The sequence below is a fragment of the Schistocerca cancellata genome, chromosome 6, assembly GCF_023864275.1.
Source record: "Schistocerca cancellata isolate TAMUIC-IGC-003103 chromosome 6, iqSchCanc2.1, whole genome shotgun sequence".
NCBI lineage: Eukaryota > Metazoa > Arthropoda > Insecta > Orthoptera > Acrididae > Schistocerca > Schistocerca cancellata.
Window position 1 is genome coordinate 264,888,553 of NC_064631.1, and position 135,157 is coordinate 265,023,709.

A 135,157-nucleotide genomic window follows, 5' to 3' on the forward strand; every position below is an offset into this window, starting at 1 on the left:
TGGGACAATTAAAAACCGATTTTTACCATTCGACGTGGTAATACCCTGTAGATGTGGATGGGCTAAAAGTGCCTCAGCTGTTGAGTACCGAACTTGTGCAGTCATGTTCACTGAACAGCTTGGATAGTGTAATGTGCAACTCAAAGCATAGCCGTCGTATTGCGATCAATGTGTCGTATGTAGACGGCCCCGTTTACGTTAAGAAGCTTAGAGCGATACCTATTGGTAAAATTTTCGGTAGTTTATTCTCCACGACGTTCCCCCTGCGATTATAATTTGTAGTTAAATTTTTATGTCATTCCGAGGGGTGGTTCTCTTACTATAGAGTTTCAAAAGTGGAACTTTAATTATGGACACCCAGTATACTTAGGACAGGATTGGCGAGACGGAAAGTTCCTAGCTAGATTATATCATGGTCAAACAAAGATTCTGAAATAAGTTACAGGACTTTCAGAAAAACCAGGAGCCGATACAGATCGGATCAGAATTTGAAATTGATGATGATTAGGTTGAAATTTAAGACACTCGTCCGGAAGTGGCACGCTGAAGTAGTGAAGAATGATGAGACGCGTTTGGTGTTCTCTGAGACAATAGATACTACAATAATGAATACCACATTTGGCAGTCAGTTAAAGAGAAACTGAAATCTCCAAAAAGGGTAATCACAGAAGTAAGACAGACAAACGTAGGCACAAGAAACGTAGCGTAACCAGAGGAAGTACTTAAATTGATCGACTAAGAATGGGAGCACAAAAGTGTTAAGGGAAATTCTGAAGTACAAGTCACTTAGAAATGATACAAATATGAAGTGCAGAGATGCCAAGGTAAAAATGCCACACGCAAAATGTGAAGAAATAGAAACATAAACAGTCGTCGGAAGGACATCAGCATTATAGAAATCACAAAGTAACATTCGGTAAAATTAAAGTGAAGGCCATGGACAATATCATTGCATGGGAATGCTACTGTTGAGTCAAGAAGAGAGAGTGAATGCGTGGAAACAGTATATTGAAGGCTTCTACGAAGGGGAAAAATTGACGTGATTAAGAAAGAAATGGGAGCCTTATGAATGACACAGAGACCCAGTATTAGTCATAGTTCAATAGAGCGTTTCAAGAATTGAGTTCACATAATGCTGAAGGAATAGAAGATATTATTTCGAAATTTGTGAAGTCAGATGGGACTATGGCAACCATGCTATTATTCAAGTTTGTGCGCAGAATCTGAAAGTCCTGATACGTCCACCGAACTTTCGAAAATATATCATTTAGACATTCCCAATGAAAGCAAGGCTAGGTAAGTGTGAGAACCATCGTAAACCAGCCTAAGGGCTCATGCATTCATGCTGATAACAAGAATAATATACACACGAATGAAAATAAGATTGAGGCTCTATTAGATGATGATCAGATTAGCATTAGAGAAGGTAAATGCACAAGATAGTGAGGTTTGACACTGCCATTGATAGTGCAAGCAAGACCTAAGAAGAATTAAGACACGTACATAGGATGTCCAGATCTGAAGAAAGCATTCGACATTGTAAAATGCTACAACATATTTGAAATTCTAAGAAGCTGTAGGAAAAGTAGGGCAATTCACAACAGTTATAAATATTGAGAAATAGCAATAAGAATGAAAGACCAAGAACGAAGAATTGATGTGAAAAAGGGTGAAACACAGAAATGCACATTTATACTCCACTCTTCAATTTCTACATTGAAGGATAAATGTCAGATATAAAATAAAGAAGAACCTGTAAAGGCATTTCTATTCTCAGTGAATGCGATGAAGAATTGCAAGACCTGTCGAACGGAACGAACAGATTTGTGAGTCCAAGGACCACGAACTAGAAAAAGTGGAAGCAAAACAACATATGATGGATGAAGCAGGGAAGACGTAAAAAGTGGACATTCCTGGCCAAGAGAACACAAACAAGTCTTAACGTGGCGAAGAGAATCAAACCATTTGATAGAAATGAGGGAGTTATCTGCAAAATCAGTGAAGAAAGGAACATATAGAAGGTACTGACAAGAAGAAGGAACAGAATAATAGAATATGTGTTACGACATTAGACTATAAAGCAGTATATTTGACGTATTCCTGAACTGAAGATTTTGGGTGCAATGGGGGCCACAGCAAACCAAACTGATGGACAAATGGCTAAGTCACATAACTGCCCTGTCTGTATCATCATGTAACATAACTGTGCGTGGTGAAATGGGCTTTGCCTGAACCCTGAAAACAATAAGAAATTTAAAAAAGTAGTAACACGGGCGTGGATGCGTCCTTCAACACCAACCACAATAATAAACCATTGGATGCCCTTATTTGCTGCGTCATTGCTATTTAAGGCAGTTCAGTTTATGTCTTTATCTTCATTACGCTCCCTGCTTACTGCAGGTCCACTCTCTGATTTTTCTTCTGAACGGATGTTAGCTTCGTGTGGCTGCTAGCCAATGACAACCCGACTTCAGCCACTGGAGACTGAAGTATTGTGCTGCGATATTTGTCATAAAAATGTAAACGTAGTGTGACTAGAGCCTCCCGTCGGGTAGACCGTTCGCCAGGTGCAAGTCTTTCGATTTGATGCCTCTTCGGCGACTTGCGCGTCGATGGGGACGAAATGATGATCATCAGACAACATCCAGTCCCTGAGCGGAGAAAATCTCCGGGCCAGCCGGAAATCGAGCCCGGGCCCTTAGGATTGACATTCTGTCGTGCTGACCACTCAGCTACCGGGAGCGGACGATATTTGACATTTTGTACTATTAATTTTATATGTCTGTACTTCTAAAATGTAAATCAAATGTAGGTTTTTTATCTAAAGCTTTTTCTGTGAAGAAATTTTCCTTCTGCTCGTAACTCTGGTTAGATATCGTATGCGGAATAATAGGAAGAGCCAGGTCGGCACCAAAACAAAAAATAAGAAACGCAAGCCATTGAGATACTGGTTTACTATGTGTAAAGACCGCCAGCTAGGATTTCCACAACTGACCCTCTGCTCAGATGTGCAACTAATGATGGAATTGCTAAGTACAACTTTACCTTTCATTCTGCTTCTCGTCACCATCGAATCAAATACGTTACGTTCCAAACTTGATAAATCAATTTCTGATCCTCACAAAAAGTGTACAGTGTGCAGAGGTCAATTTATTCAGGTGAGCTCGAGCAAATTACTTGCTAAACTCGAACGAGAAAGTAAGTTTAACGAGGAACAAAGCAATGCTTAAGGTGCCACTGGAAAAAGGCTGTTCCCATCGCAGACGCCGACGATGAAATGGAAGTCATGTACTAAACAAAGCGACAGTTCCATCAAGTCCTATAACAATCCACTTGGAATTTATAAATGACAGAGCACAGCAATCAGGTCCTTTTTTGCAGGTTTTATTTGGTAGATCCATATTTCTGCTAGTGCCTAGATAACATCAATGCACTTTTTTCTAGTCTCAATGCATGTCAGTTCCCTGTTGTTCTGTCGTCAGTCACAGTTCTTTGAATACTCACGCCCGAACAACAGGGAACTGGCATGCACTGAGATTAAAAAAACAGTGCATTGATAATGGCTAGGCATTAGCCGAAATATGGATTTTACAAATAAAACTTGCAAAAAAGGAAGACTGATTGCTGTGCTCTATCGTCTATAAATCAGATCACAGTCACTGAGTGTACCTACGTTCGTAATGGAAGGTAACCACTTGGAATTGCCATTGGAGAGGTTCCCGATTTAGTTCTTCCGTCAATGATTCGAGCTGCATTAATATCTTTTCCCATGTTTAGGTTGAGACGTTTGAGGTATTCCTGGCGTGCGTGAGTTGGCCGTAGTAGCGGTGGCGGCAGGGATTTTTATCGAACTGCCGAGGTGTGCCGTGACAAACAGCAGAAGCATTTTTCCGGTTTTTCCACTTAATCACACTCCTTCTCTGACGCCGGTACGAAAATGTTTCATGAAAAAAAAAACTATTGCAGTCCTGAAAAACCTGTGCTGCTCGCTGTGTGGGAACTCAGTCATGAGCCAAATTACGTACTCGAGAATATACTAAAAAAAAAAGAAAACTATCCGTTGACGGACTCTTCGAATTCTGACCACGCGAGACCCTTCGTGGACAGCACCCACTATCTGACGATCAGTTTTTTGATCTCCGATCCAAATCAGTTTTACGGAAGTCTGAAGACAGTGTGGTCGTCGAAGGAACGGTGTGCTGACGGAGATTTCGTAGACAATTGCAAGAACTTTATCTTGCGTCCTCTGAAGCTTAACAGATTAAAAGAATCCCGCGCCATTCTGCTTACGACTGTTTACCCCCACATTTTCATACGTAAAACAACATATTCGGGACAGACATACAGCGATACAGCAAAAATTCGAGGCTGCAACAACCGCGCCAAATTTTCACTCATAGCAAGAATACGATATCTTGTAAATGACTGCAAAAGCTAATGTGGCGGTTGTACAACGACACGTCGTTTAAGCAGGACAATGAGCAACTCGGAAGTTTTGGCTAAAAAAGAACAATTATATTAAACAACATAATCTATGATTATACATGCTTGGAAACGCAATAGAAGTTTACGATGGAAGCTGTCTCATTACTCTTCCTCACCTTTGAAGGCTCGAACGGTAGGCATGGACTAGTAGCTTCGAGATTGATCTTTGTGTGGGTTGTTCCTATGCATGTTACTCAACCTGTTACTACAGTTGCAGCTGTCGCAGTTTCTAGATTTCTGTGCTCAAAGAGGTACTGAGTTTTTGCAGGAGGAGAGCGGCTTTCCAGTCTAGTCGAAACACTAATTATAGTTCTCACCACCACTGAAATATTATTCACTGAACCGGCAGAACCCAGAATTTTGTGGTGAACACGTCTCCTTGTAAAATTGGGAGAAGCTGTCCATTTATCCACTGTCCATCCAATAACCGCCTCTCAGTGTGTCGCCGTGTGTGATTGTTTCTGTCAGAGAAAGACACTGCGAACAGCATAAGCTCCCTTGATAAACCTCGTCTTACGAAGTTAGAATCACGATGGCAATAAGTCCAGAATGACGAAGAGATTATACACTCCTATCATTCATAAGCAGTACTTAGTGACAGAAAGAAGGAATTCGAGAACACACAGTATAATATTGTTACCGACGTAACCCATGCAGTAGAATAATGCTTTCAAAGAATCGAATATATTAATTTTCTTTCGATAAAAGCCTATACAGGAATCACCTGCAATGAAACAATAGACTAATGAGCAAGGAAGCTGCTATATGCAGAGCATACCTTGATGTCTGGTTATCTTTTACCGACTTATCACATCAAATAAAAGTGTAAGTTGCCAATGGGAATCGGAATAGGAACATCAAATGTAAAGAAAGGAAGGTATTATGGATGAGTTCATCTTAACATAGCTTGTTCACTTTCGTTTCATAACGTATCAGTACACTGAAAGTTATCTCCACAACCACTAGAATGAAATTCGATCACCATAACTTCCTTGTCTATTTCCTTGCCCATAACTTCCTTGCCCATTCCAACAGGTTTAAGCGTTTAGGAGTGCAATAATTCAGATATTGGACGTATTAATAATTCAGTCTTGGCTTATTCGACGTTCTAGGGACACAGAGAACAATTCCTCTCAGAGATGGAAAGTTAAGGGTACCATATGCATTATTGGTGTTCTAATAAAGAATGATAATGCAGTTATTAGGTATCTGATATGAATTACTTTAACAATTTTAAAATCGTATCACATACCTATACATGCTGTTTCCATAAGAGGGTGCAAAAATTTAATAGGACACAGAGGATGCTCCACTGAACAATTTGATGTATGGAACATGCGGTCGGAGAAGCCAGCTTAAGGAGAAAATAGGAATAAAATCACATTACTGTGTATTTTTTTATTTACAAAAGTTCCCGTTAACTGCCAATACCGTTACTGATATAACGAACGTACCCTTTTTACCGTATCTTACAAAATGTGCTGAAACTGATGGCCATCAACCTAAACGCAGGTATGACATCGGCGGACATGATTCTGACGCACCCTGCAAATATCCCTTGTGTTTTTCTAATCACATCACAGAGCGAGCTACATCTCCGGCAACTAATTTCATCCCCATATCCACTGGGGTCTCATACACAAATGACTTTAGATATCCCCATAGGAAATAGTCAGTGGGATTCAGGTCAGGTAGTGTCGCAGGTCTGATCTGCCCTTCCAGTCCAGCGACCAGGAAATACAGTACTGACATGGTTGCAGACATCCACACTGATTCATATGTTCAATTCTGTGTAGAAAAATATTCAGTTTTTTGTGTTTGGTACTGCTTAAATAGCGTAATTGATGAAATCTAAATAGCGTAATTCTTGAAATCTAAATAGCGTAATTGTTTATTGTTAAATAGTATAGTGTGTCATGACTATTGCCTAATTCGAAGGCACAAAGTAGTCAACAATCTCCTACAGCTACTGCGCCATTCTCTAAACACCCCCTAATTTTAATACGACCAGCAGTGGAACTCACACCTCACTACGAAGAATGGCTATCACTGTTATTCCCAGAGACTTGCTGAGGGTAGGAGAAGAGGGGACGTGGTGCTCTAAAACGAGAAATTTGTGTGTTCGTGTTGAAGAAACGCATCTACAACTGAAATTGCAGGGAGTTTCAAGAAGATTCATCCAATTTCACTGGACTGTACCTTCTACACGAATGAAAGAAGAACGTTGGGATAAGTTTTAGCTTACGCACAGGACTATAAAGTATTTATTTTCTGGGGAACCATCGACGTTAAAAGGACAGACGACATATGTTTCACATAGTCGCACAAATAACTCAGGAGTACCTTCTGCAACTACAAGTGAAATTAAAGCTTTCATCTATGTTTCACAAATGTTCAGTGTGCACGGCACCGGAAGCACGACAAACATCCAGATGATAGTCAAAGTCGTCCTATACTGTCGCGAACATACATGGGGTTCCCGCATTTATTGCTGTACGGCGTTGCAGTTCAGTTCTTTGAAGGGGAATGAAAGAAACGAAGTCATTTACAATCACATCATCGCTCACTCACACACACACACACACACACACACACACACACACACACACACACACACACACACAAACTTCGCACATTGTGAAATCAGCGAACCTGGAAGCCAAAGGATCAATGCCAGATCTATATGCCTGTTACAGTCAACCCGCAATTGAGCTATTGCCCCTGTTAAAGCGGAGAATTTAAAACGCCATTTGCTTCTGTTTTGTCGTCGTCTATGCTCGACTCATATTGCTTAATGAATGAGAACTCTACTAATAATTACATGAACCGGCAACTTTTAACTGGTGCCACGGCAAACTGTTAGTTTCAATGCGTAACTTACGGTGCACAGCAATTATCTATTTTCATTCGTATAATATATGGTGTTGTTAATCCGGATGAACGTCTTTTGAAACTGTGTATGTTACATATTCTACATGTCAAGTCGTCAAATTCTTCGAAATTACATGGCAGATCTCTTACTATACCGCTCACTCCAAAATGTAAGGTGGTTAGTGTTATAGGAGATAGAACTCCCAATGCATTTAGTACCTACAAATGGTGTTTTAATGAAACTGTGACTTACTGAAAACAATTTTCTGACGCTATAAACAATTTCGTAACGCACTCTGACTTTCAAAAGGAATAAGACGCCAAATAAGTAGCTCACACTATAAAAACAGGGTAAAAGATGGAAGGTTGACATAGCTTGTATAACTTCACATTAACCACTGTGAAAACCCACACATGATCTCGTGTTAAGCTACAGGAGTGTACAAGTAAGGAACGTATATTGTTACGCTATATTGATAATTTTTGCTTATGGACCGTCCGACAGCAAATGAATAAAACACAATTTTAGTGCCATACGCGTTTCGCCTTTATTTTCTGCAAGGCATCATCAGTGGCCTGGAATATGTACAAATGTTTTCTATTTTATTTACATTTTGGTCACTGTACCTATAGGTTATAAACAGTTCTAGAGGTTGGTATTTCCTATTAAGTAGTAATGTTTTGAACTGTACTTATAGGTTGCATGGACGATTTCGTACAGATTACGCTCCTGTTGCAGTTTTGGGGTTGTTCTTCGTCTTAAGAATGCCAATTTGCGTTTTTTTCCCACACATCACAGCACTATGAACTGAAAACTTGCTTCGATGCAATGTTTTACTTTCTGTTGCCGACTGTTGATGATTTTACCAAAGATCGAATGTTATTGCCAAACTTTCTAGTGTAATTGTTGAAGTATCTGTGTTCTGTTAGTTTATGCATTTGTATGTGTGTATGTATGCTCACGCGCGCGTATGTGTGTATGTGTTTGTGTGTGTGTCCAGAAGGCAAAAGGGAAGAGTTTTTTTTTTTTTTCCTGGTTGTGTGAGAGGAATGAGTGGTTACTTTATTTTTTTTCTTGTCTTATCATTTGCTTTATTAAGTGTAGTGGGGAGCCTATGCTGATGTGTGTTTGCCCATTTATCACATCTTTATGTGATTCCTGATTGTTCGAATTAGCCTCTCTTGGTTGATGGTTTGCTGTGTTTGTTTTGTTATGCATTATATTTCTTCTTTTGCTAGTTCTCTTGCCAGTCCTATGTTTATTCCATAATTATTCTGTTGTTCCCGCGTAAGGATGTGTTCAGTTTATACTATGAGTTCGAAATGAGTAGAAAGAGCGCGATCCTTTTACCAGCTTCATGCTCACGAGGTGGTGCAATTACTGCACTCTTAAATTGACTGCAGTTCCTTATCTGTTATCAATAACTTCGAATCAGTTGAACGCTCTCACCGATACTGCCGACTGCAGCTGCCGCCACAGATGTACCTGTACCTCACACACTCCTCCAGTAAGCAAATGTGTCTCAAACGCGATCAAATAGCACGTTCACCGGATCTGACGTCCCCAGATTTCTTTCTGTGGGGAAAGTTGAAGGATATTAACTATCATGATACACAGACAACGCCTGACAACATGCGTCAGCGCATTGTCAATGCATGTGCGAACATTACGGAAGGCGAACTACTCGCTGATGAGAGGAATGTCGTTACACGTATTGCCAAATATATTGAGGTTGACAGACATCATTTTGAGCATTTATTGCATTAATGTGGTATTTACAGGTAATCCCGCTGCAACAGCATGCGTTCTCAGAAATGATAAGTTCACAAAGGTACATGTATCACATTGCAACAAACGAAATAAAATGTTCAAACCTACCTACTTTCTGTATTTTAATTTAAAGAGCCTGCCTGTTACCAACTGTTCGTCTAAAATTGTGAGCCATACTAACTAAAACTTTCATATTTCTTTACGTACTACACGAATATGTAATAAAAATGGGGGTTCCTTTTTACAAAAACGCAGCTGATATCCGTTTGACCTATGGCAGCGGCATCTAGCGGTCCAACCATAGCACCGCTTCAAGCTAGACGAGTTTCGTTCTTTGTAGTTTTTTCGTTTGATGCTTATTTCGTGAGATATTTGGCCCGGTCACTATCAATGGACCACCCTGAATATATAATATGTGTGTGTGTGTGTGTGTGTGTGTGTGTGTGTGTGTGTGTGTGTGTAAAAAGCATACGTGTGAGAAGTAACATGTGTTATTGTAAAGGTGGTATGACTGTTCGCAAACCGCTGGTATTTTTGGCCCATTCATACCAGGAGGCACTTGTACTGATACGCGGTACAAAATATTAAATCGTGCAACGACAAGTCGGACACAAAACGAAGTAAAATGAATATTGTAAAACTTTACATTATTGAAAATATCACGCGGGGACTCTGAAGATATGCATGTAATTAACTGTCAGAAAGGTAATTTTGAACGAAAAGAAATAATAAAAAATGCTAACGATCCTATAAGAAAACTGTATAGAATCTATGTAGCAATGTAATTGTTCTTTTACTCTCTGGTGCAAGACACCAAAAAGACCAGCGATATTACACACACTCTCTGTTCTAGTCTTGAAGAAAGCGCACGCTACGGCGGCCATTTCACGTCGTGAAGTTGTGAATTTTAAAGCCCGTAGCTCGTGGTCTCGCGGTAGCGTTCTCGCTTCCCGAGCACGCCGGCACAGTAGCTCAGCGTGTTCGGTCAGAGGGTTAGCTGCCCTCTGTAATAAAAGACTGACACTGAACTTGAACGGGTGTCATGGGACATACGCACCGAACAAATGCAACGAACAAAATCGAACAAAATGAGAACAATAAAAAAAAGAGCACGGGGTCCCGGGTTCGATTCCCTGGGGGGTCAGGGCTTTTCACCTGCCTCGAGATGACTGGGTGTTGTGTTGTCTTCATCATCATCAATCATCCCAATTACGGTCGGAGGAAAACAATGGCAAACCACCTCCAATACGACCTTACTAGTACGGCGGCGTGGCTCTGCCGCATCGTTCCCCTATGCTCTGTCAGTGAGTATGGGACTTCATCATCACCATTGCAATTGATGCTGATTGTGCCTTTTTCTTTAGTGTATATAGTGACCTTCACGCAGAAGTAAAAATAGGGTTTATTTTCAAAGTTTTCAGTGCGCTGGATAAACAAAAAGAACGGCCGAACAATCGACCATTCTTGGCAGACATCTTGCGTAGGAATAATTTCATCATAATATCATAGCGTTCCGTCATCAACGGACGCTTTAAAAGTCTCGCATAATAATTAGTAAAGAAAAGGAACTGCATAAATTAATTTATTTATTAAAGTAAAAACTAAAAACTTTTAGTTAGGCAAAGCATAGATTATTTCGTTTAAAAAAGGTAAAACTTTCTATAATTCAAAGGATTCTTTTAATTAATTTCGCTAATGTAAGATATCCAGCAGAAATATTCTAATATGATAACACGAAATATGATCCTTGAGATTACGTTCACGTATTTGTCTTTATGAACGCTCCACGCAGACATCAATTTCAACAGATTCTAAAAACGCCTCACGCAATCATATACTAACAAGGCGGTGAGTGCTAAATAATCAGAGCTCGGAGATCTATTTTACGAAAGTATATATTCCGGTCCCCCATATTTTCATCATTCTTTCTTGTGTCCGCTCCGCCAAATAAATGCCTTATTCACGCTGTTGCCGGACTTAAATATCAATAAAGTCAGGTATTAAAATGTACACTCTTTTAGCCACATTCGTTGAGGTCACCGTAAGTATATTTGAGACGGTGTCCGGACCTGGGCTGTACCGGCACATGATGTTTCATGCATGCCGTAATGTATCACCAAGAGGACTATGCTACTCAGTATAGACTAACTGTTTTGCTTCCACATTTCTACACCTGACCAGTTTTCCAGGGAAAAATAAATATTAATGGGTAGCTCCTACCATACGTATCTGGAGGTGCTAAAGAACAAAAGAACTTATCACTTGTAATAGCTATAATGATTTGTCTGAAAATAGCGTAAATACTGATGTAATGTCTTTCAACACATCGTCTTCTGGAATGAGATTTTCACTCTGCAGCGGAGTGTGCGCTGATATGAAACTTCCTGGCACATTAAAACTGTTTGCCCGACCGAGACTCGAACTCGGGACCTTTGCCTTTGGCGGGCAAGTGCTCTACCATCTGAGCTACCGAAGCACGACTCACAACCGGTCCTCACAGCTGTTCTTCTGTCTGCCAGTATCTCGTCTCCTACCTTCCAAACTTTACAGAAGCTCTCCTGCGAACCTTGCAGAACCTCCATTTATTTCACATCGTCTTCTGTCACCAATAGAAATATATTGCACTTGTGCCTGTTACACCTCGTACTGTACTGATTCCTGCACGGAAATGAAAGCAAAGAGTGAAAGGAAATAGAGCACAGCGTAGTTAATTAAGATAAAATTCATTTTAACAACCAGAAAAGCTTAATTTACTATATATTCCAGCAATTAGGTCACCTCCATGTAATTTCTGTCTGACATAGTTTCATTTTGGACTTCGACATGTTGCCTAACGTGTTTCAGATGAAAAGTAAAATCTTGTAAACATGAATTACAATATTAGATAAGCTCTGTGACGCACGAAGTCAGCCTGTACTTCTTTATGACTTTTTAGTGCACTATACCGACACTAATTGTGTTGCGACTGTCAATTACGTATCTCTTGCTGTACAACTTCTGCTGGTACTCCGCAGACAACGATTTTCCACTGTCTGGTCTGTTGTGATTCATATGTTGTCAGCAAGAGACTCAAAAACAGGAAGTCTACCAGTGCGTTATTATCCAGCAGAGGAGTTGAAGAAATTCCCAGTAAGTCGTCACGGTGACGGCGTTTCTGAGAAGTGAAGCAGCTGCCTGCCAAACACGCTACCAGCTCTGAGAAAGGACCACGTGCGTGGACCACTCGAGGTCGCCGCTACTGCCTATCCCTGTGACGTCACGCGCTGGCAGGTATATATTACACCGCTGTAGCGGTGTTCGGCACATCACTGGACAGCCACAGTCGATAACCTTTTCCAACAGCCACGATGCAGATGAGTACTCTCGCCTTGTTTCTGGCGTGCCTTGTGGCGGCTGCTGCCGCGTACACCACCAAGTACGACAATATCGACCTGGACGACGTGCTGCATAACGACCGCCTGCTCAAGAAGTACCACGAGTGCCTGCTCTCTGACAGCGACGCTTCCTGCACCCCAGACGGGAAGGAACTCAAGGGTGAGTGTAGTTCTTCTACTCAAAATGTGTGAGAATTAGTGCATGGCCTTCATCTTTCTGCTTCTCCTCTAAATTCCTGCCGCCTCTACGAATATGTTTCAGTAAGTTTAAGAATGTATCTCAAACAACCTCTCGCATTTCTTATCACTTTTTGCACCAAAAGCGGTGAAGTGTCAGTTTCACCTTTTCTCCTGACCGACAGCCACGAGATTTCACTGCTTACATTTCTCGTTTTATTGAAAGAAACAGGTAACATTAGTACTACTAACGTTATCTGCTTAAATTTTTGCTTGCTAAAATCTTCCTTATTTAGACAGATTTGAGAAGATATTAGTATTGTACACCGATTTCAGTGCTCTATTAATTCCCACTTTAGCGCTATCTGCACACTGCTTGCATCGACTGTAATCGTTAAAATCTTGCTTCTTACGTAGGATGCCAGTAGCATCAACATTTCTCTATGTTACTCTTTATTTTGCACCGTTTTCTTCACATTCCATTTTTCCTTAATTCTTGCATATGTTAACATGAATATTTCTTGGCATGCATGCGTTTTTGCCCCAGATTAAAAAGTTTTCCTGCAAATCAAGGATCACGTTGTCCCTGGACATGTTACTTTGTAACAAATTTTCTGTAGATACAAGATATCACGAAAAATAAAATCTGTTATCTAGAACTCCCACAATCTACATGGAGTTTGTACCTGGAATCACAATTTCTAGCTCCTGTAATGGAAAAACACTTTTGTACTTCACTGACTTTCAATTACGCAGCACCTCAACTGGAAACTCAGAACTACTTATTAGCAAAATTACAGCTTATTTGACGGCTTAGATTCGCAAGAGGTACATTATATTAGTACAGATGTTCTAAATATTACCTGACACTAGCAATTACAGCTTACAGAACCTTCCATTACCATCGTTATTAATAAGATGTTCATGAAGTGCCACTAACATTTAAAAAATAATAACTGGGAAAGTATTAGTGTTAGAGGATCGTGGTTTGTTGTAGAGCGTTTAGTAAGTCTCAAACTATTTTTTATGCCACAATTTCAGTTTGTGCCCCATTCAACGCTCGCAGAATATCTAGGCAATGTTAGAGACCAGCCCCTGCGTGGCCGAATATTGCAGCACCTACAGTTCTGTCTCCTTCATTGAATAGTGTACCAAGAGTAGCAGTATTATTGAATGATGTTTACACGCGATCCTTAACACAGCCCTACAAAATGAAGCATAATTGCAGGTCATGAGGAGAGCACGGGGGGACGCAGGGGGACCATCACGACCCACCCACCTCTCAGGAAATGTGTCCTTCAGCGCAACTCGCATTCAGCACGTTCCACACGTTCAAACACCGAGTTTTGGTTTACCCCATATGCTGGATGATGATGTACATCTGCAGCTTGCAGTCTGTCAACACCCGCTTCAGACACTGAAGGACGGTCACTTTGAGGAAAATCTAAGACACTGACTATCCCTGTAAAGGTTTTGATCCATCTCATTACGCTTATTTTTACCAGTGGTGCCCTGACGTGCTGATACCGATAATTTAATTCCGCAGTACCTTTGTATTCTGCGTGCCACGTGACACATTGAGCCTTCTCCTGGTACATTGCCATTTTGATGCACTCCAAATCAGATTTGCTACAAAAGGCAAAGGAAAAACATTAGCAACTGCTAAACGTGTTGCAACAAACGACGATTCTCTATTTCTTAAAGTTTCCAAATTGTGGTGTTTTGAAACGATAACGTGATTTTTGGACATCCTCCATATCAGCAAGACATTCACATTTACCGATTTCCGGAAATATTCGTTAGTGCCTCAAAGAGTTAATAATTCCGGTTTGCTGCTTGAAGAAATCAGCGAAAACAACACGCCTAAAACAACAACATTCATTTTTGTTGAACGTGACTTATCTACTATTGTAACGATTGAGTTGATTGTTAGGGTATATAATATTGATTCAGTAGCACACTCTTTGGTTAATTACAGCTAGATCATGATAATGAGGACTATACTCACAATGAATTATGTCCTAACTAATTAGAAGTCCCATTGTTTCATAAGTTAAACGTTATAAGCTCCACTGTACTGACAACAGATGTAGATTCTCACAAATCATTTCATTTCTTAGTATTATGGTAGACGCTATTTTTTGACTGTATTCCGTGTCTGTTAACAGCGGCCATTCCTGATGCGCTGACCGACGACTGTGCCAAGTGCAACGAGAAGCAGAAGGCCGGAGCGGAGAAAGTGATCAGGTTCCTCATCAAGGAGAAGCCCGACCTGTGGACGCCGCTGGAGAGCAAGTACGACCCCACCGGCACCTACAGGCAGAAGTACGGCGAGGAACTCAAGAGGGTCTCCGCCTAAACACCGGGACGCCTCTGGCGCTGCACTGTGATAGCTCTAAAGAACTCACAAGGCTGTGTGTCATGTGATACCACCAAAGAACTGTAATTTATTTGATTATTGTTGATGATAGTCGTGTGCCACATCTTATAAAATAAAAGTGTGTTAACCAAAGGGGTTTTGGATTCTCTTCTAAAATTAAAAATGTACAGTAAACGAAAGATCCTCCACAATCCCTTCGTAAGATATTGGAGTTAAAGCTACCTCTCATTAGCGCAAGTAATATAAGAAAAATTTCAAGCCCTTTTTGGGAACAGTTCTCCATAAATGAGATACTTTTTCCGTACAATTCCTCATTGTGGTTACCGCATAAGGGCGTTAGGGGTAAAAGTGCTCATATTGTGATCACAGGTAACTTAATATGTACTAACGTCAATGTTTTAATTATTTATTTTCTGCATGTAAAAGTGTTCCCCCGCCGGGCGGAGTGGCCGCGCGGTATGAGGCGTCATCTCACGGACTGCGCGGCACCTCCCGCCGGAAGTTCGAGCCCTCCCTTGGGCATGTGTGTGTGTGTGTGTGTGTTGTTCTTAGCATAAGTTAGTTTAAGTAACTTTAAGTAGTGTGTAAGTCTAGGGATGGATAACTTAAGCAGTTTGGTCCCTTAGGAATTCACACACATTTGAACATTTTTTAATTTGAAGTGTTCGCGCAAACACGTCACACAATCTAATACCTGATGTTTCCTGCAAGGTCGCAAATGCACCACAAAGTGGACTACACCTGTCAGTACAGACAAACCGTTCTGCATTGGTTTAAAAATGAATTAAATACTTACGTGCTGTTGTTCAGTACACTGTCCTCAGTCAACAATTAAAGTATCTGCACTTACATCGCAAAACACACTGTAAAGACAAACTGTTGAATTTCTAACAAGATGAAAATGCGAAATTTAGAGCCTTAGAAATAATTACATTCATTTATGTTTAAGGAAACTTCTGTAGTGGAAGTCGAGAACTTGACGGGGCACTAAATACAGTTATGTTTCATTCGTATAATATGTAGTGGTGATCAGTATAGCACGTAACACAGTCTTAAACATCATTGTTATGTTATGCAATTCCTACACAGCAGACAACATTCCCAGAATGTCTCTTACATATATCTAGTTGACGTCTCCAGGGAAACATATCTGTTATATTCAGAAACACTTGTCCAGATATATTAACAAGCAAACAAACGATGTGTATGGATAAATAACATATTATTGTAGGTTCCAGTTCTAACCCAATGGTTTGAAATGATTGACAGTTCTAATACAAAATGTAGCTATGGACACCCTGAATTCAAATAACAAAGTTTTACAGTGAACGATACTCACAGACTGTGACGTACGAATGTGAAAGCAAAATAAACCAAATGTAGTGCAATGCATTCTTCACGTAACAACTTATTACGTCAAGATCGCCTAATAAGACCAATGTTCACCTTACCGGCTTCTGAAACTTATTGCCATAGGCAGGCGTGAATACTCCGTTAACATCTTCGCCATGATATATATATATATATATATATATATATATATATATATATATATATATATATATACTCCTGGAAATGGAAAAAAGAGCACATTGACACCGGTGTGTCAGACCCATCATACTTGCTCCGGACACTGCGAGAGGGCTGTACAAGCAATGATCACACGCACGGCACAGCGGACACACCAGGAACCGCGGTGTTGGCCGTCGAATGGCGCTAGCTGCGCAGCATTTGTGCACCGCCGCCGTCAGTGTCAGCCAGTTTGCCGTGGCATACGGAGCTCCATCGCAGTCTTTAACACTGGTAGCATGCCGCGACAGCGTGGACGTGAACCGTATGTGCAGTTGACGGACTTTGAGCGAGGGCGTATAGTGGGCATGCGGGAGGCCGGGTGGACGTACCGCCGAATTGCTCAACACGTGGGGCGTGAGGTCTCCACAGTACATCGATGTTGTCGCCAGTGGTCGGCGGAAGGTGCACGTGCCCGTCGACCTGGGACCGGACCGCAGCGACGCATGGATGCACGCCAAGACAGTAGGATCCTACGCAGTGCCGTAGGGGACCGCACCGCCACTTCCCAGCAAATTAGGGACACTGTTGGTCCTGGGGTATCGGCGAGGACCATTCGCAACCGTCTCCATGAAGCTGGGCTACGGTCCCGCACACCGTTAGGCCGTCTTCCGCTCACGCCCCAACATCGTGCAGCCCGCCTCCAGTGGTGTCGCGACAGGCGTGAATGGAGGGACGAATGGAGACGTGTCGTCTTCAGCGATGAGAGTCGCTTCTGCCTTGGTGCCAATGATGGTCGTATGCGTGTTTGGCGCCGTGCAGGTGAGCGCCACAATCAGGACTGCATACGACCGAGGCACACAGGGCCAACACCCGGCATCATGGTGTGGGGAGCGATCTCCTACACTGGCCGTACACCACTGGTGATCGTCGAGGGGACACTGAATAGTGCACGGTACATCCAAACCGTCATCGAACCCATCGTTCTACCATTCCTAGACCGGCAAGGGAACTTGCTGTTCCAACAGGACAATGCACGTCCGCATGTATCCCGTGCCACCCAACGTGCTCTAGAAGGTGTAAGTCAACTACCCTGGCCAGCAAGGTCTCCGGATCTGTCCCCCATTGAGCATGTTTGGGACTGGATGAAGCGTCGTCTCACGCGGTCTGCACGTCCATCACGAACGCTGGTCCAACTGAGGCGCCAGGTGGAAATGGCATGGCAAGCCGTTCCACAGGACTACATCCAGCATCTCTACGATCGTCTCCATGGGAGAATAGCAGCCTGCATTGCTGCGAAAGGTGGATATACACTGTACTAGTGCCGACATTGTGCATGCTCTGTTGCCTGTGTCTATGTGCCTGTGGTTCTGTCAGTGTGATCATGTGATGTATCTGACCCCAGGAATGTGTCAATAAAGTTTCCCCTTCCTGGGACAATGAATTCACGGTGATCTTATTTCAATTTCCAGGAGTATATATATATATATATATATATATATATATATATATATATATATATATATATTCAGGTTATGCACTGAGAACATCATGAAGTGGTATAAAATATGTCAATGAGTTACTCTTCATGTTGTCACACGTATGGGATGCGGCAGCTGCAGTGCTGTCGAGCAATTGCAGTAGTTCTGTGTGCGACAGAGCGGGACGAGGAATCAGGAAATCGAGGTAAACCAAAGGAAGACAGCGCTTCAGGAACTGTCGATAGAAACGTCAGTAGGTGTGGAGCATAAGTTACAAGGACATTAAGTGCCAAGGAAATCCAGCGTGAAATTTCAGAGCAACCACCCCGCATTGTGGTTGCCATTATTTAGAGACATCGTTGAAAGCCTCTGTTTCACAGAGGAAGACCGCACTGCAGTTCCTTCTCTAAATCCTCGCACCAACGAAAAAATGGCTGACATTGAAATAAGTGTCCAAGGAATAGAAAAGCAACTGGAATCACTCAACAGAGGAAAGTCCACTGGACCTGACGGGATACCAATTCGATTCTACACAGAGTACGCGAAAGAACTTGCCCCCCTTCTAACAGCCGTGTACCGCAAGTCTCTAGAGGAACAGAAGGTTCCAAATGATTGGAAAAGAGCACGGGTAGTCCCAGTCTTCAAGAAGGGTCGTCGAGCAGATGCGCAAAACTATAGACCTATCTCTCTGACGTCGATCTGTTGTAGAATTTTAGAACATGTCTTTTGCTCGAGTATCATGTCGTTTTTGGAAACTCAGAATCTACTATGTAGGAATCAACATGGATTCCGGAAACAGCGATCGTGTGAAACCCAACTCGCGTTATTTGTTCATGAAACCCAGAAAATATTAGATACAGGCTCCCAGGTAGATGCCATTTTCCTTGACTTCCGGAAGGCGTTCGATACAGTTCCGCACTGTCGTCTGATAAACAAAGTAAGAGCCTACGGAATATCAGACCAGCTGTGTGGCTGGATTGAAGAGTTTTTAGCAAACAGAACACAGCATGTTGTTCTCAATGGAGAGACATCTACAGACGTTAAAGTAACCTCTGGCGTGCCACAGGGGAGTGTTATGGGACCATTGCTTTTCACAATATATATAAATGACCTAGTAGATAGTGTCGGAAGTTCCATGCGGCTTTTCGCGGATGATGCTGTAGTATACAGAGAAGTTGCAGCATTAGAAAATTGTAGCGAAATGCAGGAAGATCTGCAGCGGATAGGCACTTGGTGCAGGGAGTAGCAACTGACCCTTAACATAGACAAATGTAATGTATTGCGAATACATAGAAAGAAGGATCCTTTACTGTATGATTATATGATAGCGGAACAAACACTGGTAGCAGTTACTTCTGTAAAATATCTGGGAGTATGCGTGCGGAACGATTTGAAGTGGAATGATCATATAAAATTAATTGTTGGTAAGGCGGGTACCAGGTTGAGATTCATTGGGAGAGTCCTTAGAAAATGTAGTCCATCAACAAAGGAGGTGGCTTACAAAACACTCGTTCGACCTATACTTGAGTATTGCTCATCAGTGTGGGATCCGTACCAGATCGGGTTGACGGAGGAGATAGAGAAGATCCAAAGAAGAGCGGCGCGTTTCGTCACAGGGTTATTTGGTAACCGTGATAGCGTTACGGAGATGTTTAACAAACTCAAGTGGCAGACTCTGCAAGAGAGGCGCTCTGCATCGCGGTGTAGCTTGCTCGCCAGGTTTCGAGAGGGTGCGTTTCTCGATGAGGTATCGAATATATTGCTTCCCCCTACTTATACCTCCCGAGGAGATCACGAATGTAAAATTAGAGAGATTAGAGCGCGCACAGAGGCTTTCAGACAGTCGTTCTTCCCGCGAACCATACGCGACTGGAACAGGAAAGGGAGATAATGACAGTGGCACGTAAAGTGCCCTCCGCCACACACCGTTGGGTGGCTTGCGGAGTATAAATGTAGATGTAGATGTAGAAGAACGGATTGACGGGGATCCAAAATTCTTCCAGTGACAACCGAAGGAAGCACAAAGGGGAAGATTGCACCCTTAATGTGCTCTCTCACTGATAAGCATTGAGATACGAACCAGAGAGCTGTTGCCCATATCACAACACAGTAATGTAAGACAAATATTCATGCCTATGAGTGATAACAAACGTACACGTTCATTGAAGCAAAACTGTATTCCGTGGTAGACCTTCGGAATAAATGTCTTACTGTACTTTCTTTTTCGTACAAGGGGGGGTCTCAGAAAGTAAGTTACGCGTCATTACCGATTTCCGAACAACACTTCAAAGTGACAGAGATATATAAGACCGTTTTTCAAGCTAGCAACAAGATATCTGTCAACAGCGGTCAGAACGCTCTGCACGTAGGGCCTAGTTCTACAAATCGTTCAATTCCTCGATGTCATAAACCCGCTCCTTGGTCACGGAGCCATCTGAGAACCTCAATGTGAACATCCTCATCGTTGGAAAATATTTCCTCTAAGATTTTTTTTCAGTCTTCCGAAAAGGTGAAAATCGCATGGTGCAATGTCTGGACTTCCGAATAGCATCACCCACGTTTGTACGGCCTTAGTCAAATTGTTGGCGTTATTCCACAACGGCTGGACGCAACACTTCACGTTAGCACAAGTACAACCATAATTTCACAGGGAGTCTGTGTAACTCAGATGTGTCTTTCTATACCGTCCCGCGTGCCTCCTCAACTTTGGAATACTTTCGCAGCTGCCGTGATACACCCGTGATACACACTGTGATACACCCGTTATCCGAGCTGCAGCAAAACTGGGTCTGCAGAAAACCCAGAACATGTACCCTCTTCTGCCAACGCCCCGCACCTGTAGCGGGGGTCGACACGTTAACTTACTTTATGAAGTACGTGAGCAAATTAGTAAATTTTGGAAACCACCCAACTTGTGCGTTTTCTCCAATTTGTGTTTCGAAAAGTAAAACACTCACTGTAAATCAGCGACAGAAGATTTCGTCGACACTACTATTTAGGGAAGAAACAGAAATTAGGGTGTAATGTCCCGGGAGGATCACTGTAGACTCGGTGAGTACTCAGTTTGTCAAGGATGGGGAAGGAAATCAAACAACACGTTTTAAAAGACATCGTCCTGGCATTCGCCGTGGGTGATTTAGGGAAAATAAGTGCAACATAAATCTGTCAGTACGGAGATTACAAGCCCACCCCCTCACAATTGCGCATTTTATGACTTAAGAACTCTGCAGCCTCGCTGTAGTCTGACGTTCACTACAGGTGGTGATTGCTTACGATTGAAATAGCAGCACAGTCAAATACAGTCGGGACAATCCTGTGTATTTTTGTTGTACACTGTGACCGTAGAGTGCCAAGTGGCCACGGGCTGCACTGGTGATTCCCACATTCAATGTATACAAATAGTAAAGACTGTTATTACAAAAGCGAATTTATGTAGTGTGGTAAATTGCAGCAGTAACAAAACACGCTACTACATTTGTCATTATTTACTTTTCTGCAACAGCCCTGTATTGTACTTGCGACTATTTAACGTATCAGCTGCTACAATGTAATGTGGAATTCTGGGTTCGGTCGTGACTTAGGGCATTTGGTGAACCACAGCGCCACTTTACTTATTGGCCAATCCCCGAAAGTAAAACACAAAAACTTCGAAAATGGAAACAATTTCAAGCTAACTTCACAAAGCTAATACATTCAACTTCAGTAAATGCCTCCCAATAATATCTGCCAAAATATACGATTGGCAACACCTGTTGTAGCGTTAAAATTAACTGATGCCAGAAAGAACTTTAAATGAACGTTATCACCTTGTCCGGAACACTTTTGTGTTTATGTTGTAGTTGGCTGAAGAGCCAACACCGTGTTAGGAATGAAGGCCGAATTGCACGCGTTTTAGCTCACGCAGGCTGGCGTGAGGAGGGAATAACTATACTGACGTGAGGTCTGGAACATAAAAAGGAATGAGAATTCAGAAAGCGGACGTAATTAGTTTGATACTTAACTTTAATCCATTAATGGTGAACGTTGCTGTTGACGGTACATGATTCACAATATTATCTGTTCAGAATACATTCTTTTAACTGAATATGGCGCTTTGCTAGGTCGTAGCAAATGACGTAGCTGAAGGCTATAATAATCTGTCGTCTCTGCAAATGAGAGCGTATGTAGACAGTGAACCATCGCTAGCACTAGCAAAGTCGGCTGTACAACTGTGGCGAGTGCTAGGGGTCTCTCTAGACTAGACCTGGCTTGTGGCGGCGCTCGGTCTGCAATCACTGATAGTGGCGACACGAGGGTCCGACGTATACTAACGGTCGCCGCCACGGTAGCTCAGCGTGTTTGGTCAGTGAGCCGGTTGGCCACTGTAATAAAAAACTGAGTGGAACGATCAACCACCGAACTTGAACAGGATGTCTTGCGACGTCCGCAACGACCAAACACAACGATCAATAACGAAAAAAAAAAAAAAAAAAACGGACCGCGGCCGATTTAAAGGCTACCATCTAGCAAGTGTGGTGTCTAGCGGTGACACCACAGTTTATCTGTACAACTCCCGTAATAGTCGATTTTAGAGATGTTAGCCGTTTTTAGAGATGTCCGTACTTATTCTGCAGAACTGCGTACTGTGATAATCACTACTGTAATATCTGCACCCTTGGTGAATTTCAAACGCATTTCATCATTTGTCAATACGTCAGTATCCTGCTTCCTTACAATTCTATGATTCCTCGCAATTCTCTTCAAAACGAATCCCACTCTTCATTATTAGTAAATTGTGATCGAGCTTATATTTCCACCTGGATACGCCCTACAATGGAGTACCTGATTTGGGAGTCTCTCTCTGACCAAAATGTAATCCAGCTGGAATCTTCCCGTCTCTCCAGATTTACCCCATGTATGCCTCCTCCTCTCGCGATCCTTGAACAAAATACTCGCTATTTCTAGTTGAAATTTGTTGAAGAACTGAATTGGTCTGTCTCTTCTCTCGTTCTCACTACCAAGCCTACATTCTCCCGAAACTCGTCATCTCTGTGTTGCCCTCCTAGCGCTTTCCAGTCTTCCATGATTATTAGATTCACGACTTCCTTTATATCCTTAATTACCTGTTCAGTGCCTTCATATATTTACCTCATCCTTGTGACGTGGGCACGTATACCTGATATTGTTGTTGGCGTAGTACTGCTGGCGATTCTGCTGAGAATAACCACATCACTCAACTGTTCACAGTAACTCACCCTCAGCCCTACGTTCCTATTTATAACGCATCCTATGCCTGTTATATCATTTTCTGTTCCTTTTCAGATGACGTCACATTAATCCTACCTGAAATCCTTATCTCTTCTCCATTCCAATTCACTGACACCCAGTTCGTAGGGTTCCATCGTTTACACATCCATTTCCATATTTTATGGCTTCCCGATCACATTCTCCGTCAGTGATTGAGTCTTTTCCTCATGACCACCTCCGCCTTCGTAGTCCCGTACCGGAGATCTGAATGAGAAATTAATTCGGAATCTTTTGCTAGTGGAGAAAATCTGCTAAATAGTAATGAACATGACCTTTTGCAGAAAACCTTCATATGCCTATACAGTAATGTGAAGTTTTGTTCGCTACATTTGTGCCAAATCGATTTCTGAACGCCATCATCAATTACTCTGGAGGGAGAATAGTCAGAATGTCTATGAAACGTGGAAAACAATGCAACTGAAGCGGCAGAAGAAACCATTCCTATAATTTTTGCTACACGGAAACATCACGCTCACAAACATCAGAATATTCAACACAGACTTCCTTTGAAGACGATGTTATTAGATCAAAGAAAATTATTCAACTGTAAGAACAAGTAATGGAATCTCTCTGTGCACAATTATTATGTGATAAGGAAAATACCTGTCACAATAAGGAAAAAAAATCATAACTCATACAAATAAAGAGAATAACGGAAATCAAAAATTTTGAAATCTGTATTGGATCCAGGTTCTTAAAAAAAGACATTCTTGAGTTTTGTCATGGTGCCACTGAATGGACATTGAAAGAAGGAACTAGATAGAAAATATTTCTTCTCAGATACTTAGTAGTTCATACCATTTTATGTACGGATTTTGTCCGAGTTTACACTTATTTTCGATCATTAATATTCCATAATACACACATCAAAAAAAGTTTTGCAAAACCCCTGTTCCCAGAACTCCTGAAGATAGACGTTGACTGTGGAAATTGTATCACGGACACAGTCCCTTTGACTGGTCAGAGATGTCACTAAACAACCGTGCTTGAGCAGCGCTTATTTGACGAAGGGGGTCCGACAGCAGATCAGTGCCAGTCATTCCTCCAGGAAGGAAGTACACGGCTCGTGGTGTCTGTAGTTCAAACATGACTAGACGTCAAAGTCGTGCATATCTTGTGAATGACTTCTTTCTGGATAAGGACATCGCTTGACTAGAGTGGCCAGCATGTTCTCCTGACATGAACCCTAATGAAAATACCTGGGATAGATCGAAAAGGGCTGTTTATGGACGACTTGGCTCACCAACCACTCTGAGAAATCTACGCCGAATGGCCGTTGAAGAGTGGGAGAATCTGGACCAAAAATACCTTGATGAACTTAATCCTTGATCCTTGATGAACTTGATCCTTGATCCTTGATGTGGATAGTATGCCACGGCGAATACAGGCATGCATCAGTACAAGAGGACGTGCTACTGGCTATTAGAGGTACCGGTGTGTACAGCAATCTGGACCACCACATCTAAAGGTCTCGCTCTATGGTGGTACATCATGCAATGTGTGGTTTTAATGAGGAATAAAAAGAGCAGAAATAATGTTTATGTTGATCTCTATTCCAATTTTCTGTACAGGCTCCGCAACTCTCGGAAATGAGGTGATGCGAAAGTTTGTATTTCGACAGCGCTTCAGAGGCTATGACATGCAAATTACATGCAAAAATTAGGAATAAAGATTATAATTAAGGCGTGTATGATTCGAAGTAGAGTAGCATGGAGAGCTGCATCAAACCAGTCTCAGGACTGAAGACCACAACAACATCAACATGATTCTAAGACGTTCCCATCTTTCTCGCTGCTTGGGATCCTTCTGATGCTAGGCGGTAACTATTTACAGAGTAGCATGTGTCGCAGCGGTGCTTTAAATGGTAAACTGGAAGCGAAATGACACGTGCAGTCTCTAAAAACCAGATGCCTGTAAGGTCTCTTCATAGGTTCAATAATTTTGGATGACACATCTATGGAATTTTGTCTTACACTAAAACTAAATGAAAAAGTGATAAAAAGGCTGAACTTATGTAATGACTAAAGAGTTTGTAAAACAATTTCTACACAGTACGAGGCGTAATGATCTTATCCCTAAATGGTAAGTCTGTAAATGATTTATCGTTCACGACGCATTCTCAGTCACCGGCATAAAAAGCGGGTACCATTCTCAGTACTTTACCAATTAAGTAATTTTGCAACAATCACAGTGTTACATTTATAGGCAACTCCTGGAATAGAACGTGCACTATCAGCAGAATAGGAAAAACTGAGTGGACCTAAATACTGTTTACTTAGCTCATCACATACAAGTGCTGATTCTTGACACATTTGTTACGTGGCTGGAGATAAATGGTAAAATGGAGTACAAAATTCGATATGTTTCTTTACATGATACGTGTTCGGAGTTGTTGCTCAAAATGATATCACCTTCTTTTGCGCTACACCCTGTCAACGTGAATTAAGACAGGTAATAGATACTGTGTATAAAATGCTGTTTCGTAAAGCATTGAAGACTGCTTATCTTCATGTTGTCTTCATCAATAACTTAGGTACGTAACATAAATGTAGCAGGAAGTGAAACACAGCTACAGAATGCCGTGCCTATAGGACAGCGGCCCACTTGCATGCTTACCGAGGTCATATTACAGGGCGATATATTTAAAAAAGAATAACTACGTCAGCATATGAGAAACAAGAGTCATATCTTATTAAAGTAATGTACTTCAAAATATACTCACCTCTTGATTTGTGTGAAGGCATGGCACTGATTTAAAGTTCAGAACCTAGTCTAACCTTGCACGGTGGGTAATTACTAACTAATGTAATCACAGTTCAGTACGGACTATAGTTGGAGAGTTTAAGTTCTGTCTTTCAGTATATAAACAACTTGACTACCAAATCGACTAACCTCCAACAGTTGGCGTTAACTATCCGACTACTGGAACTGGTCGGCAACTGAAGACTGCAGATGAGAACTATCCGATCACTGTAGGCAACCGAAACCGATGACAACTGGAACATTAAATGTAGAGAACTGGCAGAGTGTAGTGGTGCGGCCGCTTACATCAAATGGTTCCAGCGTAGTCCGCCAACTGATAGCGTATTTGTATAGCTACCCAGAGTCCCATCTGTATCTACACTTTAATAGGATATGTTCACAGCCAGAAGGCTCAGTATTGTGCAACCATGTGAAGCAAGCAGGCAATCATGCCACGGAGAAGCACTCGTGCTTCCTACAGGCATCTGAGCGAGGTTGAAAGGGGTGAAATTACGAGCTTCCAAGTGGCAGTATGGTGCTTTTGGAGAATTAACACACAAGGGGGACGTGATGCATCATAGTGTAACGATGTTGTTATTAGTGGTCACGTGAGCATTCTCACACCCGTAAACGAGGTTCTGAACGTGCACGCCAGGATAGTCGCATTGTAAGGACAGCAGTGGACGATCGTGCATCTACCACAGAGAGAGGCTTTGTGAGACCAGTCGTGTCAACACGAACAGCTGCGAACAGGTTATTCGGAGTAGGACTATGGGCAAGCACATCTCCAGCCCGTCTTCCACTCACACCAAAGCATAGACGAGCACTGCTCGACTGGTGTCGTCAGAAGATCACTTGGAAGATGGAGTGTCTCGCAGTGGTCTTCAGTGATGAAAGCAGATTCTACCTGCATGCAAGTGATAGTACCTTGCACAGGCGATGTAGACTTCGCTGTCTCGTAGAGCTCCAAGAGTGAAATCATTCAAGACGCACTGGTCCCATCCCAACCTTATGGTATGGGATGCCATAAGCAACAGCTCTCGTTCCCCTTCGGAGTTGCTAGAGGGGACGCTGACCAGAGCTCACTGTGTGCAGAATGTTGTTAGACCCGTTCTTTTTCCGTTCTTGCAACAGGATAATGCTCGCCTGCACACTGTCCATGGAACTCAACGTGGTCAATAAGACGTGCATCACCATCCCTGACCAGCACGATCTCCGAACCTGTCTCCAATCGAGAAATGACTCGTACGACTCGTCAACCAACAATTCTTATAGAACTACGTGAACAGGTCCAGCAGGCATGGGGTAACGTACACCAAGACAGTATTCGGCACCTGTACGATCATCTGGATGCCAGAGTCATGCTAATAGAAGTGTGTCAGCATGGGTCGATACCTGGTACCTGAGATCCACTTGTATTACAGATCTGTAAATGTAATCATTTCATGTACCCCATATTCAGTGGTCATATCACCGAAGTTAAGCGCTGTCGGGCGTGGCCGCAGTTGGATGGGTGACCATCGTGGGGCCGCAATGAGCTGTTGCTATTTTTCGGGGTGCACTCAGCCTTGTGGTGCAAATTGAGGAGCTACTTGACAGAATAGTAGCGGCTCCGGTCAAAGAAAACCATCATAACAACCGAGAGAGCGGTGCGCCCCTCTTATCCGCATTCTCAGCTGAGGATGACACGGCGATCGGATGGTCCTCATAGGCCACTTGTTGTCTGAAGACGCGGTGCTATATGCACAGTAGCAACAATAGATCTTCAGTGAATTGGAAACCTCTAAAAGAGTATATTAATTTTTTTCCCAGCTGTGTATTTAGCGGATTCACTCAGAGAAAAAAGTAACATAATGAAAGTCTGTTAGCGATATCGCGTTCCTGGTCGCCTTCGATGCACTGGCAGCTCCCTCTGTCACGGCTGACTGGTGCCGCATGGCGTCGTGCGTAGCGAAGGTTCCGATCGAGACACTGATTGAAGAACTGTGACTGCACTCAGTGCCTGGCTCCAGAGCTCGGCGGAGCCGTCCTAAATGCCCAGGCCACGATAAAATACTGATGGCAACGCTGTCTACTGCGTCTGACGTGGACGCAGATGTACCCTATTTAGGTGTTTACAGGTTCGAGTGGTGCGCGTTTACTAGATAGTGTAACCACATTCTTCAAGAACTACCTTTCCTAAAGCACAGAAAAATCATAAACTGGGAGATGTGTGAGGAAACAGTTGATATCAAAGATGATAATATTACTTTTTTCTAAATATATATCTCTATATGTATCATCTTCCCATGATGGAAAAAATACCTGAAGCGTAGTTCTAGGACCTATGGCATATATTTTACGTGATATGAGCTTTTCTTTTTCCTTTTTATATTATTTTAGTCATCAGCTTTCTGACTGGTCTCATGGGGCCCGAACCAAATACCTCTCCCATGCCAACCACTTCATCTCAGAGTATCATTTGCAACCTACATCCTCAGTTATGTGCTGGATGGGTTCCGGTTCTTTCCTCTACACTTTTGCCCTCAACAGCTCAACCTAGTGTCATGGAAGTAATTCTCTGATCTCCTAACAGATGTATCATCCTATTCGCCACTGTTTTCCGTGTATTCCTTTTCTCGCCGATTCTGCAGAGAATGTCCTCATTCTTTACCTAATCAGTCCACATAAATTTTCAACACTGTTCTGTAGCACCACATTCTCAGATGCTTCGATTCTTTTCGGTGCTGGTTTTCCCACAGTCCTTATTATAAGACCAGCCAGCCGAACCATATCAGAGAGGAGAAACGTTAATCTGTAAAAATAATCAACATCATAATATAAGGTAGCCAAAGTTATATATCCAAATGAGAACATGCTGACTTGCACATAGCAAAAATGTAAATATGCCTCCACAATGACTCCATTGCCTTCTCGGACAGCATCAGATGGCCATTTTAACCTTCCTAAGCTTGGCCACCTCACCAGCAGAGAAAGGCAGTACAAAAGTCTTCCTCCCTGCAGTTCAGACCGTACCGTAAAACAGATCGGTCAGGGTGCGTTGTTTCTCCTTCCGGTCGTATTTTTACGTACGTTTCCCATGCCGAATAAGGTCTACGGTCTTTGGCGGAGTGTGTGCTATTTTGATATCTAATAACACACTAGACTTGTGTGCCAAATAAGGTTTCGAATCCAAACTTGTGTACTGGATTTGGATTCGAATCCGGAACGTTACCTTTAGCGGTAAGTTCTCTTAACGGTAGAGTTTTTGGGTATACTTCCTCGTCTTTTAGACCTTAGTAACTTACTGTTATCGCTTTCTTCCTCGATGGAATCTGGCTACGTCTGAATTTAAGACATGCGCGGAAAAACGGTATAACCCTCAAATGTAAGAAATTAGAGATAAGTGCTGCCATCTGTTTCTGGGTGCAGGAACTACCAAAATTGACGTTGGTTGCACCCCTAAACAGTTGAGCGCGCGATGCCGATGATTGCGGACAACGGAACGCGCGCGTCCGAGCCAGCCGGCTCGGTCGCGCCGGGGCCGGCCGCTGGCCGGTCGGTGGGGCCTGCCCCGCCGGCCGTCCCGGCGGCCGCTCCCAACAGGACGGATACAACGGCGACGACCCCTGCAACGACAACGGATTCTGACAGGCAACATAATGAGGACAGGACCACGACGAGCGATACGCGAATGCAGAGCGGAGGACAACATACGTCAAACCCCTCTGACGAGAGACATCAGCTAACACCGAACGATCGGCAACAACGGGAACTGAGACGTGAAATACAACACATGATTCTGCAAAGTCAGCAAATATACGACAACCGCACTAGTACAGTTCCTCCTTCACAGCATGAAGAATAAGTAGACGACGTGGAACAATTTTCTCCACCAGACGACGACGACGACGACGAAATGGAGAGAGTCTCCTCTGAAGAAGTTTGGACCATGCAGCCCACCGACGGAGAGGGTGATTTTACACTAGTTCGCCAAAGAAAACGACTCAACGCTTCTTCTAAGCAGAACAACTCTCGGAAGCGACAACGTCCAGAAGAACTGAAAACTTCCAACCGTTATGCGGCTATTGCGACGGAAGATACTACAGATGCTCCAGAACGTATGGACCAGACTAGTGATGCCAATCTCGAAGCAGCTAAAGATGGGATAGATGGCTCTGGCCGGAACTTACTACGCAAAGTCCCGCCCGTTACTATTTACCATACCAAGAACTACATGGAACTCAACAAGGCGCTGAAAGCGAATATTGACGGCAGTCTTAAGGCCATCTACCAACGAGACAGGATCAAATATCACTTTGACTCCTATGAAGATCAACGGCGGGCCATCAATTTCTTTGTGTCGAATGACATCCACTTTTTTACACATCAGGCCGCGGAGGACAAGGACCTCAAAGTGGTTGTCAAACGTCTACCTGCCGAAGTTACGGAGGAAGAACTGAAAGCCGCACTGATAGAGAAGGGTTTCCCTGTCATCAACGTCCACCAGTTTAAGAATCGAGACGACAAGACGAAGGAATTACGACCTCAAGATGCGTACTGTGCCACGTTGCCAGCCCAAAAGGAAAACTACAAGATTTACGACATCAAATACCTTCTATATACTAAAGTCGTTATTGAAACCTACAACAGACAAGAAGGACCTGTTCAATGTCGCCACTGCCAGCGATTCGAACATACAGCTAATTATTGCAGCTTGCCTGCTCGATGCGTTCGATGTGGAGGGCAACACCGATCTTCAGCATGTACTCATCCCCGAGGGGCTCCGCCGAAATGTGCTAACTGTGAAAAGGACCATCCTGCCACGTGGCGTGGCTGCCAGAAGTACCAGGAACTTCTCAGGAAATACACACAACGGTCTTCCCCGCAGCCCTCTCAACAGAGGACTCGTGTAATACGGAACTCCAACCTGACGCCACACCCTCCGCCCCACCAACAGCAACCGCCACAAGAACAGCCGGCGGCGACACGGCAGCCAGTAACACAGCCTCCTCCTGAAGTACTTCCATCTCGACAGCACCGCCAGCATTATTCATACGCCCACGCAGCATCACCACGCCGACCGGAACCGGACACCTACGTCTCACCAGCTCATTTGATGCAATCTATAGCTCCAGCGCTCTCTGATGTCGTGACACTTCTCACCGCCGTGCAGCAACAACTAGTGGGGATACTTTCTTTAATCGAAAGTGTATTGAAGGCCTTTGGAACACCTCAAGATGGATCGCCCTGGGACCACGAGAAACCTGAAAATCTGTATATGGAACTGAACAACGTCATAAAATCGACATCGCACTTGTATCGGAGACGCACCTTCGTCCAACAACTGAGCTCAGATTTCGTAACATGTACGTCTATAGAACGGACAGACAAGGCCAACGAGGTGGAGGGACCGCAGTTCTGCTTAAAAGGGAACTGCGGCACCATCATGAAACACTACCTCACCTCCAACATCTGGAGGCAACAGCGGTAACGGTTCGATCGACCGCTGGCAACATCACTTTCATTGCGGCGTACAACAGCTCCGGTAAAAACCTAGAGCCACACGACCTACGGAGTATCTTCACCAATTTTGACAAAATCTTCCTAGGAGGTGACCTTAACAGCAAGCACGTCGCGTGGAATTCCCGGCGTACGAACCCTCGTGGACGAACTTTGATTGCCATGGAAGAAGAACTGGGCATCGCAGTCCATGGCCCACGAGAGCCCACACCGATTCCTTACGTCGATCGGCAAGAAGCAGACGTCCTAGATATTGCTGTCATCAAAAATATTGAGACGAACCTCCAGCTCCGCACCGTCGACGATCTTTCGTCTGACCACCGACCTGTTATCAGTAGAGTGGAAAACGCAACGGCCAACCTTCCGCCCCCAACCTCACAAACTCTGAACTGGGGTCAATTTCGGACATATCTTGACAACAATATCTGCCCGACGCAGGACGTTTCAACACCGGAAGCCATCGACATCGCGGTACAAACTTTGACGCAGAAGATAAAGGCAGCCAAACGGAAGGCAACTACTCACACGGTCTACCCTGTAGTAGCTTTCGACGAGTTCCCGCCTCTACTCCAAGAACTGAAGACACAGAGAAACAGGAGCAGGCGACGTTGGCTCCGCTATGGAAACCCGATCGATCGACGAGAAACACACGTCTTAACACGAGAACTGCACAGGAGAGTGGCCGAGTGGCGACAGCAGGTCTGGGAAGATAAGATGGATGAATTCTTACTTCGAACCAAGAACGAATGGCAGGTGGTCAAGAACATACGACACCAGCGGCCACTTAAACGAGCCATCAGAGGACCAGATGGCCTCCTCTATGACGAACTCGCCTAGGCGGAGCTGTATGCTACGACTTACCAAGAACAGATGTCTACACCAGCGACCCCCGTGAACGACGTCCGCCTGCAGGAACAGGAAGCCGTCGTTACAGCAGAATGGACTGCTCTTCGTGCTGCGCCTGTGCAGAGCCGCCCACAACTCACCACACCAGCAGAGATCCGTAAAATTATCCGGAAGACTCGGAATAATGCGCCGGGCAACGACTCCATAAGCAACACCGATTTGAAACAGTTGCCCAGGAAGCCAACTGTGCTCCTTACCCGGATTCTCAACAGCTGCCTTCTGCAGGGATATTTTCCTACGGCATGGAAGACGGCTCGAGTAGTTCCAATACCCAAGCCAGGTAAAGACCCAGCAGAACCCAACAGTTACCGGCCAATTAGCCTCTTGCCGACCCTTGGCAAGGTGCTCGAGAGAGTGCTGTTGAAGAGGCTCCATGACACGCTTACAGCTCATGATGTTATACGACCCGAACAATTCGGTTTCAAGGACAAGTTATCTGCCGAACTTCAACTTCTACGGATCACCGAACGGATACAAGAAGGATACAACAAGCAGCACGTCACGATTGGTGTCTTCCTTGACATCGAAAAAGCTTACGATAAGGTGTGGCGGCCCAACCTTATCGTCAAACTGCATCGCACTACCCCTATTGCGGATTGTTACATTAGACTCATAGACAGCTTTCTGCAGGACAGGAAACTGTATGTCCGAGTCGACGATAAAAACTCCGAAATGAAACTGATCTCCGCAGGAATTCCGCAGGGCTCTGTCATTTCGCCTCTACTTTTCAACTTGTATATAAATGACATCCCAACAGTCCCCCTTGTTACGGCGAGTTTTTATGCGGACGATACGGCCTTTCTGACAACTGGACGACACTTGGACCAGCTCATCGCTAGGATGCGACTTGCTGTAGTGGAACGCTGGGCGCTGCACAATAAGATAACGATCAACCCGACGAAGACGGCAGCCGTTCTGTTCACACGGAGGAAACCAGTTCTCAACGACAGACTCCAAATAGCTGACCAATTTATCCCATGGTCGCCGGGAGTGAAGTATCTCGGTGTCTACCTCGACAAAAAATTACTCTTTACGCAGCATATTGACGACAAGAAGACGGCAGCCCAGAAGATGGCCAGGTCGTTGATTCCGTTCCTGAAGAGTAAGGATCTCAACCCTAAGACTAAACTCCAATTGTATAAGGCCACGGTGGAACCCACAATGTTGTATGGCTCCACCTCGTGGGGAACTACGTGCGTCTCCAACTACAACAAACTCCAAGCGCTGCAAAACATTTGCTATCGATGGATCACAGGAGCTCCATGGTGGACAAGAAACGACGACATCCGCACCGCACTCCACGAGACCACCATACAAGAGAAGGTCCGTGACAAGGCTCTACGAGTTTTTGACAAGATCGATGCCCTTAGGGACGAAGTTCGACAATTACAGTCGGTAGGAACGGTAAACCCTGCAAGATGGCACAAGTATCGCGTACCGAAGTCAATAACGTTTCACCCCCCATAGGCAATCTGTCATAACACGAGGAAGCAGTCACACATAACAGCCTTGACACCTTTCACCCTCCACAGGAGATAGACATCACCAAAGACAGCAGGCTAAAGGACTCATTGCGTGCCCAAGCCTAACTGAATGCGTAATAAATAAAGTGTTTTCCTTTTATCCTTACATCCCATCCTAGAAGAATAAGTCATCAAGGATGTTCTCTTCAGTCCACACTACACACACATTTAAAAAAAAAACACCCCTAAATATAACATTGTAGTGTAATACAACCCAGAGAAATTCTTGTGTTTCGCTAGATGTGATTTCTGTATTGTCAAAAACGGGCTAACCTTCCGCTACACTCCGGCTTCCTTCCAGCCGAAAGACGCTGAAGAGCTGAATAGCCGGATAGCCAATACTGTGAACTGCGATAAACAGACGACAGGTAATTAATTGCAGTTTGAAAAGAATGCGGTCTGAGGTGGATTATATTGGAATTAATAAAAGCGTAAACACGAAATATAATCCTATTGTAATATTTAATATTAATCACTTTATCAACTTAGTTCAGAGTGTTTAAAGTGTTCAGTTGACACATTAATACAGAATACAAATACCGGTAGTGCACATGGCGGATGTAAAAATGGGAAACGCTAACGAAAAGCGTAATCCACAGAATCAGCGCAAAGAAGTTGAGAAGAACAAGCGAATAGCGTTTAAGAGTACAGTAATTATAAGGGTCTAGTGTGAAAGGCAAAATCACAAGGTTCAGATTGATGCTATGGGAGAAAATACTCCAATATTTTACCTGCAGGTACTCGGGAGAATTTGTTTCGTGATTTCAGAAATGTAAGTACAATGATCTCCAAAATTCTTATATATTTGCATGTGTGAATATGAATCCTGTTAAGTGGAGGTATACTGATTATCCAGAGAGGAGTAGGCGGCAGATAACCAACATCTGTAAGATTACTGTAGGTGAAGTATACGTAAAGATTTGTAAGAAAGCTTGACTAGCAGTCTTCAGTATCTGCAATGGATGCCTGTCTAATGTAATGCAACAAAATAAAAGATATGTAAGTCTTGAATTTTGTTTCTGTGTTTCATTAGGCAACAAAACATCAGACGTACATTCAAAATGACAGATTAAAAGCTAATTATTTTATTTAACGTGGATAAGCGAGGAAGAATTAACAGTCGCCCAAATAAATTCAGTGAGGAGTACCAGGAATTTACATGGGCTGATGTACGAGTAAATACGCAGTTCTCCTACACAGTCAAGTCACTACTCCAGGAAAAAGTATTTAACACATCTGTGTGCAGATAGAAGGATTAGATTGATGTACATTCTTTATCAAAATAAGCACAAAGACAGTAACAATGCACCTCTTAGCGTTGGTACGAAATATAAAATACTTTACCAGTTTTGCAATATTGGCGTTACAAAACCACATAGTGGCACCTGTGAAGTTTGTTATCACCTTAAGACGCAAATTTCATGTGAGATAAACGGTCAGGAAGCCAAAGAACTAGAAGAAAACGTGAACGTCCATGTTAAATAGGCTAGTACTGTCTACGAAAATCTGAAAGCGGACTCAGAATATTCAAAGACTTATAATTCTGTTACGGTCATTGCTTTCATCGACGGATGTCTCCCTGTAATTGAGCCATACGTGATGTATTATCACCAACTTTTCCTTTTATAGGACTTTTCGCTGCATTTAATGGTAAATTGTGGTTGTGGATGTTTTATAATGTACAAAACACATCTTCACATATTATTGTTCTTCTTTATTAATTATTATTTTTCATGTTACGTTACAATATAAATTATATGACAGAATAGATCAGAAACAATAACTGGTTCATATTGTATAGATTTGCGTTAAAAAATTAAGAATAAAATAGTTTGATGTTTTTTTCAGCCTCATTTACACAACCCTATTTTTCTCCACATCTAAATACTGTGCGTTAGCCAGTTTCTTGCACGCATGTCTACAATTCCCTCTACAAATAGTTTGATGTTTTTTTCAGCCTCATTTACACAACCCTATTTTTCTCCATATCTAAATACTGTGCGTTAGCCAGTTTCTTGCACGCATGTCTTCAATTCCCTCTACAGAAGTTATTAATTTGAATCGCATGCGGAAAGAAATTAACTTATCGGTTTAATATAAAATGAATGACTCGTGAGCATGAAATCATAACAATGTAAAAAAGTAAATCATAACAACTGAAATAAAAAGTGCATAACGAAATTATCCTTCGATTTGTTCTTTCCTTGTTGAAATGATGGGATGTGATGCATGTGAAGATTTGAAATTAAAAGTTCTGGAAGAAACTAAAAACGCAGATGGGTAGACTTTCTCTTCAGTCTGGCAAGTGACTTAAAACTATAATAAGGTAGCTCTCAAACACCCAGTGAATTTCTTGCAACATGTTTTTTCATCTTTTAACAAATGGTCATATAGTGCTAGGATCTTATAAGACAGTAGTGGATAAAACGTCTCGCAGGTAAAACGTAGAAGTCTTTTAGTGCTGCTAGAAATGTTGTTAGATCGAGAAGTTCGATTTATCCTACGCCGTTCGACCAAAGAAATAAAAAATGTGACCACCATAGAAGACGTGTCCATATGTTAATACGACATCTTACACCCACACACTGTCAGGTGGAATATGCCAACGATGAAGGTTACAGTAATCTCAGACAGGTAGAACGGTTTAACGGTGGCTTTTTATTATTAATTATTATTATTGGATTTTGAAATCAGTATTTAATATTACATTATTTGCATTTTAAAATGTTTGAACTCAAATGCAAGTCTGAATCAAATTAAAATTATCTTTTGCTAAATGACTTGACAATTAAAAAAAGAAAATTATGTACTTTAAAAATTATGTAAAAAAATTTAAATATTGAAATCTGAATTCGATTTTCCCGTTAATACCACCATAATAATTAATAATTGATATTTTTTAGCTAAGCTCCTCTACCAGGTTTGTCTGTTGGTGAGTATAATTTTGGGACGTGATTTACGCCAAAAAGTTATTTGGTTCATGGTGTGGGTTCCTGTAGTCATGTCCTAGTTCATGAACCACGGGCAACGTATGAGTGGCCAAGTAAGTGGTCCCGACAGTCGGGATACCAGTTACTTTGGAATAAGGCTGGGCATCTCGGACAGATTCTGAGTCATGGTCACCTTTGTGCTCATACGGCAAAGACTACCAAATCCACCGGTTAGTCCTTCAACCGTTAGGGATAAAACCTAATGGGACTCGGGGCAAGTAAGGCTAGCAACCTGCTTCCCTGGTACTTTAAATATGATGCTGGCAACAATCACAGCAAAATGCCTCGGACCTTTGGAGGTGACGGAGTCCCACCTCTAACTGACAAACGATGGACTCCTAAGATACGACTTGGCAAATAAATAGTAATGAGATGGGGAGCTATTAATATCAATGGGGGCTACTCTGGGAAGAAGGTAGAGCTGGCAGAGGCTGTAAGTAAGATGGGGCTGGACGTTTTAGCTGTTAGTGACATTCGGGTAAAGGGTGAGAAAGAAGAGGAAGTGAGAGAATACAAGGTCTACCTGTCAGGAGTCAAAGCAGGAATAGCACAATGGGGTGTAGGGCTTTACATCAGGAAAGAAATGGAACCCAGCATAGTTGCAATAAGGTATGTAAACGAACGACAGATGTGGATAGATTTGACAGTGTCTAGCAAGAAAATTAGGATTGTGTCAGTATATTCGCATTGTGAAGGGACAGATCAAGATAAGATGGATAGTTTTTATGAGGCGCTCAGTGATGTAGTTGTTAGAGTAAAGGACATGGACAGTGTTCTGCTCATGGATGATTTTAACGCCAGGATTGGAAATCGAACAGAAGGGTATTAAAAGGTTATGGGTAAATTTGGAGAGGATATGGAGGCCAACAGGAACTGGAAAAAACTCTTGGATTTCTGTGTCAGTAGGGGGCTTAGTAATCACAAACTCCTTTTTTTAACATAAGAACATTCACCGATATACTTGGGAAGGCAGGGGAACCAGATGTGTCATTGACTATATAATAACAGATCAGGAATTCAGAAAGGCTGTGAGAGACACACGTGTATTCAGGGGATTCTTTGATGACACTGATCATTATTTAATCTGCAGTGAAATTGGGATTGTGAGGCCGAAAGTGCAGGAGGTCAGGTCCATATGTAGGAGGATAAGAGTGGAGAAACTTCAGGATAGGGAAATCAGGCATAAGTACATAACAGCGATCTCAGAAAGGTACCAGTTAGTAGAATGTAGTCAATCACAGTCAATGGAAAAGGAATGGACAAGGTACAGGGACACAGTACTAGAAATGGCTAAAGAATGTCTTGAAACAGTAGTGTGTAAAAGTAGGATGAAGCAAACAGCTTGGTGGAATGTCACACTCAAGGCAGCCTGTAAAAGGAAAAAGAAGGCGTATCAAAAATGGCTACATACTAGAACTCAGGTAGACAGAGAAAATTATGTTGAAGAAAGAAACAAAGCCAAACAGATAATTGCAGCATCCAAGAAGAAATCTTGGGAAGACTTTGGAAACAGGTTGGAGACTATGGGTCAAGCTGCTGGAAAACCATTCTGGAGTGTAATTAGCAGTCTTCGAAAGGGAGGTAAGAAGGAAATGACAAGTATTTTGGACAGGTCAGGAAAACTGCTGGTGAATCCTGTGGATGCCTTGGGCAGATGGAGGGAATATTTTGAAGAGTTGCTCAATGTAGGTGAAAATACGACCAGTAATGTTTCAGATTTCGATGTACAATGGGATAGGAATGATGATGGAAATAGGATCACATTTGAGGAATTGGAAAAAATGGTCAATAGATTGCAGTGCAATAAAGCAGCTGGGGTGGATGAAATTAAGTCGGAACTCATCAAATACAGTGGAATGTCAGGTCTACACAGGATAATTGAAATGGCCTGGGAGTCGGGACAGGTTCCATCAGACTGGACAAAAGCAGTAATCACACCAATCTTTAAACATGGAAACAGAAAAGATTGTAACAACTACAGAGGTATCTCTTTAATCAGCGTTGTGGGTAAAATCTTCTCAGGTATTGTTGAAAGGAAAGTGCGAGTATTAGTTGAGGACTAATTGGATGAAAACCAGTGTGGGTTTAGGCCTCTTAGAGGTTGTCAGGACCAGATCTTTAGCTTACGGCAAATAATGGAGAAGTGTTATGAGTGGAACAGGGAATTGTATCTATGCTTTATAGATCTAGAAAAGGCATATGACCGGGTTCCTAGGAGGAAGTTATTGTCTGTTCTACGAGAATATGGAACAGGAGGCAAACTTTTGCAAGCAATTAAAGGACTTTACATGGATAGTCAGGCAGCAGTTAGAGTTGACGGTAAATTGAATTCATGGTTCAGAGTAGTTTCAGGGGTAAAACAAGGCTGCAACGTGTCTCCACTGTTGTTCATATTATTTATGGATCATATGTTGAAAACAATAGACTGGCTGGGTGAGATTAAGATATTTGAACCCAAAATAAGCAGTCTTGCATATGCGGATGACTTAGTTGTGATGGCAGATTCGATTGAAAGTTTGCAAAGTAATATTTCAGAGCTAGATCAGAAATGTAAGGACTATGGTATGAAGATTAGCATCTCCAAAACTAAAGTAATGTCAGTGGGAAAGAAATGTAAACGGATTGAGTGCCAAATAGGAGGAACAAAGTTAGAACAGGTGGACGGTTTCAAGTACTTAGGATGCATATTCTCACAGGATGGCAACATAGTGAAAGAACTGGAAGCGAGGTGTAGCAAAGCTAATGCAGTGAGCGCTCAGCTACGATCTACTCTCTTCTGCAAGAAGGAAGTCAGTACCAAGACTAAGTTATCTGTGCACCGTTCAAGCTTTCGACCAACTTTGTTGTATGGGAGCGAAAGCTGGGTGGATTGAGGTTACCTTATCAACAAGGTTGAGATTACGGATATGAAAGTAGCTAGGATGATTGCAGGTACTAGTAGATGGGGACAATGGCAGGAGGGTGTCCACACTGAGGAAATCAAAGAAAAACTTGGAATGAACTCTATAGATGTAGCAGTCATGGCGAACAGGCTTAGATGGTGGAGTCATGTTACACGCATGGGAGAAGCAAGGTTACCCTAGAGACTCATGGGTTCAGCAGTAGAGGGTAGGAGGAGTCGGGGCAGACCAAGGAGAAGGTACCTGGATCCGGTTAAGAATGATTTTGAAGTAATAGGTTTAACATCAGAAGAGGCACCAATGTTAGCTCTGAATAGGGGATCATGGAGGTATTTTATAAGGGGGCTATGCTCCAGACTGAACGCTGAAAGGCATAATCAGTCTTAAATGATGATGAGTTATCGGACTACGTTTTGTGAAAAGTGAAATTTTAGATGCAGGTTCTATTCTGAAAGCAAACCAAACCTATTACACTGATTGGAGCCGATAATACGCGATCGTTCAGTAACAGGCATCCCCACACGAAGTAAGCCACTTTTCATTATCAAATTCATAAAAAAAGGTGAGGAGAAAAGGTATGATTAGTGGTAATAACAAACGCAATGAAATTCGTTATTATTGGGCAAAAGGAGCACAAATAACAAAATCTCTACTAACATAGAGCAAGCAATATATTTTATGACCGTACCGGACATTGACTGAAAAGGAAACGAAAGATCAAAAAACTACGAGTCCTTATTCGCTTAAATTACATAGATAATACAACTACAGGGATGTTAATTTCATTTTAATCGTAGTGTCTATCGTCAGCGCTAAAATCGTCTCAGCGCTACTGCGCGAAAACACACAGTAATGAAATCCACTAACACGGGGGGGAAACATTTAAACGGCCACAACAGAGCACTGATGTTGTTCATATTCATGCCTTCTGCTGTTACCAGACAGGGTAAGGTATGTAAAGGGCGTGAACAGCGCCAGATGTTTATCACTGTGTAGGATAAGGAGATGTTGCGTACACATACGAGACAGCATTTTCAGCATCTGACACAATTTGAAAGCGGTCTAATGGTGCGCCTATATTTAGCCAACTTGTCGAATCGTGTTGTGTCCAGATTACTGGAGCGGTTTGATGTGTCAGTGACGTGATTTAGGACTGGGTGGGAATGTGATGGCAGTGTGGCGTGTGTGTGTGTGTGTGGGGGGGGGGGGGGGAATGTGATGGCAGTGTGGCGTGTGTGTGTGTGTGTATGTGTGTATTCCGCTCGATGCGGATGGTGGTTCAAGTCTGGTGGGCACAGGTCGGCGTCGGTCGATCGCGACAACTCCGATCTGCAAATCTTGAAACAAACTCCTCGCTTTGTTTGGTTAGTTTCAGATACTATCTCCCTTTAACAGATTTCCGCGTATCGATGGAGCAGAACGCCGGAATGTATAAGCGGCCCTCGCTTATAATTGAAGCAATGGTGTTCGAAGGATGTCTGTCTTCTTCACTGCCACACATAGCGTCTACACCGCTCGATACCGCCACAACTCCCTTTATCTGAAACAATAAACCAAATATCCTACCGAGTGCGCGACGGGCTTATAAGCTTTCGCGAAACTTGATAACAGTAGCTCTTTATGCCCGGTTTGCAAATGAATGTTCAAACGTAGATAATATGATATCTCGAATCATAAGTTCCACCATTCCAGCGGATGCCACATTATAGTCTTGCGAGGATGTTGATTTGTGAGGTATTATAGAGTCGGTAAGGCTTCGCTACGGTGCTAATTCAACAACTCCTATGTCGTAAATCCAGAGATAAGGTATTCTCTAAACGATGTACAGAATGCGTCGTATTTTGATGTAACCTTACTGTTCCCCGTTAATAATGTCACTAAATCTTCTTTAACATCGGCGTTCTCTCAAGAAATAATTATTTCACACTTATACAGTAAAGTTCCGTTAAATGATGTAGCTGACACAAAGTATTAAAGTAATATCTGAGTTTATTGAATTTCTGAATTATTTAACCACTGCACTTGAAAGCACACCGATCTGTCATTCAGGAAACTGAAGCTATTTGCATCGACAATTATGACAGTGACTACAGCTTCCGACAACACGGCGTACCTGTGAATTCTTCATGATCTCGTGTATATGTTTCCTACTCAAGGCTATTTGTCGAGTTTATGTCGACGGTTGGTATGTTGCGGTATACTTCAATGTTCGTGACTATCACAAATAACGACGATTAAGTCTCAAAATTGATAAAGTATCACACGACTTATTTTTCCTTCACGTATAATAACAGTTCCGAGGTCTGGCTAAACGGTAACTGTTATCTTACATATGTTCAGAATTCGGACTAGTGCGTCAAGACGATACTGGAAAAATCTTTAAAACTCTAGATCGGTCTGAAACAATTTAGTAGCGGTCAATAGGCGTACTGTCATCGTAACGTCTACAAGAGAGCGAATTAACATCTCCATTGAAGTTTTGAATTGTAGTGGTAGCGAACTTACAGCTTGATGCTGCTACAACTCTCTTCTTGGATAAATGTTATCTGTCATCACTTTATTTTGCCTTCCTATTAATCTTCGTAAGGCATATATTTTGAATTCTTTATTTAGAGTTTCATGCTTCGTATCATCTGATAGTCTTTCATTTAATTGTTTCCTTATAATAAATGTTGTTAGTTACATAGTATTTCTGTTAGTCAAGCTTTCATTAGTGTTAATATTTTGTAGCCAGTAGCTCCCGTCAAGGTCAGAATAACTTTTTTTTTATACCTTTTGCTACCAAATGGATGTCATTATGGGCTCTAGATATTTGAGGTGTTATAGCAGGCTTACTCGTCGTTTAGGTTTCGGTCGACGACATATGTCGACCACATGCAAGTACCTTCGTATTGTGCACCAGACACATCATAATCCCTTCACATATGCGCCTGCCGTCCAAGAATAAGTAACGGTATCCTCTGCCGTTTTGCACTACTTGTTAGAGAGTGGTAGCAGCCAGACTAGGGAATTACTATCCCATTCGTAGCATGTTGTTAAAACCACAACGCGAACGGCTGTGTTTGGATACCTGGCGAGACCGGTACTGTTGATCAGTGGTAACGTCATGTGTTGAGCGACTAATCGTGGTTCTCCACTACCATGGACGACCAACGGCGGCGAATACGGAGGCGACCTGGGGATGTGTTCCATGCTTTGAATGGTTTGGAGAGGTGCAGCGGTGATTCTCCTGACGTCAGGATGTGGTGAGCTGTCAGCTAAGATTCACGTCACGGATCGTTGTGACTGAGGGAACTCTGAGGGTCCAGTGATACGTGACGGACGTTCTGCATCCTCAAGTGTTATCTGTCGAGCGACGGTGTCTCAGTTCCTTTTTCAATAGGGAAATGCTCGCACCCTCGTGGAAGCTGCCTCTCCGATCAGTCTGCGTGATTTTGTGTTACTTCCTGGCCATCAAGATCCCATATTTGTCCCCGAAAGAATATGTGCGGGACCAGGTCGGCTGTCAACTTTATTCCAGTACCAGTATCCACGACATCAAGAACCATCTTGTCTCTGAACAAGATAGAACGGCTTTCCTTCCCAACCGAAGACCAGAACTTGGCTCTTACTGATAAGTTCTTCGTAAATTTGACTAGATTTTATAGTCGCAGAAATAACGTCACATAACTCTGAACCATTGAAGTTTCATTTTGTTACCTGCTCCCCTTATTGAGTCTTTCGTATTTTTTGTCAGGTAACGTTACATTAAATGCACTACCGTTTGATAGTTCAGTACTGCATTCGCTCAATTAGTCTGTGTGTGTCGGCAAATGTAATTGTCTTTAGACATATTGATACTCTCTCTCTCTCTCTCTATCTCCCCTGTAATCTCTCTCTCTATGCATATTTTAGGATTGCTGAAAAGTTTGTGTGATGACGGTATATGGGATAACACATTCTGTTTCTTTCGTCTGAGCTATTAAGGACTAAGATGGCCCCCTCAATCGTTGCTAGTCTAAAATCTCCCGTTTCATCTCTGGATGACGAATACTGAAAAATTTCCATTTGCGGCTATCTGCTTTTAACAATACATCTGCGTTTTCCCTGTACATGCAGATCTTGAATCTTTCCCTACTACAGCGTATATTTTACTGGATCCTTTCACGGGGAAGTTGGGGCTGAGCATTTTGTCTCTATTCCAAATTCGGCAGAGCATCCTACTTTCCTTAAAAAACTGATGCAAAATATGGAATCTGGAAGAGACGTTACTATTTTGTAGCGCGCTGCCCTGAGTGTTTTGGACAATAGCTACTAAAATGGGCTTGTTTCATTATATAAATGTTAAAATTGATGGAATATGCAAGTAACCTCTTTATCCTTCTTATCATACTATACATAAACGACCAGATTTACATCTTATTATTGTAGGAGTTTACAGTGTATAATCCTTCAGCCACGGAACATATTAATCGTTAATTTAAGTACCACTAAAATAAATATTTTACTGTTAGTAAAAAGCTACTGGAAAAGAAGTATTCGTTTCAGCCAATGCAAACAGCTGAATGAACGAACTTAGTATTTTAACCTTCAGCACTGACGCTAGAACAACCTGTTCGTATTATCTTGGGACTACTATGTCTGTCCACAAAGTAATCATTATATTAGTTACTGAATGCGTTGTCGGGTTGCGAGAGTGATTTAAAGATAGTAAATGTTGAGCGACAGACACAGTCCAGTCGAGTCACAGAAGTATACATCCAAGAATCAGCTACGTCACTTTCTTTTTGGCGAAGTATTTCAAAGAAGCACGGTAACCATTTTATGTGAAGTAGCCAAAACTTATAGATGAAAACATTCATGCTACGCTCCTGTGGTCTTCTCATGAACCAGAAGTAACACAACTAACAAATATTGAGCGCTGGCCCCTTTACGTTATGTGCAGTATATTTTTTATGAGGATGTTTTTACGCTAACTGGAAACGGCATAAAATTATGGCAAGATCTTAAGCTTGTCAGGTTCACCTTTGCTTTATAGATCTCTGTTGTGGAAAGAAAATGATCAAATTAATGTTATTCTCTAAGGGCATGTATTACAAGATTGTATAGCGAAACTGACTACCTGCTTATACCCACGAATTGCACACATACTATAAGCGTTTCTGTGTGAACTAATTAGTTGCAGCTTCAAGAAGTTCATTCAAAACGTGAGTGCGCTTTTAAGAGTAACCCTCATTACTTGTCTGATTATATCATTCCTGAAGAATGCAATTTGCGAAGATCGCTAGCAATTATTTTTATTATAATGGCGGGCTTCGACAGATTTACACTGTCATCATCGGATCCAGCAGCGTAGATCTGTCGAGACCGGCCATAGCAACAAAATGAATAGCTAGCGATCTTGCCAAACTTGATTCTTCAAGAATAATATAGCTTTCAGACCGTCCACAGCGTCTGACACAGTGCCAAATATATATAACTGGGCTGACTAATTTAGAGACACTAATGGCTTGTTGGTCTTCCTTTTGCCTTACACGTTGTGTTCCACAAAGATACAGTAAAAATATCACGTGCATGGTTATAGGCGAATCAAATTGAGAATAACAACATAATTCCAGAGAGATCGTTCACAATCGCTACAGAGCAAAGAACATATGAAGAGCAACGTTTACTTACTGCACGCTTCAGGCTATTCTGCCTAATATCATTGTGATTTAGAAGGATTTCTTCACGTGGACCAATGTAACGAATAAAACCTTATCTCATAATGGCTAGTCTCAAATTATTTTCCTAAGCCAATCAGATCTTCTGGCACTGTCTTGCAGATTTCTATTTCCGTTTTTCCGTAGGTTATTTTGGTACCACATGGCGTGCATGAGATTTCTTAGGTGACACTTCAGATTCTAAAACTGACCCGAATCAGGACACACATGCAGTTTCATTTTTTAAAAACACTGTTTGAACAAGAGCCTAGAAGCATATTTTCTAGGTCATATATGTGCTTATTGATGACTTACAGTCCAGGACAACCGGCGGTGCTAAAACTCCCAAGTAAACATAACTCACATTACGAAATGCTCCAGATTACATTGATGGCAGTATTTTTTCTTGACGTTATTGGCGTGGGAGGTGTTTACTTGAGTAGATACAGTAAAATAAGAAGGAATTTCCAGTAAGGCATCATGGAAACTGCATTACAGCGAACAGTTACGAGTGCACCTGAGAGCAACTGACTCTTCTCAGAAACGGCGAGGTGCGTGGACCGGTCAAGGTCAGCGTCCGCTGCCCGACGCCCGCGTAGACTCTCGCCGTGACGTCAGGCCTGCCGGCGAACGTACGTATATATAATGCAGTGGAGGCTGAGGCCGGCAGATCACACCCCAGACGCCACAGCAGCAGCGCATTGCCGAAGTCACGATGCAGAAATACACTCTATTGCTGGTCTGCCTGGTGGCAGCTGCCGCCGCGTACACCACCAAGTACGACAACATCGACCTGGACGACATCCTGCATAACGACCGCCTGCTCAAGAAGTACCACGAGTGCCTCCTCTCTGACAGCGACGCCTCCTGCACGCCTGACGGGAAGGAGCTCAAGGGTGAGTGCAGTGCTGGCTAGTAAGTATGGTTCACCCTATACTGACGTACATCAAACGGGTCGCCGAGTTAAATTGGTTCCACTGTAGTACATACTTAAATGGAATCTGCTCTACTACGATGCACTTGTAAAGCATTTTCGAGAAATCCGGGTTCAGCTTCTTACGAGACTGTCAAGGCTAAGGCAGCTGTGCAGATGCCTGACCTAGTTGCCTTCGAATACCATCACTTTTTTGTAATCCGTCAACAGACACACAGGTATCACATTTCCTTAATCGCTGTGGAAGTTCCTGATAACGATCCTACTTCACAAACACAGTAAATATATCTTTTTCCTGTGCACAAACGAAAGAGCGTACTCGTGTTTACCATCTGTCATCTGACAACTCCAACTTTTCTAATATTCTAAGAAGGCTGGTAGAGTACTGTAGGCAGCTAATCCTCTCGCCTTTACATAAGAGGGGGCCACATCTACTTTCTATTGATGCCCCAAAAGCAATATAAATACAGTGGACATTATTTGAAGCATGTGTAGCCTGGTATAACGTCAATTCCTTTAACCTGGATTCCCTGTTACAAGGGGCGTTTGGAAAGTTCGTGCAAAAATAACAACTACTTTACATGTTTGGGGTAAACCTTTTCTATTTTTCCACATAGTATCCTTTTAGACTTATACACTTCGTCCAACGCTGTTCTAATGTGTTGATCCCTTCCGAATAACAGGAGTTGTCCAAATCTGCAAAATAGCTATTAGTTGCTGCATCACCATCTTGTTTGTATAAAATAATTGTCCCGCCAATCATTTCTTCAAACAGAGGAACAAACAGTAGTACGAGGTAGCCAAGTCTGGAGAACAGGGGGCATGTGAAACGAGTTGGAATCCTATTTCCATTATTTTCGTGACCACAGCTGCTGAGGTGTTTGCTGGAGCATTATGGTGATGGAAAGCACTTTTTGCGGTCAAATCGCCAGCGTTTTTCTTGCAGCTCGCTTTTCAAACGGTCCAGTAACGATGAATAATATGTACCTGTAATTGTTTTGCCCTTTTCCAGATAGTTGATGAGGATTATCCCTCGCGAATCCCAAAAGACAGTCGTCATAATCTTTCCTGCCGAAGGAATGGTCTTCTCATATTTTGGTGCAGATTCTCCGTTGGTAACCCATTGTTCAGGTTGTTGTTTGGTCTCAGGACTATAGTAATGTATACATGTTTCATCCACAGTGACTAAATGACGCTTAAAGTCCTGCGCATTCTTTCTGAACAGCTGCAAACCATCCTTGCAACACTTCACATGATTCTGTTTTTGGTCAAGCGTGAGCATTCGCGGAACCCATCTTGTGGATGGCTTTCTCATGTCCAATTTTTATGCAAAATATTATGTAGCCATTCATTCGAGATGCCCACGGCACTAGCAATCTCACGGACCTTAACTCTTCTGTCATCGATCACCATATCATCGATTTTATCAATGATTTGTGGAGTCGTAACCTCCATAGGGCGTCCACAACGTTCAGCATCACTTGTGCCCATATGGCCACTCCGAAAATTTTGAAACCACTGTTCTAATTGAAGGCGCAGAGTCACCGTAATAATTATCAAGCTTCTCTTTTGTCTCCTGAGTTGTTTTGCCTTTCATAAAGTAATGTTTAATCACCACACGAAATTCTTTTTCGTCCATTTTTTTACAATCACTCGACTTCCTTGATTCACACGAATGCCAAACACAAAGAAATAGACAAATATGGCTGAAAGTTGGTGTGCCTTCTTTCCAAAGATGCTACTAATTAAACATGACCTCGATACGCGCCGGTGGAGCCATTTCTCTGACTTTGCACGGACTTTTCAAACGCCTCTCCTATATCTCACATCGAATATGTGACTAACTTTAGCTTTATGACACACCTGTGTGGTAGATGTAGCCGGTTTGAAACCTACTGGTGAATGAAATGTTCATGCAGAGGAGGGCGGGTAGCATGACTTTATTCGTAACCGGCTTTTCCGCCAATGTTCTGGTTTAAACTGGAAAGCTCTTTTCATTGTCTCTTGGAATGAGTGAATGTGACTCTGTTGATGGTGATCCGACCATCGGATTGGGAAGTTAAGCTGGCTGTCTGCTTGGTGCTATTCGAGATGGGTAGAGTATGTACTGGCACAAAGTTTCACCCTGCCCCTTCTCTCATCATCATCACCATGAGACACAAACGTATCATAACACCATATACCCATCCATTACACTCACCTACTCTCTGCAGACACACAAGAAACAACTTCCACACACCTGCATTGAAAGAGGCTAGTATGAGTGGAGCGAAACCCTTTCCGACAGGCGGCTGAATCCGTCCCGTGGGATACACGAGCGAACAGTGCCACACGGCGCCTACGTTCACATTAGCATTGTTATTATTGTAATTCGAAAAAACATGATTAGTTTTAGTACAACTGCTTGGCAGGAAATTTGGAACAAAATGTACACTAACATAGTGCAATCAAACGTCTAGTCAGCTGCGTTAACCAACTGCACAGTCACCTCTGCCGTAGTGCTGACAGTCCGCAACTCGTGGTCGTGCGGCAGCGTTCTCGCTCCCCGCGCCAGGGTTACCGGGTTCGATTCCCGGTAGTGTCAGGTATTTTCTCTGCCTCGTGATGCCTGGGTGTTGTGTGATGTCCTTAGGTTATTTAGGTTTACGTAGTTTTAAGTTCTAGGGGACTGATGACTATAGATGTTAAGTCCCACAGTGCTCAGAGCCATTTGAACCATAGTGCTGATAGCCTCCTGTGGGATTTGAAACGGTCATAAAACTACGAACCTTGATTTCTCGGAAACACTTGAAAAGCTCACGTTACTAGTGCATCACCTGTTACATATAAGTTATTCGTATAGTAGTGTGAAAGGTCGGTGAATTCGAAAACCCAATAGTTATATGCTTCCCGTGTCGGCAACAACACTAAGTTTTTTCAGTAATCTGCCAGATCTATTCTGTGTTCTTTCGTAAGTGAACTCCCATCTTCAGTTAGCACAGGCTCAAGGATTACTATTGTTTGCGACGGATTTACTTCACCAGAGTTGGATGTTAGTCTGGTTATAAATCTGTGAAGACTGTCAGCTTTAAAAAGTAAATAAACAAATAAAATAAAAGACTTTATTTTCCAGATCTCGATAATCTACACAACAATTCATATCCATTTCTACTGTAAAATTCACACTAAGTTTTCCTTTCATAATATGGCACTCTATTCCACGATGCACATCGCGTATCTGATACCATTGTTTCTTTCTCTCTGTCTAGCTGAAAGTTCGCGCTCAACGAGGTAGTTATGTGGACGGCTGGTCGGTGAGCTAATAAACAGGCAACACATCTTGCTTATTTCACTGTCAAATGAGAGATTGGGTGGGGTATATCGTACTCCATAGTTAAAGAGTAAGCACCTTCGGATGGATTAGTTTACATGACCGAACCAGTGCTTTATTGCTGTGATTTGTTGTTTGTATGTAACTCTCACCGTCCCTCTCTCCTCCCTCCACTCTACCCAATCCCTGCCCCCTCTTTCTATCTTCTTCCCTCGCACTAACTATTTATCTTTCACTCACTCTCTCTCTCTCTTTCACTCTCGTTTTGTGTAAAATGTGTGACAGATCCTGCTTGATTGACTTATTACCGCTTAGTGTACCATGTCCAGCAGGCTAAATTTTCTGAACTACCTAAGTAAAGTGGTGAATGACAAGCTGTTCCACAGTGCTGTATGTGAAACATGGCAAAACGTAAAGGCCTGAAGAATGGAAAATTCACATCGTATTGTTGTCATAGACAATAAAGAAGACACTGGACTCACATATACCCGCACTTATTCACTTTATCGCAGCAACCTTACCTCCCACACGACTATAGAATAATCATGGTCCATTCCATCTTATTACTTTCGACATCAGGCCGAAAGTTCCTCGCTGTTAAATAACTCATGATTTTGGGTTCTACATAACATATTAGCACATTTATCAACTCACTATGTGGTGTAATGCCCCTAATCACCATTTTTTGTGCGCTAATGAAAGGTATGAAAGTATTCAGAGGTATATACACATCTGCAGAAAAACGAACCAAATAAATTTCCGATTGCTCTTCTGTACGGAAGCCTGGAATGGTGTCCACTGGACCACACGTGGTCAAATAGAAACACAGAGCACTGATGTAGCTTCAAAACGAAATACTAGGAGCCACACAATATTGAATTATTAAGTATATTTAGGATAAGTATTTTTGATCTCTTCACGTTTCTGATTGCGTAACCTGTCTGTTGACAGCTGCCGTCCCTGATGCGCTGACCAATGAGTGCGCCAAGTGTAACGAGAAGCAGAAGGCCGGCGCCGAGAAAGTGATCAGGTTTCTTATCAAGGAGAAGCCCGACCTGTGGACGCCGCTGGAGAACAAGTACGACCCCACCGGAACCTACAGGCAGAAGTATGGCGAGGAGCTCAAGAGGGTCTCCGCCTAACCCCCTGGAGCTACTTGTATCCAGCACTGTGATATCTGCAAATCAGTATCTCATGTAATCTGTTTTTTTTACAATGCAGTTTGTTCCTTTTATTTAATAAATAAATAATATAAACTGGAAATCCTTTTTTTTTTTTTTTTTTTTTTTTTTTTGTTTCTCACATTAAGGAGAAACCAAATAATCGGGGACGTTTACTTTAAAAGAAACACGACCAAACTTTTTGTATCAAAGTACTTACGTTTCTGCGGATATTTCATTCATTTACTTATCCAGGGATGTATTACATTGTTTCATATAACGATAAGGATGTTATAAAGAGACTTTGTACTAAAATAGGAAACAACATCTACAAGCAATTATAAAATGAAATGTGGAATACAGGAATAGCTATGGTAAATAAGCTTGAGTTATAGTGGTTCATGAAAGACAGAAAAACAAAGGCAGGTCACAATCAGGTAGATTCAAAGTCAGATGGACGTGAAAGAAGGGGAGCTAGTGAAAGGGGAACATGGTAGAGGTACAGGTAACAAAGAGTGGGGAAAAAATTGCCGTGCCTTACTGAGAAACGAAAAGAGAAAGAAGCAAAAATGAGAGAAAATGGAGGTATTTGTTTAACTGTACGACGGGGATAATCTGGCCATACGTATTAGTTTTTAGGGGAAAGATGTTATGCTTACGAAAGGAAGTGTTTTATATATTTCTTGAATGCAACAGGTGATTGAACTGTGTGCAGAGTGAAGGGCATCTTCTTCCAGAGGCAAATAGCAGGAGCAGAAAAGCTGCTTGCGATTTGTGGACGAGCACAGCTAGGGTACTACATATGTGAGACCCTTGTGTCGATGACGGTAAGCTGGTAGCTACTTAATCTCTAATAAGGGGCTACTGGGGTATATGGGCACTGAAGACACGAGGAAGTAGATTTCATTATTAATTGCGGCTTCCACAGATTGTTCAGTATGTGGACTGGTGACGTCGACGAGAAGCTGCGTGCAGAAAACACTTGTTCTCAGCAGTTCGGATGGAACCTGGGCAACATGTTCCAGTATCCAGAATGAGCGCTTGCCCGCGAAAGGCAAAGGTCCCGAGTTCGAGTCTCGGTCGGGCACATAGTTTTAATCTGCCAGGAAGTTTCATGTTCCAGTATACTGGCTTTCTGATGGTAGAGAACCAACGTGTAGTTGCTAAATGCTTTTTGTCGTATGTCCGCCGACTCAAAAGTCACATGGGTTCAGATCATGTGATCTTGGTTTCTACGAATCTGGAAAACCTCTGAAGAAAAAATTGTTCAAATGGCTCTGAGCACTATGGGACTCAACTTCTGAGGTCATTAGTCCCCTAGAACTTAGACCCAGTTAAACCTAACTAAGCTAAGGACATCACACACATTCATGCCCGGGGCAGGATTCGAACCTGCGACCGTAGCGGTCTCGCGACTCCAGACTGCAGCGCGTAGAACCGCATGGCCACTTCGGCTGGCACCTCTGAAGATAACGCGTCCGTGGAAGGTCGCATTACATAGCACTTTCAAAGGGCGAGTGACATGAGGTGTTGCCGCAATGAGGAATGTTCCCACTTAGTGCGCTCTTCCAGAGCAGAAATCACATGCTGTACAAGGAGGTCGCGATAGCATGCAGACGTCAGGCTATATCTTACAGGTCCTCTGTGTGTATGCTCTTCAAATAATAACAGACTGAGAATAAAGATGCTTGTGAGTCTACACCTTCACCTGCCACATACGGCCGATGCAATGCCTCATCGTGCACAACAGTTTGTTTAACAGAACCTCATATTTGGTTGTTCTGTTTATTCACTGTACCCTGTAGTGTAAAATGTACCACGTTACTCCATAAATTATTGCCCGGCCACATGTCGTTAACTTCGAACAGTGTCAGAAACCGGAGAGCAAATTCAGAACGTTGCGCACATCATGAGGTTTCAGTTGCTGTACCGTCTGGATCTTGTACTTGTGCCAGTGTGATATCGACCGAAAACTGTCTGTACTGTTGATCATGGGATGGGCAATTCTCGAGAGACTACACGAGCACTAGCGCCATCAGCGGCACGTGCTGTATGGTCAGTTGCAGCAACAGTGACCTCTTCAATAATTTCTATCGGAATAGAAAGCCTTTCTCTTCCAGCTGCCACAACAAGGTCACACTATAACTTTAAACCATTGAATGCCATCAGACACGCTCCTCAGATCCTTTAGTCGGCGGCACTCTCTCAATAGTACACTAAAATTGCTGCGATTCACTTAAAACAGTTTCACTAACATTGCACGATTTCTCCTCTCGATAGCCATACTGTTCTCTCACAATAGGGCTTGTCAAAAGACAGCATGGATGTCATAACGTCATACAAAAAGTGTGCAGCGCCAGATTTGCACTTGGTGGCTTTAAAGAGTAAATTTGCTCCGAATTAACGCATTAGCATATCTACCAAATTTCGCTGTCATATGATAATTACAGACTACATTCGACCTCCGTGAGTTGCTGCACTTCAATTGCACCCACTTAGTATAACTTAGTCAATTATCCACCTTGCGAAATGATCACGATGAGAAAACCCAGAAAAAAAACAGAGCTCATGTGGAGTTTTACCGACTTCGTTCTTCCCACTAACCATTCGTGAATGGAAAAGGTTAGGGCTGTGGGGAGGGGGAACATTTTGGTGCCAGAAATACCTTCCTCCATACACAGTAAATTATTAAAATTTCTTTTTTACCTTGTTCTCAACCTGTGAGAGCACGCCAGGCTCTTGTAGAACTTGTTTCTTTTCCTCCATTTGCATGATGAGAAGGAATACCCTCTCAATCACCTTGGTCATGCTGCAGGATGGTAATATTTGAACTTATTTCTGAAATAACGTGGCTTGGGGTATATGGACGTAGATTTACATACAGACATAGGTGCATTTAATCTTGTAGCTTCTTCTTCAAATTAGCATGAGGCTAAAACACGGAGTGAAACACAGGTCTCATTTATGTACGTGGGTATTTCATCATGGTGGATCTCGTGTACAGCGATCGGATAGGTAACTGAACCGAATTCATTCGCTTACGAAGGACACCTGTATTTCAGCAAAGGGTTTAGATGTGTCGTGCAGCCTTAGATCTACACTGGTGTCCAAAATTAAAGCAACAAACCGCTGTTTCCCCGTCCTGTGTCTAATTAAAGTTAAATCGTACAAACTGTCAACAGATATCCTTACAGTCGAATCCTACACGGGAAATGGCATTCTGGTCAACGGACAACGACGCCAAAGATGACGTCAGGGCACATATCAAACGGGATAGTGTCTTCGGATAGTCCCACATGCACAAGCCCAGACGGTGCAATATGGCACAGAGAAGACACCTACCAGGATCTATGCAGTGGAGTGCAATGGGAAGAGCCGGCCAGTGTGGCCGAGGTGTTCTAGGCGCTACAGTCTGGAACCGCGCGACCGCTACGGTCGCAGGTTCGAATCCTGCCTCGGGCATGGATGTGTGTGATGTCCTTAGGTTAGTTAGGTTTAAGTAGTTCTAAGTTCTAGGGGACTGATGACCTCAGAAGTTAAGTCCCATAGTGCTCAGAGCCATTTGAACCATTTTTGCAATGGGGAGAACGGAAGCAGGACAGATACATACTGATGTGGTCCCTTGGATTACTCGGAACCGTTCTGTGTTCGGATGAGGCGACAGTTTATAGATCTCGAAACTGTATCCCGAAGACCAGTGCGGGGTCGGCCACGTGAACATCACAGACAGAGAAACATTATTTGGCTGTAAGGGCACGACGGTAGCGCATTAGAGCTGTACGGCACCTGTCGTCTAACTTTGCAGCATACACTGGACGTATTGTATCGAGGCAAGCGGTGTACAGAAGGCTTCGGATGAGTGACCTCTATTCCTTTATTGTCAGAGACATGCTGTATGTGTATATCTTACGCCACTCCACAAAAGGGAACGTGTAGAATGGAGTCGTCAACATTCCACCTGGACGCAACAACAGTGAGCCAATGTTGTTTTCACAGACGAGTCCTTACTTGCTCTGGACGGTGAGTTTCGACGGATTTCCCACCGGAGAGAAACTGGAACACAATTTTGGGACCCAACCATTGTGGAAAGAGACTGCTATCGAGGATAATCCGTAATGCTGTAGGCAGAAATTATGTTGAGTACTCAAACACCTCTTCGTGAAATTGTAGGGTTAAATCGGCAAGGTTTAACTGCTGTCAGATATCGTGGCTAGATCTTAGGGCGTCATGTGCGCTTGTTGCGAGATTCTGTGGGCCCAGACTTCGTATTGCTCGTCGATAATTCTCGACCTCATTGAGCATGCGTGACTGATGTTTCTTTGGAAAAGGAAGCTATTGCACGCAGGGCGTTGCCTGTTCGCTCACTCGATTTGAATCCCACAAAGCACATCTGGGATGCACTAATGACACGAGTTGCATTACGTCATCATTCACCTACCACTATCCAAGAAATGCGAGCAGCGCTGCAAGAAAAATGGGCGTTATTGCCTCAACATGAGATTGATGACATCATTCAGAGCATGCCCCATCGTTTGTCAGGCCTGTATTGCTGGCAGAGGTGGTGACATCCAGTACTGAGCGCTTTAACCAGTTGTCGGAATGTGTATGTAAATCCGTTAAGTTTCTTCAAACGAAGAACACTTTTGTCTAACGTTATCCATGTTGGAATTGTTTACGTTTTGCATTCTTTATATTGTTTCTACGTTACTATCACATGATGGTACCGTTTTGTGCCAAAATGAAAGAAACCTTGCAAAATTTCGATTTGTTGCTTTGCTTTTGGACACCACTGTTGTTTCAGTACTTCCAGGAAATACATTACAACTTACTGCAACTAAGGTAATAATCAAATTATTCAGTAAAGCAGTGTATCTATTACGTGATTTTCTATGTAAGTTACACTCAACGCTATAAAATACTTCTTTGAAACACAAATGCTACTCTCTAACACAAGCTGAGCACGCATGATTATGAATACTGGCCGTCTTTTACAAAGTCTACAACAATTAGGTAATAAATATTAATTTTACCATTCATGAAAATTTCTGCACGTAAAATCTCAAATAAGCAAATTTTACAGCTACAGAAAGCAGAACTAGGTGGAATGAGTAGTGCATTATCTCAACCGGTGTTATAGCTGCTAATAATGATATTTTCGCAAGAATGTATTAATTGTACTAATTTGTTATTTCATATTCCTCATTCTAACTTAGTTGTTAATTTCCAATAAATTTCATTCCCTTTAAATTTTTATGAGCTTTGCAATATTAGTATGTACGTCTCTTTGGGTTACAGGAAAAAGAAGAAAACAGTCATACACATACTTCGGAATGTAATTACATACACAGCATATTAATGATCTATTTCAAATAGTCTACGATCGGCTGCTAGTTTAACTTAACACAATTATGACGGGGCGAGTCAGACTGACGAAAGGTCTACAGATTTAAAATTTCTAAGACACAAAATTTTATTCTCTGCGATTAACTAGCTTGGCTTTGTATTTTCGTGGCAGTGAATATCTGGAATATCTCAGATGCGGTAGTTGGATTTGCACTGGACTCTATTAATAAAATGACATAAAAGTCCTTACCAGTAACTATAATTCGTAGTTAGTTCGGTAACATGGCTGCAATGGCGGATAAATAAATATCGTCCAAGCCGGTTATTCAAGCTCATGCAATAAAACACACCCACATTCCCACTGGAAACCCGTCAGTACGTTAAAGAGATTAATAAAACAAGAGAAGGAAATAATTATTCGTCCTTATATGCGTTTACAATGAGACATACATCTTAACAGGCCAAGGACAGGAGGAGGAAAGGTAACGAAAGAAGTGGCAGAGGAATAAAGAAAAAAGGTAGAGATTACGACACAAACGTGTTTTAGTTTATACCTCTTGCTTCAGCTTTTGAAACATTTTGAAACACTATGGATTTAATGACTCGGTGCATAATTATATTTGGTAAAAGTAATTACTAGCAGAAGAAAAAGAAGAAAAAAATGGTGATGTATCGTTGTAATAGCGAATCTTAATTCCTTGAATTTTTATCCCACGCTTGAACCCTTCTTTGTTTCCGTCTTTGCTTCTTCAGTGTATGTACTGAACAATAGGGGCGAAAAACTATATCTGTCTCTTACACTCTTTTTAAACCGTGCACTTCGTTCTTGGTCTTCCACTCTTATTTTTCTCTCTTGGTTTTTGTACATATTGTACACTACCTGTATTTCCCAATACCTTACTCCCATTTTTCCTGGAATTTCGCACATCTTGCGCCATTTTGCGTTGTCGGGCGGTTTTCCAGGTCGGCAAATCCTATGAATGTGTCTCGATTTTTCTTCAGGTTTGCTTCCATTACCAAACGCAACGTCAGCAAAATAGTCCAGGTACGTATGTCGATGTTACAATTAGGACATGAAGTATACGAGGAAACAGAAAGGGTAATTAAATATGTGCAAGAAGACGATAATCTAATAACCATTAGGGTATGTAACGTGGTGTTATGGGAAGGAACAAAAGAAAGAATTTGGGAGTGTACTGGTTTGGTACTATGAATGGGAGGAGAAAGACCGAGTTCTGCAATAAATTTCAGCTAATAGTCGCGAACATACTGTTCAAAAATCACAAGAGGGGAAAATACAGCGTGTTCATAATTAAATTTCCAGTTTAAAAACACCCTAGACTGCTCAGGATGACGTCAAAGTTGAACAGCATATTATTGACGCAGAGCGAAACGTCGTGGAACAAAGAGATTAACGAAAATTGGACCAATAGATGGCGCAGTAAGCGTCAGATTATGCACCTCAAAAGACGTGTGGCACACAATTGTTCTTCAGATTGCGTCCGAGACGTCCGACATGACTGTCTCCATGAAAAATCGAAGGGTGCTGTTAAAGCTCTTTTACAAGAACGGTGACTGTACACCGCTAGCCCTACAGAAGTTCCGGGCCCTCAAGATTATGAAAACATTGGTCCCACGTCTACTAAGCGTCTCGAGAAAGTGATTGCAGAATTCAGAAACACATGTTATTTTGGAGGTCAATGTGGCAGGGGGAGAAAAGCAGTTGATCCGACATTTGTCGAAGATGTAGCCACAGCTTTGCACGAGTGGTCGAGTGGTAGTGCACAAACATGTTAAACGTCCCCTTAGAAAATTACGTATTACTGTGCTGGTAAACCTCTACGTTATTTGATTTTCAAGCTGCGGAGCAAAACAGAACGTACTCAGACATTTTTCTCTTTACTTATTCTGATCATCACTAAACTGACACACAATATTTTTAGCGCAACGCAATCTGACTTTCAATAATCCCCACAAAAATGGCCCTGACTAACAATAATCTATACCTTTCATGAATCACTTACCTCACAAAAATATTCGTTACTCGAACTACAACAATACAGGGAGCGCCAATACTGCCAGCTAAATAAAATATCTAAGTACTGCAGGCACTAACTGCTGATAGGCATAGTTAGTAAAAGAAAAAGATTTTGATAGTGAACAAACAATGTATTTACCTTAATAGTGTTCAAAAGTCATAATACATATATCAGTTCATGACGTCCAGTCTTATAAACTTCGTTTTCTGACGGACACACGTCTAGATCGTCCGCTCTCAAACTTTGAGATGTCTCTCCCCACATCCACCACTGCTGGCGGCTCACCTCCAACTGCGCAACGATACGCGCTGTTCACATCCAACTGCCCAACACTACAATAGCAAATATTGCAACAATGCAAACCAGCCACAGACTGCACACAGGACAGTCAGTGATTTTCATACAGAGCACTACGTGACGTTACCAACATAAAAACCTAAACGGCCTACATACACATGCAGTGCAAGGGAATTGCTCGAACGACGACATGCCTGCGAGCACGACACAAAAATGCTGCAGAACATCCTGCATTGCTATCCATGTAAAATTATCCCCATTCAGGAGTTGTTATCTGCTGACCTGCCAGCAAGACAAACGTTCCCTCTAGAATTTCTCGTTCGTATGGAAGTGAACAACGAATGGAATATTCTGTGGACAGAGGAAGCCCATTTCATCTCCAAGGACATGTACATAGGCGGAATTAAATAATATGGGCAACAGGAATTCCAAACGCACATCAACCGGTACCACTTCAATCTGTAAAGGTGAACGTGTGGTGCAGATTGACCGCATCGTTTACCGTAACACCTTATCTTTTCGAGGAGAGTAGTCGTACGGGTCCTGTTACCTGTACTGTCACCGCACCACCGTCATTCCAATCCTTCAACAGCGTGCAGGTGTGGTTAGGATCATTTTCAAGCAAGATGGCTCCCCTCCTCACACTGCACAGCCAGTGAAGCGGTTGCTGCACAAGCATTTCAGAAATACTAGAACTGTTAGCCGCCACATCTCCATAACCTTGCCAATCATGTCACCTGATCTTGATCTGTGTGACTTCTAGCTGTTGAGCTACCTAAAAGAGTGTTCCAATAGCAAAAGTATCTGAACTGAAGGCATGCATTGCACAACGCTTTCTGAAGGTGCCCCCGAGACACTCCGAGCGTCGTGGAACATACTATTCCTCGATTCCAACTTGTGGCAGAAAATGATAGACATCATACTGAACATGATCTGTACCAGCCTCCAGACAGTTATAAGCCGATGTCATTTTGCTTGTTATACGGTTTTCTGCCCCTTGACAGTTAAAAACCGATGTCATTTTGCCTTTTATGCGGTTTTTGGCGCCAGGACAATTAAAACTGATATCATTTTGCTTTTTATGCGGTTTTGGACTTAGGACAGTTAATAACCGATTTTTACCATCAGATGTAGTAATACCCTGTAGTTGTGGATGGGCTAAAAGTGCCTCAGCTGTTTACTGCGAGCTTGTGCAGTAATGTTTATTGAACAGCTTGGATAGTGTACTGTGCGACTCAAACCATAGCCTTCGTATTGCGATCCATCTGTCTCACGTAGCCGATTCCGTTTACGTTAAGAAGCTTAGAGCGATACCTATTGGTAAAATTTTCGGTACTTCTTTCTCCATGACGTTTCCCCCTGCGACTATAATTTGTGGTTAAAATTTGATGTCATTCCGAGGAGTGGTTCTCTTTTATAGCGTCACCAAAAGTGGAACTGTAATTAAGGGCACCCTGTGTTCTTCGGACAGGATTGGCGAGACGTAAAGGTCCTGGTTAGATTATATCGTGGTCAGACAAAGATTCTAAAATAAGTTACAGTACTTTAAGAAAACCAGTAGCCGATACAGATCGGATCAGAACTTGTAATTGATGAAGAATAGGCTGAAATTTAAGTAACTCGTTAGTCTGTCAAAAAGTGGTACGCTGAAGTAGTGAAGCATGATGAGACGCTTTTGATGTTCTCTGAGGCAATAGATACTCCAGTAATGAATACCACAGTAGGCAGTCAGTTAAAGAGAATCTGATATCTCTAAAAATGGTAATCATCGAAATTGGACCGACAAACTTAGGTACAAGAATGATTACTGCAGAGAAACGTGGGGTAACCGGAAGAAGTACTTAAATTGATCGACTAAGAATGGAAGCACTCAACTAAGGGAAATTCTGAAATATAAGTCACTTAGAAATGATACGAATATGCAGTGCGGGGATGCCAAGGTGAAAACGCCACATGCAAAATGTGAATAAATAGAAACATAAACAATCATCGGAAAGACAATTCAGCATTATAGAAATTACAAAGTAACATTCGGTAAAATTAAAGTCAAGACCATGAACAATATCATTGCGTGGGAATGCCACTGTTGAGCGAAGAAGAGAGAGTGAATGCGTGGGAAGAGTACACTGAAGGCTTCTACGACGTGATTGACGTGATTGAGGAGGAAATGGGAGTCCATATGAATGACACAGAGACCCAGTATTAGTTATAGTTCAATAAAGTGTTGCAAGAATTGAGTTCAAATAATCCTGAAGGAATAAATGATATTAATTCGAAATATCTGAAGTCAGTGGGGACTATTATTCAATTTTGTGTGCAGAATATGAGAGTCCTGAGACATCCACAGAACTTTCAAAAACATATCATTTAGATATTCCCAATGAAAGCAAGGTGAAAGCCATCGTAAAACAGACTAAGGCTCATGTGTCCACGCTGCCAGCAAGAATAGTATACACAGGAATAGAAAAGAAGGTGATCAGATTGGCATTAGGGAAGGTAAATGCAATAAATAGCCAGGTTTGACACTCCTATTGATACTAGAAGCAAGGCCTAAGAAAAATTGAGACACGTACATAGGATTTCTAGATCTGGAGAAAGCATTCGTCAATATAAATGCTACAACATATTCGAAATTCTAAGAAATATGTAAGCTGTAGGAAAAGTCGGGCAATATACAAAAGTTATAAATATTGAGAAATAGCAATAGGAATAGGAGACTAAGAACGAAGAATTGGTGTGAGACAGGGTGTAACACAGAAATGCACATTTATACTCCACTCTTCAATTTCTACATTCAAGGATAAAACTCAGATATAAAATAAAGAAGAACCTGTAAAGGCATTTCTGTTCGCAGTGAAAGCGATGAAGAATTGCAAGACCTGTTGATGGAACGAACAGATTTGTGAGTCCAAGGACCACGAACTAGAAAAAGTGGAAGCAGAACCACATATGATGGATGAAGCAGGGAAGGTGTAAAAAGTGGGCATTCCTGGCCAAGAGAACACAAGTGTTAAACTGGCGAAGAGAATCAAACCATTTGAGAGAAATGAGGGAGTTCTCTGCAGAATTAGCGAAGAAAGGAACACAATGAAAGGTACTGACAACAAGAAGGAAATGAATAATAGAATATGTGTTACGACATTAGACTATAAAGAAGTATATTTGACGTATTCCTGAACTGAAGAAGTTGGTTGCAATGGCGGGCCACAGCAAACCCAACTGATGGACAAATGGTTAAGTCAAATAAGTGTCCTGTCTTTATCATCATGTAACATAAAAACGTAAATGTCGTGAGACTGGAGCCTCCCGTCGGGTAGACCGTTCACCGGGTGCAAGTCTTATGATTTGACGCCACTTCGGCGACTTGCGCGTCGACGGTGGTGAAATGATGATGATTAGACAACACCCAGTCCCTAAGCGGAGAAAATCTCCGACCCAGCCTGAAATCGAACCTGGGCCCTTATGTTTGACATTCTGTCACGCTGACCACTCAACTACCGGGGGCGCACGATATTTGACATTTTATATTATTAATTTTATACATCTGTACTTCTAAAATGTAAATCAAATGTAGGTTTTCCATCTAAAACTTTGCCAAAGTTGATTGTTTTCTTTTCTGTGAAGAAATTTCCTTCTGCGCGAAACTCTGGTTAGATATCATATGCGGTGTAATAGCAAGAGGCAGGTCGGCACCAAAGCAAAAGATAAGGAACGCAAGCCATTGAGATACTGGTTTACTATGTGTAAAGACCGCCAGCTAGGCTTTCCACAACTGACCCTCTGTTTCAGATATGCAACTAATGATGGAATTTCTAAGTAAAACTTTACCTTCCATTCTGCTTCTCGTCACCATCGAACCAAATACGTTACGTTCCAAACTTGATAAATCAATTTCTGATCCTCACAAAAAGTGTACAGTGTGCAGAGGTCAGTTTATTCAGGTGAGCTCTAGCAAATTACTTGCTAAACTCGAACGAGAAAGTAAGTTTAAAAAGGAATAAAGAAGAGCTTCAGGCAACACTGAAAAAGACAGCTCCCAGCGCAGACGCCAACGATGAAATGGAAGTCATGTACCAAACGAAGCGACAGTTGCATCAAGTCCTATTACAATCCACTTGGAAATTATAAATGACAGAGCACAACAATCAGTCGTCCTATTTTGCAGGTTTTATTTGGAAAATCCATATTTCTGCTAGTGCCTAGTTAATATTAGTACACAGGTTTTCTGGTCTCAATGCATGTCAGTTCCCTGTTGCTCTGGCGTCCGTCACAGTTCTTTGCTCACGCCCGAACAACAGGGAACTCACATGCATTGAGACTAGAAAAAAAAATGCATTTATAATGGCTAGGCACTAGCTAAAATGTGGATTTGCTAAATAAAACTAGCAAAAAAGGACGACTGATTGCTGTGCTCTATCATTTATAAATCGGATCACAGTCGCTGAGTGTACCTGCCATTATAACGGAAGATAACCACTTGGAATTGCCACTGGAGAGGTTCCCGCTTTAGTTCTTCCGTCAATTAATCGAGCTACGTGAATATCTTGTGCCCATATTTAAGCTGAGGCGTTTGAGGTATTCCTCGCGTGCGTGAATTGGCCATCGTGGCGGTGGCGGCAGGGGTTTTTATCGATCTGCCGGTTTGTGCCGCGACAAACAGCGAAGCATTTGTCCTGTTTTTCCACGTGACCAAACTCCTCCTGTGACACTGGCTTGAAAATGTTTCATGAAAAAACGGCGGCAGTCCTAAAAACCTGTGCGGCTCGCTGTGTGGGAACCCAACCATGTGCCGAATTACGTACTTAGAAGAGTATACATTAAAAAAATAAATCAAACTACCCGTTGACGCTGAGTGGACAGCCGTCGCTACCTGACGACCAGTCTGTTGATCTCCGATCCCAACCAGTTTTACGGGAGTTTGAAGACAGTGTGGTCGTCGAAGGAACCGTGTGCTGACAGAGATTTCATAGGCAATTGAAAGAAAAAACTTTATTTTGTGTCCTATGAAGCGTAACAGATTACGAAATTTAGCGCTGTTCTGCTTACGACTGTTTTCATCCACATTTTCATACGTAAAACAACGTAGTCAGGACCGACCTACTACGATACTGCAAAAATTCGAGACTGTAGCAACCACGCCAAACTTTTACTCATAGCAAGAATACGATATGTTGCAAATGACTGCAAAAGCTAGTGTGGCGGGCTCTAGAACGCCACGTCGTTTAAGCAGGACAATGAGCAACTCGTTAGTTTTTGCTAAAAAAACAACAATTACACTCGTGCTCATAAATTAAGGATAACTGCAGAATGTGGTGCCACATAACGTGGCAATACACAAAACTGGCGCTAAGAGCATAGCCACATAGGGAACACACACAACACAGATCTGTAAGTCCACGGTATTGGTCATAAGTTGAGAAAACCGTCCCGAAACACATGTGCTACAAAACGCCACTGATTTTCGCCCATGTACCCAGAAATCAATATGGGATGCACACGTACACAGGCCGCACAATGGGTTGGCATACTCTGGATCAAGTGATCGAGCAGCTGGTGGGGTATAGCCTCCCATTCTTGCAGCAGTGCCTGTCGGAGCTCCTGAAGTGTCGTATGGGTTTGAAGACGTGCAGCGATACGTCGACCGAGAGCATCCCAGACGTGCTCGATGGGGTTTAGGTCTGGAGAACAGGCAGGCCACTTCATTCGCCTGAAGTCTTCGGTTTCAAGGTACTCTTCCACGATGGCAGCTCCGTGGGGCCGTGCGTTATCATCCACCAGAAGGAAGGTGGGATCCACTGCACCCCTGAAAAGGCGGACATACTGGTGCAAAATGACGTCCCGATACACCTGACCTGTTACAGTTCCTCTGTCAAAGACATGCAGGCGTGTACGTGCACTAGTCATAATCCTACCCCACACCATCAAACCACGACCTCCATACACGTCCCTTTCAAGGACATTAAGGGGTTGGTATCTGGTTCCTGGTTTACGCCAGATGAAAACCCGGCGAGAATCAGTGTTCAGACTATACCTGGTTTCGTCCGTGAACATAACCTGGGGCCACTGTTCCAATGACCTTGTACTGTGCTCTTGACACCAGACTTTACGTGCTCTCCCGTACCAGGGGTCAGTCGAATGCACCTTGCAGATCTCCGGGCGAATGAACCACGTCTGTTCAGTCGTCTGTAGACAGTGTGTCTGGGGGCAACTGTTCCAGTGGCTGTGGTAATGTCGCGAGCAAGGCTACCTGCAGCACTCTGTGGCTGTCTGCGGGCACTGATGGTGAGATATCGGTCTTGTTGTGGTGTTGTACACTGTGGACTTCTTGTACTGTAGCGCCTGGACACGTTTCCTGTCTGCTGGAATCGTTGCCATAATCTTGAGATCACACATTGTGGCACACGGATGGCTCATGACACGAACTGCCGTGTTTGACCAGCCTCCAGTCGCCCTAGAATTCTACCCTTATAAAGTCTTCAATATGTGTTCTTTGAGCCATTTTCAACACACAGTCACCATTAGCACGTCTGAAAACGTCTGCACACTTACTCGCTCCACCGTACTCTGACATGCACCAACACACCTCTGCGTATGTGACTGCTGCCAGCGCCACCATGCGATGGCCGTAGGTCAGATGCACCGCATGGTCATACCCCGAGGTGATTTACACTCGCAAACCGCCCACCAGAGCGTTGTTTCACCATGTATCGGCATTATCCTTAATTTCTGAGCATGAGTGTATATTAATCAACACAATCTGCGATTATACAAGCCTGGAAACGCAGGAGAAGTTTGCGATGGAAGCTGTCTTCCTCACCTTTGAAGGCTGGAGTGGTAGGCAGGGACTAGTAGCTCCTAGACTGCTTTTTGCGTGACATGTTTTGCTGTGCATGTTACCCAATCAGTTACTGCCGCTGCTGCTGTCGCAGTTTCTAGATTTCTGTGCTCAAAGCGGCACTGAGTTTTATAGGCGGAGTGCGGCTTTCGAGTCCAGTCGAAACAATAATTATAGTGCTTACCGCTATTGAAGTATTACTCACTGAACCGGCAGAACCCAGAACTCGATAGCGAACCCGCCAGCGTGTAAAATTATGAGAAGCTGTCCATGTATACACTCTTCATCCAATAAGCGCCTGCCTCTCAGTGTGTCACTGAGTGGGAATGTTTTTGTCCGAGAAAGACACTGCGAACAGCATAAGCTCCCTTGACCAACCTTTTCTTACGAAGTTAGAATCACGATGGCAATAAGACCAGAATGACGAAGAGATTATAACTTACAAAATATAACTTATAACTAATGAGCAAGGAAGCTGCTGTATGCAGAGTTTACCTTGATGTCTGGTTTTCATTTACCGACTTCTTTTATCAGATAAAATCCGCCCTGATAGCTGAGTGGTCAGCGCTGCGGTCAGTCACGCCGAGGGGGCCGGGTTCGATTCCCGGCTGGGTCGGAGATTTTCTCCGCCCAGGGACTGGGTGTTGTGTTGTCCTCATTATCATTTCATCGTCATCACTGGAAGGCAACGGGAAACCACCACTGGAGACACTTCCGTAGACGCTCATGCTGTGGACCTCTCTGACGAGGCTTCCCCCATGACAAGACCTGCCGTAAGGCAGAGCACAAAGTTAAAGTTTATATCAAATAAAAGTGGGAGTAAGTTGCCAATGGGAATCAGAATAGGAACATCAAATGCAAGGAAAGGAAGGTATTATGGATGAGTTCAACTTAACGTACCCTGCTCACTTTCGTTTCATAATGTATCAGTACACTGCAAGTTATCTCCGCAATCACTAGAATAAAATTCAGTCACGATAACTTCCTTGTCTGTTTGAATCGCTGAAATCCAACAGGTTTAAGCATTTATGAGTGCAATAATTCAGTTATTGGACATATTAATAATTCAGTCTTGGCTTATTCGACGTTCCAGGGACACAGAGAACAATTCCTCTCAGAGACGGAATGTTAAGGGTAGCATTCCCTAAATGCATTATTGGTGTTCTAATAAAGAATGATAAGGCAGTTATTAGGCACCTGATATGAATTACTTTAATAATTTTAAAATCGAATCGCATACCTGTACATGCTGTTTCCATAAGAGAGTGCAAAAATTTAATAGGACACAGAGGATGCTCCACTGAACAATTTGATGTACGTAACCTGGGGTCGGAGAAACCAGCATAAGGAGAAAATAGGAATAAATTCACATTACTGTGCATTTTTTTTTATTTACAGAAGTTCCAGTTAACTGCCAATACCGTTACTGATATATCGAACGTACCCTTTGTACCGTATCTTACAAAATGTGCTGAAACTGATGGCCATCAACCTAAACGCAGGCATGACATCGGCGGACAAGATTCTGACGCACCCTGCAAATATCCCTTGCGTGTTTCTAATCACATCACAGAGGGACCTACAATTACGGCAACTAATTTCATCCCCAAATCCACTGGGGCCTCATACACAAATGACTTTAGATATCCCCATAGGAAATAGTAAATGGGATTCAGGCCAGGTAATCTCGCAGGTAATGGAATAGGATCTGCCCTTCCAGCCCAGCGACCAGGAAATACAGTACTGACATGGTTGCAGACGTCCACTCTGATTCATATCATCACTTCTATGTCATAAAATATTCAGTGAAGGCTAAATAGCGTAATTTTTATGGTGAAACAGTGTAGTTGTTGATGGCTAAATAGTGTAATTCCTGATGGCTAAATAGTGTACTCATTCTGATGTAAAAATAAGAAAGCGGCTTGACTGTTGCCTAATTCGATGGCACAAAGTAGTCAACATCCTGCTACAGCTACTGCGTCATTCTCTAAACACCCCGTCATTTTTAAACGACCAGCACTGGACCTCACACGTCACTTCGAAGAATGACTACCACTGTTGTTCCCAGATACTTCCTGACGGTAGGAGAGGATGGGACATGGTGCCCTAAAACAGAAAATTATGAGTTCGTGGTGAAGAAACGCATCTAAAACTGAAATTACAGTTAGTTTCAGGAAGATTCATCCAATTGCACTGGACTACGCTTTCTACACGAATGAAAGAAGAACGTTTGCATAAGTTTTAGCACAGGACTAGAAAGTATTTATTTTCTGGGGAAACATTCAAGTTAAAAGGACATGCGACATTTATTTCACATAGTCGCACACATAACTCAGGAGTACGTTTTGCAATTGCGAGTGAAATGAAAGCTTTCACTTATGTTTCACGTATGTTCAGTGTGCACGCCACCGGAAGCACGACAAACATCTGGATGATAGTCAAAGTGGTGCCATACTGTCGCGAACATATATGCAGTTCCCGCATTTATTGCTGTGCTGTGTTGCAGTTCACAGTTCTTGGAAGTGGAATGAAAGAGACGAAGTCATTTACAATCACAACTTCAAGAGCACACACACACACACACACACACACACACACACACACACACACACATACACACACACACACACACACACACACACACAAACACAACCTTCGCACATCGTGAAATCAGCGAACTTGGAAACCAAAAGTTCTCTAATAGCCAACCCGCAATTGAGCTGGAGGGGGGTGCAGTGTTGCCCCTGTTGGAATGGAGAATTTAAAACGCCACTTGCTTCTGTTTTGTCGTCGTCTATGCTCGACTCACATTGCTTAATGAATGAGAACTCTGCTCACATGAACCGGCGACTTGTAACTACTGCCAAGGCAACCTGTAGTTTCAATGCGTAACTTAAAGTGCATAGCAAGCCGCTAACTCCATTCTTGCAGAATATATGCTCTTGTTAATCCGGACGAACGTGTTTTGAAACGGTATATGTTATATATTATGCAACTGAAGTCATGAAATTCTTCAAAATTACATGGCAGAACTCTTAGTGTACCGCTCACTCCAAAATGCAAGGTGGCTAGTGTTTTAGGAGATAGAACTGCCAATGCATGTAGTATCTACAAATAGTGTTTTAATGAATCTGAGAGTTACTGAAAACAATTTTCTGACCCTGTAAGCAATTTCGTAACACACTCTGACTTTGAAAAGGAATAAGACGTCAAATCAGTAGCTCACACAACGAAAACAGCGTAAAAGATATAAATGTTGACATAGATTGTATAACTCCACGTTGACCACTGTGAAAACCCATTCATGATATCGTGATACGCTACAGGAGTGTACAAGTAAGGAACGTATACTGTATTTGAGACGCTTGGCAGCAGTTTGTGATCTCTGTGAATAGTTACGAAAAACAAATAACTGCTGACATTAATTCTTCAATACAGACGCAGTTCGAAAGAACTGAATATCCAAGAACTATTATGGAATACTGACACGTCAATGCAATACACTGCGCAAGTTATTTCGTAGAACAGGAATATAAACCAAAGAAAATCTGCCACAGCAGTTCAGTATGTAGTAACAGCCGGCAGAACTTACTATCACGCCTGTAAATACACTAATCAGCCAGAACGTTATGACCACCGACCCACTATCGATCCCACTATCGACACGAACCCGTACAGGCGGTAGCAGAGTCGCCTGGCGATGAATGACTGCTAGTCAGACACACGCACAGTGCATGCAATATCACATGATGTCCGTTTGTAAAATGCGAAGGCTTGCGATCTGAGTTTGACCGGGGGCACATTGTGATTGCAAGGAGGCTACGCATGACCATTTCGGAAACTGCACAACTTGTCGGGCGTTGGAGGAGTACTGTGGGAGTGTTTTCAACACATGGCGAAACCTAGGTGAAACCATGTCTACTGGGGTTGGGCAGCCACCCCTCATTACAGATGTCAGACGTCGTACGCTGGGCAGACTGGTAAAACAGGACAGGCAATTGTGCTGGAACTAATATCAGATTTTGGTGCTGTGCAGACTACAGGTGTGTCTGAACACGCAGTGTCCGCCCCCGTTAGCTGAGTGGTCAGCGCGGCGGAATGCCACGCCAAGGGGCCTGGGTTCGATTCCCGGCTGGGGCAGTAGATTTTCTCCGCTCTGGGACTGGGTGTTGTGTTGTCCTCGTCATCATTTGATTCCCATCTCCGACGCGCAAGTTGCCTAAGGTGGCGGCGAATGAAATAAGTAGTTGCTCTCGGCTGCCGAACTTCCCCGAATGGGGGACTCCCGGCCCACATTGCCGTACACTCATTTACACTTCTTTTTTTTTTTTACACGCATTGCACTGAAGACTTCTAACGATGGGCCTCCGCGATGGGACGCGTGCGTGTGCCGATGTTAACACTACAACATCGGCAACTGGGACTGAAATGGGCACGTGACCATCGACGCTGGACGTTGGCGCAGCGGCAGAGCTTTGCATGGTCCGACGAATCCCGACACCTTCATCATCATGCCGATGGGGAGGCAAGGATGTGTCCCCTTCCAGGGCAACATCACCTTGGTACCTATACAGGAGACAGGAGACAAGCTGGCGTCGGCTCCATTATGCTCTGGGGAACATTCACGAGGGCATCCATGCGTTCAGGTGGAGCTCCTTCAAGGCATCAAGACGGCCTAGAAGTATCGTACACTGGCTGCAGACGATCATGTCTTCTGATGGCAGTGGCATTTTCCAAGAAGAAAATGCGCCGCGTCACAAGGCCAGACCTGTGATGGATTGTTTCGAGGAACACGGTGGTGAGTTCCAATTCCTCTTCGCCGCCCTCCCCGGAATCTGTGGGAATTATGTTACTTGTGTATGCAGATGTGGTGCCAACGCCCTCATGCGACCTATCATGGCCTTATTCCTTCCAGGCCACGACAGGTCGCCGCTATTATTCGTGCAAAAACAATCGTTAGGTAAGTGGTCATAATGTTCTGGCTGATCATAGTATGTGTCCAAAGCAGAGCGTATTTGTTTCTATTAATGTGAGAAAACTACGTGATATCCAGATTGTTTCATCGTCTATATTATTTTTAATCGCAAGTAGAAAAAAAGGGCGCTCTTAATCTGTCTATACAGGATGGCATCAGACGAATGCCGCATCGTGAATGTACGTAAATCTTCATTAAGTGATTCAGGATCTTTGAAATGAGTAACAGAAATTGCAGATAAATAATGGGTAGGATGTTCGAGAGGAACGTTCAGTATTCAGGGATAGGACAGGAACGAAGTTTCGAAACAAAAGTGACTAGTAAATATTGGCTGTAATGCGCATACCTTAAGAACTTTAAGCTTTTCTTCATCTTCGATACAGCGAAACAGTTCTCTTCCAGTACAAGCTCTTTGCTTTCCATATTTTGAGAGGTGATGGTATGGACCAGATCAAGAAAGATGTCCAGTAACTATGAGTTCTAAAGTGCATACATTAAGAACTATGAGTACTTGTTCATCTTCCCTACTGTGAAAAACATAGCTTCTACTGAACAAGTGCACATAGCTCTGAACATGTGGATTTTATACCACTCATGTTTACATACGTTTTTGCTTCGAATGATCGTTCCTGTCCTATCCCGAATATTCACCATTCAAAAAAAAAATGGCTCTGAGCACTATGGGACTTAACATCGGTGGTCATCAGTCCCCTATAACTTAGAACTACTTAAACCTAACTAACCTAAGGACATCACACACATCCATGCCCGAGGCAGGATTCGAACCTGCGACCGTAGCAGTCGCGCGGTTCTACATCTACATTTATACTCCGCAAGCCACCCAACGGTGTGTGGCGGAAGGCACTTTACGTGCCATTGTCATTACCTCCCTTTCCTGTTCCAGTCGCGTATGGTTCGCGGGAAGAACGACTGTCTGAAAGCCTCCGTGCGCGCTCTAATCTCTCTAATTTTACATTCGTGATCTCCTCGGGAGGTATAAGTAGGGGGAAGCAATGTATTCGATACCTCATCCAGAAACGCACCCTCTCGAAACCTGGCGAGCAAGCTACACCGCGATGCAGAGCGCCTCTCTTGCAGAGTCTGCCACTTGAGTTTGTTAAACATTTCCGTAACGCTATCACGGTTACCAAATAACCCTGTGACGAAACGCGCCGCTCTTCTTTGGATCTTCTCTATCTCCTCCGTCAACCCGATCTGGTACGGATCCCACACTGATGCGCAATACTCAAGTATAGGTCGAACGAGTGTTTTGTAAGCCACCTCCTTTGTTGATGGACTACATTTTCTAAGGACTCTCCCAATGAATCTCAACCTGGTACCCGCCTTACCAACAATTAATTTTATATGGTCATTCCACTTCAAATCGTTCCGCACGCATACTCCCAGATATTTTACAGAAGTAACTGCTACCAGTGTTTGTTCCTCCGGACAGAAGCGCCTAGAACCGCGAGACCACCGCGGCCAGCATTGATCATTCCTTCTCGGACAATCCTCCAATTGACTCCAGAATAAGCAAGCAAGACAAGAGTCACTTAGCTTTGAAGATAAACCTGGAGCATTATTCTTGAAATTCGATCATCATACAGTTTCAGAAGTAAATGTACGACAACCAGTAAAACATAGAATCACCTAATTTGTAGGATCGAATAACGAAATGGAGTGACTAATGAAATGGAGTGGCTAATTCTTCGAAATGAGTAGAAAGAGCACGACGCTGTAACCAGCTGCGAGCTCACGAGAAACACGAAGTCTAAATTTTCTAACAGTCACGCCTACTGGATGACTTGTATTCACCCATCACCACGAGTTTACCGAGCCGAATTAATCAACAATAATCTTGTGGTGCAATTACTGCATGCGCAAATTGATTGCAGTTTCTTGTCTACTATTAATAGCCGGCCGCGGTGGCACAGCGGTTCTAGGCGCTTCAGTCTGGAACCCCGCGACCACTACAGTCGCAGGTTCGAATCCTGCCACGGGCATGGATGTGTATGATGTCCTTAGGTTAGTTAAATTTAAGTAGTTCTAAGTTCTAGGGGACTGATGACCTCAGCTGTTAAGTCCCATAGTGCTCAGAGCTATTTGAACCATTTTTCTACTATTAATAACTCCGAATTAGTTTAACATTCTGAGCGATACTGCCGACTGCAGCTGCCGCCACAGATTTACCTGTACCTCACACGCTCCTCCAGTAAACAAATGTGTCTCAAACGCGATCATGACCCAGCCAACCTCTAGTTATGAAATTGCCAGAGAGTGCGGAAGTCGCCAGAAGCAACATTCTTCCGCTGCACGGTCTCAAAGAGACAAAAATAAAAGTACTTATGCTACATATCGATACTGGTTACAGTATCTCATTGCGAAAGGCTTGTAAAGACCGTGTTTCTTTGAAAGCAAAGCTGTTGAGGACGCGAAAGTATTTTTTTCACGTATACGGATCGTGAAAAATGAAGTTAAGATGTGGTTATTTTATGTTCATGATTCCTGCTGGAGACGAATTGATAATCTGCGAGCCCATGTTGTTCCGTCAAACGTCAGACGCCGAATTTCTTGGTTTTCCAAGGAGTTAACCTGTTTACTTTCCAATGCGAATTACACTCCTGGAAATGGAAAAAAAGAACACATTGACACCGGTGTGTCAGACCCACCATACTTGCTCCGGACACTGCGAGAGGACTGAACAAGCAATGATCACACGCACGGCACAGCGGACACACCAGGAACCGCGGTGTTGGCCGTCGAATGGCGCTAGCTGCGCACCATTTGTGCACCGCCGCCGTCAGTGTCAGCCAGTTTGCCGTGGCATACGGAGCTCCATCGCAGTCTTTAACACTGGTAGCATGCCGCGACAGCGTGGACGTGAACCGTATGTGCAGTTGACGGACTTTGAGCGAGGGCGTATAGTGGGCATGCGGGAGGCCGGGTGGACGTACCGCCGAATTGCTCAACACGTGGGGCGTGAGGTCTCCACAGTACATCGATGTTGTCGCCAGTGGTCGGCGGAAGGTGCACGTGCCCGTCGACCTGGGACCGGACCGCAGCGACGCACGGATGCACGCCAAGACCGTAGGATCCTACGCAGTGCCGTAGGGGACCGCACCGCCACTTCCCAGCAAATTAGGGACACTGTTGCTCCTGGGGTATCGGCGAGGACCATTCGCAACCGTCTCCATGAAGCTGGGCTACGGTCCCGCACACCGTTAGGCCGTCTTCCACTGACGCCCCAACATCGTGCCTCCAGTGGTGTCGCGACAGGCGTGAATGGAGGGACGAATGGAGACGTGTCGTCTTCAGCGATGAGAGTCGCTTCTGCCTTGGTGCCAATGATGGTCGTATGCGTGTTTGGCGCCGTGCAGGTGAGCGCCACAATCAGGACTGCATACGACCGAGGCACACAGGGCCGACACCCGGCATCATGGTGTGGGAAGCGATCTCCCACACTGGCCGTACACCACTGGTGATCGTCGAGGGGACACTGAATAGTGCACGGTACATCCAAACCGTCATCGAACCCATCGTTCTACCATTCCTAGACCGGCAAGGGAACTTGCTGTTCCAACAGGACAATGCACGTCCGCATGTATCCCGTGCCACCCAACGTGCTCTAGAAGGTGTAAGTCAACTACCCTGGCCAGCAAGATCTCCGGATCTGTCCCCCATTGAGCATGTTTGGGACTGGATGAAGCGTCGTCTCACGCGGTCTGCACGTCCAGCACGAACGCTGGTCCAACTGAGGCGCCAGGTGGAAATGGCATGGCAAGCCGTTCCACAGGACTACATCCAGCATCTCTACGATCGTCTCCATGGGAGAATAGCAGCCTGCATTGCTGCGAAAGGTGGATATACACTGTACTAGTGCCGACATTGTGCATGCTCTGTTGCCTGTGCCTATGTGCCTGTGATTCTGTCAGTGTGATCATGTGATGTATCCGACCCCAGGAATGTGTCAATAAAGTTTCCCCTTCCTGGGACAATGAATTCACGGTGTTCTTATTTCAATTTCCAGGAGTGTATTATCTTTATTTCTTTCATGCTGAAGGAGTAGGTGACACGGCAGCAAATGATCACTTGTAGTATGATATCAGCAGATCTCCAGTGCCCCTGTTGCAAGATCTCTACTAACAACCGAAGAGAGAACAAACGCAATCCGAGAATCAGTTACGTTAATAAATACATTTCGGTAATAACAGAAGCGGTTTATTGATACTGTATTGTGAGTCAGAGTCCGCCTCAGTCGCTGAGGTTGATTGGCATGTGGAGGCCCCGAGTACTACCAGGGACTTTTCCCTTGGTGGGAGGGCTGGAACGGGATGCACTCCGGCTCGTGATGTCAACTGAGGAGCGGCTCCAGGTCACGAAAACTGACAACGGCTGGGAGAGTGACCCCACGTCCCTCCATTCCGCATCCAATGGTGCCACTGGCGGAGGGTGACACGGCGGTCTGTCGATACCGATATGCTCTTCAGCTTCTGTGGAGGGCGTCATTTAGTTACCCCAAGTGAGAAATTCCACTATCCATACTTCACGATCGTTAAGTGACCGCTGTTATTGCAGACGTTATAATTATCCCAGCATAGTTACAAAAAGAGACTCACATGGGTTCTCTTTCACAAGCGAACCTCGTTTCCCATAAACCAGTCAGTAATTCCATACATGACATAACGAAACTCCGTCCCAACGGTCCCGACCGAGCGTCGTCTCATCCTCACCCAGTAGGCGTCATTGGATTAGTATATGGTGAGGCATGTGGTCAACACACCGCTGTCCCTGTCTGTCAGTTTTCGTGACCGGAGCTGCTACTTCTCAGTCAAATAAATTTTCAATTAGAAAAATTAGAAGGAAGGTCAGTGTTGGCAGTATTTTGATGATTTATTAGCAGCAAAATCGATTTTCGATCACATACTGATCATCTTCAGTGCTGGAAGTTAAAAATTTTCACATAGCGATCAGTGAATAAGAAACAAAAGACCACAAATACACCTGAGTATAAACCAACTGTTGGTAAGAACATACCTTCAGCCTACAAATTAAAGCTCATAGGGACTGGTGTCTAGTTATTTGCAGTAATAGAAGCTATGAAACGATCACAATAACTGAAGCCGCTGTTTACATTCAGCTATACAGCAGACCTCGGTGTGACAGGGGCCTGGAACGCCCTCTATGTGACATGTGTCACGCAAAGACTTAACATTACTTTATTTGGCAAGAGATTACCACAAAATACCAAATGTGCACTTCCAAATCATTAACTTAATATTTCAAATTTAAAATTCTACATTAAAAACGCAAAGCAAAAAGGAAGATGGAATGCACATCTTTCCAACATACACTGGGGTCTTATTTTCAAAATAACTTAAAAAAAAACATGCAAGAATATAAACCAACAGGTAAAATTATAAGGTTTCAGATTACAGGACTATTAAGAAAGAAAAAATATGCAAATAATATGACATCAAAAATAACAGAATTGGTTATAGGACAGTAACCACCATCTGGGGCCACGCAACAAACAACTGCTATATATTTACATTTGGTTAATTACACGCTTTTCAGTCCGCATGACTTAGGGCCAGTCGCTAGTGTAGCTATAAAACATCAAAGTTTTAGTTTAGTGTGGAATTACGTCTTAGCTAGAATTAAATGAACGAATTCTATCATCTCGATTTGCTAAAATAAACCTCATAAAATGGCATAAGTTTTTGCGTTTCTAGCTCACTATCCATACATCAGTTCACCCAGATGTTCGCTTTTTTTACATGACATCTCTTTATGAGTTAGATTCTTACAGCTCATCGCACATTCTTGTTGATGTCCATGAACACTGTGGAAATGCAGTTTCCAAGTCCGTCCACAGTTCCTCGCAATTCTGGCTCTGGTTTTGAGAAATAATTACAAAAGACATGATCTAGAAGGTTTAAGAGGCGATTCAACTGCATAGATGAGTCCACATAACTTCTTCCGATTACAAACTCGAGATAATTCCCGGACAAATACAGTGCCCTTTAATAAATATAGTTTGTTAGCTATACAGGGCGTAACGGGTATAAGCGCAGACATTTATATATGTGGTACCATAATATGTACATACATCAGTGTGTAGGCTGTTTTTTCTTTGCGCTGAACAGTCTTCCCAGAAACATGTCAGAAACTTTACGACCTTATCGGACGCTTTAAGAAAGGGCATAAATTAATTTATCTTGTATTAAAGTAAAAATTAAAAACTTTCGGTTCAGTACAGACATTGGCCCCTTCTCGGCTAATCAAAGATTTTTTCGTTTGAAAAAGGAAATATTTTCTTTAATTCAAAGGTTTCTTTTAATTAATTTCGCTACGGTAAAGGTATCCTGAAGCAATGTTTCGATGTGAAAACACGAAATATAATCCCTGAGATTAGGTTTTACGTTTTTGTTTCTATGAACGCTCCACGTAGACATCAAATTCAACAGACTCTAAAAGTGCCTTACGCTATCCTATATTAACAAGGTGGTGAGTCGATTGCTGCTAAATAATTAGTGCTCAGAAAACTATTTTACGAAAGTATGGATTACGATCTCCCATATAAGCATCATTCTTTCTTGTGTCCTCTCCACCAAATGAGTGCTGTATTCACGTTCAAGCCGGGAGTGAGTATCAGTAAAGTTTGGCGTTAAGATTTTCTTACACTCTTTTCGTCACATTCGTTGACGACATCGTAAGTGTACTTGAGACGGTGTCCGGACCTGGGCGGTAGCGGTACAAATGGCGCCCAACTTATGGGGCCTGAACTAAACAAATATTCCTGTTCGGTATTCAACTCACAGAGTAGAAATATTGCTGTAGTGAGTACAATGTTAACTGAAAAATTAATAATACCAGATTATATTTATGTACGAGGATTGGAACTTAAATATTGGCAACTATTTATTCACAATCGATACAAAAGAGTTACATGTTTGCACCTGTCATTGTCCTCAGAGTGGTCACCAGCGTTGTGTAGAACCAGTTGCTAGAGATGTGGAAAGCGTACTATACCGTTAGCAGAGCCTGTTCTGTTGATGGTACGAACTGAGCGGGCTAAAGTCATGGTTATTCTCGTGTGCGACAATGACGGTGTTATCCTAAAGCATTACGTTCCGTGGTCGAGGGGTCGCCGGCACGGTACCTCAGCGTGTTCGGTCAGAGAGCTGATTGGCCTCTGTAATAAAAAACTGAGTGGAAGGGTGAACAAACGAACTTGAACGGATGTCATGTGACGTCCGCAACGACCAAACACAACGATCAACAACGAACAAAAAAAAAAAAAGGGGTAGCTCCTTTGATTCATAATCAAAACGTCTTCGGTCCCGGGTTCGATCCCCGCCACCGCCTAAATTTTGGCAAATAATCAGCATTGGCGGCCGAAGACTTCCGGCATAAGAAGTCAGCCTCATTCTGCCAACGGCCTTGTCAAAGAGGGCGGAGGAGCGGATAGAGGTTCAGGGCACTCTCTTGTCCTAGGGGTGGGAAATTGCCCCTAAATGCGGAAGAATCAGCAATGATCAACGACATGAGGATGCAGAAGGCAATGGAAACCACTGCATTAAAGACACGTAACGTGTATCCACAGGGCATGTGGCCTGTAATTGAAGAAATTCAAATGGTTCAAATGGCTCTGAGCACTATGCGACTTAACTTCTCAGGTCATCAGTCGCCTAGAACTTAGAACTAATTAAACCTAACTAACCTAAGGACACCACACACATCCATGCCCGAGGCAGGATTCGAACCTGCGACCATAGCGGTCACGCGGTTCCAGACTGAAGCGCCTTTAACCGCACGGCCACACCGGCCGGCAATTGAAGAAGTGTCATGATGATCTCTCCATTGGCAAAAGATTCCGGAATAGTCCCCCATTCGGATCTCCGGGAGGGGACTGCCAAGGGGGAGGTTACCATGAGAAAAAGATTGAATAATCTACGAAAGGATAACGTTCTACGAGTCGGGGCGTGGAATGTCAGAAGCTTGAACGTGGTAGGGAAACTAGAAAGTCTGAAAAGGGAAATGCAAAGGCTCAATCTAGATATAGTAGGGGTCAGTGAAGTGAAGTGTAAGGAAGACAAAGATTTCTTGTCAGATGAGTATCGGGTAATATCAACAGCAGCAGAAAATGGTATAACAGGTGTAGGATTCGTTATGAATAGGAAGGTAGGGCAAAGGGTGTGTTACTGTGAACAGTTCAGTGACCGGGTTGCTCTAATCAGAATCGACAGCAGACCAACACCGATAACGATAGTTCAGGTATACATGCCGACGTCACAAGCTGAAGATGAACAGATAGAGAAAGTGTGTGAGGATATTGAAAGGGTAATGCAGTATGTAAAGGGGGACGAAAATCTAATAGTCATGGGCGACTGGAATGCAGTTGTAGGGGAAGGAGTAGAAGAAAGGGTTACAGGAGAATTTGGGCTTGGGACAAGGAATGAAAGAGGAGAAAGACTAATTGAGTTCTGTGACGAGTTTCAGCTAGTAATAGCGAATACCCTGTTCAAGAATCACAAGTGGAGGAGGTATACTTGGAAAAGGCCGGGAGATACGGGAAGATTTCAATTAGAATACATCATGGTCAGACAGAGATTCCGAAATCAGATACTGGATTGTAAGGCGTACCCAGGAGCAGACATAGACTCCGATCACAATATAGTAGTGATGAAGAGTAGGCTGAAGTTCAACACATTAGTCAGGAAGAATAAATACGCAAAGAAGTGGGATACGGAAGTACTAAGGAATGACGAGATACGTTTCAAGTACTCTAACGCTATTGATACAGCAATAACGAATAGCGCAGTAGGCAGTACAGTTGAAGAGGAAGTTGGGAAGGAAAACATAGGTACAAAGAAGGTAGCTGCGAAGAAACCATGGGTAACAGAAGAAATACTTCAGTTGATTGATGAAAGGAGGAAGTACAAACATGTTCCGGGAAAATCAGGAATACAGAAATACAAGTCGCTGAGGAATGAAATAAATAGGAAATGCAGGGAAGCTAAGACGAAATGGCTGCAGGAAAAATGTGAAGACATCGAAAAAGATATGATTGTCGGAAGGACAGACTCAGCATACAGGAAAGTCAAAACAACCTTTGGTGACATTAAAAGCAACGGTGGTAACATTAAGAGTGCAACGGGAATTCCACTGTTAAATGCAGAGGAGAGAGCAGATAGGTGGAAAGAATACATCGAAAGCCTCTATGGGGGTGAAGATTTGTCTGATGTGATAGAAGAAGAAACAGGAGTCGATTTAGAAGAGATAGGGGATCCAGTCGGAATTTAAAAGAGCTTTGGAGGACTTACGGTCAAATAAGGCAGAAGGGATAGATAACATTCCATCAGAATTTCTAAAATCATTGGGGGAAGTGGCAACAAAACGACTATTCACGTTGGTGTGTAGAATATATGAGTCTGGCGATATACCATCTGACTTTCGGAAAAGCATCATCCACACAATTCCGAAGACGGCAAAAGCTGACAAGTGCGAGAATTATCGCACAATCAGCTTAACAGCTCATGCATCGAAGCTGCTTACAAGAATAATATACAGAAGAATGGAAAAGAAAATTGAGAATGCGCTAGGTGACGATCAGTTTTGCTTTAGGAAAAGTAAAGGGACGAGAGAGGCAATTCTGACGTTACGGCTAATAATGGAAGCAAGGCTAAAGAAAAATCAAGACACTTTCATAGGATTAGTCGACCTGGAAAAAGCATTCGGCAATATAAAATGGTGCAAGCTGTTCGAGATTCTGAAAAAAGTAGGGGTAAGCTATAGGGAGAGACGGGTAATATACAATATGTACAACAACCAAGAGGGAATAATAAGAGTGGACGATCAAGAACGAAGTGCTCGTATTAAGAAGGGTGTAAGACAAGACTGTAGCCTTTCGCCCCTACTCTTCAATCTGTACATCGAGGAAGCAATGATGGAAATAAATGAAAGGTTCAGGAGTGGAATTAAAATACGAGGTGTAAGGATATCATGATACGATTCGCTGATGACATTGCTATCCTGAGTGAAAGTGAAGAAGAATTAAATGATCAGCTGAACGGAATGAACAGTCTAATGAGTACACAGTATGGTTTGAGAGTAAATCGGAGAAAGACGAAGGTAATGCGAAGTAGTAGAAATGAGAACAGCCAGAAACTTAACATCAGGATTGATGGTCACGAAGTCAATGAAGTTAAGGAATTCTGCTACCTAGGCAGTAAAATAACCAATGACGGACGGAGCAAGAAGGACATCAAAAGCAGACTCGCTATGGCAAAAAAGGCATTTCTGGCCAAGAGAAGTCTACTAATATCAAATACCGGCCTTAATATGAGGAAGAAATTTCTAAAGGATGTACGTCTGGAGTACAGCATTGTATGGTAGTGAAACGTGGACTGTGGGAAAACCGGAACAGAAGAGAATCGAAGCATTTGAGATGTGGTGCTATAGACGAATGTTGAAAATTAGGTGGACTGATAAGGTAAGGAATGAGGAGGTTCTACGCAGAATCGGAGGGAAGGAATATGTGGAAAACACTGATAAGGAGAAGGGACAGGATGATAGGACATCTGCTAAGACATGAGGGAATGACTTCCATGGTACTAGAGGGAGCTGTAGGGGGCAAAAACTGTAGAGGAAGACAGAGATTGGAATACGTCAAGCAAATAATAGAGGACGTAGGTTGCAAGTGCCACTCTGAGATGAAGAGGTTAGCTCAGGAAAGGAATTCGTAGCGGGCCGCATCAGTAGACTTATGACCAAAGAAAAAAAAACGGCAAACCGTCAGTGCACGGTATTTCTGTTTATCACCCGCAACCAGCTTTGTGAAAGAAGCGGCGACACTTTCTGCGCGACCCACCCATCATTTTGCACGACAATGAATGGGCGCAGACAACTCAAGCTGTGTCTGCTCTGTTCGCTCGATGGGACTGGGAAGTACTCTATCATCCACCATACTCCCCGGACTTATGTCCTTGTGACTTTGATTTGATTCCGGAGATGAAGGAACTACTTCATGGCATTCGCTTCAGAACTGTTCCAGAGATTCGACGGGCAGTAAACCGCTCCGTTCGCACCATCAACAGAACAGGCTCTGCTAACGGTATACTACGCCTTCCACATCGGTGGCAACGGGTTCTACACAACGCTGGTGACTACTTTGAAGGACAGTAACAGGTGCAAACATGTAACTCTTTTGTATCCGCTTTGAATAAATAGTTACCTCTATTTCAGTTCCTTCCCTCGAATGGATAATAACAATTTCATACAGTGTGTAATACTGTAAATGGCCTGTTCGATGTACTTATAACAACTACAATCCATTACTGAGCACGAAAAATAAATAACCTGAGCTGCTGAACTGGGATAGACTACAGCTGCCATAATATTATTGTAAAAGATAGACGTCGCAACCTTGATGTGGGGCGACGAGTAACAGAGGTTGCTTACCAAGGTAAGGATGCAACTGCATGAGCTCCCAAGTTCAATATTAGACTAATTAGGTAACTGGGGGCCATGCAGAGTGCTTACTGATTAAATAAAGAATGATATTCAGTACTTCGATTAGTTCAACAGGCTACACAAGTTTAAAAAACGTGTTTGTTTGATTACAATGCTAAAGTTCAAGTGAAGAGTATATTAGAAGCAGAGCGTGCGGAAAATGAAAAAAATATAATTAATCAAGTTAAAACGATAGTCACAGCAGATCGCTTAGAAAGGGAAAGGAAATAAGTGGAACGTGATGAACGTTTAGTCGGTCGACTAAACCAGATTTTAGATGAACGAGATAAAGTCATCGTCTCACATCTTAAGGGAGGAACAGAGATGGTCTGCGGGAACAACTTTCCGGATTGGTAGAACAAAGCAAAGGCATTCCAACGAAACTACAGGAACTTGACGACAATACAAGCGAACTCGATAGAGTGCAACAAGCACTGGCGGGTCAGATGAAATCGCCAGTCAAAAATGTAGATCAAATGGCTGACAGTGTAGACACAAAAATAAAACAAGAAGTAACGAATGCGTTGCAGAGATTAAATGTAGGTGCTGAGTGTGAGAGCCAGGACTCGAACACGCACTTAAACCCTGAACTAAGTGAGATGCAGCAGCACACTTCCGCTTTAGAAAGTGTAAGTGGTCGTAGGGAACATGATAGCCCACCACACGTTAGTACTCGGTACAGAAACGTACCTGTTCATATGTCAAATGGTGAGCGGTTGGGTTGTGATAACGCCAAGCAGTATAGTACGCGCAGTTTCGAGAGTATTGTTGGTGCGACAGATGTGGGTGCAGTGCCCCCTGTCGCAAAGGTAAAACTTGAGGAGTCGCTTGTTAAGCACAGGGAGTTCCAAATATTCACCAATGAACGAAAGTCAATCCATCCATTGATACTTATCAAGAGTTTTAGAAATGTTTTACCTGTTTCGTGGACGGAGAAACAGAAAATACAATTTGTGATTTCCTTTATAAACGGAGATGCAGTTCTCTCGGCAATGGAGGCTGCAGAGAATTGTCAGGTATACTCACACTTTGAGAAGATGTTTTTAGCTCGCTTCTGGTTGTCATGTGTACAAGAACGACTCAGAAAGCAGGTCTATAACCCGAGCTCTTCAATCCCCGCCAAGGCAATCTTAGAAAATACTCCGAAAGATGTTTAAAGAAGACACGATACTGGGATGAACCCGTGCTTCCGAGAGATGTATTGCGTATGTTAAAGAGCAAGCTACCAATTTCGATCAGGGAAAAGCTTGTTCGTGTGCGCTATACGGATTTCGAACAATTTATGGCCTAATACAAGAAGATGTCAGGGAAAACGAATTTGGGAATGGTGGGCCAGGATGCAACAGTAGTAACAATAATCAAAGAAATCCGAATGTAAACAGACCCAGAAAAGATGGACAGAGAAGAGGAAGTGATTACCTCGCCGGCCACAGTTGCTACAAACAAAATTGTCTCAGTGGTTCGGCTGACTACCAATACAACAGAAGTAGTATCCGTTCCCCGAATAAAAACAGAAACAGAAATTTTGATAGGAAACGGAGGGACGAAGGAAGTTTTATCACTTCCTTTGCTAACAAAAATATGCGAACTGGAAATGAGCAGTGGCACAAATCTGGCCCTGCAAAGTGGCAGGCACAGCACGCGCCCGACCACCGGAACGTGCCAGTGAATAACCTAAACGTTATACCAATGCCGCCGCCACCTACGCAGCAGCATTGGACACCACAACCGTAATACACTCCTGGAAATTGAAATAAGAACACCGTGAATTCATTGTCCCAGGAAGGGGAAACTTTATTGACACATTCCTGGGGTCAGATACATCACATGATCACACTGACAGAACCACAGGCACATAGACACAGGCAACAGAGCATGCACAATGTCGGCACTAGTACAGTGTATATCCACCTTTCGCAGCAATGCAGAATGCTATTCTCCCATGGAGACGATCGTAGAGATGCTGGATGTAGTCGTGTGGAACGGCTTGCCATGCCATTTCCACCTGGCGCCTCAGTTGGACCAGCGTTCGTGCTGGGCGTGCAGACCGCGTGAGACGACGCTTCATCCAGTCCCAAACATGCTCAATGGGGGACAGATCCGGAGATCTTGCTGGCCAGGGTAGTTGACTTACACCTTCTAGAGCACGTTGGGTGGCACGGGATACATGCGGACGTGCATTGTCCTGTTGGAACAGCAAGTTCCCTTGCCGGTCTAGGAATGGTAGAACGATGGGTTCGATGACGGTTTGGATGTACCGTGCACTATTCAGTGTCCCCTCGACGATCACCAGTGGTGTACGGCCAGTGTAGGAGATCGCTCCCCACACCATGATGCCGGATGTTGGCCCTGTGTGCCTCGGTCGTATGCAGTCCTGATTGTGGCGCTCACCTGCACGGCGCCAAACACGCATACGACCATCATTGGCACCAAGGCAGAAGCGACTCTCATCGCTGAAGACGACACGTCTCCATTCGTCCCTCCATTCACGCCTGTCGCGACACCACTGGAGGCGGGCTGCACGATGTTGGGGCGTGAGCGGAAGACGGCCTAACGGTGTGCGGGACCGTAGCCCAGCTTCATGGAGACGGTTGCGAATGGTCCTCGCCGATACCCCAGGAGCAACAGTGTCCCTAATTTGCTGGGAAGTGGCGGTGCGGTCCCCTACGGCACTGCGTAGGATCCTACGGTCTTGGCGTGCATCCGTGCGTCTCTGCGGTCCGGTCCCAGGTCGACGGGCACGTGCACCTTCCGCCGACCACTGGCGGCAACATCGATGTACTGTGGAGACCTCACGCCCCACGTGTTGAGCAATTCGGCGGTACGTCCACCCGGCCTCCCGCATGCCCACTATACGCCCTCGCTCAAAGTCCGTCAACTGCACATACGGTTCACGTCCACGCTGTCGCGGCATGCTACCAGTGTTAAAGACTGCGATGGAGCTCCGTATGCCACGGCAAACTGGCTGACACTGACGGCGGCGGTGCACAAATGCTGCGCAGCTAGCGCCATTCGACGGCCAACACCGCGGTTCCTGGTGTGTCCGCTGTGCCCTCTCGCAGTGTCCGGAGCAAGTATGGTGGGTCTGACACACCGGTGTCAATGTGTTCTTTTTTCCATTTCCAGGAGTGTATGTGCCAAAACAGCAACAACAGCAACAAAATGAAACAGTACGCAATGTGGAAGTGTTTGAAGAGCCGCAACCCGGATGATCGGGGGCGGTAAATTCCAACCGATCTATGTAGGCCTTCCACATAGGGTTGGTACGGCACAAGCAGAAGGCAGGCAAATTCGTATAAGTATTCATGTTCAGATACAATGATGGTGAAAAACACAGGGAGGCATTAACTGCCGAACCGAGACACACAGCAACAAAAGGTTGTGTTAGTACAAGCTGCTTTTCAGGATCATATAAACGGAATACCCGTAACTCTCATTATTGATACAGGAACAAGTGCTTCAGTTCAGTTATGGATCATGAATTTTGTAAATGCGTGGACCAGGTTAAGACACTGCCAGTTTTACCAAATCAAAACTGCAAAATTGTCGGGTCCGTAAGTGGCCGGGTGCGGTTAATTAAAAATCAGGTACAGGCCGTCCTAGACATAGACAAAGGAGCGATGAAATACTCATTCTTGGTCGTTAGGAACTTACCGGTATCCTATATCCTGAGTTTGGATACGTTGCGTGAGAGGAACGCAAAGGTAGACCCCTCTCGTGTGACATGCACCTTAAAGAATCACAATATGGTTATTGAACTAGCACTGTTAAAGACTGCTGCCGTATATAATAACTACTGTAGGCAGGTTTAGGTGGATATCTCTGACCCAAAAGTGCAGCATGCAGCAAATGACTTCTACAAGTGGAATTACAATAAGGTAGTCCACGATACCTTATTTGAATCAAAAGAAATAAGACAAGGTACTGAAGTAAAGGTGTCAGAATCGAGTTACCTCGACCGTAACCAGAAGAATGACCTGACTCACCTGTTAAACAAATATAGTCAGGTATTCTCCGAGAAACCTGGTATAATAAGTGGATACGTTTATGACATGCAAATTAAACCGCATGACACGTTTTGCCGCGCCACGTATTCGGTGCCATGTGCTAAAAAGCAAGCCGTATCTAAAGAGATTCAATACATGCTTAAATGGCAGATAACAGAACATTCGTTGTCGCCACATATCAGCCCTCTGCTCGCAGTCACGGAAGCAGGTGGAAGTATGCGGTTAGTGCTCGATGCCTGAGACATAAACAAAATCATTATGCCTGTAAGAACTTGGCCTGAGAAACAGTAGTGTAAGGTTGTTTCACTAGTTTTAGCTTCATTCTCGTATTTTTCTTGTGTGTGTATGGTAAATATGTGTCTAAATGTTTGTGTGTATGTACGTTTATGTGTCTGTGTATGAAAGCAGGATGTCTGCATGAATACATGAGACAGGATATGAACAATGCCAACAAAAAGTCAATTACTAATAAGGACAGTGCGCTTAATTAATGTAAACTTCATAAAATCACAATGTGAGTAAGGAACTGCAGGCAATTTGCATGATCCATAGGTGACTAATGTGCACTTGCAAATCATAAACCAATATCAAAGATTTTTAGAATAACCATAATGACAAATTTGTCAAACGTAAGTATTTAAATTAAACATCTATCACTGTGAAAGGTATAAATCCATCATACGTTAGATACTGCGGAGAAATGTGCTTAGATCCTGTTATCAGAAAACAAAGTAAACACTAGAGGATGAATTAGTGTTGAGAGCAACTATGATTGTAAAATATACTGAACTGGAATGTCCAGGTGACTAATTGGTCGAACTTTCAGCATGAGGGGACACTGGCTACATGAATCCTACCGAAATATAACGACTTTTATTGTAAGGGATGTACCATGTGTACTGCGTAATCAGCGACAGTAAAAGGTCAAAACCTTTTAACAAAAAAAGACAAATCCACAAACTGTGTAGGTGGAAAAAGCGGTGAGCACAACCACAGTAAGGAATAACTGTAATACACAAAAAAGACTGTGTATCTATAAATAGTATGTAAATTTGTGGCCAAAGTCCGTAGCGTGTGGAAATGTCTAAGCATTAATGTGAAATTTCACGCCCAAAATAATTATATGCGGTGTACAAAATAGTTGAAATATTACATGCCTGAAGGTATTAGATGTAGTGACAAACAGCGGAATTCGCATACGGCAGTAAGTAACGTGAATACACGAAACATCTGAACGCTTGAAGGGACAGTTGGACCAACAGAAAACAGAAAATCAAACGGAACACGACGATTGTATGAAGCTCGAGGAAGTGAAAGTGCAGTGCGTGTGCGACGGGAGGTGTTGACAAGCTATGACCTGTGCATTTTATTAAACAGTGAGATGGTAGAAGCCTAATCCTAAATGTTGTAAAGTGCTGGAGTAGTGACATCCAAGACAAAGTACATACTCAAACAACAAGAACGTGACATGACACGTGTGGCTGAAGAGTGGTTGTGAATTAGCCAAAATATCTTTTAAGCTTTTATATGTATATACCTTCATGATGAGAAAGCTGATGCGGGTGGACTTGTTTCATGCTTGTTACGGGGTGGCGCGATGCCGACTAGCAGCTGATCAGCGCGCGGTAGGCGGGACCCGCTCCTGTAACAACGATGCTCAGCTGTCCAGCATTCAACGACCGGCGGCGGGAGACGAGCTCCTGATCGTCTGCCCATCATTCCAACGGCATCGAACAACAAACTCAACCGACGATGAGCATCGCATTAATTTGTAACAAAAATTATGTAAAACCCATAACCACAAATTATTTATATATTCTGCAGTATTGACTGCGAGAGACACGAACGAAAATGTTATCGTGATATATGTATCCCCTAAAAAGTATGTCACATATGTAAAGTGGACGTACATTGAAAGTTGATGCGCTAGAAATGTGAACTAACTTAGTAAAATTAACCAACAATTGCATATTTTCATATTGTATGCCCGATAAAATGATTTAAATAGGCAACCTGTAAATATTGTATAAAACTGTTTTCTGTAAAAATGATCGTCTGCAGATCAAGGTGATCAAATGATAACATCATTCACAATCAATACTAGTAGACTTCTCTTGGCCAGAAATGCCTTTTTTGCCATAGCGAGTCTGCTTTTCATGTCCTCCTTGCTCCGTCCGTCATTGGTTATTTTACTGCCTAGGTAGCAGAATTCCTTAACTTCATTGACTTCGTGACCATCAATCCTGATGTTAAGTTTCTCGCTGTTCTCATTTCTACTACTTCGCATTACCTTCGTCTTTCTCCAATTTACTCTCAAACCATACTGTGTACTCATTAGACTGTTCAGTCCGTTCAGCTGATCATTTAATTCTTCTTCACTTTCACTCAGGATAGCAATGTCATCAGCGAATCGTATCATTGATATCTTTTCACCTTGTATTTTAATTCCACTCCTGAACCTTTCATTTATTTCATTGCTTCCTCGATGTACAGATTGAAGAGTAGGGGCGAAAGGCTACAGCCTTGTCTTACACCCTTCTTAATACGAGCACTTCGTTCTTGATCGTCCACTCTTATTACTCCCTCTTGGTTGTTGTACATATTGTATATCACCCGTCTCTCCCTATAGCTTACCCCTACTTTTTTCAGAATCACGAACAGCTTGCACCATTTTATATTGTCGAACGCTTTTTCCAAGTCGACAAATCCTATGAAAGTGTCTTGATTTTTCTTTAGTCTTGTTTCCATTATTAGCCGTAACGTCAGAATTGCCTCTCTCGTCCCTTTACTTTTCCTAAAGCCAAACTGATCGTCACCTAGCGCATTCTCAATTTTCCTTTCCATTTTTCTGTATATTATTCTTTTAAGCAGCTTCGATGCATGAGCTGTTAAGCTGATTGTGCGATAATTCTCGCACTTGTCAGCTTTTATCGTCTTCGGAATTGTGTGGATGATGCTTTTCCGAAAGTCAGATGGTATATCGCCAGACTCATATATTCTACACACCAACGTGAATAGCCGTTTTGTTGCCACTTCCCCCAATGATTTTAGAAATTCTGATGGAATGTTATCTATCCCTTCTGCCTTATTTGACCGTAAGTCCTCCAAAGCTCTTTTAAATTCCGACTGGATCCCCTATCTCTTCTAAATCGACTCCTGTTTCTTCTTCTATCACATCAGACAAATCTTCACCCCCATAGAGGCTTTCGATGTATTCTTTCCACCTATCTGCTCTCTCCTCTGCATTTAACAGTGGAATTCCCGTTGCACTCTTAATGTTACCACCGTTGCTTTTAATGTCACCAAAGGTTGTTTTGACTTTTCTGTATGCTGAGTCTGTCCTTCCGACAATCGTATCTTTTTCGATGTCTTTACATTTTTCCTGCAGCCATTTCGTCTTAGCTTCCCTGCACTTCCTGTTTATTTCATTCCTCAGCGACTTGTATTTCTGTATTCCTGATTTTCCCGGAACATGTTTGTACTTCCTCCTTTCATCAATCAACTGAAGTATTTCTTCTGTTACCCATGGTTTCTTCGCAGCTACCTTCTTTGTACCTATGTTTTCCTTCCCAATTTCCTCTTCAACTGTACTGCCTACTGCGCTATTCCTTATTGCTGTATCTATAGCGTTAGAGTACTTGAAACGTATCTCGTCATTCCTTAGTACTTCCGTATCCCACTTCTTTGCGTATTGATTCTTCCTGACTAAAATCTTGAACTTCAGCCTACTCTTCATCACTACTATATTGTGATCGGAGTCTATCTCTGCTCCTGGGTACGCCTTACAATCCAGTATCTGATTTCGGAATCTCTGTCTGACCATGATGTAATCTAATTGAAATCTTCCCGTATCTCCCAGCCTTTTCCAAGTATACCTCCTCCTCTTGTGATTCTTGAACAGGGTATTCGCTATTACTAGCTGAAACTTGTTACAGAACCCAATTGGTCTTTCTCCTCTTTCATTCCTTGTCCCAAGCCCATATTCTCCTGTAACCTTTTCTTCTACTCCTTGCCCTACAACTGCATTCCAGTCGCCCATGACTATTAGATTTTCGTTCCCCTTTACATACTGCATTACCCTTTCAATATCCTCACACACTTTCTCTATCTGTTCATCTTCAGCTTGTGACGTCGGCATGTATACCTGAACTATCGTTATCGGTGTTGGTCTGCTGTCGATTCTGATTAGAGCAACCCGGTCACTGAACTGTTCACAGTAACACACCCTCTGCCCTACCTTCCTATTCATAACGAATCCTACACCTGTTATGCCATTTTCTGCTGCTGTTGATACTACCCGATACTCATCTGACCAGAAATCTTTGTCTTCCCTCCACTTCACTTCACTGACCCCTACTATATCTAGACTGAGCCTTTGCATTTCCCTTTTCAGATTTTCTAGTTTCCCTACCACGTTCAAGCTTCTGACATTCCACGCCCCGACTCGTAGAACGTTATCCTTTTGTAGATTATTCAATCTTTTTCTCATGGTAACCTCCCCCTTGGCAGTCCTCTCCCGGAGATCCGAATGGGGGACTATTCCGGAATCTTTTGCCAATGGAGAGATCATCATGACACTTCTTCAATTGCCGGCCGGTGTGGCCGTGCGGTTAAATGCGCTTCAGTCTGGAACCGCGTGACCGCTACGGTCGCAGGTTTGAATCCTGCCTCGGGCATGGATGTGTGTGGTGTCCTTAGGTTAGTTAGGTTTAATTAGTCCTAAGTTCTAGACCTGAGAAGTTAAGTCGCATAGTGCTCAGAGCCATTTGAACCATTTGAATTTCTTCAATTACAGGCCACATGCCCTGTGGATACACGCTACGTGTCTTTAATGCAGTGGTTTCCATTGCCTTCTGCATCCTCATGTCGTTGATCATTGCTGATTCTTCCGCCTTTAGGGTCAATTTCCCACCCCTAGGACAAGAGAGTGCCCTGAACCTCTATCAGCTCCTCCGCCCTCTTTGACAAGGCCGTTGGCAGAATGAGGCTCCCTACTTAGCAATCATATACAACCGGTCGCTCACCGATAGATCTGTACCTACAGATTGGAAAATTGCGCAGGTCGCACCAGTGTTTAAGAAGGGTAGTAGGAGTAATCCATCAAACTACAGACCTATATCATTGACGTCGGTTTGCAGTAGTGTTTTGGAGCATATACAGTATTCAAACATTATGAATCACCTCGAAGGGAACGATCTATTGATACGTCGTTCTTGTGCAACGCAGCTAGCTCTTTATTCGCACGAAGTAATGGCTGCTATCGACAGGGGATCTCAGGTTGATTCCGTATTTCTACATTTCCGGAAAGCTTTTGACACCGTTCCTCACAAGCGACTTCTAATCAAGCAGCGGGCCTATGGGATGTAGTCTCAGTTGAGCGACTGGATTCGTGATTTCCTGTCAGGAGGGTCGCAATTCGTAGTAATAGACGGAAAATCATCGAGTAAAATTGAAGTGATATCAGGTGTTCCCCAGGGAAGCGTCCTGGGACCTCTGCTGTTCCTGATCTATATAAATGACCTGGGTGACAATCTGAGCAGTTCTCTTAGGTTGTTGTTCCTGATCTATATAAATGACCTGGGTGACAATCTGAGCAGTTCTCTTAGGTTGCAGACGATACTGTAATTTATCGTCTAGTAAGGTCATCTGAAGACCAGTATCAGTTGCAAAGCGATTTAGAAAAGATTGCGTATGGTGTGGCAGGTGGCAGTTGACGCTAAATAACGAAAAGTGTGCGGTGATCCACATGAGTTCCAAAAGAAATCCGTTGGAATTCGATTACTCGATAAATAGTACAATTCTCAAGGCTGTCGATTCAACTAAGTATCTGGGTGTAAAATTACGAACAACTTCAGTTGGAAAGACCAAATAGATAATATTGTGGTGAAGGCGAGCCAAAGGTTGCGTTTCATTGGCAGAACACTTAGAAGATGCAACAAGTCCACTAAAGAGACAGCTTACACTACACTCGTTCGTCCTCTGTTAGAATATTGCTGCGCGGTGTGGGATCCTAACCCGGTGGGATTGACGGAGGACATCGAAAGGGTGCAAAAAAGGGCCACTCGTTTTGTATTATCACGTAATAGGGGAGAGAGTGTGGCAGATATGACACGCGAGTTGAGATGGAAGTCATTAAAGCAAAGACGTTTTTCGTCGCGGCGGGATCTATTTACGAAATTTCAGTCCCCAACTTTCTCTTCCGAATGCGAAAATATTTTGTTGAGCCCAACCTACATAGGTAGGAATGATCATCAAAATAAAATAAGAGTAATCAGAGCTCGAACAGAAGGGTTTAGGTGTTCGGTTTCCCGCGCGCTATTCGGGAGTGGAATGGTAGGGAGATAGTATGATGGTGGTTCGATGAACCCTCTGCCAAGCACTTAAATGTGAATTGCAGAGTAATCATGTAGATGTAGATATAGATGTAGATGTAGACAAATGATGCTAATTGTGCCTTTTTCTTTCATGTATATAGTGACCTTCACGCAGAAGTAGAAATAAAGTTTATTTTCAAGGTTTTCAGCACGCTGGATAAAGAATAAGAACGGCCGAACAATAGACCATTCTTGGCAGACATCTTGCGTAAGAATAATTTCATTGCTTTCGGTCATCAACGGACGCTATAAAAGACTCGCATCACAATTAGTAAAGGAAAGAAAATGCAAAAATTAATTTATTTCGTATTAAAGTAAAAACTAAAAAGTTTCGGTTCGGTAGAGACATTGTCCGCTTCTCGGCAAAACAAAGATTATTTTGTTAAGAAAAGGCAATACTTTCTTTAATTCAAAGGTTTCTTTTAATTAATTTTGCTACGGTAATGATATCCTGCAGCAACATTCTAATATGATAACACGAAATGTAATCCTTGAGATAACATTTACGTTTTTGTCTCTATGAACACTCCACGTATACATCAAATTCAACCTATTCTAAAAGCGCCTCACGCAATCCTACATTAATAAGGCGTGAGTGGCGTGTTGTTAAATAATCAGAGCTCCGATAACTATTTTACGACAGCATAGATTCCGGTCCCCTATTCTTCTGTCCGCTCCGCCAAGTAAGTGCTCTATTCACGCCCTTGTCGGGCATAAATATCAATAAAGTTAGGCGTAAAGATATACACTCACACACATTCGTTGAGGACACCGTAGGTATACTTGAGACGGTGTCCGAACCTGGGCGGTACCGATACATGATGTTTCCAGCATGCCGTAATGTATCACTAAGTGGACTATGCTTCTCAGTATAGACTAACTGTTTTGCGTCCATGTGTCTGCATTTCAACAAGTGACCAGTTGTCCAGGGTAAAATAAACATTAATCGTTTGCTCCTGCCATACGTATCTCTAGGTGCTAAAGAACATAAAAATCTACCATTTGTATTAGCTATAATTATTTGGCTGCAAATAACGTAAATACAGATGTAATGTCTTTCAGCACACTATACTCAGTCACCAATAAAAATATTTGCACTTGTACCTGTTACACCTTGTACTGTACCGATTTCTTGGCGGAAATGAAAGCAAGAAGTGGAAGCACATAGAGCACAATGTAGTCAATGAGAAATTTCATTTTAGCAACCAGAAAATCTTAATTTACTATATATTTCAGTAATTAGGACACCTCCATGTAATTTCTGTCTGACGTAGTTTCATTTTGCCTAACGTGTGTCAGATGAAAGGAAACATGTCGTAAACATGAATTACAATATTAGATACGCTATGTGACACACGAAGTCATTCTGTACTTCTTTATGACTTTTTAGTGCACTACACCGACACTAATTGTGTTGCGACTGTCAATTACGTATCTCTTGCTGTACAACTTCTGCTGGTACTCCCCAGACTACGATTTTCCACTCTCTGGTCTGTTGTGATTCATATGTTGTCAGCAAGAGACTAAAAAACAGGAAGTCTACCAGTGCGTTATTATCCAACAGAGGAGGTGAAGAAATTCCCAGTAAGTCGTCACGGTGACGGCGTTTCTGAGAAGTGAAGCAGCTGCCTGCCAAACACGCTACCAGCTCTGAGAAAGGACCACGTGCGTGGACCACTCGAGGTCGCCGCTACTGCCTATCCGTGTGACGTCACGCGCTGGCAGGTATATATTACACCGCTGTAGCTGTGTTCGGCACATCACTGGACAGCCACAGTCGATAACCTTTCCCAACAGCCGCGATGCAGAAGTGTACTCTCGCCTTGTTTTTGGCGTGCCTTGTGGCGGCTGCTGCTGCGTACACCACCAAGTACGACAATATCGACCTGGACGACGTGCTGCACAACGACCGCCTGCTCAAGAAGTACCACGAGTGCCTCCTCTCTGACAGCGACGCTTCCTGCACGCCTGACGGGAAGGAGCTCAAGGGTGAGTGTAGTTCTTCTACTCAACATGTACGACAATTAGTGCATGGCCTTAACCTTTCTGCTTCTTCTCTAAATTCCCGTCGCCTCTACGAATATGTTTCAGTAAGTTTAAGAATGTATCTCATACAACCTCTCGCATTTCTTACCACCTTTTGCACCAAAATCGGTGAAGTGTCACTTTCACCTTTTCTCCTGACCGACAGCCACGGGATTTCACTGCTTACATTTCTCGTTTTATTGAAAGAAACAGGTAACATTAGTACTACTAACGTTATTTGCTTAAATCTTTGCTTGCTAAAATCTTTCTTATTTAGACAGATTTGAGAACATATTTGTATTGTACGCCGATTTCAGTGCTCTATTAATTCCCACTTTAGCGCTATCTGCACACTGCTTCCATCTACTGTGATAGTTAAGATCTTGCTTCTTACTTAGGATGCCAGTAGCACCAACATTTCTCTATGTTACTCTTTATTTTGCACCGTTTTCTTCACATTCCATTTTTCATTAATTCTTGCCTATGTTAACATGAGTATTTCTTGGCTTGCTCGCGTTTTTGCCCCAGATTAAAACGTTTTCCTGCAAATCAAGGATCACGTTGTCCCTAGACATGTTACTTCGTAACAAATTTTCTGTAGTTACAAGATATCACGAAAAATAAAATCTATTATCTATAAGTCCCACAATATACATCGAGTTTGTACTTGGAATCACAACTTCTAGCTCTGGTAATGGAGAAATACTTTTCTATTTCATAGACTTCTAACAACGCAGCCCTTCAACAGGAAGCTCAAAACGGCTTATTTGCAAAATACACCTTATTTGGCGGCTTAGATTCGCAAGAGGTATATTACATTCAATTGATTAGCTGAGATGTTCAAAATATTACATGACACTAGCAATTACAGCTTACAGAAACTTCCATTACCATGGTCAATAATAATCTACTGGATGTTCAGGAAGCGCCACTAAATTTAAAAAAGTAATTACTTGGAAAGTATTCGCGTTAGAGGATCGTGGTCTGTTATAGAACGTTTAGCAGGACTCAAACCATTTTTCATGCCACAATTTCAGTTTGTGCCCCATTCAACGCTCGTAGAATATCTAGTCAATGTTATAGGCCAGCCCGTGCGTGGCCGAATATTGCAGCACCAACAGTTCTGTCTCCTTCATTGAATAGTGCACCAAGAGTAGCAGTGTTATTGATTGGTGTTTACACGCGATCCTTAACACAGCCCTACAAAATAAATCATGATTGCAGACATGAGGAGAGCGTGGGGACACGCAGGGGGACCATCACGACCCACCCACCACTCAGGAAATGTGTCCTTCAGCGCAACTCGCATTCAGCACGTTCCACACGTTCAAACACCGAGTTTTGGTTTACCCCATCATGCTGGACGATGATGTACATCTGCAGCTTGCAGTCTGTCAACAGCCGCTTGAGGCACTGAAGGACGTCCACTTTGAGGAAAGTCTCAGACACTGACTATCCCTGTAAAAGTTTTGATCCATCCCATTACGCTTGTTTTTACCTGTGGCGCCCTCACATGCTCATACCGACAATTTAATTCCTGAGTACCTTTGTATTCTGCCTGTCACATGACACATTGAACCTTCTTGTGGTACATTGCCATTTTGATGCAGTTCAAAACAGATTTGCTACAAAAGGCAAAGGAAAAACTTTAGCAGTTGCTACACGTGATTCAACAAAAGACGATTCTCTATTTCTTAAAGGTTCCAAGTTGTGGTGTTTTGAAATGATAACGAGATGTTTTGGACATCCTCTGTATTAGCAAGACATTCAAATTTACCGATTTCCCGTAATATTAGTTAGTGACTCAAAGAGTGAATAATTTCGATTTACTGTTTGAAGAAAGCAGCGAAAACAACACGCCTAAAACAACAACGTTCATTTTTGTTGAACGTGACTTATCTACTATTGTAACGATTGAGTTGATTGTTAGGGTATATAATATTGATTCAGTAGCACACTCTTTGGTTAATTACAGCTAGATCATGATAATGAGGACTATACTCACAATGAATTATGTCCGAACTAATTAGAAGTCCCATTGTTTCATCAGTTAAACGTTATAAGCTCCACTCTACTGTACTCACAAATAATTTCATTTCATAGTATTATGGTAGACGCTATTTTTTGACTGTATTCCGTGTCTGTTAACAGCCGCCATTCCTGATGCGCTGACCGACGACTGTGCCAAATGCAACGAGAAGCAGAAGGCCGGAGCGGAGAAAGTGATCAGGTTCCTCATCAAGGAGAAGCCCGACCTGTGGACGCCGCTGGAGAGCAAGTACGACCCCACCGGCACCTACAGGCAGAAGTACGGCGAGGAACTCAAGAGGGTCTCCGCGTAAACACCGGGACGCCTTTGGCGCTGCACTGTGATAGCTCTAAGGAACTCACAAGGCTGTGTCTCACGTGATACCACCAAAGAACTGTAATTTATTTGATTATTGTTGATGATGAAAGGACTTTTGGAATCTCTTCAAAAATTAAAAATGTACAGTAAACGAAAGATCCTCCACAATCCCTTCGTAAGATATTGGAGTTAAAGCTACTTCTCATTAACGCAAGTAATATAAGAAAAATTTCAAGCCCTTTTTGGGAACAGTTCTCCATAAATGAGATACTTTTTCCGTACAATTCCTCATTGTGGTTACCGCATAAGGGTGTTAGGGATAAAAGTGCTCATATTGTGATCACAGGTACCTTAATATGTACTACCTTCAGTGTTTTAATTGTTTCTTTGCTGAATGTAAAAGTGTTCCCCCGCCGCGCGGAGTGGCCGCTCGGTTTGAGGCATCATGTCACGGATTGCGCGGCACCATCCCGCCGGAGGTTCGAGTCCTCCCTCGGGCATGGGTGTGTGTGCTGTTCTTAGCATAAGTTAGTCTAAGTTACTTTAAGTAGTGTGTAAGTCTAGGGATCGATGACCTAAGCAGTTTGTTCCCTTAGGAATTCACACACATTTGAACATTTTTTGATTTGAAGCATTCCCGCAAACACGTCACACAATTTAATACCTGATGTTTCCTGTAAGGTCGCAAATGCACCACTAAGTGGACTACACCTGTCAGTACAGACAAACCGTTCTGAATCCATGCATTCACACTTCAACATCTGACTTGACGCTGAGGGTAAAATAAACATTAATGGCTTCCTCTTGCCACATGTAGTTGGAGGTACTAACAAACTTAAAACACATTACTCTTAAAAGCTCTAATTATTGGTTTAAAAATGAATTAAATACTTACGTGTTGTTGTTCAGTACACTGTCCATAGTCAACAATTAAAGTCTCGGCACATACATCCCAAACACACTCTAAAGACAAACTGTTGAAGGTCTAACAAGATGAAAATGCGAAATTAGCGAATTACAACTAATTACATTCATTTATGCCTAAGGAAAATTTTTTCAGTGGAAGTCGAGAAGTTGACAAGCAACTAAATACAGTTATGTTTCATTCAGATCATATGTTGTGGTGATCAGTATAGCACGTAAAACAGTAGTAAGCAACAGTTTTACGTAATGCACTTCTTGCACTCCCAGAATGTCTCTTACATGTACCGAGTTGACGTCTCCAGGGGAACATATATATTATATTTAGAAACATTTGTACAGATATATTAACAAGCAAACAAACGGTTATCACGATGTGTACGGATAAATAACATATTATAGTAAGTTCCAGTTCTAACTCAATGGTTTTAAATGATTAACAGTTCTAATACACAATGTAGCTATGGACTCCCTGAAGTCAAATAACAAAGTTTTACAGTAAACGATACTCACAGACTGTGACGTACGAATGTGAAAGCAAAATAAACCAAATATAGTGCAATGCATTCTTCACGTAACAGCTTATTACGTCAAGATCGCCTAATAAGTACAATGTTCACCTTACCGGCGTCTGAAACTTATTGCCATCCGCAGGCGTGAATACTCCGTTAACATCTTCGCCATGATATATATATCCAGGTTATGCACTGAGAACATCATGAAGTGGTATAAAATATGTCAATGAGTTACTCGTCACGTTGTCACACGCATGTGATGCGGCAGCTGCAGTGCTGTGGAGCAACTGCAGTAGTTCTGTGTGCGACAGAGTGGGACGAGGAATCAGGAAATCGAGGGAAACCAAAGGAAGACAGCGCTTCAGGAACTGTCGATAGAAACGTCAGTAGGTGTGGAGCGTAAGTTACAAGGACAATAAGTGCCAAGGAAATCCAGCGTGAAATTTCAGAGCAACCGCCCTGCATTGTGGTTGCCGTTATTTAGGGACATCGTGGGAAGTCTACACAAGAACGGATTGACGGGGATCCAAAACTCCTCCACTGACAACCGAAGGAAGCACAAAGGGGAAGATTGCACCCTTAATGTGCTATCTCACTGATAAGCATTGAGATACGAACCAGAGAGCTGTTGCCCATATCACAACACAGTAATGTAAGACAAATATTCATGCCTATGAGTGATAACAAACGCAAACGTTCATTGAAGCAAAACTGTATTCCGTGGTAGACCTTCGGAATAAATCCCTTACTGTACTTTTTTTCGTACAAGGGGGCTCTCAGAAAGTAAGTTACGCGTCATTACCTATTTCCGAACAACACTTCAAAGTGACAGAGATATATAAGACCGTTTTTCAAGCTAGCAACAAGATCTCTGTCAACAGCGGTCGGAACGCTCTGCACGTAGGGCCTAGTTCTACAAATCGTTCAATTCCTCGATGTCATAAACCCGCTCCTTGGTCACGGAGCCATCTGAGAACCTCAATGTGAACATCCTCATCGTTGGAAAATATTTCCTCTAAGATTTTTTTCAGTCTTCCGAAAAGGTGAAAATCGCGTGGTGCAATGTCTGGACTTCCGAATAGCATCACCCACGTTTGTACGGCCTTAGTCAAATTGTTGGCGTTATTCCACAACGGCTGGACGCAACACTTCACGTTAGCACAAGTACAACCATAATTTCACAGGGAGTCTGTGTAACTCAGATGTGTCTTTCTATACCGTCCCGCGTGCCTCCTCAACTTTGGAATACTTTCGCAGCTGCCGTGATACACCCGTGATACACACTGTGATACACCCGTTATCCGAGCTGCAGCAAAACTGTGTCTGCAGAAAACCCAGAACATGTACCCTCTTCTGCCAACGCCCCGCACCTGTAGCGGGGATCGACTCGTTAACTTACTTTATGAAGTCCGTGAGTAAATTAGGAAATTTTGGAAACCACCCAACTTGTGCGTCTTCTCCAATTTGTGTTTCGAAAAGTAAAACACTCACTGCAAATCAGCGAAAGAAGTTATCGTCTACACTGTACTATTTAGGGAAGAAACAGAAATTAGGGTGTAACGCTCCGGGAGGATCACTGTACACTCGGTGAGCACTCAGTTTGGCAAGGATGGGGAAGGAAATCAAACAACACGTTTTAAAAGACATCTTCCTGGCATTCGCCGTGGGTGATGTAGGGAAAATAAGTGCAACATAAATCTGGCAGTACGGAGATTACAAGCCCACCTCCTCACAGTTGCGCATTTTATGACTTACGAACTCTGCAGCCTCGCTGTAGTCTGACGTTCACTACAAGTGGTGATTGCTTACGGTGGAAATAGCAGCACAGTCAAATACAGTCGGGACAATCCTGTGCATTTTTGTTGTACACTGTGACCGTAGAGTGCCAAGTAGCCACGGGCTGCACTGGTGATTCCCACATTCAATGTATACAAATAGTAAAGACTGTTATTACAAAAGCGAAATTATGTAGTGTGGCAAATTGCTGCAGTAACAAAACACGATACTACATTTGTCATTATTTAGGTTTCTGCAACAGCCCTGTATTGTACTTGCGACTATTTAACGTGACTTATGGCATTTGGTGAACCACCGCGCGACTTTACTTATTGGCCAATCGCCGAAAGTAAAATCTAAAAACTTCGAATATGGAAACAATTTCGAGCTAACTTCACAAAGCTAATAAATTCAACTTCAGTAAATGCCTCCCAATAATATCTGCCAAATTATACGATTGGTAACACCTGGGGTAGCGATAAAATTAACTGATGCCAGAAAGAACTTTAAATGAACGTTATCACCTTGTCCTGAACATTTTTGTGTTTCCACAATGATATTTTCACTCTGCAGCGGAGTGTGCGCTGATATGAAACTTCCTGGCAGATTAAAACTGTGTGCCCGACCGAGACTCGAACTCGGGACTTCTGCCTTTCTCAGGGAAGTGTTCTACCACCTGAGCTACCGAAGCACGACTCACGCCCGTTCCTCACAGCTTTACTTTTGCCAGTATCTCGTCTCCTACCTTCCAAACTTTACAGAAGCTCTGGCAGAAGTAAATCTGTGAGGACGGGACGTGGGTCGTGCTTCGGTAGCTCAGATGATAGAGCACTTGCCTGCGAAAGGAAAAGCTCCCGAGTTCGAGTCTCGGTCGGGCACACAGTTTTAATCTGCCAGGAAGTTTCATTTTTGTGTTTATCTGTCCAACTCCCGTAATAGTCGCTTTTAGAGATGTTAACCGTTTTTAGAGATGTCCGTACTTATTCTGCAGAACTGCGTTCTGGGATAATCACTATCGTAATATCTGCACCCTTGGTGAATTTAAAACGCATTTCATCATTTGTCAGTACGTCAGTATCCTGCTTCTTTACAATGCGATGATTCCTGGCAATTCTCTTCATGACGAATCCCACTCTTCATAATTAGAAAATTGTGATCGAGCCTATGTTTCCACTTGGATACGCCCTACAATGGAGTACCTGATTTGGGAGTCTCTCTCTGACCAAGATGTAATCCAGCTGGAATCTTCCCGTCTCTCCAGATTTACCCCATGTATGCCTCCTCCTCTAGCGATTCTGGAACAGAATACTCGCTATTTCTAGTTGAAATTTATTGAAGAACTGAACTGGTCTGTCTCCTCTCTCATTCTCACTACCAAGCCTACATTCTCCCGAAACTCGTCCATCTCTGTCTTGCCCTCCTAGCGCTTTCCAGTCTTCCATGACTATTAGATTTACGTCTCCATTTATATCCTTAATTACCTGTTCAGTGCCCTCGTATATTTACCTCATCCTTGTGACGTGGGCACGTATACCTGATACTATTGTTGGCGTAGTACTACTGGCGATTCTGCTGAGAATAACCGCATCGCTCAACTGTTCACAGTAACTCACCCTCTGCCCTGCCTTCCTATTTATAACGCATCCTACGCCTGTTATATAATTTTCTGTTCCTCTTCAGATGACGCCACATTAATCCTACCTGAAATACTTATATCCTTTCCATTCCAATTCACTGACTCCCAGTTCGTCTGGTTCCATCGTTTACATTTCCAAATTTTATGGCTTTTCTATCACATTCTCCGTCAGTGATTGTGTCTTTTCCTCATGACCATCTTCGCCTTCGTAGTCCCATACTGATCTGAATGAGAAATTAATTCGGAATCTTTTGCTAGTGGAGAAAAGGCTGTTAAATAGTAATGGACATCACCTTTTGCAGAAATACTTCATAAGCCTATACAGTAATATGAAGTTTTACTCGCTACATTCGAGCCAAATCGATTTCTGATTGTCACCATAAATGGCGCTGAAGGGAGAATATCCATAATGCCCATGAAACGTCAAAAGCAATACAACTGAAGTGGCAGAAGAAACCATTTCCATAATTTTTGGTACACGAAAACTTCACTCTCACAAACATCAGAATCCCCAACATAGACTTCCTTTAAAGATGATGTTATTAGATCAAAGCAAAATATTCAACTGTAAGAACAAGTAATAGAAAAGTCTCTGGGCAGTCTTATTATGTGACAAGGTAAATGCCTGTCACAATAAGGAAGAAATCGTAACTCACACAAGAAAAAGAAGAAGTTATGTCATGGCGTCACTGAATGGACAACACTGAAAGACGGAACTACATAGAAAATATTCCTGCTCAGATACCTGGTACTTCATACAATTTTATGTACGGATTTTTTCCGTGTTTACATTTATTTTAGATCATTAATATTTCATAATGCTCACATCAAAAAGAGTTTTAATTCACCCCAGTCCCCTGAACTCCTGAACATAGACGTTGACTGTGGATATTGTATCACAGACAAAGTCCCTTTGACCAGAAATGTCACTAAACCCGCCCAAAGATGTAAACAACCTTGCTTAAGCAGCGCATATTTGACGGGGGGGGGGGGGGGTAAATCAGTGCCAGTCATTCCACCAGGAAGGAGGTACACGGTTCTTGTTGTCTGTAGTTCAACCATACCTAGACGTCAATATCGCGGTTTGATCTCTTCCGCATTGTTACTTTGTGCCTGGAAGGCCTTCAACAAGGGAAGTGTCTAGGCGTCTCGGAGTGAGCCAAAGCAATGTCGTACGGACATGGAGGAGATACAAAGAGACAGGAACTATCGATGACATGCCTCGCACAGGCCTCCCAAGGGCAACTACTGCAGTGGATGACTGCTACCTACGAATTATGGCTCGGAGGAACCCTGACAGCAACGCCACCATGTTGAATAATGCTTTTCGTGCAGCCACAGCACGTCGTGTTACTATTCAAACTGTGCGCAATAGGCTGTATGATGCGCAACTTGACTCCCGACGGCCATGGCGAGATCCATTTCTGCAATCACGACACCATGCAGCGCGCTACAAATGGTCCCACCAACGTGCCGAATGGATCGCTGAGGAATGGCATCATGTTCTCTTCACCGATGAGTGTCGCATATGCCTTCAACAAGAAAATCGTCGGAGACGTGTTTGGAGACAACTCGGTCAGGCTGAACGCCTTAGACACGTTGTCCAGCGAGTGCAGCAAGGTGGAGATCCAATGCTGTTTTGGGTTGGCATTATGTGGGGCCGAAGTACGCCGCTGGTGGCCATGGAAGGCGCCGTAAAGGCTGTACGATACGTTAATGCCATCCTCCGACCGCTAGTGCAACCATATGAGCAGCATATTGGCAGGACATTAGTCTTCATGGACGACAATTCACGCCCACATCGTGCACATCTTGTGAGTAATGACTTCCTTCAGGATAACGACATCACTCGACTAGAGTGGCCAGCATGTTCTCCAGACTTGAACCCTATCTAAAATGCCTGGGACAATCTGAAAAGGGCTGTTTATGGACGACGTGACCCACCAACCACTCTCAGGGATCTACGTCGAATCGCCGTTGAAGAGTGGGACAATCAGGACCAACACTACCTTGATGAACTTGTGGATAGTATGCGACGACGAATATAGGCATGCATCAATGCAAGAGGACATGCTACTAGTTATTAGAAATACCGGTGTGTACAGCAATCTGGGCCACAACCTCTGAAGGTCTTGCTGGATGGAGGTACAACGTGCAATTTGTGGTTTTTAATCAGCAACAAAAAGCTTGTCTAGCAATCTCGGTGTAAGCAATGGACGCCTGTCCTATGTAATGCAACAAAAGAAAATATCTGAAACTCCTGAAGTTTGTTTCAGTTTCAATAGGCAATAAAACACCAGACATACATTCAAAATGACATATTAAAAGCTAAATATCTTATTAAAGGTTGATAAGCAGGGTTGACGTAAAATCTCCCAAATAAATGCGGCGAGGAAAACCAGGAATTTGTATGGAATCATGTACGAGTAAATAGTTCTCCAACGCAGTCCTGTCAGTAGTTCAGGAAAAAGAATACCAACATGATGTATCTGTGTGCAGATCGAAGCATTAGCTTGATGTACAGTCTTTATCAAGATAAGCACAAAGACAGCAACAAGGTACATCTTAGCGTTGGTATGTATTATAAAATATTTTATCACTTCTTCAATACTGGCTTTGCAAAACCACGTAGTGGCACCTGCGAAGTCTGTTATCACCTTAAGACGCAAATTTCATGTGAGAAAACTGTCAGGAAACCAAAGAACTAGAAGAAAACCTGAACTTCCATGTTAAATAGGCTAGTACTGCCAATGAAAATCTAAAAACGGACTCCGAATTTTCAGAAACTTATAATTCTGTTATGGTCATTGCTTTCATCAACGGATGCCTTTTTCTGCTACATCAGACTATGATAGTGGCCATAGTCTCGCTGTAATTGAGACATACGTGTTGTGTTATGACCAACTTTTCCTTTTACAGGACTTTTCGATGTATTTAATGGTAATTTGTGTCTGTGGATGTTCGATAATGTACAAAACAAAAACAAATCTTCACATATTATAGTTCTTCTTTATTAAGTATTATTTTTCATGTCACCTTACGGTATAAAGGATATGACAGAATAGATCAGAAACAATAACTGGATCATATTGTATAGATTTCAGTTAAAGAAATTAAGAATAAAATAGTCTGATGTTTTTTACCAACCTCATTTACACAACCCCATTTTTCTCCATATCTGAATATTTTGGGTTACCCCGTTTTTTCGCGCATGTCTTCGATTCCCTCTCCAGACGTTATTAATTTGAATCGGATGCGGAAAGAAATTAACTTATCAGTTTAATATAAAATGAACGACTCGCGAGCGTGAAATCATAAAAATGTAAAAAAGTAAATCATAGCAATTTAAGTAAAAGGTGCTTAAGAAATTATCCTTCGATTTGTTCTTTCCTTCTTGAAATGACTCGATGTGATGCATATGAAGATTTGAAATTAAAGGTTCTGGAGAAAACTGAAAACGAACATGGGTAGAATTTCTCTTCAATCTGGCAAGTGACTTAAAACGATGATGAGATAGCTCTCAAAATAACCAGTGAATTTACTGCAGCATCTCCTCTGTACAATGTGATGTTTTCTCATCTTTTAACAAATGTTCATGTAGTGCTAGTGTCTTATAAGACGGTAGTGGCTAAAATCTCTCGCTGGCGAAAAGCAGAAGTCTTTTAGTTCTGTTGGAAATGTTGTTAGGTCCAGAAGTTCGATTTATTCTATACTGATTGACCAAAAAAAAAAAAAGTGAAGCCCGTAGTAGATGTGCAAATGATTAAAGCTGCAGTAATCTCAGACATATAGAAGGATTTAATGGTGGCTTTTTGTTGTTAGTTATTATTATTGGATTTGGAAACTAGTATTTAATTTTATATCATTTAGGTTTTACAATGTTTGAACTTAAATGCAAGTCTGAATCAAATTAAAATTATGTTTGGCTAAATGAGTTGTCAGTTAAAGAAAGAAAATTACGTACTTGAAAAATTATGTAAAAAAATTTAAATATTGAAATCTGAATGCGATTTTCCCAGATAATACCACCATAATAATTAATGATTGATACTTTTTAGCTAGTCTCCTCCACTGGGATTGTCTGTTGGCGGGTATAATTTTGGGACGTGATTTACGACTAAAAGTTACCGGACTTCATTTTGTGCAAAGTGAAATTTTAGATGCACGTTCTGTTCTTAAAGCAAACCAAACGTATTACACTGATTGGTGCCGTCAATAAGCGATCATTCACTAACAGAGATACCCAAACAAAGTAAACCTCATTTAATTATCAAATTCATGAAAAAAAGCTGAGAAGAAAAGGTATGATTAGTCGTAGTAAAAAATGCAATGAAATTAAATAGTTGGGCAAAATGAGCACAAATAACAAAATCTCTACGTAACATAGAGCAAGCAATTAGTTTTATGACAGTAACAGACAATGGCTCCTATGGAAAAGAAAGAACAAAAAAATTGAGAGTCCTTATTCGCTTAAATTACATAGATAATCATATTACAGAGATACTAATTTCATTGTAATCACAGTGTGTATTGTCAGCGATAAAATCGTCTCAGTGCTACTGCGCGAAAACACACAGTCATGAAATCCACTAACACTTGGGGCAGCATTTCAACGGCCACAACAGAGCACTAATGTTGTTCGTACAGGACGTGAACAGCACCATATGCTGATTATCACTGTGTAGGATACGAAGATGTTGCGTACACATAAGAGACAGCGTTATCAGCATCTGACACAATTTGAAAGCGGTCTAATAGTGCGTCTCTATTTCGCCAGCTTCTCGAATCGTATTGTGTCCAGATTACTGGAGCGGTTTGATGTGACAGTGACACGATTTAGGACTGGATGTGTGTGTGTGTGTGTGTGTGTGTGTGTGTGTGCGTGTGTCGGTGCGATGCGGATGGTGGTTCAAGTCTGGTGGGCACAGGTCGGCGTCGGTCGATCGCGACAGCTCCGATCTGTAACTGAGATTTCCGAATATCGATGGAGCAGCACGCCGGATTGTAGAAGCGGCCCTCGCTTATAATTGAAGCAGTGGTGTTCGAAGGATATTTGTCTTCTTCACTGCCACACACAGCGTCTGCACCACTCGGTACCGGAGCAACTCCATTTATCTGAAACAATGAACCAAATATTCTACACGAGTTCGCTACGGGCTTATAAGCTTTCGCGAAACTTGATAACAGTAGTTCTTTATGCCCGGTTTGCAAATTAATGTTCAAACGTAGATAATATGATATCTCGAATCATAAGTTCCACCATTCAAGCCGATGCCATATTAGAGTCTTGAGAGGATGTTGATTTTTGAAGTATTATAGCGTCTTCAGGACAATATTATGGAAATGTAATTGGAGGTAGATGAAGATGAAATGGGAGATATGATACTGCGCGAAGAGTTTGACAGAGCACTGAAAGACCAAAGTCGAAACAAGGCCCCGGGAGTAGACAACATTCCATCAGAACTACCGACAGCCTTGGGAGAGCCAGTCCTGACAAAATTCAACCATCTGGTGAGCAAGATGTATGAGACAGGCGAAATTCCCTCGGACTTCAAGAAGAATATAACAATTCTAATCCCAAAGAAAGCAGGTGCTGACAGATGTGAAAATTACCGAACTATCAGTTTAATAAGTCAAAGCTGCAAAATACTAACGCGAATTCTTTACAGACGAATGGAAAAACTGGTAGAAGCCGACCTCGGGGAAGATCAGTTTGGATTCCGTAGAAATGCTGCAACACGTGAGGCAATACTGACCCTACGACTTATCTTAGAAGAAAGATTAAGGAAAGGCAGACCTACGTTTCTAGCATTTGTAGACCTACCCTCGTGGAAGCTGCCTCTATGATCAGTCTGCGTGATTTTGTGGAACTCTCTGGCCATCAATATTCCCATAATTGTCCCCGAAAGAACATGTGTGGGACCACATTGGATGACAACTTCATACCAGTACCAGTATCCACGACATCAAGAACCATCATCTCTCTGAGTAAGACAGAACGGCTTTCCTTCCCAACCGAAGACCAGAACTTGGCTCTTACTGACAAGTTCTTCGTAAATTTGACTAGATTTTATAGTCGCAGAAATAACGTCATTTTGTTACCTGCTACCCTTCTTGAGTATTTCGCATTTTTTTGTCAGGTAACGTTACATTAAATGCAATGCTGTGTGATAGTTCAGCACTGCATTCGATCAATTAGTCCTATTGTGAGGTTCAACACCGCCGTTCAAAGTGCGCACTTAGACCTACCGGACACGTCTGCCTTATTATCTAACCTCCGTTCAGGGTGCACTGGTTCTTAGAATAATCTGTTACAATACTCGACTACACCCTCGTCATCCTGGTAGAGAATTACATATTTCGGTAAATTTAATTGTCTTCAGTCATATTGATACTCTCTCTCTCACTGTCTCTGCATATTTTAGGATTCTGGATCGCTGAAAACTTTGTGTGATGTCAGTGATATGGGTAACACATTCTGTTTTTTTGTTTTGTTTTGTTTTTCGCTTTCGTCTGAGCTATTAAGGACTAAGGTCGCCCTTTGAATCGCTGCCAGTGTATAACCTCCCGTTTCATCCCTGGACTCCGGATATTGGAAAATTTCCATTTGCAGCTATCTACTTTTAACAATACACCCGCATTTTTCACATACAGGGCCGATCTTGAGTCTTCCCTTACTACAGCGTATATTTTACTGGATCCTTTCACTGGGAAGTTGGGTTTGAGATTTTGGCTCTCTTCCAAATTCTGCAGAGCATCCTGCTTTCTTTAGGAAGCTGTTGCAAAATATTGAATTCGGGAGAGAGGTTACTGAGAGTTTTGGATACTAGCTACTAAAGATGGACTTTCATATTAGACATATTAAAATTGATGACATACGCAACTATCCTCTTTATCCTACTTACCACAGCAGACATAAACGCCCAGATATACAACTCATTACTATAGAATTTTCGGTGTATAACCCTTCAGCCGCGAAACATATTAGACGATAATTTAATTACCACTAAAAAATATTTTACTGTTAGTAAAAAGCTACACGAAAAGAAGTATTCATTTCATCAAATACAAGTACCTGAATGAACGATCTTAATATTTTAACCTTCTGCACTGACGCTAGAACAACCTGTTCGTATGATCGTGGGACTGTTATGTGTGTCCATAAAGTAACCATTATATTATTTACTGAATGCATTGCCAGGTTGCGAGAATGATTTAAAGATAGGAGATTTTGCGTGATACGCAGCCGACACGAGTCACTGTATTAGACATGCAACAATCAGCTACATCACTTTCTTTCTGGCGAGGTGTTTCAAAGCAGCATGGCAAACAGTTTATGTGAAGTAGCAAAACTTATAGATGACAACATTCATGCTACACTCCTGTGGTCCTTTCCTTAAACCAGAAGTAACACAACTGACAAATATTTAGCGCTGAACCATTTTACGCTATGTGCAGTACATTTTGTATGAGGATGTTTTTACGCTAACTGGAAACAGCATAAAATTATTGCAAAATCTTAAGGTTGTCAGGTTCACCTTTGCTTTATTGATCACAGTTGCGGAAAGAAAATGATCACATTTATATTATTCTCTAAGGGCATATAATACAAGTTTGCATATAGAGATTGACTACCTGCCTATACCCACAAAATGCACACGTGTTAGAACCGTCCCTGTATGAGCTAAATAGTTACAGTTTCAAGAAGTTCATTCAGAACGTGAGTACACTTTTAAGAGTAACCCCATTACTTGTCTGATTATATCATTCCTGAAAAATACCGTTATCGAAGATTGCTAGCAATTATTTTTAGTAGTATGTCCGGTTTCGAAAGATTACACTGTCATCATCGGATACCACAGCTTAGTTCGGTCGAGCCCGACCTTAGTAATAAAACGAATTACTAGCGATCTTGACAAACTTGATTCTTCAAGAATAATAAAACTTTCAGACAATGCGGAGAGACTGCCTGTAGTTGTTAATATAAAAGAAAAAGAGAAGAAAAGAAAAGGTTGCAAATGTGGGAAGAAATGGTGAATAAAAAGGGGGTTTTAAAATCGTTAATGACCGTGAAAAAGGGAAAATTGAAATGCAAATCGGACTTCGTATTACAGAAAAGCCATCGGACTCCGTGATTGGGAAAAGCTATTGTTGGGGTAGTCCTTGTGGCGTCTCTGAGCAAAAATCAAACCAATTTCCACTACAAAAATTATTTGATAGAGAACAGAGAATAATAAAATGTGATTAACAGGGGAAGTGGCGTACATAAGAGTACATACATTACCAAGTTAATGTGTCTTCTCTCGTGCGGCGATCAGGTCTTGTTCTCCAACAATCTCCTGCTTCATTTCTGCATGAAAAAGTCGTAGCTGCTCCAAAATGTTGCGGTAAATTTCATCGTCCAGGAATTACTAATTTCTACAAATGAATACCATCTTGATATTGAATGTAATGTATTTTACGGCTGCTTCCATCCTCCAAATTTCGTACAAGCTATGTCTGCAAATCAATAAGTTTTTACGTCTTAATCATACCAAGACTAGGGAAAAGTGAAGTTACGCTTCCGTTCTCAAGAGACAAGAGCGGGTAGAAAACAAAAGACTTACAATTGTTGTACCTTCATTTTCTTATAAATATTTTCTCTGCCGTCGAGCGCTCATACAGCTGCGACGGTATAATTTATATCTGAGGGAACGAGTGTAGCGCGGCCAATTCCCTAGTCCCGCTACATGACACTGTGTCAAATATGTATATCAGGTCTGACTAATTTAGAGACACTAATACCCTGTTCCTCTTCCTTTTGCATTACACGTTGTGTTTCACAAAGATACAGTAAAACTATCAGGTGTACGGTTATAGGTGAATCGAACTGAAAACAACAACATAATTCCCGAGAGATCGTTCACTATCGCTACAGAGCAAAGAATATATGAAGACCAACGTGTACTGACTGCACGCTTCGGCCGTTCTGCCTGAAATCATGGGAAGGATTTCTTTACATGGACCAATGTAACGAAAAAAAAACATTATGTCATAATGGATAGTCTCAAGTTATTTTACTAACCCAACCGATCTTCTGGCAGTGTACTGCGGATTTCTGTTTTCGTTCTTCTGTAGATTATTCTAGTACCACATGACATGCATGAGATTTCCTAGGCAACACTACAGATTCTAAAACTGACCCAATTCAGGACACACATCAAGTTTCATTTGTTTAAAACACTGTTTGAACAAGAGCCTACAAGCATATTTTCTAGGTCGTATATGTGCTTATTGATGACTTACAGTCCAGAAAAACCGGCGGTGCTAAGACTCCCAAATAAACATAATTCATGTTACAAAATTTTCCAGGTTACATTGACGGCAATATTTTTCCTGACGTTATTGGCGTGGCAAGTGTTTACTTGTGCAGATACAGTAAAATAAGAAGGAATTTCCAGTAACGCATCATGGAAACTGCATTACAGCGAACGGTCAAGAGTGCCCCTGAGAGCAACTGGCTCTTCTCAGAAACGGCGAGGTGCGTGGACCGGTCAAGGTCAGCGTCCGCTGCCCGGTGCCAGCTTAGACACTGGCCGTGACGTCAGGCGTGCCGGCGAACGTATGTATATATAATGCAGCGGAGTCTGAGGCCGGCAGATCACACCCCAGACGCCGCAGCAGCAGCACATTGCCGAAGTCACGATGCAGAAATACACTCTCTTGCTGGTCTGCCTGGTGGCAGCTGCCGCCGCGTACACCACCAAGTACGACAACATCGACCTGGACGACATCCTGCACAATGACCGCCTGCTCAAGAAGTACCACGAGTGCCTCCTCTCCGACAGCGACGCCTCCTGCACCCCTGACGGGAAGGAGCTCAAGGGTGAGTGCAGTGCTGGCTAGTCAGTATGGTTCTCCCTTTACTGTCGTACATTAGGAAGCGTACATCAAACGGCTCGCCGATTTTACATTAGTACCACTGTAGTACATACTTAAATGGTTTCTGCTCTACTACAATGCACTTGTAAGGCATTTTCGAGAAATCCGGGTTCAGCTCCTTACGAGACTGTCAAGGCTAAGTCAGCTGTGCAGATGCCTGACCCAGTTGCCTTCGAATACCATTATTTTTTTGTAATCCGTCAACAGACACACTGGTATCACATTTCTTCAGTCGCTGTGGAAGTACCTGGTAACGATCCTACTTCACAAACACAGTAAATATATCTTTTGCCTGTGAAGAAACGAAAGAGCGTACTCGTGTTTACCATCTGTCGTCTGACAACTCCATCTTTTCTAATATTCTAAGAAGGCTGGTAGAGTACTGCAGCAGCTAATCCTGTCGCCTTTACATAAGAGGGGACCACATCTACTTTCTATTGATGCCCCAAAATCAATATAAAAATAGTGCAGATTATTTGAAGCATTTATAGCCTGGTATAACTTCAATTCGTTTAACCTGGATTTCCTGTTACGAGGGGCATTTGAAAAGTCCGTGCAAAAATAAAAACTACCCTACATGTTTGGGGTAAACTTTTTTTATTTTTCGACATAGTCTCGTTTTAGACTTATACACTTCGTACAACCTTGTTCTAATGTGTTGATCCCTTCTGAATAATAGGAATTTTCCAAGTCAGCAAAATAGCTATTAGTTTCTATAATCACCTCATCGTTTGTATAAAATCATTGCCCCACCAGCCATTACCTCAAATTGAAGAACAAACAATAGTACGAGGGAGCCAAGTCTGGAGAACAAGGGGCATGTGAAACGAGTTGGAATCCTATTTCCATTAATTTCGCGAGCACAACTGCTGAGGTGTGTGCTGGTACATTCTCGTGATGGAAAAGGACCTTTTGCGGTCAAATCTCCAGCGTTTTACTTGCAGCTCGGTTTTGGAACGGTCCAGTAACGATTAATAATATGTATCTATAATTGTTTTACCCTTTTCCAGATAGTTGATGAGGATTATCCCTCGCGAATCCCAAAAGACAGTCGTCATAACCTTTCCGGCCTAAGGAATTGTCTTCGCATATTTTGGTGCAGATTCTCCCTTGGTAACCCATTGTTCAGATTGTTGTTTGGTCTCAGGAGTATAGTAATGTATACATGTTCCATCCACTGTGACTAAATGACGCTTAAAGTCCTGCGGATTCTTTCGGAACAGCTGCAAACCATCCTTGCAACAATTCACATGATTCCGTTTTTGGTCAAGCATGAGCAGTCGCGGAACCTATCTTGTGGATAGCTTTCTCATGTCCAATTTTTATGCAAAATATTATGTAGCCATTCATTCGAGATGCCCTCAGCACTAGCAATCTCAGGCACCATAATTCTTCTGTCATCCATCACCATATCATGGATTTTAGCAATGATTTGTGTAGTCTTAACCTCCATTGGGCGTCCACAAAGTTCAGCATCACTTGTGCCCATATGGCCACTCAGAAAATTTTGAAACCACTCATAAACTGTTCTAATCGAAGGCGCAGACCCACTGTAATGTTTGTCAAGCTTCTCTTTTGTCTACTGAGGTGTGTTGCCTTTCATAAAATAATGTTTAATCACACGAAATTCTTTTTCGTCCATTTTTTGACAGTCACTCGACTTCCTTGATTCACACGAATGCCAAACACAAAGAAATACACCAATATGGCTGAAACTTGGTGTGCCGTCTTTCCAAAGATGCTACTAACTAAACATGACCTCGATACGCGCCGGTGGAGCCATCTCTCTGACTCAGCACGGGCTTTTCAAACGCCCCTCCTATATCTCACATCGAATATATGACTAACATTAGCTCTATGACACACCTGTGTGGTAGATGTAGCCGGTTGAAAATCTAGTGGTGAATGAAATGTTCATGCAGAGGAGGACGGGTAGCATAAATTTCTTCATAACCGGCTTTTCCGACAATGTTCTGGCTTAAACTGCAAAGCTCGTTTCATTGTCTCCTGAAATGAGGGCATGTGACACTGCTTATGGTGATCCGTTCATAGGATGGGGATGTTAGACTGGCTGCCTCCTTGATGCTATTCCAGATGGGTAGAGTTCGTACTGGCACAAAATTTCACCCTGCTCCTTTCCTCATCATCATCCCCATGAGACACAAACGTATCATAACACAATACATGCATCCGTTACACTCACCTACCTCTATCGACACACATACGACACAACTTCTTTTCACCTGCACTGAAAGGGGCTAGTGTAAGTGGAGAAAAAAACCTTTCCGACAGGCGGCTGAATCTGTCCCGGGGGGTATACGAGCGAACAGTGCCACACAGCGCCTACGTTCATATTAGCATTGTTATTATTATAATTTTTGTTGCTCTTCAAAAAACATGATTAGTTTTAGTACAACTGCTTGGCAGGAAATTTGGAACAAAATGTACTCTAACATAGTACAATCAAACGTCTAGTAAGCTGCGTTCACCAACTGCACAGTCACTACTGCCCTAGTGCTGACACTCTCCTGTGGGATTCGAATGGTCGTAAAACTACGAACCTTGATTTCTTGGAAACATTTGAAAAGGTCACGTTGCTAGTGCATCACCTGTTACATATAAGCATGTCATGTAGTAGTGTGAAAAATCGCGAATTCGAAAGCCCGATATTTATATGCTTCCCGCGTTTGCAACAACTGTAACTTTTATCAGTAATCTGCCAGATCTGTTCTCCCTTCTTCCGTAACTGAACTTCCATCTTCAGTTAGCAATGGCTCAAGGATTACTATTGTTTGTGTCGGATTTACTTCACCAGAGTTGGATGTTTGGTTATAAATCTGTGAAGACTGTCAACTTTAAATGATAAATAAATAAATAAAATAAAAGACTTGTTCGATGCCAGCCTCCATCTCTTGTATCTTGAGCCAATATTTTCCACATCTCGATAATCTACTCAACAATTCAAATCCGTTTCTACTGTAAAATTAACCCTAAGTTCTCTTTTCGTAATATGGGACTCCATTCCAAGATGCACATAGCATTTCTGATACCCTCGTTTCTTCCTCTCTGTTTAGCTGAAAGTTCGCGTCCAACGAAATAGTTACGTGGACGGCTGGGCTGTGAACCAATAAACAGGCAACAGATCTCGCTTATTTCGCTGTCAGATGAGAGATTGGGTGGCGTATATCGTTCACCCTGGTTAAAGAGTAAGCACCTACGAATGGATTAGTTTACATGACCGAAACAGCGCTTTCATGCTGTGACTTGTTGTTTCTACGTAACTCTCACCGTCCCTCTCTCCTCCCTCCGCTCTACCCAATCTCTGCCCCCTCTCTCTAAAAAATGGTTCAAATGGCTCTGAGCACTATGGGACTCAACATCTTAGGTCATAAGTCCCCTAGAACTTAGAACTACTTAAACCTAACTAACCTAAGAACATCACACACACCCATGCCCGAGGCAGGATTCGAACCTGCGACCGTAGCAGTCCCGCGGTTCCGGACTGCAGCGCCAGAACCGCTAGACCACCGCGGCCGGCCCCTCTTTCTATCTTTTTCCCTCGCACTACCAATTACGTTTTCACTCTCTCTCTCTCTTTCACTCTCGTTTTGTGTAAAATGTGTGACACATCCTGCTTGATTGACTTATTACCGCTTAGTGTACCATGTCCAGCAGGCTAACTATTCTGAACTACCCAAGTAAAGTGGTTAATGACAAGCTGTTCCACAGTGCTGTATGTGAAACATGGCAAAACGTAAAGGCCTGAAGAATGGAAAATTCAGATCGTATTGTTGCCATAGACAATAAAGAAGACACTGGAGTCACATATTCCCGCTCTTATTCAATTTGTCGCAGCAACCTTACCTCCCACACGACTATAGAATAATCATGGTCCATTCCTTCTTATTACTTTCTACATCAGGCCGAAAGTGCCTCTCTGTTAAATAACTCATGATTTTGGGTTCTGCATATCATATTAGCACATTTATCAACTCACTATGTGGTATAATGCCCCTAATCACCATTTTTTCTCCACTATTGAAAGGTATGAAAATATTCAGAGGTATATACACATCTGCAGAAAAACGAACCAAATAAATTTCCGATTGCTCTTCTGTACGGAAGCCTGGAATGGTGGCCACTGGACCACATGTGGTCAAATAGAAACACAGAGCACTGATGTAGCTTCAAAACGAAATACTAGGAGTCACACAATATTGAATTATTAAGTATATTTAGGATAAGTATTTTTGATCTCTTCACCTTTCTGATTGCGTAACCTGTCTGTTGACAGCTGCCGTCCCTGATGCGCTGACCAATGAGTGCGCCAAGTGTAACGAGAAGCAGAAGGCCGGCGCCGAGAAAGTAATCAGGTTTCTTATCAAGGAGAAGCCCGACCTGTGGACGCCGCTGGAGAGCAAGTACGACCCCACCGGAACCTACAGGCAGAAGTACGGCGAGGAGCTCAAGAGGGTCTCCGCCTAACCCCCTGGAGCTACTAGTCTCCACCACTGTGATATCTGCAAATCAGTATCTCATGTAATATTTTTCCAATGCAGTTTGTTCCTTTTATTTAATAAATAAATAATAAGAAATGGAAATCCTTTTTTTGTTTTTCACATTAAGGAGAAACCAAATAATCGGGGACGTTTACTTTAAAAGAAACACGACCAAACTTTTTGTCCCAGAGTACTTACGTTTCTGCGGATATTTCATTCATTTACTCATCCAGCGATGTTTTACATTGTTTCATATAACGATAAGGATGTTATAAAGGGACTTTATACTAAAACAGGAAACAATATCTACAAGCAATTATAAAATAAAAAATGGAATACAGGATTAGCTATGGTAAATACACTTGAGTCATAGTGGTTCATGAAAGACAGAAAAACACAGGCAGGTCACAATCAGGTAGATTCAAAGTCAAATGGACGTGAGAGAGGGGTGGGAGAGCAAGTGAAAGGGGGACATGGTAGAGGTACAGGTAACAAAGAGTGGGGAAAAAATGGCCGTGCCTTACTGAGAAACGAAAAGAGAAAGAAGCAGAAATGAGAGAAAATGGAGGTATTTGTTTAACTGTACGACGGGGATAATCTAGCCATACGCATTACTTTTTAGGGGAAAAGATATGCTTACGAAAGGAAGTGTTTTATATTTTTCTTGAATGCAACAGGTGATTGAACTGTGTGCAGAGTGAAGGGCATCTTCTTCCAGAGGCAAATAGCAGGAGCAGCTAGGGTACTACATATGTGAGACTCTTGTGTCGATGACGGTAAGCTGGTAGCTACTTAATCTCTAATAAGGGGCTACTGGGGTATATGGGCGCTGAATACATGAGGAAGTAGATTTCATTATTAACTGCGGCTTACACAGATTGTTAAGTATGTGGACTGGTGAGGTCGACGAGATGCTGCATGCAGGAAACGAAGTAACTAACACCTGTTCTCAGCAGTTCCGGTGGAACCTGAGCAACATATTCCATTATACTAGCTTTCAGATGGTAGAGAACCAACGTGTTGTTGCTAAACGCGTTTGTCAGATGTCCCCCGAGTCAAAAGTCACATGGGTTCAGATCATGTGATCTTGGAGTCTACGAATCTGGAAAACCTCTGAAGATAACGCGTCTGTGGAAGGTCGTATTAAACAGCACTTCCAAAGGGCGAGCGACATGAGATGTTGCCCCAGTCTGCATGAAAATAGTGTTTCGCACATAGTTTCACTCTTCCAGAGCAGGAATCACATGCTGTACAAGGAGGTCGCGATAGAACGCAGACGTCATGCTATACCTGACAGATCCTCTGTGTGTATGCTCTTCAAATAATAACAGACTGAGAATAAAGATGCTTGTGAGTCTACACCATCACCTGCCACATACGGCCAATACAATGCTCCATCGTGCACAACAGTTGGTTTAACAGTACCTCATATTTGGTATTTCTCTATATTCACTGTACCATGTAGTGTAAAATGTACCACGTTACTCCATAAATTATTGCCAGGCCACATGTCATTAACTTCGAACAATGTCAGAGACCGGAGAGCAAATTCATAACGTTGCGCAGATCATGAGGTTTCAGTTGCTGTACCGTCTGGATCTTGTACTTGTGCCAGTGTGATATCGACCGAAAACTATCTGTAGTGTTGATCATGGGATGGGCAATTCTCGTGAGACTACACGAGCACTAGCGTCATCAGCGGCACGTGCTGTATGGTCAGTTGCAGCAACATTGACCTCTTCAATAATTTCTATCGGAACAGAAAGCCTTTCTCTTCCTGCTGCCACACCAAGGTTGCACTATAACATTAAACCATTGAATTTCATCAGTCCGCTCCTCGGATCTTTTAGTCGGCGGTACTGTCTCAATAGTGCACTAAAATTGCTGCCATTCACATAAAACAGTTTCACTAACAGTTCACGGTCTCTCCTCTCGATAGCCATACTGTTCTCTCACGTTAGGGCTTGTCAAAAGACAGCATGTATGTGATAAAGTCATACAAAAAGTGTGTAGTGCCAGACTTGCACCTGGTGGCCACAGGTGCTTTAAAGCGTAAATTTGTTCCGAATTAACGCATTAGCATATCTACCAAATTTCGCTGCCATACGGTAAATACTGACTACACTCGACCTCCGTGAGTTGTTGCACTTCCATTGCAACCACTTAGTATAACTTAGTCAATTATCCACCTTGCGAAATGATCACGATGAGAAAACCCAGAAAAAAAAACCAGAGCTCATGTGGAGTTTTATCGACCTCGTCTTCCCACTAACCATTCGTTAATGGAAAATGTACGGGCTGTGTGGAGGGGGGAGATTTTGGTGCCAGAAATACCTTCCTCCATTCACCGTAATTTTTTAAAATTTCTTTTTTATCTTGTTCTCTACCTGTGAGAGCACGACAGGCTCTTGTAGAACTTGTTTCTTTTCCTCGATGTCCAGGTCTGGCATTTGCATGATGACAAGGGATACATCTCGATTACCTTGGTCATGCTGCGCGTTGGTAATATTTGAATTTATGTCTAGAATAACGTGGCTTTGGGTATATGTATGTAGATTTACATATAGATGTAGGTACACATGGGGATGTAATCTTGTAGACTCTTTTTCGAATTAGCAGAAGGCTAATACACAGAGTGAAACAGAGGTCTCGTGTATGTACGTGGCTTTTTCATCATGGTGGATCTCGTGTGCTGCGGTCCGATAGATAATTGAACTGAATTCTTTCGCTTATCAGAGACAGCTACATTTCAGAAAAGGGTTTATATGTGTCGTGCAGCCTTAGATCCAGTGTTCAAAATTAAAGCAACAAACCACCATTTCCATGTCCTGTGTTTAAATAACGATAAATCATACAAACTATCGACAGATGTCCGTACGATCGTGGCCTGCACGGGAAAAGACATTCTGGTCAACGGACATCCACGCCAAAGATGATCTCAGGACATATATCAAACGGGATAATGTTATCCGGATAGTCCCACATGCACAATCGCAGACAGTGCAATATGGTACATAGAAGACACCTACCAGAATATCTGCAGTGGAGTGCAATGGGAAGAATGGAAGTAGGACAGTCGCACACTGATGTGGCCCCATGGATAAATCTGTATCGTTCTGTGCTCGGATAAGGCGACAATTTATAGAGCTCGAAACTGTTTCTCGAAGACCAGTGCAGGGCCGCCCACGTGTAACATCAGAGAGACAGAACCATTATTTGGCTGTAAGTACAGGACTGTACCGCATTAGTAGTGCACGGATTCAGTTCACGTGATCTTGGAGTCTACACATCTGGGAAACCTCTGGAAATAACGCGTCTGTGGAAGGTTGCATTAAACAGCACGTTCATTGGGTGAGATACATGAGGTGTTGCCCCAATGTGCATGAAAATAGTGCTTCGCACTTAGTGCACTCTTCCAAAGGAGAAATATTATGCTGTACAAGGAGGTCTCGACAGCATGCAGACGTCAAGATATACCTGATAGGTCCTCGGAGTGTACGCTCTTCAAATAATAACCGCCCGAGAATAAATATTCTTGTGAGCCTACGCCATCAAGTGTCACATACGGCCAACGCAATGCCTCATCGTGAACGACAGTTGGTTTAAGAGTCAGCGTTCGCTAACCGCTCTCCAGGAAATGCGTGCAGCGCTGCAAGAAGAATGTGCGTTACTGCCTCAACATGAGATTGATGACGTCATTCACAGAATGCCCCGTCGTTTGTCAGGCCTGTATTGCTGCAAATGGTGGTCGCACCCGATACTGAGCGCATTAACCAGTTGTTGAAATGTGTATCTAAATTCGTTAGGTTGGTAAAAATGGAGAATATTTTTGTCTACCATTATGCATGTTGGAGTTGTTTACGTTCTGTATTCTGTATATCGTTTCTACTTTACTGTCACCTAATTATACTGTTTTGTGCCGAAATAAAAGCAGCATTGGAAAATTTGAGTTTGTTGCTTTTCTTTTGAACACTTGTGTAGTTTCATTATTTCCACGAAGTATATTACAACATAGGACAACTAATGTAATAATCACTTAGTGAGCAAAGTGATGTAAATATTATATGATTTTCTATGTATGTTGCCGGACGGTGTGGCCGTACGGTTCTAGGCGCTACAGTCTGGAGTCGAGCGACCGCTACGGTCGCAGGTTCGAATCCGGCCTCGGGCATGGATGTGTGTGATGTCCTTTGGTTAGTTCGGTTTAATTAGTTCTAAGTTCTAGGCGACTGATGACCTCAGAAGTTAAGTCGCATAGTGCTCAGAGCCATTTCTACTCGTATGTATGTTACACACAGTATTTTGTTGATTTCGTTAAAACATTCTGTACACTTCAAATTTTTTGATGAAGTAACTCTACTTCTTTGCGTTCTTTTAAAGACTTTACAGTACTGCGTTGAACAAATCCATTCAAATAGCCAGAAAATACTGTTCTTCATAGTGACTTCAATACATATTGTTACTTTATGAACACTTAATCAGTAACTTGAGAAGGGGATTTTAGTTAGTTATCGTCTGTGTGACAGCATTATATTAGCGTCACAGTTCACTTCACTGTGACCACAGCGTCAAATTTTATCGTCAGCTTGGGTAGACCAACAATTTTCCAAATTTCTATGATCGAGCTGAAAATTCTATTTTGATGGACCATAGTAGGTGATATGGTAATACAATATTTGGACAGCTATTTTTCAGCAATAAATTGGTAGGTTATATTGTTAATATGCTTAACATTTAAAGTGTATACGATATGGCTTGGAAATACAAACCATTAGAACGGGAAACGCTGTCCAGATATGTGTGGGTGGGTAACTATTTCTGAGCCCACATTGTTACCTCATACCACAATAGCAGTTAATGCGCAGTCAGACCGTTTGTCCTGTTATAACAGCAAATTTTTTCCTGCAATAAATGTCGATTTTACTTGAACTCACGTTAGATAAAACTACAATTTCGCAGTAACCTGTGGGTTTCAGAATCGAGTCTGCTGTTTTTCGTCGCTAATGTCTTTAAATGACTTATCACAAAATAGTTTTCTGAAAATCCGTTTTTAAATGCAGTGGACTTTTTACCGAAATTTATCAGAAAGTTTTTGTGCTAAAATGAAACATCTGGGAAAGAAGATGCTCTAATAGTGTTTGGTGGATCAGTAGACTCCAGTAATAGGTAAAAGACCCGAATTTTTAGAATTTTTAGAAATCCTCTAAATGAGACAATTAAAAACAAAAAATTCAACGATCAGCAATAAAAGCAGCAACAGCACTCACTGACGTATGGTTTATGGAGACTTAGGAGTGCCGTGATCAGTCCTGGGCGAATACATCTGCACCCCATGCAAACACAGAGTTGAGTGGATTGCTTTTTACTGAGACACTTTCTTATATTTGTGCTGCATCTGTTGCTGTAACTTATCATCAGCTACATCTACATACATACCCCGCTAGCTACAGTATGGTGCATGGTGCAGTTTGCCTTGTACCATTACTGGTCATTCCTTTTCCTGTTCTATTCCCAAGTAGAGCGAAGGAAAACAGATTTTCCATTGTGAAATGAGGTGACACAAATCATGGCCCGCATCAGCAGAGTAGGCGAAGGACAGATTAACTGAGCATCTTTCAGAAAGTGTAAAGGGGCCACAAGCATACAAGGCAAAATCCTTATTATTATTTTTTTTTGGATTTGAGTGAGTTTATTGAGAGTCTTGAAATAAATTGGAACAAGTCCATATTCTCCCGAAAGTCGTTCGTCTGTTTCTTGTCCTACTAGCGCGTTCCAGTGTTCCATGATTATTACATTTTTTTCTCCACTTGGCCTCTTTGTCTTCCTGATGCAGTTGTTGGCGTAGGCGTGCTGCCAACTCTGCTACGAATAACTACATCACTGAACTGTTCGCATTAAGTCAGTCTCTGTCCTGTCATCCTATACATAATTCTTCCTACTCCCGTTATACCATTTTCTGTTATCTTTCAGATGGCGTTACTTTAGTCTGACTCGAAATACTTATTTTCCAGTTCATCTGGTTACATCGTTTGCTTTTCCCTATCCATATCTTCTAGCTTCCCTATCACGTTCACACTTTTACGTTCCGACTCGAGGAATCTTATCATTCCGTCAGAGATTCAATATCTTCATGATGACCACCTCCCCATTGCTAGTCCATTCCCGGAGATATAACAGCAATATTAACCCGGAAGCTTTTGCTAGTAGAGTAATGACTACTAAATAATAATGAAAATGATGTTTTGCAGAAATACTTCATTACACCACACAGTAACGCGCAGTTCTGCTTGCTACATTCGAGCGAAATGGATTTCTGAACGCCATCATATACGGCACTGGAGGGAGAACACCGATACAACCTAATGAAAAGTCAAAAGCAGTACAACTGAACTGACAGAAGAAACCATTCCCATAATTTTTGGTACACGGAAACACCACACGCACAAATATTAGAATCTTCTACGCAGGTGTTATTTGAAGATTATGTTATTAGATTAAGATGATTATTCAGCTGTAAGAACAAGTAATGCTATTTTCTCTGTGCCAAATTTTTATCTGTCAAGGGAAATGCCTGTCATAATAATAAAAAATATCATTAATATGTCAAAATATTTTATTAATGCTTCAGAGGCAATATCATGTTAATTACTTCATACATTACATACGAAAAGAATTAGGAACTAACATTGTACTTAAGGTGCATATGACTCTTAGATGCGCTATTGTCACTTCTGCTGATAGACAGTGACGATTAACAGAGGAGGATGTGTCGCAGCGGAGCTGTTTCTGTATATGATAAACTGGAGGCGAAATTACAAATATAGTCTCTTAAAACAGGCGTCTTTAACCTCTCTACGTAGCTTCAACAAATTCTGATACAATATCGATGGAATACTGTCTTATACTAAAATTAAATGAAAGAAATGGTAAAAATTCTGAACTTATATAATAACTAAAACCTTTGTGTAATAATCACTGCACAGTATGAGACGTAATGATCTGATCCCTATGAATGATTCATCATTCACAATGCGTACAGTCACCGACATTAAAAGCAAGTATTATTCTCAACACGGTACCATACACATAATTTTGCAGCAGTCTCAGTGTTACTCATTTTCATGTGTTAGTTCTGGAATAGAATGTGCACCATCAGCAGCAGATAAAAAACTGAATGTATCTGAGAACCGTTTATATAGCTCGTCACTTAGAAGTGTGGATTCCTACCACATTTGTTAGTTGTCTGGAAAAACAATAAATACCAGGGTCACACCTTACTATCGCTCGATTGTCCATAGACGTGGTAAATTAGAATACAAAGATTTACACAGTTATTTCCATAGAATATCAATGATACGTGTTCGGAGTTGTTATTCAAAACAATATCACCTTCTTTCGTGCTACACCCTGTCAAAGTCAATAAAGACAGTTCATAGATTGCGTGTACAAACTGCTATTTCGTAAAGCGTGGAAAACTGCTTATCTTCATGTCTTCTTCAACAATAATTTAGTGTAGCGGACCACCGTTTAGGATAAGGAAAATTAGTTTTGTGCGATATTCGGAGCACTAGTTACAGCCAGGTGTGGACCGGATTGCAGTAAGTTACGCATACGAGCAGTTGCGAAGGCAAATAGAGGCCACAGGGGCGTAGAACTTCCAGTGAGGACGCACACAGCAGTTTCCATGACGCAAGTCACAGGCAGAAGAGGGCCACTGGCCAACCTAAGTGTTATGCATAAGTGACACGAAGCGGCGCAGAGATTCATTCAAGTGTGACCGCTCTCTGGCAGGGCGTGTCAGGGCGTGTCAGACCACTGGGCTACACGCAGCAACAGATGGTGTGCCAGCGTCCCAGTCCACGGCAGGTCATTGGTTCGACCCTCTGAGGCCGACACGGGGTCCACAGCCAGCCAGTGGCAGGCCACTCTTCGGCTCGCTACCGCGGGCAGTCGTCTCGACTCCCGACACACGCCGGAGACTTCGCGTGGCGAGGGCTGCAGATTCGGACGCCGGATAGCAGGCACTTGTTTGTCGCCACGATCTCAGCCACGCCAGCTAGGAGAAGGACGCAGCTGGCCACCCGCTGCTCACACCGAGCAGCGCTGAGTCGGCTGCTGGTGCAGCCAGTCTGACATCATCGGAACTCTGCGGGCCGGCCAAGGTCGGCACGACACAGCGTTGCGTTGCACAGGCTGCTGGGGAGCTTCCACAGCATTTTGGGACCCTGTGACGGAGACCGAGGTGAACGATGAACGGAGCACTGTAGTGGAAAGAGATAAATCATTTGGAAAGCTCTCGCCATGTTTTAATTCTGCACCTCCTGGCACCCACCCACTACATTTGTTGTTTTCCCACTACTTTTGGTCATCCTTATACATTCGGTGGCAGAAGCGGCCACAACATTAGCTCCCCACCATAAATGTAGGAGGAGGAAGTGAGCCCCAGTGTCTGAGTTCCACAGCTGTAGGAAATTGGCCTACATGCAGGCTTACAATGGTCACATCATAGGGCAATATATTTAAAACAGAATAACCACGGCAACAAATGAGAAACAAGAGAATGGTTTTATTAAAGTAATATACAGGGTTATTACAAATGATTGAAGCGATTTCACAGCTCTACAATAACTTTATTATTTGAGATATTTTCACAATGCTTTGCACACACATACAAAAACTCAAAAAGTTTTTTTAGGCATTCACAAATGTTCGATATGTGCCCCTTTAGTGATTCGGCAGACATCAAGCCGATAATCAAGTTCCTCCCACACTCGGCGCAGCATGTCCCCATCAATGAGTTCGAAAGCATCGTTGATACGAGCTCGCAGTTCTGGCACGTATCTTGGTAGAGGAGGTTTAAACACTGAATCTTTCACATAACCCCACAGAAAGAAATCGCATGGGGTTAAGTCGGGAGAGCGTGGAGGCCATGACATGAATTGCTGATCATGATCTCCACCACGACCGATCCATCGGTTTTCCAATCTCCTGTTTAAGAAATGCCGAACATCATGATGGAAGTGCGGTGGAGCACCATCTTGTTGAAAGATGAAGTCGGCGCTGTCAGTCTCCAGTTGTGGCATGAGCCAGTTTTCCGCGGGCTACGCGTGAAACTTGCCCGCACGCGTTCATTCGTTTCTTCGCTCACTGCAGGCCGACCCGTTGATTTCCCCTCACAGAGGCATCTAGAAGCTTTAAACTGCGCATACCATCGCCGAATGGAGTTAGCAGTTGGTGGATCTTTGTTGAACTTCGTCCTGAAGTGTCGTTGCACTGTTATGACTGACTGATGTGACTGCATTTCAAGCACGACATACGCTTTCTCGGCTCCTGTCACCATTTTGTCTCACTGCGCTCTCGAGCGCTCTGACGGCAGAAACCTGAAGTGCGGCTTCAGCCGAACAAAACTTTATGAGTATTTCTACGTATCTGTAGTGTGTCGTGACCATATGTCAATGAATGGAGCTACAGTGAATTTATGAAATCGCTTCAATCATTTGTAATAGCCCTGTACATTAAAGTATACTTATCTTTTCTTTTATGTGAAGGCATGGCATAGATGTAAAGTTCTGAACCTAATCTAACCTTTCACAGTAGATAATTACTAAGTAATGTAATCGAAGATCATTGCGAGTTACAGTTGGAGAGTTTAAGTTCAGTCTCTCAATACATAAACATTTACAATTCGACTAATTCGACAATTGACGTTATCTGTCTTACTACAGCAACTGATTGGCAACAGAGCAGTCCTGGTGAGAGTTGTCTGATCATTGCAGCCAAGTGGACCTGATGACAACTGGGATTGTAAATGCAGAGAATTGCCCGAGTGTTGGTGTGCGGTCACTTACAAACTGTGCAAAAAAAAAAAAAAAAAAAAAAAAAAAAAAAAAAAAAAAAAAAAAAAAAAAAAAAAAGTTCAAATGGCTCTGAGCACTGGGGTCATTAGTCCCCTAGAACTTAGAACTACTTAAACCTAACTAACCTAAGGACATCACACACATCCATGCGCGAGGCAGGATTCTAACCTGCGACCGTAGCGGTCACGCGGTTCCAGATTATACGCCTAGAACCGCTCGGCCACTCCGGCCAGCTACAGATTGTGCTCTACGTATTAATGTGCAACTGCCGATCTACATTGCCAGGAATAAATTGTACACCTGGAAAGAGGACGTCAATTCTGATCCGATGATGACATACACCACCTGAGGGGACGGGGGGGGGGGGGGAGTGTGTAGTAGATGTACCAATAACCCAATAACAGTTTTAATGTTGTCCGCTAACTGATAACGTCGTAGTAAAGCTACCATAGTGCCATTTGTGTATGCCCTTTAATAGGAAATGCTTATAGGCTCAATGCTCAATGTGTAGCAAAAATGTGAAGCAAGCACGCAGCCATGTTACGGAAACGGACTCGTGCTTCCTATAACCAACTGAGCGAATTTGAAAGGGGTCAGATTGTGGCCTTCTGAGTGGCACGATGCTCCTTTCTGAGGATGGCCACACAATCTGGATGTGCTGCACCATTTTTGCAACGATGCTGGTCTCAGTGGTCATGTGAACATTCTCACACCTGTAGACGATGTCCAGGACGTGCACACTGCTCATGCGGGCGCCAGCATCGTCGTTACGTAATAGCAGCAGTGGCAGATGATACAGCTACCACAGCAGAGATAAGAGGGCTTATGAGCCCAGACACGTCAACGCAAACTGTTGAGTAGCTGTTATTAGGAGTGGGACTACGGGCAAGCACACCTCTAGCTCCTCTTCCTCTCACGCCACACCATATACGTGCACGGCTTGACTGTTGTCGTCAGAGGATCACTTCGAAGATGGAATGGTGCGTCCTGGTCTTCAGCTGTCTAAGCAGATTCTGCCTGCACGCAAGTGGTGGTCGCCGTAGACCTGCTGAGAGGTGTCTCGTAGAGTGCATTCATCCAAGAGACACTGAAGTCACCCCAACCTTAAGGTATGGGGTGCGATAATCAACAGCTCGCGTTCAGCTACGGTATTTATGGAGGGAACGCTAACCAGCGCTCGGTCTGTGCAAAATGTTGTTCGACACATTCTTTTGGCGTTCTTGGAACAGAAAGGTGATGTATTGTTCCATCAAGATAATGCTCGCCCACAAACTACCTAGAAATTCGAAGTTCTCTGTAAAACATGCATCAATAATCCTGGCCAGCACGATCTCCAGAACTATCTCCAACTGAGCACTTGTAGGATATGATAGGACGAGAACTGACTCGTGCGACTCTTCAACCAACGATCCTTGCGGAATTACGTGCACAGGTCAGAAGGCGTGGTTAACGTCATCGAAGACAATATTCCCCACCTGTACAATCGACAGGATCGCACACTTAGAGCTCGCAATGTTGCCCATGGAGGCTACACCGCTTACTAATACGGGTGTTGCAGCATGGGTCGATACATAGTACCTCAGAACCGCTTGTGCCCTGATCTGTAAATGTAATCATTTTTCATGTACTCCATATGCACTGTTGAAACAATGAACCTTGAGTGAATTGGAAATCTCTGAAGGGGTGTACAAATTGTTTCCTCGCAGTGTATTTGGCGGATGCACTCAGGGGCCAAAGTAACGTAAAGAATGTCTGTGGGCGACACGAAGTTCCTGGTCGCCTCCCATGCAGTAGCCAAGTCCTGGTGATGGTGAAGGCAGGCACTGGGAGCTTCCTCATTCGGTTCTGACTGGTGCCGCATGCCTTCATATGTAGGTAATGTTACGATCGAGACACTGGCTGAAGAACTGTGTGTACAGTCAGCGTCTGGACCAGTGCTTGGCGGAGAAGCCCTACATACCCAGCTACGTAGAGATACTTGAGGAACGACTTGCGATCTCAGGGCCAACGAAGGTAAACAGGTATGCGGGAACACCGACCTCTGGCGGCGACTGCACAGCCGCCTGCTGCTCTAGGTAGCATCTCCCCCTGAACCTCTTTCATCTGCTCACTTACTCCTGCAAGGTTAGGCCACTGGTGCACCACTGTTGTGAGAAGCACTGCTAGTCTGTGGAGCGTATAGCCTTTACACAGCACAAGATGTGGAGCAACGCTGGGCCTATTTTGAGTATAGCACCCTCTAACATTGTCTAATGCGTCTGACGTGGACACAGCACTTCTCTATTTAGGTGTTTATAGATTTGAGTGGTGTGCATTTACTAGAACTTCTTCTAGAACTCCCTTGTCTACATCACAAAAAATCATCTAGTGTGGGATGTGTGAGGAAATAGGCGACATCAAAGATGACAAGATTACTTATTTCTAAATATATCTCTCAGAGCACTTACACAAACACTGTCATCATGGAAAAAATATCCAAAGCATATTTGTAGGACTTGCGGCATATATTTCACATCAGATGAGCTACTTTCTTCCTTTTATTTTAGTCATCATTTTTCTGACTGGTTTGATGGCGTCCGCCATAAATTCCTATCCTATACCAGCCACTTCATCTCAGAGTAGCACTTGCAGCCTACATCCTCAGTTATATCCTGCATGCGTTGCAGTCTCTTTGCTCTATTGCCACGCGGAGTGGCTGCGCTGTTTGAGGCGCCACGTCACGAATTATGCGGCCCCTCTCGCCGGAAGTTCGAGTCCTACCTCGGTCATGTGTGTGTGTGTTGTTCTCAGCGTAAGTTAGTTTAACTAGTGTGTAAATCGAGGGCCCGATGACCTCAGCAGTTTGGTCCCTTAGGAATTCACAGATATCTGAACATTTTTTTCTGTCCTCTGTAGTTTTTATCCTCAACAGCTCAAACTAATACCATGGAAGTTATTCTCCGTCCTAACACATGTCGCGTCAGTCTATTTGCCACCGTTTTCCGTATATTCCTTCTCTCGCCGATTCTGCAGAGAACGTCCTCATTTCTTACCTAATCAGCCCACCTAATTTTCAACATTATTCTTTAGTACCACGTCTCAGAAGCTTCGATTCTCTTCTGGTTTTCCCACAGTCCTTATTACGAGGACTATCCGGAAAGTAAGGTCCAAAAGGCTGCAAAATGGAAACCACTGTGAAAATAAAAAGTGTTTTATTTGTAACAGTTAGCTACACCTTCCAACTACTTCTCCACATAGTCGCCGCTCCGATTTAGACATTTGTCGTAGAATGGTATCAACTTTTCAATAACCTCGTCATAGAAGGAAGCCACCTGTGCTCCCTGCCAAGTCTCTACGCTGGTATACCGTTCGTTGTTTGTGCCATAACTTTGTCTTCATAGCTAGCGTTCATGTGAGCAGAGATGAAACTCAGGGAGAGCCAATTACGGGCTGTGTTGTGGGTGATCAAACACTTCCCACCGGAAACGCTGCAGGAGCGTCTTCATTGGCCCTTCAGAGAATTGTCATGCAGAAGCAAACGCATGACATGTTATGTACGCTGCATGAGATCAAGTGAAATCTCACACCAAGCCATCATCCGTGGTGGGAGAAACTGTTGCTCTAAGCATCTTTATGTGCTCACTGTGCGCTCAGAACCGCAAAGCGCGACGTGACGCAGTTGACGGGCATACTAGTGACACTGCCCAACGCATCTGTGCAAAGCTTCGTCGGATTTTTACTGAGGTTTCCATTTCATAAACCATCAGATCTTACTTCTACATCTACATCTCCATGAGTCCTCTGAAAATCATCTTAAAGTGCCTGGTAGAGGATTCATTGAACCACCTTCACGTTTCTCTATTATTCCAATCACGTGTAGCGCGCGAAAAGAACGAACACATATATCTTTCCGTACGAGCTCTGATTTCCCTTGTTATCGTGGTGATCGTTTATCCCTATGTGGGTTGGTGTCAACAATATATTTCGAATTCGGAGGAGAAAGCTGGTGATTGGAATTTCGTGAGAAGACTCCGTCGCAACGAAAAAAGCTTGTGTTTTAATGACGTCCAGCCCAAATCCTGTATCATTTCAGTGACACTCCCTCCCATATATCGCGATAGTACAAAACGTGCTGACTTCCTCTGAACTTTTTCGATGTACTCCGTTGGTCATCTTTAGTAAGGATCCTACAGCGCGCAGTAGTATTCTAAAAGAGGACGGGAAAGCGTAGTGTAGGCAGTCTCCTCAGTAGATCTGTTACAGTTTATAAGTTTCCTGCCAATAAAACGCAGTCTTTGCTTAGCCTTCCCCCACAAAATTGGCGTGCGGGATAGCCGTCGGTCTAGGGCGCCATGCCACGGTTCGCAAGGCTCCACCCCGTCGGAGAATAGTTTAAGTTAGATTAAGTAGTTTGGAACCCTAGGGACTTATGACTTCAGCTGTTTGGTGCCATAGATCTTAGAACAAATTTCCAAATTTCCATAACATTTTCTGTGTGTTCCTTCCAATTAAGTTGTTCTTAATTGTAATTCCTAGGTATCTAGTTGAATTTACGGCCTTTAGATTTGTCTGATTTATCGTGTAACCGAAGTCTAAGGGACTACTCTTAGCACTCATGTGGATGACCTCACACTCTCACACTTTTCGTTATTTGGGGTCAACTGCCAATTTTCGCACCATTTAGATATCTTTTATAAATCGTTTTGCAATTTGTTTTGATCTTCTGATGTTGTCGATAAACGACAGCGCCATCTGCAAATAATCTAAGACGGCTGCTCAGATTGTCTCCCAAATACACTCATGGAAATTGAAATAAGAACACCGTGAATTCATTGTCCCAGGAAGGGGAAACTTTATTGACACATTCCTGGGGTCAGATACATCACATGATCACACTGGCAGAACCACAGGCACATAGACACAGGCAACAGAGCATGCACAATGTCGGCACTAGTACAGTGTATATCCACCTTTCGCAGCAATGCAGGCTGCTATTCTCCCATGGAGACGATCGTAGAGATGCTGGATGTAGTCCTGTGGAACGGCTTGCCATGCCATTTCCACCTGGCGCCTCAGTTGGACCAGCGTTCGTGCTGGACGTGCAGACCGCGTGAGACGACGCTTCATCCAGTCCCAAACATGCTCAATGGGGGACAGATCCGGAGATCTTGCTGGCCAGGGTAGTTGACTTACACCTTCTAGAGCACGTTGGGTGGCACGGGATACATGCGGACGTGCATTGTCCTGTTGGAACAGCAAGTTCCCTTGCCGGTCTAGGAATGGTAGAACGATGGGTTCGATGACGGTTTGGATGTACCGTGCACTATTCAGTGTCCCCTCGACGATCACCAGTGGTGTACGGCCAGTGTAGGAGATCGCTCCCCACACCATGATGCCGGGTGTTGGCCCTGTGTGCCTCGGTCGTACGCAGTCCTGAGTGTGGCGCTCACCTGCACGGCGCCAAACACGCATACGACCATCATTGGCACCAAGGCAGAAGCGACTCTCATCGCTGAAGACGACACGTCTCCATTCGTCCCTCCATTCACGCCTGTCGCGACACCACTGGAGGCGGGCTGCACGATGTTGGGGCGTGAGCGGAAGACGGCCTAACGGTGTGCGGGACCGTAGCCCAACTTCATGGAGACGGTTGCGAATGGTCCTCGCCGATACCCCAGGAGCAACAGTGTCCCTAATTTGCTGGGAAGTGGCGGTGCGGTCCCCTACGGCACTGCGTAGGATCCTACGGTCTTGGCGTGCATCCGTGCGTCGCTGCGGTCCGGCCCCAGGTCGACGGGCACGTGCACCTTCCGCCGACCACTGGCGACAACATCGATGTACTGTGGAGACCTCACGCCCCACATGTTGAGCAATTCGGCGGTACGTCCACCCGGCCTCCCGCATGCCCACTATACGCCCTCGCTCAAAGTCCGTCAACTGCACATACGGTTCACGTCCACGCTGTCGCGGCATGCTACCAGTGTTAAAGACTGCGATGGAGCTCCGTATGCCACGGCAAACTGGCTGACACTGACGGCGGCGGTGCACAAATGCTGCGCAGCTAGCGCCATTCGACGGCCAACACCGTGGTTCCTGGTGTGTCCGCTGTGCCGTGCGTGTGATCATTGCTTGTACAGCCCTCTCGCAGTGTCCGGAGCAAGTATGGTGGGTCTGACACACCGGTGTCAATGTGTTCTTTTTTCCATTTCCAGGAGTGTAGTTTACATAGCTAAGGAACAGCAAAGGACCTATAACACTACATTGGGGAACGTCAGAAATCACTTCTGTTTTACTCGATGACTTTCCGTCAATTACTACAAACTGTGACCTCTCTGACAGGAAATCACAAATCCAGTCTAATAACTGAGACGATATTCCATAAGCACGCAATTTCACTACGAGCCGCTTGTGTGGTAAAGTGTCAAAAGCCTTCCGGAAATCCAGAAATACGGAATCGATCTGAAATCCTTTGTCAATAGCACTCAACACTTCATGTGAATAAAGAGCTAGTTGTTTTTCACAGGAACGATGTTTTCTAAATACATGTTGACTGTGTGTCAATAGACCGTATTCTTATAGCTAATTCATAGTCTTCTAACACTACATGTGTTCAAAAATCCTGCTGCATATCGACGTTAATGATATGGGCCTGTAATTTAGTGGATTACTCCTACTACTTTTCTTTAATATTCATGTGACCTGTGGAAATTCCGAGTCTTTGGGTACGGATCTTTCGTCGAGCGAACGGATGTATATGATTGTTAAGTATGGAGCTAATGCATGTCTGAAAGGAACGTAATTGATATTCGGTCTGGACCAGAAAATTTGCTTTTATTATGTGATTTAAGTTTATTTACTGCTCCGGGGATATATACTTTTACGTTACTCGTGTTGGCAGCTAGCATTTTGGAAGACTGTGTTTAGTAACCCTGCTTTGGCAGCACTGTCTTCGATAGTATCTCCATTGCTAAGTGCAGAGAAGGCATTGATTGTTTCTTGCCGCTAACATACTTCACATAGAATCTCTTTGGATTTTCTGCAAAGTTTAGAGACAAAGTTTCGTTGTGGAAACTACATTACTGGCCATTAAAATTGCTACACCAAGAAGAAATGCAGATGATAAATGGGTATTCATTGGACAAATGTATTATACTATAACTGACATGTGATTACATTTCCACTCAATTTGGGTGCATAGATCCTGAGAAATCAGTACCCAGAACAACCACCTCTGGCCGCAATAACGGTATTGATACGCCTCGGAATTGAGTCGAACAGTGCTTGGATGGCGTGTACAAGTACAGTTGCTCATGCAGCTTCAACACGATACAACAGTTCATCAAGAGTAGTGACTGGCGTATTGTGACGAGCCAGTTGCTCGGCCACCATTGACCAGACGTTTTCAGTTGGTGAGAGATCTGGAGAATGTGCTGGCCAGGTCTGCAGTCGAACATTTTCTGCAACATGCGTACGTGCATTATCCTGCTGAAATGTAGGGTTTCGCAGGGATCGAAAGAAGGGTAAAGCCACGGGTCGTAACACATCAGAAAAGTAATCTCCACTGTTCAAAGTGTCGTCAATGCAAAGAAGAGGCGACCGAGACGTGCAACCAATGGCACCCCATACCATCAACATACGCCAGCATGGCGATGATGAATACACGCTTCCATGGTCTCCGAGCTGATAGTCTATGCTGCTGCAAACGTCGTCGAACTGTTCGTGCAGATGGTTGTTGTCTTGCAAACGTCCCCATCTGTTGACTCTGGGATCGAGACGTGGCTGCACGATCCGTTACAGCCATGCAGATAACATGCCTGTCGTCTCGACTGCTAGTGATGCGAGGCCGTTGGGGACCAGCACGGCGTTCCGTATTACCCTCCTGAACCGACCGATTCCATATTCTGCTAACAGTCATTAGATCTCGACCAACGAGACCAGCAAAGTCGCGATACGATAAACCGCAATGGCGATAGGGTACAATCCGACCTTTATCAAAGTCGGAAACGTGATGATACGCATTTCTCCTCCTTACACGAGGCATCACAACAATGTTTCACGAGGCAACGCTGGTCAACGGCTGTTTGTGTATGAGAAATCGGTTGGAAACTTTCCTCATGTCAGCACGTTGTAGGTGTCGCCACCGGGGCCAACCTTATGTGAATGCTCTGAAAAGCTAACCATTTGCATATCACAGCATCTTCTTCCTGTCCGTTAAATTTCGCGTCTGTATCACGTCATGTTCGTGGTGTAGCAATTTTAATGGCCAGTAGTGTGTTTCAAAGTAGCATGGCACTCAATTTACGTAAAGCAGTCAAAATTTATAAATAGCAACATTCATGCTACGCTCCTGCGTTCTTCTCACGAACCAGAAGAAACAAAACTTTGTTGGCATTAGATAGCTCACAAATATTTAGCGCTGAACCTTTTTACATTATGCGCAGTACAATTTGTATGAGGATGTTTAGACGCTAACTGGAAACGGCATAAAATAGTTGCAAAATCTTAAGCTGTCAGGTAAACCTTTGCTTTACTGGTCACTGTCGTGGAAAGAAAATGATCACACTTAGTTATTCTGTAAAGTCGTGTAATATAAGATTGCATAGAGAAATTGACTACCTGCTTATACCGACAAATTGCATGCATGCTAGAAGCATTCCTGTGTGCGTAGTTTCAAGAGGTTCATTCAAAATGTTAGTACGCTTTTAAGAGAAATCTCCATTAATTGTCTGACTATATTATTCGTGACGAATCAAGTCTGCCAAGATCGTGAGCAATTCTTGCTATTGCTATGGCTGGTTTCGACATATTTACGCTGTCATCGTCGAATCCAGCAGCATAGACATGTCAAGACCGGCCATAGTAATAAAAAGAAATCCTAGCGATCATTGCAAACTTGATTCTTCAAGAATAATATAACGTCCAGATCGTCCGAAACGACAGACGCAGTGTATGATGTGTATAACTGGTCTGACTAATTTAGAGTTGCTTGTTGGTATTCCTTTTGCCTTACACAATATTTTTCTCAAAGATTCAGTAAACCGACCTGGTCTGTGGTTATTAGCGAATCAAATTGATAATAACAACACAATTCCAGCGAGATCGTTTGCTATTGCTTCAGAGCAAATAAAATATAAGGGTCAACGTTTACTCATTGCATTCTTCGGGCAATTCGCGTGATGTAACTGATTTAGAAGGATTTCTATACATGAACCAATGTAACGAAAGAAAGCTGCCTCTCAGATTATTTTCCTAAGCAAAACAGACCTTCTGGCAATGTCTTGTAGATTTTTGTTTCTGTTTTTCCTTAGATTATTC

General features: G+C 43.0%; 3 protein-coding genes across 4 annotated transcripts; all 3 read left to right on the plus strand.

Annotated features, from left to right (window-relative positions):
- The first annotated feature begins 12,442 nt into the window (after window positions 1–12,442).
- LOC126191035 (allergen Tha p 1-like) lies at window positions 12,443–15,175 on the plus strand. The gene is made up of 2 exons (XM_049931741.1): window positions 12,443–12,661; window positions 14,847–15,175. The coding sequence occupies exons 1-2, from the start codon at window positions 12,475–12,477 to the stop codon at window positions 15,035–15,037; spliced, it is 378 nt and encodes a 125-aa protein (XP_049787698.1). The 5' UTR covers window positions 12,443–12,474; the 3' UTR covers window positions 15,038–15,175.
- Window positions 15,176–46,236: 31,061 nt separating this feature from the next.
- LOC126191038 (allergen Tha p 1-like) lies at window positions 46,237–116,108 on the plus strand. Of its 2 annotated transcripts, XM_049931747.1 has the most exons (3): window positions 46,237–46,474; window positions 50,774–50,852; window positions 115,881–116,108. In XM_049931747.1, exons 1-3 carry the CDS (start codon window positions 46,294–46,296, stop codon window positions 115,990–115,992), a joined length of 372 nt encoding a protein of 123 aa, XP_049787704.1. In that variant the 5' UTR covers window positions 46,237–46,293; the 3' UTR covers window positions 115,993–116,108. The 2 variants fall into 2 exon arrangements, with proteins under 2 accessions (XP_049787704.1, XP_049787703.1); XM_049931746.1 differs by lacking the exons at window positions 46,237–46,474; window positions 50,774–50,852 and adding an exon at window positions 111,230–111,451 and having other exon boundaries at window positions 115,802–116,108.
- LOC126191036 (allergen Tha p 1-like) lies at window positions 94,130–96,837 on the plus strand. Its single transcript, XM_049931742.1, has 2 exons — window positions 94,130–94,355; window positions 96,543–96,837. The coding sequence occupies exons 1-2, from the start codon at window positions 94,169–94,171 to the stop codon at window positions 96,731–96,733; spliced, it is 378 nt and encodes a 125-aa protein (XP_049787699.1). The 5' UTR covers window positions 94,130–94,168; the 3' UTR covers window positions 96,734–96,837.
- Window positions 116,109–135,157: the final 19,049 nt, after the last annotated feature.

Excerpts from the sequence above, each read along its gene's own strand:
- LOC126191036 (XM_049931742.1), top strand. The coding sequence starts at position 94,169 with ATGCAGAAGTGTACTCTCGCCTTGTTTTTGGCGTGCCTTGTGGCGGCT. Across the intron at positions 94,356-96,542 it reads TGACGGGAAGGAGCTCAAGG|CCGCCATTCCTGATGCGCTG; the intron begins GTGAGTGTAGTT and ends GTCTGTTAACAG.
- LOC126191035 (XM_049931741.1), top strand. The coding sequence starts at position 12,475 with ATGCAGATGAGTACTCTCGCCTTGTTTCTGGCGTGCCTTGTGGCGGCT. Across the intron at positions 12,662-14,846 it reads AGACGGGAAGGAACTCAAGG|CGGCCATTCCTGATGCGCTG; the intron begins GTGAGTGTAGTT and ends GTCTGTTAACAG.
- LOC126191038 (XM_049931747.1), top strand. The coding sequence starts at position 46,294 with ATGCAGAAATACACTCTATTGCTGGTCTGCCTGGTGGCAGCTGCCGCC. Across the intron at positions 46,475-50,773 it reads TGACGGGAAGGAGCTCAAGG|CTGCCGTCCCTGATGCGCTG; the intron begins GTGAGTGCAGTG and ends GTCTGTTGACAG. Across the intron at positions 50,853-115,880 it reads GGCGCCGAGAAAGTGATCAG|GTTTCTTATCAAGGAGAAGC; the intron begins GTTTCTTATCAA and ends GAAAGTAATCAG.